The sequence below is a fragment of the Vidua chalybeata genome, chromosome 2 (genome assembly GCF_026979565.1).
Source record: "Vidua chalybeata isolate OUT-0048 chromosome 2, bVidCha1 merged haplotype, whole genome shotgun sequence".
In the NCBI taxonomy this organism is placed as follows: Eukaryota; Metazoa; Chordata; class Aves; order Passeriformes; family Viduidae; genus Vidua; species Vidua chalybeata.
Window position 1 is genome coordinate 31,442,114 of NC_071531.1, and position 144,179 is coordinate 31,586,292.

General features: G+C 40.6%; 1 protein-coding gene and 1 long non-coding RNA gene across 7 annotated transcripts; one reads left to right on the plus strand and one right to left on the minus strand.

Moving 5' to 3' along the window:
* Nucleotides 1-325: 325 nt before the first annotated feature.
* Nucleotides 326-54,630, minus strand: UBE3A (ubiquitin protein ligase E3A). Of its 6 annotated transcripts, XM_053934404.1 has the most exons (16): nucleotides 54,446-54,630; nucleotides 50,632-50,721; nucleotides 44,979-45,046; nucleotides 37,327-37,473; nucleotides 36,609-36,727; nucleotides 35,892-35,973; nucleotides 33,211-33,255; nucleotides 23,142-23,452; nucleotides 18,817-20,072; nucleotides 10,572-10,716; nucleotides 6,770-6,975; nucleotides 4,454-4,618; nucleotides 3,911-4,066; nucleotides 3,743-3,816; nucleotides 3,111-3,254; nucleotides 326-2,890 (listed from the first exon to the last, which is right to left on the minus strand). In XM_053934404.1, coding segments are annotated over exons 7-16 (2,580 nt in total). In that variant the 5' UTR covers nucleotides 33,213-33,255; nucleotides 35,892-35,973; nucleotides 36,609-36,727; nucleotides 37,327-37,473; nucleotides 44,979-45,046; nucleotides 50,632-50,721; nucleotides 54,446-54,630; the 3' UTR covers nucleotides 326-2,769. The 6 variants fall into 6 exon arrangements, with proteins under 6 accessions (XP_053790379.1, XP_053790374.1, XP_053790377.1 ...); XM_053934399.1 differs by lacking the exon at nucleotides 35,892-35,973; XM_053934402.1 differs by lacking the exons at nucleotides 35,892-35,973; nucleotides 50,632-50,721.
* Nucleotides 54,631-55,101: 471 nt separating this feature from the next.
* On the plus strand, nucleotides 55,102-64,809 carry LOC128783912 (uncharacterized). Its single transcript, XR_008429281.1, has 3 exons — nucleotides 55,102-55,165; nucleotides 60,640-60,789; nucleotides 64,148-64,809. It is a non-coding gene; the product is annotated as an uncharacterized LOC128783912 (long non-coding RNA).
* The last annotated feature ends 79,370 nt before the right edge of the window (nucleotides 64,810-144,179 follow it).

The window sequence follows — 144,179 nt, forward strand, 5'->3', positions numbered from 1 at the left end:
GAGGCAGTGCTGAGATGTCCGAAACATTTTCTTGTCAATATATTGAAGACACCCTGTGGAGAGAACACCACCACACTGGCATCAGACTACTGCCTTGGAAGAGGAATCTTCTGTCTCATTGAAGAGAAATATTTCCATGACACGTAAGTACACTTAAGTCTCCAAGTTTTGTAGACCTTAACTTTGCTAGACACTGTGAAAGACATTTCAGGTGTGCCAGGAGCCCAGAAAAAACCTCCAAACCAAACCCAACTTAAAATGACATTTTCTCCTTCAAACAGAACACTGACTGAAACTTCTGTAGGACAGGAATGCAGCCTGCATATAAGACTTCAAGATTTATTTATTTTAAACCTTATCAACTGGTGCTGCTGAACAACTAGTGCACTTACACTAGCCCTAAGGAGATAAGGTTTCAATACAGTGGTAACTGGGGGGAGGCAGTATATATTTACATAACAAATCAGTCAAATATTAAGTACTTATATCTTACCTGAAAATGATTCCTTGAAAAACAACTTATGCTTTTGAAGGCCAATGCCATTATGTATTATTTTAATCTTAATGCTAAAGGAAAACAGAAAGAGCATATTTACAATGTCAACAACTGAGTTAAGAGAAGTTTGTATTGCTATCCATTTATGCTGTCTGCACAGCTTTTAGACCTATATAAAAAACCCCAACATGAATCACATATACCTGTCAGCTGAGTGCAACCACAAACCACAGCTGAATTAGTGTAAGAGTTACAGGGATAGAGCTTAACACATTAGACTGTGAACACAGTACATACCACACAGCAGTATCATGATGTGTTCGTGCTTGTAGTGAATAACCTTAAGGCACTCGGCAAGTGTTCTTACCACCTACAGTAAGAGTTGCTCCAAACTTGAAGGGCTCAGCAGGCACTGTTGTCAACCACTACACTGAGAGGCAGGGTATCTTGTGTTTTCCTCCTCTGGGACATACAACAAGGTGGACATACAAGAGGGCAGGCCCTAAGGGCCACCTCTGAGATCAAAAGCCAGACGACAGCATCTATCCCTCCCCTGTAAATTTCAGTCCCATGTGTCCAGGCCATCTGGCATTGCCTTGAATTTGAGAGGAGAACATCACTACAGTTCACTTGTGGAGAGCTTTCCGTACTTGCAACCCTCAAATTATGCAGTACTACAACAATGTCTAATCAAACCATTTAATATCTAATTTATCAAAGTAAGAAACTTGTTTTCTTTTTCACTGAACCATGGTGAAAAAAGGTCATTGTTTTATTCAGCATCATAGTTACATAACAGTTGTCTGTTTCTATTACTAGAAAGAATTTATTAAAATAGTCCTGAAAGACATCTTTTCTTTTTCCAATGATTTCAAAACTAAGCCTTTTAATGCCAATTCCACACAGTCACGGGTTTGATCGGTAGTAGCCAGTTATAGCAATTGTCAAGGCACAAGCTCAGCTCTGCACACCTGCTGCAGCTTGTATTGGAAAAGAGATATGCCAGTTACATCTGCACTTATAAATGCAGAATCCCTTCATTGTATATTGCAACAGGAGAAATTAACATTAAACACAGACTAAGAAAGGTAAAGGATTTATTTCTGATATGATCTGTAGAGTTAAATTAAAAACCTACTGAATACTTTATGTAGTAGATGAACATAACCTTAGTACTTACTTTCTAACAGTTCATTTAATGGTTGGAAGTGTACAACATGAAGTAGGCCTCACGTTTAATATTGTTCAATTTTCTTATTGTTAGATGAGATTAAAACACAGTAGCCATCCCTTTAGACTATGGTGCAACACTGATCATGTGCCTTGATAGGTAGGAAAAATGATTCATTAAATGATGATGACATAACACGTAGGGAAGACTTTGGATTGTCTATTTTAAATGTCAACATGATAGGCAATTAAGAATAGAACTTCATTTTAAGTGCACTTCCACATGCTTTGTTTATAATATAGCAAAAACTTCCTATCTTTTTTCCAGACACTTCACTCCCTACTCTAAAGCTGTTCAGTTGAAAATGCACTTTCCCCAGTAAACTTATTTTTTTAAAAAAGTAACTAAAATTTCTACCCTTTCATATGCTAAGAAATGTTTCCTAATTAAAAACACAGTTTATTACAAGACATGTGAAGACAACATATAGTGAAATGAATTTTAATTGTTGTGCTGTGACTAAAGTAAAGTTCTCAAGGCTGCAATTTAACATTCCAAGTTCTCCCTTCCATCTTTATTGATTCTTAAGATTTTGCACAGAAACTCTTTGGGGGCTAGAACAGCAGTAATTGCATCACACTGTTTTTCAAGACTTCAAGTTTCAAAAGCAAACTCTTCAAAAAGTACAGTTCTTGATTTGATTAGATACAGGGACAAAAATATAGCACATACTTGAAGGTTACATGGTCTACAAATGATGGCAATATTTTCCTTGGGAGAGTACAGTTTGTTTTCTTGTAAATACTCAAAAAGGCTCAACTTCAAGCAGTAATAAACACAAGCAAAAGTGATTTAACCCTTAAAATAAATATTCAGGAAAACCTCTCTGTACATACAAGTGAAAGAATATGTAACACTTTCACGCTAAAAGAAAAAATAAAGATTTTGTTCATATAAGCAGCTGAAATCTGCTGTTCCAGCCCAATGTCCCCAGTAAAGAAGGGAGGCACAAACACAGGTGACTACTGTAGCTCACTATCTTATGGCCTTTTTGGACAGGGACATCATCACCATCATTTTTTAATCCCTTTTGTTATACTTATTACAGCATGCCAAATCCTTTGGCATATGTGATGGCCTTCAATAATCTTTCTTTAAGCTTTTCTTTGCTTGAGTACTCCGGAAGCAAAAGTACATTAAAGCATGTGTGAGATGTAGGTAACCTGTGGGACAAAAAATACAAGAATTCAGATCTTGGAACGTGCAAAAGAAATACTTCTCTATTTTACAAGTCCAAAAATAATGAATCTGAAGAAAATAAACTTTTCTTATAGATTCAACTTTCAGATTTAACTAGGTTAATAATTTAAAGGCACAGAATTCACTTCCATTTATAAAAACAACAAGCAAAACATAGATTTTTTTTTTTTTTTTTTTTTTTACCTCTCTGTATCTGGGCCATTTTTGGCTATGATCATCTTTAACTTTCCAAGTCCTCCCACAGGGGCTCTGTCTGTGCCTGTTGTAAACTGTAAGAATAGTCTTTTCTGTTCATCTGTAAATGAATGGACTATTTCCCAGAATTCCCTATCAAAGAAGAAATTTAAAAAGTAAACAAACTGTAAACTTTCTTTGGTATAAATAAGAATTTCAAAAGTAATTGAGTTTTTAGGTGTAAGAATTCTAATCAGTCTTAACATCAAGTTTACAAGTTGCATTCATAAACCAAAACTCTCAGAATGTATTTACCAATAAATGAGATTCAGAAATTGAAATCAGAAATATTACTAAACACTGCAGTTTTACTGTCTTTAAACATTAAATTGGCTGTGTTCTGCAGCTATTTTATTATTCCTGTTTCCTAAGGAAATATATTTATTCAACAATGCTTATACCATGTCCTCTTCTCTAATGACAATACTTGAGGAAAGTGAAATTACACATAAGACATTTGCATCTCTAGTACTACAAAAATAATAAATCTTATTTATAATCTTAATAATAAATATTAAAATCATTAGGAAGGAAACAAGCAGATGATGTGTTTTTATCTTTACAAAATTAGAAAAAATTACCTAATAATAAGAGAGTCTCTTGTATAGCCACCATCATATTCTGTAGTTTCTTCTAGTGCTTGAAAATCTAAATTCTGTAAGAAGATGATATTTTTAAAGATGACCAATAATTATATAATCAGGATCAAAAAAAAGCTCCACTGTCTAGTGTATATTCGAAATTCTTACCCTACTTCCACAAATAAGCAATTCAATTTCCTCTGGTCTAAATAAATACTTCAAAGGAGATTCATTGGTCACCATGTGGAATCCTCTCCGAAAGGCTTTGAACTGCTTTTCTACTGATTTATTGAGTATATAGTCAGCATACAGATTGACAAATTCCTGCAAGGAAATAAACCCCAAAAAGCTTAGTGCTTCAACACATGCCACTTGAAGTACCTCCCAAAAACACAAGACCCCAAAATACATATAATTCTGTAATTCTATGCAGATTATCTGAGCTCAGCTTTTATTCAGCAACACAAAAGAACAAGTCTCAAATACTGCTCAAACAGATCTAACATCCCACCCAGAAGCTACATATCCATGCATCAATGCATTCTTTAACAGAAGCCTTTTCTGTTCACAACCACTCTGTGTGCTATGGGAATTTTAAAAGCCTTTTAAACTTAAAAATTATAAGTGAGACCAAACCTTTGTAGGGTTCTACATAATTCTACATACAGTATATCAAAGAACTCCAGAGTCTGTTTAAAAAGCTGAGTGTACCTTTCTGTTTTCATTTGTAATAGGAATTTTATCACCGTTTTCCTTTAAATCATGCATCATTGGATTGCCAAAGAGGTCCGTGTGAGATATTTGAAACGTTATCATCATATCATCTTCCACGCTTCCTTCATACTCCAGTAAGTCTCTCAAACTCTGATACAGAACCTAAAAGAATAAGAAATACATATCTGTCAAAAGTAAGCTTTGATAGATTCCACTGAGTAATACAAGAAGACAGGAAACCACCTGCCTCAGGTGATACTGAAGGTTGTTATATTCTATGACACAAGTCACCTAAAAATCTCCCATAGCAGTCCAAACAATTATTTATTAAGCTCAGGATCTGTAAACAGAATCAACAGAAGATATTAAGATAAAAAAGAAACATGGCAATCAGTGATACCTTCCTTAAAAGAGCCTTTTAGTACCTACCAGTCTTCCAAAATGCAATGGTCAAACCTGCAGTTTAACAGCTTTTAGTAACATCTTCTTAAGTTTTTTGATTCTGTCTTTACCTTAGGCATCCAGAATATGTTACACTAGTAAGGGGAACATTTATGAGTTAAAAATCAAAGAAACCCCTGTATTTTATGTCAGATAAAATTCAGACAGTAGGCTTTTATCTTCTACTTATTGTTTAAAATTGAAGCCAACTAAGAAGCAATCCTGAAGCAACACAGATGGGGCAGTCTTTAACATAAGAAGATATTTATGAATCAAAAATAAAAAATCACAAATTTGATCAGAATTTACCAAGTGGAATCTGAAATTACCTGTAAGAGTTTGCTCTATTCAAAGAGGCAACCTGCTTTCCTTCCTGCTATGCCTTAGGAAAAGCCCAATACTCTCCTGGAAACCAAAGCCTATGCAGCAAAGGGATAATTATTTGGCTGCAATAGAGGCATAGAGGCTAAATAATACAAAGTGAAGGTGGAAGTGACAACTGTGTGCAACTGTATTTTTATAGTGAAGTACAAAAAATAAATTTCCCCCCAGTGTTTAAGCTGAAATATGAAAGTTAACATGTAAGCCTCAACATCTCACTATCTGTGTGTTTTTGATTCTTCCACAGAACCTTTAAAAAGGACCTTGCACTGAAAAATCACTGGACTTGGAACCATTGGTGGTGAGGGCTGGTGAACATCCTATTCTTCATGCTCTACAGCATTAGAAGGCTTGACTACTGTGAACTTCATCTGGGGTTTCAGAAGCTCTGAAGTGTTTAAGTCATATGAGAATACGAAGGGTTAAGAAAGGATTATTTTAAAAAGAAATCGGCATCGGTGTTAGCGGAGAAACATAACAGCAGGGAAGAAAAATTAGGAAATGCCCTGACTGCCCTGTTCCATGTTCCATAGAAATACATTCATGTTTTTCTGGTCACAAAAAGATTTGAGTATGTAATAAAGTTAGAGGAAACTATTTCTCAACATTATACAGAGAAACTGGTCGAATCTGGCATACTGTTGTACATAGCCATCCAAAACAGACCAGATAATGTATTTTTTGATTAAAAATACCTCATTTTCAAACATGAAAGCCAACAGACAGTATCATTTATCTTTTTTGAAAAGATGAAGATTTTGTATAACTGCTTATAAAAGAGAAGTGTCCCATCGTTTGAAACAAAATGAAGCTTGCTAACAACTCCTACCAGCAACATGAGGGGAAGCCAGTGGTGATCTGTGATTGCAAGTGGAGCAGGGCCAAGACATCCTGCACACACACTTGTGTGCTGTATCTAATAAAGCACATGTACAGCTCAGTGCTTGTGTGCAGCCACTGGCTGGAAATGGGTGTGTGAAGATGGACCCTGATCACTGCTCTGATAGGATATTCATTAACTATAGGGATATTCATGAACTGCCTCATCTGTCTCTTGCTTTAGACAAAAACCGGGAAGAATATCAACACCTTTGCATGTTTACTCTTACTTGCACTTGTTTTTGGTAGAAATTTACTTCTACGAATAGCTATAAACAGCCCATTTTTGAAGTCTCTTTGGGAAGAGACATGCTTGTTTATGATTAATAATTCTCAGTAACATTTGAGAGTTTATGTAGCAAAAAAAAAAAAAAAAAAAAAGCTTTATTGATACTGAGCCCTATTCATTGATGTTACAATTTTGCCTCCTCCAAACCAAATGTAGCAAGAAGTTTTCTTGCTTATGAATTTATTTTAACAAATACAGACTCTTAACACAAGTCACTGATTATTTCACTTTAATTTATGACAGTGATCTTGTGCTTAATCGAAATATAGATTAAATTATTGCACGGAAAATGCACTATTTAATTCGAAGCACAAGGAACTTACAGGATGAGAGTCTGCCAGATCACGGAAAGTTCCTTTTTTGCCCATTAGCTTCCTGTAGACAACCATGGGGAAATGTACATCCAGGATACAATTGTTGTAAATAGCCAGTCCCAGTACTATGCCAATCAGGGTAAACTGACCCTCAGTTTCAAAAGAGGACGGATTAAACCAGAACAGTTTTGTAGACTCATCATATGTGAACATCCCTGTTAAAAAAAAATTAAAAAAAAAAAAAATTGAACAATTATGGTTACAATTCAATAAAAATGGCACATAAAACATACCATTATAAACCCATTTGCACTAGCCTTTAAGACATGTTTAACTTAACATTATACTGAATTCAATGGCAAAGAGAAACTACTTACCTTAGGGTGTCTGGAGCTGCTCTAAACACTGTTACATAACCACTAAAAGTGTGCAAGAGAACTGTGATACAATATCCTGCAACACTCACTGAAGCTGCATGTACACAAGCTTGCATCCCCTCCTCTACTGAGGAACCATCAGCACACTGATAACAGTGATTGTGACTTTGATAAATACCTCAGTACAAGAAAACAACACAGTCAAAAACATGTGGATGAAACAATCCTGCAGGACTCTAATTACAAAAAGTGACAGCCTTTCCTCAAAGGCCAGTTCCTGCAAAGGAACAGGGCTAGATGCATCCCTACTACTTAATTAGAAGCTGTGATGATGCAGCAAGGATTGACCATCACCCATGATTTTAGAGTTAGATGCCCAACAGATTTGTTTGCTTGTTTCAAGGACCATTGTTAGTGCAGCTATTAAACACATCTTGAGAGAAAAATGGACTATGGCCTCACAGAAGGGGTTGCAATTTTAACAGCTTGTCACTGTCTAAAGGGTTTTGCTTCTCTCATTCAGTTCACTATTTCAGGAGACCAATTTCCTGCCCAGCTCATGAGCATGTTCAAAAAACAGCTGAACTGGCACATGTCAGAAGCCGCAGGGAGAAAATGTGAAGGTGAAGACAAGAGACAGGCAGAGCTCCTTACCCTTTTAGCTGTAGCAAGATACAAGATAGTTCTTGCTTATGAAACTATAAATGATTTATATATTATTTATAATATTATAATATTATTTATATATAAATTAAATCCACAATAAAATACATTGCTTACCTGACTAGATACTGAAGCAAGATAAATGCAAACCCCATAGACTTAAGGTGAGATAGAGATCACCCTGGACAGGTAATCCAGTCCCAATCACTTGTTGCTTGTATAGCTGTCAAGATTTTCTGGCAGAGCCTAAGAAAAACTGCCCCAGGCTCCTTATTCTCAACATACCACATGAGATCCATGTGAAGAGTATCAACTACATTAGCCACAAGTATTTATCTTGTCAGTTCTTAAAAAATATGCTTGCTTACAACCTATGCAGATGTACAAACTGATTTCAAAGCCACATGAACACAAAATTACTCTAAAGACTGAAAATACCATCTTCAGTCAAGAGATAAAGACTCTTTCCTGATTCCATGTAAGGCAATAAACTGCAAGTTCATTCGGACTGTGGCTATTCCCCAGAATGGATTATGTATCTCAGTAAGTGACTAGGGATGGGTCAGCCATTAGGGGAGAACACAAATAACAGACTGACCCATCAGATAAGGCAACTGGAAATCAAAAATGGATGAGCAACTCAGGCATATATAGGATAACATTATATAGAATCCTGTATGCCATTTTCTGAACTGACTGAAGTAACTTCTGGATTGCTGGTATGTAAAGCAGTGACTTGAGCTTTTTGGAATATGATGGAAAAGTGAACTGTCAAAACAAAAAATGCCAGCAAACGTCTAATAATGAACCATCAACAGTTTACTCAGATTCACATCTGGAAACACTTTAAGGTGTAATACAGTATTTTACTCCCTTACCAAAATTAAGACTACAATACATTAAAATCACAATGAAAACCAGAAGAAGCTGGAATCTGCAAGAAGGGGAAAACAATTGTCCTTGAAGTTATATGAAGTTATCACTTCTTCCCCATTACCATGGAATACCTTTACCAGTATTTTTTCTGAGTTATTCCTTCATTTGAGTAAAACTTTAAGGTAGTTGAATATCAAAATACTCAAAAAGTCAAAGAAACTATAATAACAATATACCTCTCTCCAAATATACCTATGGAAGACAGACATTTTAAATTCCACTTAAAGGATGTCCTTTGTTTTCTCAGGTAAAGAATGCATTTATAAATCAACAATAGTCACATGTGGTATATCTGGTGCATATATGAAATGCTATACTGCAATGCATATATGTACACCTATACATACACACACACACACTGAATAAAAGCTACATTTTCTGCTATTACACATTAATGCCAAAAGCCACTAAAAAGCTTCCCCCTCAGAATTACTATGAATACAAAATGTGTACAATGTGTACATACTTTTTTACATTTTTAATACAGAAGTAAAACTTAAAACATGCCTGCACATCTAATATATTACCTATCTTTAAATGCAGGGAGTATATACACACTGCTTGGATCTTAGCTTAGGCACACTTTAGCATTATTAAATAAAGAGTATTTCAATACACCCACTCAACTTCTGTTTGGATAAACTCAGGTTGAAAACGTATTTACTTTGCATTGAAAATAAAATTTCATCAATCTAAGTACTCAGAGTTATTTATTTTGCCATACTTCAAAGTAAGCTAATTCAGATTCCAAATCTCTCTAAGTTAATAGCATTTTTCAGAGTGAGTAAGACTTGTCTATGGTTCTGTACCCCTTGTTATAAGAACTGGCTTGCATATGGTGAAGAGCAAGTGCCAAGGTTCAGATTTTTGCTACTGATTCTGGGTACTTGATACTGATACCTCCTTTCTAGTCCAGTCAAAATAGATTTCTTTGTATTTTCATCAATTTTCTACACTACAAAACTAAGAACATCAGCTTTATCTTTTAAAACAGTCCAGTGAAACCAAATTAACAGCCATGAGCTATTAGGCTTCTTTAATGGGAGTTATTACAGGAAATACAATGTAACATCCTATTTCACATAAAATGCAAAATTAGTATAGGAACCTGGCAGGTCTCATTTCTATTCTAACATGAAGTATTCTTATAATTTTATAACATTTTCATCTTTTCAGAGTAGCAGACAAGCTGCACACTAAAAGAGGCATGTCCTTGCATAAATGATTGGTGCAGGGAGTAAGGGAAAAAAGAATATGATGGAAGTATGACTGCTGAAACACAAATGTAAAATTTTGGCTCTAATATATCAAATTACTTTTGGTTCTTTAACTACAATCAAATTTGACACTGCTGTGACACTTTGGATCTGCAGAACTGAGACTATCAGATTTATTAAGCTGGAGGAAGTGGAGGAAGTAACTAAAAAACTCCCATAGTCCTACTCTTGCTTTATTGCAGAAGCTCTTCCCCTTTGGTTTGATTACTAATTCCAGAAGCTAATCACAAAGCAAAGTGAGGAGAAATGTGAGAGAACAGACAAAGGAACCCTGCAAAGAAACCCTGATTTATATCTAAATAAATAAGGATGGGTCTCATTAACTATACACAGTTACTCCTTCCATCATTTTGCCTTTAGGAGGATGACTGCTGACAACATAGTGAGCCTCAATGTGCAACAAATACTCTCCTGACCATCAGTGAATCTGGAGAGCTTCAGAGAGAAGGAGCAGTGGATATAGAAAACATAAGCATAGAAAAATCCAGTCTGGAAGAACATCCAGGCCAACCTTTTGTGAGAAAAATCTGTTAATCAGTAAATTATTAGAACACATACCGATATCTGGATTGAAGATTTCTTCCACAACCAGTTGAAAAAATTCTTTGGAAACACCTCCTTCATCTACCCCTTGCTCTCCTTCAAATTCAACATACAATTGCTTCTTCAAGTCTGCAGGATTTTCCATGGCAATCATCTCTAGCTATTGAGTGAAGAGAGAAATATTTCATTAGTAAATCCGTTTACTAGCATAGTTTAGTATCAAATAATGAAACCAAAAGCACCCTCCAAATTTAAGAAGAAAGCAAGCACAAATCACAACAGTAAAATAAGAGAAATCAATAGTAAGTCTAAACCACTCTAAACATGTTTTACAATCTGGGGATTAACAGCAAGAAACTTACCAGAACTGATCTGTCAGCCCATTAAAGCTCACTGGCTGTTAGCATTCTCCATTTCTATTCTTTTAAGCACTTATTTAAAACAAGTTATGATTGTGTTGCACACAATTCACAGAAAAAGGAAGAAAACAAGATGTATTACTGGGATAATTAAATTCATCTGACAATGAAGATTCTGCAATATGATCTACATCCTTGACAATAAACGGCTTTGTGAAGGGATTACACAGATATGTTTTCAGAGGGGGAGACAGAAAACAAGCCTTTGATGAGTAGTTGCATCTCTCAAACAAAGAGCTGGGGAAAAAAACCTAAAAACAAAAAAGACACTAGTATTACAGTCAAATCAACTCCCTCTTCTTGATCCTAATGAAGTCTCAAAACTCTCTTGCTCTTATTTCTTCAGTGTCTTTAAACAGATCTACTGCACTGCTGCTATGAAAGTGAAAATTCAGTTAAGACCAAATAGGAAGTCTGACATTTTACAAGGGTTTCAAGACTATATAACGGCCATTAGAGGCCACAGAATCACAAAATAGTTTGGGTTGGGAGGGACCTGGACAGATCATCTAGTTCCAACCCTTCTGCCATGGGCTGGGACACATTCCAGTAAACCAGCTTGCTCAAAGCCTCATCTAGCATGGCCTTAAATAGTTCCAGGGATGGGACACTGCCAGCTTTCCTGGGCAACCTACTGCAGTGCCTCACCACCTTCGCAGCAAAGAGTTTCTTCTGAATATCTAATCTAAACCTCTCCTCTATCATATCAGGTCATTTGCCATTGTCCCATTACTACATGCCCTTGTAAAAACTTCCTCTCCAGTTCTCATCAGCCCACATTAGGTGCTGGAAGTTTCTATAAGGTCTTCCAGGAGCTTCTCTTTGGCTGAGCAACCCCAACTCTCCCAGCCTGTCTTTATAGGAGAGGTGCTCCAGCTCTCTGATCATTTTTGCATCCCTCCTCTTGCCTCAACCCAACAGGTCTACATCCTTTTTATGCTGGGGACCCAGAGCTGGATGTAGCACTCCAGGGGTAGAGTAGAAGGGGACAGTCACCTCCCTTGACCTGCTGCTGGCCATGCTGCTTTTGATGCAGCCCAGGGTATGGTTGGATTTCTGGGCTGTGAGTGCACATTGCCAGGTCCTTCACTTGCTTACACCAAAAATGTACCCTTTATGTAAATCAAAAGTTAAGCAAGGATATTTTGCAGCTGGTAAGAAATATGCTACTTAAAAGCATAAACACACTGGTTATACATATGCAGCACAATTAGATTAAACATACCTATGTAGCAAAGAAAACTCAACAGCAGTAAATTAAAGCACAGATGGACCTGTATACTCTTCTACCAAGACCATATTACTTGTGAGATTTGCCTCTGATGTGGGTTACTGCAAATTGTACTTACCAGCAGGTGTCCTTAACATGCTAAACCTTACTTTTTATTTCACTCCCCTACCTTATCCACACATGCCAACACTCTTTACAGCCCAGAATTTTACTACAGAAGTGTAAAGTAAAAAAGGAACAGAACAGAGAACATAAAGGTAGCATCAATGACACTATCAACTCACAAAATCACACCACTGGCAAGACACATTTTCTTCTGCTAACTGCCAAGCCAGCCAGACAAGATCCAAGCAGTACAGCAGGGCAGGATGTTACAGATTTAGGGGGGTTATCATAATGGGTTTGAAGACTTTGAAGTACCCCATGCAAAAGGAGCATGTGGAGAAAACTACCTGGTATTGAAAACTACATTTGGAAAGAGAGGGAATGTAACTTCATAGCATATAAATCTAAGTTAAAGAACACAAAGGCAAGCCATGAAGACCCCAATAATGACAGCAAGTGAGATTAGTCTATATTTCAATCAGCAAATCACAACATTTTCAGAAAAACTTAGTTATGTACCACCTAAGCCATTTGTATAAAAAATTATTTTCCTAGGACAACAATGGAGCTTAATCCATGTTCCAAGTAAAATTTGCAACTTTTGAAAAACAGAGAACTAGCATTTATTTTAAAACTGTAAATACAGGCTAAATGTTCAAGGTGGATAAACAGAAATTCTCTTATTTGGATCCCTTCCACTTATAACCAACAGTAATAAAGCTGTGGTTTTTTCCTCCCCAGTCATGACTTTGTTTGCTTTGTAGTCTTTACCACCAGTAATTTAATATATTGCATGATTTATGAATCTTCATGAGTCCTGAGAAAGTATATGTTGTCTCTGCATTTCTTCTGGGACAGCAACCCTATGTCATAGTGTGAAGACTCTATTGTGTCATGGAAGTGCACTAAGGAAGGTGTTCATATTTATACATATAGAGCAGTTAAAGAAATTTCAAAATTATTTTTTGGCTGACACAAACAACCTAAAAAAAAAAGGAAGGAAACAGACTTAGTTGAGAGATAAAGGATTACCCAAAATCCAGTATTTTGAGCAAAGACTGATGCTCCTTGAAGTAGATTCTATAAGCAGGAAAATGCTGCTAAGCTGCTCAACTCAAAGTTGTGGGTTTAGCTGCTCCTTTGAATATCTGTGTCAACACTGATGCTTCACAATAAAAACTGAATGCAGCAGGCAACAGCAGCAAACACAACTGTAAGGAGGCACTGAGTTTAAGCAGAACTGCAGCAGTGTTTCTATAGAAGGGAAGTATGAACTTCAGTTATTGCTGTCTGGTTCTTGGGTTTTTTTGGGCCTTTCTTTGTTTGTTTATAATAATCACAGCTACCTCAACTGTGTCAACATAGATGCTGCTAGATAAACACAACCCAGCTGTGTGAGTTTACAAAGTTTTATAGGTTGTTTTCTGTCACGATGGTTTGACTGGCCACGTCATTGAAACAATCATTACGTTTTCCAGGGACTTCTTAAAACGCAGGGACTTCCTAAAATTCCTAAAAATGTCTAAAGCAGAAGAAGATTGCATGAATTGAAAAGCTGAAAGCTGAGAGATGACGTCATAAAGAATATCTGTATTTTGTTTGCTGAAACACAACTATTTACCACAATTTAAGAGACTGGGTGATTTTACTTTGTTTACAGAATAACACTGCTTTCCTGAAAGACAGGAATGTTCACTGAATGACAGAAATATGACAGCATTTAAATGCTTAATGTAGCATCAGAGTTTGGCGAACTGCTTAAAATTGATGGCAACTGAACTAATTTCTATTCAGTTAAAAATGATCACAAACCACCTTCAGTTCTTATAATAACGTAGAAGTTCTCTTTAAGGCAGAGACAGGAATACTTTCCACACTAGACAGCAAAAATGACAGAACACAGCTAATTTAAGCTTGAAAGTACCAGTGACACATCATGACATAAGTCAGTCAACATGTTTTTCTAAAAACCAGCATGGAAAGTAATAGTTACAGTGACAAAGCAGCCTTTGCTCCAGCTGTACTTTACCGTTCATGCATTTGGAGCTTGCACACATCAACAGTCACATGCTCTGCATCCAACCAATGCCTAACAGAGCTGACATTTTCACCTGAACACACAAACTTCAATGTGGTCTGAAACAATGTCAAACCTCCTGAAGTACTTTGCTGCTAATATAGGAGAGAATTTGCCTGCTGGGTTCAGGTGTCACAGAAGAGTTTTGGTCATCAATACACTCAGCAGAGACTTGCAAGCAGGAGAGGGTTGCTGCCCACTAGCTATCTGCATTCCATGTGAAATTTGTCAAATTGAGTTTCTAATTTGCAAGCCAAGTACAAGCCTGATTCTGCTGAAGGAATCCACGACGTTTTCACTTGCAGAAGTTGTGTGTCATAACTCATCCCCTTTAAATTACTGCTACCTGAGAAGAAAGCCACATTTAACCTGGGCCATGGGGGTGGGGGAAGAGTAAATTCAGAAGAAGGGGATGAAAGAAATAGCTCTTAGGGAATGAAAAGGCAGAAGAGAGGATTTAAGGATATTTTTCCTTTCATTACTACTACACTCACACAACATGACTGAGCAGTACAGCTAACCTATTAAACCTAAAAAAAAGCATGTTAGTTGCCTTCAGGAACTGCAAACTGAGCTACCAACTCCAAAACACAAGAATTCCTTAAAAGAAGTGGGGACTAAAGAGTTTAAAAATTCTAACATTCTACCCTTGTTCCCCAGGTGACTTTTCAGACTAAAAGAAAGATGTTTCATTAAATCATTTCCAATAAAAAAGGAAAAATAAATCTCTGAGGCAAGTTTCATACGTGCAAAGAATGAAGGAATTTAAAAGGAATTTGTAAATAATTTTTTTCCTTAGATGTATATGTTTTAGGGAACTAAGATTCTCTCAATATGCAGCTTTAAACAAGATAATGCCTTAAAGGTATTCAAAAAGTATTGCCTCAAATTCTCAGTAAAAGGAAAAAAAGTCCTATGTTGTTAATAGCAACAAAAAAATCACTTACCAGTGTTCATATTTGCTTTATTGAAGTCTAAAAAGTAAAAATATATACATATTGAATTAAAAAAGCTAAAATATTAAGTATTGATAGGAGATAAACAGCTTGAATACTTTAACAGCTCAACTGATTAGCAGAAAGCCAGTATTTAGTGTGTTTGCAAGAAATTGCAAAGGCTGATCAATATCTTTGTTTGAAAAATATTCAGTATCAATAAGGAAAATATGAGAAAGGCTATCCCAACCTCATTTTAGTCAATATTCTTGAAAATGCTTTTATCAGGAAGTTATCAGTTATTCCATAGACACTCAAAAAAGTCTTCACTGACTTTTCTATGAAGACACAGGTCTAGTGACATAAGTAGTAGCTACAATTTTTAAAAGTCTGCAAATATTCAAACCTCTGAAGTTAAAAATATTAAATTTGAGGGTAAATATGTTGGTACTCATAATTAATTACCTGTATATTAAACATGTTCAGAAACATTTTGTCACTTAACAGATCTAAGAACATGCTTTTACTAATGAAGATTATTATTTTTGAAAGATCTTTCTGGTATTTTTCAGTGAGACTCTTCCTAAGTTCAATACTGTACATCCAAATCTGCAGCCATCCCTGATGCAAAGTCATCCAGTGCAGCTTTCACTTAGATTTGATGCTGTCAGTACTGCTACAGAAGCTCATGGTACCCATCTAAGATTCCCATGAGAGACAGAGCAAACTGTTTTAAGGCTTAGGACATGAGACTGAAAAGCTTCCTCCAGAGCTATTTCAGACCAATTAGGAAATAATTGTGAAAATTACTAAAGTTGCTTCCCAACCAGTTACAAAGAGTACCAGTAACAACAGCACGCAATTCTTGAACAGATCAGGCACTCTCTGACAAAGACAACAGCATGGAACAGTATCTCCCCTGGAATAACCTCCCAGCTACCAGCACAACTGCAGCTTACAGATTTCCTGAGGTTTGTGCATGGCTCACACCAAAATGCCTGTTATGTCCATTAGCTTTTGAGGGATCTTTCTTTCATGAAGAGTTATAGGTCCCGGGCAAAGACACCCACCATATCTCAAGGTACACAGTGTGGAAAACAAAATGTTATTTTGCATATGTTAAGCCTGATTCTTGATAATAAAACTAGGGGCTACCAGTTGAAAAAACAGTATTTCTCATTCAGCTTCTCCATCCATCGTTTATGTCCTCTCCATCATCGTTTTTACCCTTAAGGGGACTTTATAGTTTCTTCAAAGAGACTCTGAGCTTTCCAACTGTATTTCTACTGCATCCTTTCTGATATTAAAATGAGAAGAAACAAATGAAAGAAGAACAGGCATGCTGTGGCCAATAGTGACATTAGAGCATTCCTATCACTAACACTTCCTGGGGAATATTTAAAATATATTCACTGAGCAATGACACTTAGTATCAAAGGTTAAGACATATCAGTAGTTAAAAGGTGGATTCTGTACCCACTTCATACACTACAATAAAATTTTCCCTAAATCCACATCATTCCACAACAGCTACCTTGTAACATCTCTTTGAAACAGCACATACTCCCTTTCTCCACTTTGTTTAGCATGTCTGTGTTCATCTCCATTTTACTGAATATAATCTATTTTCCACTTCTGAGAAATGCCTGGGCTGCACTTGTTCTTTCTGGCTACTACTACAGTTTAGTTCACACTATCTGAATTTAGAACAATTTTATCTTTTCCCTTTATTTTCTGTCCCCAAATAAACAGTTTAAAATCCATACTTTCCTTGTGGCTCTGACAGTCAGGTCATCTTAATTTAGCATGCTCTGACAGCTTAAATTAACAGCCATAGGAGGATCCATGGCAACTGCCCAGGCATGTAACACAGGCTGCTAGGCTGAGCAAGTGCATCATAATTTAGATTAGTATGTTTGAGCTTAATCTAATTTAAATTTCCTGAACTTCCTACGGGCCAAGGATGTGCACAGCAGTGACTGCTGTGGCCCTGCTGTAACCTGATGCTTAACTTAAACATATTTTTTTTTTGTCCTCAAAGATTTCAACTTCTACAACAAGCAGCATGCAAAAGAATGCCTTTTCTCCTATTTATGGATTTTCCTTCTTATTATCGGATAAAGAGGAAGGTTTGCTTTTGCTTTGCTGGAATTGACATTGAAAAGAACATCCTAAAACTAGCTTTTATGCTCTTTTACTTCTTCCTTTCCTAAGGGAAAGAATTATCCCTCCCTTTTTCCTAGTATTTATGTGCCCAACACTGAACATTCAAGGAATAAACTCCATTAACAGTAATATGACAAAACGTAACTGGACACAACTGTAAGTCTGATAGGTAGTGAAATCACAAAGACTATTCTTAAATAAAAAAACTGGTACACAGTATTTTTATATTTATTCGCCTAATATAAAGTTAACACACAAAAGTCATTTCTGCACTGCAATTTCACTTTTTCTTTTGGTACTGAGGACAAATGTTTCCCTGACAAGTAATAATATCAGCAATTCCCATGAAGCAGCTAACTCAGCAGGAAATTCCTAGGCATACAAAAAAATCAAGGTAGGAGGTCATTTAGGGTTCTCACAATTGACTTTCACTGACAGTTACAGTCATCAAATTTAACTACAAGTAACAGCGGGGCTGAGAGGCAAAAAATTTCCCCAAAACCTCTCTAGGTCTTCAGTGACAAGTTTTAAAGCCATGGGTAAATTTAAAAATTTGCAAACCTTGTGCTTTAATAACAGAATACAGGAAAATGAGTTTTTGAAAATTACCAGTTTAAAAAAAAAAAAAAAAACCCACACCAAAAAAAAACCCCAAACCAAACCAAAACAAAAACCACCTAAAATTGAAGAACATATTAAGGTTCCTATATGGACCTATTTACTGTAAAATAGTTTGTATCCTGTATGATTCCCCTCTTCCAAAAATGCATGAAGAAATGGCATTAAGTTTTAATTTAAAAAGTCAGCATATTCAGAAACAGGCTGCTCTCACACTTCTCTGCTATTAACAGGTCTGTCTTCCTTTCTCAGTCATATTAGTATTTACACCAAATTAAAATAATGCTTTATTTCTAGGAAGTTGTATGTCCACAAGAAGAGTACACAACTAAAATGTTTTAATTCTAACTTCCACTTGAAAATCCCTAACATCAGAAGATGATCCAGGACAGGGCAGAGGACAAAGAAACAGAAGTTGGTTACTCTCTCACCATCAAGATCTGTGCAGGATCTGATAATGGGGAATAAGAGCTATTTAACACTTCAAAACATCTAAATCTGCTACCACTCTGAGCAGAAATAGTTCTGCTGAACATAGAAGTCTTCAGCACCATGCTTAGAATTCAAACAATGACGCTATTTGAGATTCTTCTAGAGGACATCTAGTACATGTGCACTCACACAGAGTTCTTTTCAGTTACTCCAAGCCCATGTAGTTTGCACGAGTCAGAGCCAACAAACCCACAGGCCATGTTGCTGTGGGACTTACCCGGACAAGTGCATCATCGATGATGTGATCACGCCTCACTTTCAGCCGCAAATAGGGGTTGAGCTGCTGCCCTTGAACTAAGCTGTAGAGCACAGTTATGCGTCTTTCACTGTACATCCGGATCCTATTGTCATAATACAATCCCAGGTTCTTGGTAACAGCATTCAATATGAAGGGACAGGTCATAAATGAGAATTTATTCTCTGTTTCTACTTTGAAGAAAGTGTAGTCTTTGTCCATTTCTAGAACATCATTCAGTGGTTCATTAATAAATTCTTCAAAAGGGATAAGTGGTTTTCTGCAATCTATAGTTTTAACACCAAGTTCAGTTTCCAGTGGGTCTACTCGAGGACCTTTTTTATTTCTTCTTTCCTCACCCAACAGCTCTTGAAGAGTTAGTTCACTTGATTCTGGGATGGGTTCTTCATCTTCCTCTTCGTTATGATCTGTATCCACATCCCCTCCTACTACATTTGCATAGTAAACCATTTTCAAGCACTTTGAAGCAGCGACAACAGCATCATCATCATTCACTAGGTTACGACTATTGAACTCGTTGCTTATGACTTTGTAAGTAATAAGCTGCTGAAATGTTTCCATCATTCTCCGAATTTGATCTGCTCTGTACTTAGACCACAATCTGACCAGTTTTGCTTGAGCTGCAAGGGGTAGTTTGCTCATTGCTTTGCAAAACAACGGTAGGGCCATTTCCAGATATTCTGGGCTATGAAGATTGCCATTCTCCATAACGATAATAAACAAATTCAGATAGTTAGGATCCCGAGAGTACACATTATGGTAAGTCAAGTCACATTCCACATTAGGTGACAAGTACACAAGTGCATTTAAAAAGGCAGTTTCTATTTTTTCATTAGAAAGTAACCTATCATAGACCCGTCTGACTGCTTCAATATCTACAGACACTTCATCTGGGCCTAGTTTTTGGAGGTTATTATCTCCCTGTGTGTTATCACCTATTCTTGATGACGAAGATGATGATGCACCAGAATCCTCTTCCATAGCAGCAGCTGAACAGGCAGCTTTTTCCTTTTCATCTTCATCTTTGTCTTCATCCTTTCCTTGAAGAGACTTGAGCTCCTCCTTGGTGTGCTGCTTGGTTTTTCGGAAACTCTGCACCAGTGCTTCAGCACTAGAAAACACTCTCCCAATCACCCGGATTAAAGGGGAATAATCCTCTTTTTCTCGACATAGTTCAAGAATTTCATATATCTTGTCTTCTGTTAGGAAAGTCACATCTATAAAAAGATAAAGATATTAGTTTTATTAAGATATAAATGAAAAAGATAATATACCTCTGGTTTGCCCTACCTAAGAAACCTGTGTGTCATATCATCATTAAAACTGCAAAAACAGTGTCAGTGCTGCATAAATTAAAGACAGATACTTTATAATCTCATTAGCATGAAAAATCACTATTTCATTCACTGACTTAGTAAAATATTTTATTCATGGATGTCAATCAGAGAATGCGCACAATACTGAAACTGTTTTGCAGCCAATTAACTACATTAGGTAGTTAACAGTACTGTATTGTCTAAACAAGTGCAATCAGTAAGAGGTTTAAACTTTTTTAAAAGACTTAATGAATAAGGCTGTGACAATACAGTCTTCTGGTAAATCTGCATAGTTAATGTGCAAGTCATTAAACTAAACAAACTAGACTGTATCAACCTCTTTTTTTCAAGCCAGACCTTGAAGAAAAGACTCAAGACTTTTGTTGTATGTTAATGGAAATATAAGATTTCTTATTTCTCTTTTTAATGCTTTCTGCAACTGTTTTTAGACTAAATTGATGCCTGAAAACCCTCCCAAACCCCTCAATATATGCTCTGAAATTTATGCTGCCTTCTAAATTACACATACAGCATGGCATGTAGTTTATCTCTTTGTACATTAAGCCCCACTAAGATAAGCAACTTGGGTATACTAATCAACATGTTATTCAGAGGAACGAGATGGTTTATACACATCATCTGCTCCAAATACCTGTCTGTTCTCCCTCTCCCCAAACTCCTGATACAAAATAAGTCATTTGAAGGGTCCGTTTGTTCTTTGAAATCTTCCTTTCTCTTTAGAAAAAAGAAAGAAAACATTATTTATAGCTTTCTATGTTACTTCTCAAACAGAACCCACAGATGCTTTCACATTAGGTGATGATTTACAGTAGGATTACTGTAAACATGATCAGATCCTAAAAAGATATTCTAGTTTATGCAGATTCTTCTGAACTGACACATAATTTAGAACTAAAACAGAATCTGTTTAATAGCATCTCTATGGAAAACATCTCAAAACTGTATTCACCAACCATGCTAGAACTACCCACCTCTGCGGAAAGAAGTGTAGCATTTTAATAAAGACATTTAATAAAGATGCTGTACATGAAAATATTTTGAAATGTGATTACCTACACTGATACTCATTCCAAGAAGTCATTAAAATAAAAATACATACTAGATGATGCAAAGACAGACAACCTATTGACTTTCACAGACCCCCAAGCCATTCTTAGAGCACATATAACAGAGGAAAGGTTAGGCTTATGTCTAAACTTTTATTGAGTTCCAGTCTGAAGACACTGAAAAATCTCAAAACTAAAATCTGTCCTGTTAAAAAAACAGCTCTACTGAAAACATTTTGAAAAGATTCAAGCTTAGCACAACATCTATTTTTATCTGCTGCAGTACATGCACAGGAAGGAAAACTTGTCTTAAAAGAAGTCCTTAAAATGAGGACCGCAGTCTCAAGTTCATTGACTCTGGACCACAGACATTATTCATAGCATAAAAATTATCAGCACACATCGACAATTTAAGAATATAATGAATTTCAGATTTCCATACTTAAACAGGAATTCCTCATTCACTCTTTTAAAGGTTTTAGTATTTCAGGAACTCCAGAAAAGTAATTAAATTGTTTCTGAAGGCTTTTTCTTTCAGTTTATTTAGAACTTTCAATCCTATGTCAAGCATACAAGCAAGCTACACATGCTTTTTGTTGGCTTTGCTAAACTTTGCTGCAGATTTTCCAGTAACTGTTTTAGCTCAGAGTGCTAGATTCCTTACTCATCACCCAATTCCAAAGGTAACTAAACCTCAGATGAGGTTTAAGAATGCATTAATACCCTCTGTCTATATAGCTACAAAGAAAAGTCAATACTTGTGATGCTCCAAGAGAGGAAGTCTGAGTCACTGCTGTAGCCAACAGACTGTCTCTGGAGTGAGGTTCAAAAGACCCTTAGGTACCTGCCTTGAGGAGAGGAGATGGTTAGACAGAATAAGGAAAATTCTGTATTTGAAAAGCTCCATTAATAATACAAAAAAAGCCAAGAGAAAAAACTCATAACAGACTTAATGTGCCTCTTGTTCATCTAATACTACATTTCCTTCCCTTTCCCCTTCCCCTTCCTAGTGTTTGCCTCTCTGCTTATTCAGATCATAACTAATTTGGGTACAAATTTATCCTTGCATCAGATAAGGAAGAAACGGATGCTGCTAGTGACTGGAACATCTTGGGTTGCTTATAACACAGTACTATATTTTATTACTAATTCTGTAGGGTTTTTTAAATCTTTGCTGTAAACAATTTCACCTTCTTTAGCTAAAATAAATGAATCTGGACTTGTATTTGTACCACTTTTTGCCACAATAATCAAAGGTGGTCTGCTCAAAGGTTAATGGCTTTAAAAACCACTTGGCCTGGTTTCTGGATGTGTTTGCATCATGGGTTAAGGTGACAACTAACATTATTCTATTAGTATGTATTTACTATTACAGACTGTTTGAAAAGCTAAACAGAAGTTAGAAAACATGAATACAGAACAGTACTTCATTTTACATTGGCTTAAAAATAACTGTGCTCAAACATTTTTTTAGCTTGGTGAATATATTGTCTATCACTCACTGTATAATTTTTTCATCTGTTAAGTTTCTTAACATAGAATCTGAAATTAGTTAAAGTATAACTTTTATAATTTATTAGCTGCGAATAATTACGAAACTAGCAAAACTAAAACAGTCATACAACAGCACTTAAAGATTTTCCGTATTTGCAAAAATCATTATTCTTGAAAGACAACAAATGCATGTTGATTTTAAAATCAACAGAGATATGGTCAAAATCCAGATTTGGAAATCGGTGCTCAGCATTAATCCATCAATTTTCCTGAATCCATAGTAAAACACTCAATTGTTGTAATACTGTATTTTACTGAAGTCAGCAGAACACCACCAGAGTGAATTATGTTGGCTTGTACTCCTGCATATGAAACGTGTTTGATTTAAGGAAAATTGTATACATCTTACCTTTAAAGTCATCTCTTGGGCCTTGCATTTCCTTCTTGTTCATTTTTCTGTCAGTGCAGGAATTGTTATGGGCACCTTTGGAATTGTTTTCTAGGTAAGCTGAGCTCGTTCCTTTCTTGGAGGGATGAGGATCACAGAGTTTTGCATTAATCTTATAAAGCTCGAGGGCCTTAATGGCTGCTGCATTGTTATCCATACGGAGAAAAGTTGGACAGGAAGCACAAAATTCATTCGTGCAGGCTTCATTTCCACAGCCCTCGGTTAACTGGTGGTAGTAGCGCTCTATTAGATGCTTTGCAGCTGCTCGCTTCCTGTAGCAAACATTCAAACAGTAAGTACAAGTATTAGTGGAGCTTTCACATACAAAGCTCATTCAATAGCATCAGCAAGGCAGAGATTAGTCAGGCACTGAAACACAAGATTTCTGTCAGAGAGAACACATCAGAAGATTTTTTTAAGTGCAGGATTCTCATCTTGACAAATGCAAATATATTTAACACACAATTTAATTTGTGGGTTATATGTAAGTAAAAGATAAATCCTGTTTATGCAGTTTTCAGCTTTACATGGTAATGCTACAGTGGAGACAATCTTGTACAGTTCTGAACAATCTCAACTGTTGCTAAAAAAGAGAGCAGTCTGGATGCAAAATAAGGCTGCAACTGAAACAAAACTGGATGTTGTACAGGTGTTGAATCTAATATATAGTACTGAGGCATGGTTGCCACTGACAGATGAAAGAGGCATGAAACACAAACAATTCAGACATTTATTTAGGAATACTATCAATACTATACTATTTTACCCATTTTAACAAGATCCCAGATGACTAAATTGTCATATTTAGTCTATTTAAATCTGTACCAAAAAATATTCCTTGATTAATTAAACTGATGCTAAAACCACAATTACAGATGACCTCAAGGCTGGATATATTTCTCTTCAGCCTAAATAAATCATATGGTTGTCTAAATAAAATAAAAAAAAAATCACCCCAAAAAGTGCTATCTGCCAAATCCTTCTGTTTCTCCTGTCATTATAGGTGCCAAGTATGCATTCTGAAAAATCACAGATGTATCGCTGTACAAATCTAATGCTCAGTACTATATAGATGCACAAAAGAAAATGTAACTGCCTTATTAATAAGGTCACAGACTTCTACAGAAACATGCAAATAATAAAGAAATCACTGGAAAGCTGCAGGTAACCAGGACAGAAGCAGCTGCATGCAGCACCAAGAGCACCATGTTTGAGCACATTTCAGAAAGAAACCCCCAAACCTTGACTGCATTTAAGATAAGAAGTTATTAATGAAAACTACCAATTATGAAAGATTTCAAACATTCTGACTAGGTTTAACAAACAGGCTTTTTATGGAACTTTAGTGAACAGTACTGCTAAGATTAGAACATCAAAAATTGTGATATTAACTTAAAATTGCCTTTCCTGATGTCAATGTATGCACAGGTTCTGCATAGAACAAGTACTTCAGAACTGAAGTGCTAGACCCACTGGTACTACTCAGCACTTGCTGCACCTCGCTGTTAATAATGGCTGGTTAAATAGCAGTTTCAATGCAGTTACTTCAAAAGGGAAAATGTTCTGAGAGTGACTACTGAGGTCTATATTACTCAGCAGTAAGACCTCTGCTTCTTTCTTTTCATCCTTCAAGATCTCATCCTGGAGAAGAAAATACATCTTAAAAGGAAAACAATTACTTTGATGTCTGCCTGAGCTTTCAAATGCTCCAGTATGTTTCAAGGAAAAGAAAACAAAAAACAAACTGAGGAGAAAGGTTTCCATGGCACTTTGAGACGGATGTAGAAAGAAAAAGCAGCATGATCAATACCACTAAACCATTACTGTGTAACAGGGAATAGTTATATACTAAGCTAAGGGAAGTGTTCTGGTCTCTCACATTTTTGTATGTAGACTTACAAAAATCTGCCTCTCTCCATGCACATCTAAAAATAAGTGGGTTTTTTTAATCTTGTATTTCATACTTCATAGTATAGAGGCTTTAAGAAAAATCACCCAAATCCCCTCAAAGCAACAGCGTTTTAATACAACTTGGAACAGTAAATTATTTCAGAGACAACTATTTTTCTGAACACAAAAATTCATGCTTTGACCATTCCTGACCTTCAGTCATTCAAGACCTTCAGATTTAGAGTGTGAAATATTGTAATTTGTAAGCAGGTTAAGTATTTATATATGTAAAAGTTGAATTTTTACACCTGAGCTGTGGCCACCAACATGCACACCTTTCCAGCTCACACATCTAGTTTGAATAGTTATATCAATGTAGAAACACTGATACATTAACAACACATTTTATCATCTTAAAAAAAAACAAAACAACACTCCACTTTAATCAGGGCATGTCTGAGATGTCAGTAGATAAAGCTAAGCTTAGACTTGCCTCTAACAATTAACTTCTGAAGGACTCAAATTTTTTTTGCTCTTAGTTTTTAGCTACCAATTACTTCTCAAACTTTGCCATGCCTACAACATGGTTGTTTGTACAAACACTTATTTTGACTTGTGGCTGGAGACTCACTGACTCAAGTTCTCTGAAACTCCATTAGAAACAGAAGGACTGAAGGCTGTATTTTTAATTTTTTTTAATCAAGTATGGAAGCAAACAATATGGTATACAACAGTACTAGAATACAGCAGTATTAGAATTTCATAGAAAATCCTTAGTTGGAAGTGATCCACAAGGATCATCAGAGTTGAACTTCTGGCCCTGCACAGAATCATCACCAAGAATCACACCATGTGCCTAACAAACACTTTTGGAACTTGGGCCTGGTGCTGTGACCACTTCCCTGGGGAGCCTGCTCCAGTGCCCAACCACCCTATGAGTGAAGAACTTTTTCCTAGTATCTAACCTAAACCTTCCCTGACACAGTTTCTTGCCGTTCCCTCAGGTCCTGTCACCACAGAGAAGAGATCAGTGTCTGCCCCCTGCTTCCCCTCATCAGGAAGCTGTAGACCATTATGAGGTCTCCCCTCAGTGTCCCTCTCCAGGCTGAACAGCCCAAGTGGACTGAGCCACTCCTCATACAGCTTCTCCTCAAGGCCCTTCACCATTTCTGTAGCCCTCCTTCAGATGCTCTCTAACAGCTTTGTATCTTTCTCACATTGCAATATCCAAAACTGCACACAGTATTCAAGGTGAGGCTGCCCCAGTGCAGAACACAGTAGGACAATCCCCTCCCTTGCCCAGCTGGTGATGCCATGCCTGATGCATTCTAGGGCATGGCTGGCCCTCCTGGCTGCCAGGGCACTGCTGGCTCATGTTCAACTTGCCACTGACCAGGACTCCCCAGGGGCCTTTCTGTGATGCAGGTCCTAGGAGCACTTGTATTTGTTGAACTTCATGTGGTTGGTGGTTGCCCAACCCTCTAATTTGATGAGGTCTCTCTGCACAACCTAGCTGCCTTCCAGGGAGTCAAAGCACCTCTCAATTTAGTATCACTGGCAAACCTACTCTGTATACCTTCGAGACCTGCGTCCAAGTAATTTATGCAGATGTTGAGGAGGAGCAAGGATGGAACCCTGTGGAAAGCCACCAGTGACAGGTCACCAGTCTGATGTCATCCCATTTACAGAAACCCTGTGCGCCTGACCTGTGAGCCAGTTGCTCACCCCTCAGATGATGTATTTATCCAGCTGTGTTCTGGACATTTTATTCAGAAGGATACTGTGAGACAGTATTGAAAGCTTTATGGAAATCCAAAAAGATTACATCAACTGGCTTCCTTTGCTCAACTAGAAGGGTTACCTTGTCATAAAAAGAAATTATGTTTGACATGAACCAACTGGCTTGACTGATGTCTGTGGTGTCCTTCAGGTGTTTTTCAGTAACTCCCAGAATAATCTTGTATGTAATTTTACCAGGCACTGATGTGAGACTGACAGTCCTGTAGTTTTCAGGGTCATTCTTCCTGCCCTTCTTGAATATTGGGCCAACATCAACCAGTGTCCAGTTGACTGAGATGGCTCCAGATTCCCAAGATCATTGAAAAATCCTTGAGAGAGGCCTTGTGATGACATCAGCCATCTCTTTGAGTATTCTTGTAAGAGTTCCATAAGTCCCCATAAACTTACAGGGATCCAGATGGATCTTCCCTCCTCTTCCTGGCAGCTACTCCACAGACTTTACACATTACCTCACACAAATAATTTAGGTAAATAAATAATACAAATTTAAGTGAGGATACAGACCTCAGAAGGTAGAAGAGATTTTACCAAGCCTTCACAAGAGCTACCCTTACTGAGGTTCATCAATAAAAGGACTTACAGAAAATGCAGTTCTGAGTAAGTCAGTGTGTGATTTTCAGACACTCCATACCACATTCGCACTGGTGTACTTCAGGTATTGTCACTGTTCATTGCCAAAAGCCCACATTTCCTATTTCTACATTATTCAGCAAAAGAACTTGTAGCATACCCTATGTATTGTCCAAAAGTGAAACTCTCTTTCTACATTCCCCTGCTCATTTAGTATGCTGAAAACTAAAGTTCTTGGCCTGAGGCATTAAAACAGGTTCATCAAGCAAAGTAACATAAAACCACTCTCTATTCTTAGCTCATGCTACACCCGTGAAGACCGCAGCTCTCTTTAAGTTCCTATAAAGGCATCTGGTCAAGAGCAACTGGTCCCTTAGAAAACTCAAGGCCTAGCTCATGTCCATGAGCACACACAGTTACTACTGTAGCTCAGGCTGTAGTGACTGACTTGCATATACATTTCCAAATACTCATTATTGTAGCACATCCAACTACGAAACTGCACCGGTGCGGCTGAAGTTGTAAACATTTCACAGGCATATTCTTATGAATGAAGGATAACTTCCCACTCAGTGGGCCTTGTATAACCTCCTCAAGCAATATGCACTGCTTCAGTGAGGAAGAGAGGCACCTAAAATAGACACCCAACTTCCTTTCTTGAAGTCCAACAATTTCGCAAGCACGCTTTTCTGTTTAAAATGAAATTCGCATTCACTTAGTTTGTAGTAGTTACAGAAAAATAATTGCTTTTAGGCTTTCTGTATGTTCTTTAGCTAATAAAAAGTCAGATGATAAGTACTTCGCATGTGTAGTTTAAATGGGGCTAAAATTGTGGAGTATCACGAGAAACATGTACGACCAAGCCAAAGGTGAACTGGGCTGCATTTTCTGTAGTGATTTTTGAATGACTAAAACCTGTAAAAAACCAGGATTGAGTGTACTGGTTCAAAAGTTCCTATGAAACAGAACGTAATTTGCATTTCTCAAATACCTTAAACTAAATACAGGAGAACTACCATGTAAAGGAATCTCTTGCCACAGAGAAAATCAGAAGTTTAAACATTAAAGGAATTTTTAAAAGATTTGAAGCATGTAATAATTTAAAGTTCACCTACAAAGCATTTACATTCATGTAATAATTTAAAGTTCACCTACAAAGCATTTACATTCAAGTTTACATTTACATTCAAAACGTGCCTGAAGTTTAAAATATCTGCATAACTGTATCATTTTTGCTTGTAAGTTTACCTAAATTTTAGAAAGACACATGGATGTTTCATACTTGTCTGGAAATACCAGCACAAAATAACACGCTTCTGAACGGTTTTTGTTTAGGACACAATAACTGTATACTATTTTTACAGATAAATCTCACATTGGACAGAAGTGCTGGAGGGCAGGAAGGGATCTGGACAGGATGGACTAATAGGGCCAAGGCCAACAGCATGAAGTTTAACAAGGTGAAGTGTCAGGTCCCGCACTTGGGTTACAAAAGCCCTGTGCAGTGCTACAGGCTGGAGCAGAGTGGCTAGATAGCTGCCCAGTGGAAAGGACCTGGGCATGCTGGTCCACAGTAGCTGAACATGATCCAGTGCGTGCCCAGGTGGCCAAGAAGGTCAATGGTGACCTGGCCTGTATCAGAAATAGTGTGGCCAGCAGGACAAGGCTGTGATCTCCTTGTTCTTGGACCTTGAATCCCATCTCCAGTTTTGGGCCATTCACTGCAAAGAAGACATTGAGGTGCTGGAGTGTGTCCAGAATAGGGCAATGAAGCTGGTGAAGAGTTTGGAGCACAAGTCTTAGGAAGACCAGCTGAGGGAGCTAGGGGTCTTTAGCCTGGACAAAAGGAGGGTGAAAAGTGACCTAATCACTCTCTACAACCACCTGAAAGGAGGGTGCAGCCAGGTGAAGTTTGGTCTCTTTTCCCAGGCAACCAGTGAAAGGACAAGAGGAAAATGGCATCAAGCTGTACGGAAGTTCAGGCTGGACATCAGAAAAAATTTCTTCACTGAAAGGGCTGTCAAGCTTTGGAATGGGCAGCCCATAGAGGTGGCGGAGTCACCATCGCTGCCTGGAATTGTTCAAGAAACAACTGGACATGGCACTTAGTGCGATGGTGTAGTTGATAAGGTGGTGATTGGCCAAGAGTTGGACTCCATGATCTTTTCAGCCTTGATGATTCTATGATTGCTCCAAGATGGCTATTTTTATTAAATGGAAATCTACAACAGCCTGTTTTACAATGGCTATTAGGAACTTAGAAATGACTAAATGTTCATAAGCAATTTTCTTAACAGATAAAAAAAAAAAAAAAAAAAAAAAGAGCAATAGTATATATGGCAACCCAGGAAAGTTTTTTAAGTACTAATAGCAAAACAACTTTCAATGTATGTGCTTACAGGTTATTATAACTGCAGCAGTTATAATACTACACTTTGGAAACAAGACAACCAGCCTATCAAAAACTGTTAAAGAAGGTGTTGCAGATAGTCACCTTTGTGAAGTTAAATATTGCTTTGTGCAAGTTTCAGCTTCAAACCTTGCACGCTGGTTTTCCTTGCCTCTGTTTAGTTAAGAGTAAGAAGAGCAGTGACAGAAAAGACAGGCTTCCAGTAATAGCAGTGCCCACACAGAGCCTTTTAAAGAGCCCTGCACACCAAACTGCCAAACAGTCCACCCACAGCTGGAGCCTAGCCCTTTGTTCCAGCAGTGCTGTAACACCTTTTGCCTGCCTCAGCCTCTGGCATCACAGCAAACGTGCATCTGTCAAACGTGCATGTGCATGGAGCTCACATTTTCCAAACTCCATTCTTTCCAGTGTGGTGGACCCCAATAGCAGGGGTGGATTGTGAGCTCTGCTTGGACCATACTTAACCCAAGGGACCTCCCTTCCCACTGTGTATTCTAGATCCAGCATGCCTCTGGGAACATCATGTGCTGACAAAAGCATAGCACTTCCTCAGAAAGGGCAACCCTGAGAACAGAAGGTCTGTCCTAGCTATATGGAGCAACGCAGGAAGACAGAGAAAGGGAGCAAAGAACACAGCATCTATCTTGCAATCTTGTCTCGGAAAAATTGCCTTGCTACAGTCATATGAAAAAAAGAGAAGAATTTCAAAATTGCAAAGAATCCCATCCTCAAAAGCAGAGAGAAGGAAAGATGAATGCACAGAAAGCCGTATGAAGACAACCATACCTTTGCCTTGATAAAAAAGGAAAGAAAAATAGAGAGTGAAAACACATGAACATATAAGAAGTTATTGTTAAACAATCAAGTTATGTGATTTAGTGCTAAAGAGGTTTTAAGAAAGCAATACTAATCAAAGCTGAAAGTCAATGGAGATGTGTGATACGAGCAGTCAGAAAATGCTAACCTTAACAATAAGGTTAATAAGATGAAAGATAAATAAGGTTAATAAGATAAAAGACTCCTAACTTTGAGCTAGCACCAAGATGTTAATCACATGGAGACCCAGAATTTCAAAAGCCTAGGATAAGCAAGACTTACATATAGAAGATTTTGCTGTGTAAGAATCTGAATATTTTCTTTAAATATCTTTTCATTCACACGTGTGAAACATATATGACCATGCTCTTGGTATGAAGCTTTGCAATTCAAAACATGGAAATAAACAAAGCAATTGTATCAGCCAACCAGAGCAAAACCAATCATTCATTGTACAAACAAAAAAATCACTTGCTTTAGGTCCCTGCATTTACTAATGAATTTTAGGCATGTAAATAACACAGTAACTATTTTAGCAACACAGCAGCCTTGCAGGTCACAACTCTACCACTCAACCTACCATTCCACCTTATGTGGCAAGAGCAGCTACGCAGGATTGCAAAAATTCTCTGTAACAGGTGTAGCACACATCACATTGTGATACAGTTTAAAAAACATTTAGTTTTACAAATATACTGTATAACTACTAGTCAAATATGTGAATTCCTACTGCTTGACTGGCTCAATTTAGAGCTCAATGGCTATCTTTAGACAGATAGCTAAAATTTATAAAGTCAGGGCCACTCAGATCATCGGTCTACATCAAAAATAAAAAGTATTCAGCTATAACACAGAAAAGCTTACTTCTGTAACTTTTATGTTCGGTTGTAAGGAGAAGAATTGTCAAACTTCTAGAAGGAAAAAAGCTTTACTGCTTTTTCCTTCTGATTTATGCTAGGTTCTTAAAGTCTTTGTTTCACACCAGTTTAGGTGAGTGCTGCTGATACATCTTTGCTTAAAATGCATAAAAAACAATAATCCAACTGGTAACATCCAGAGTGGACTATAGCCAGCCTGCAGCATTATTTCCTCTGTTTGGCTAGACCAGGGAACTAAAGGACACAACTCAACTTGCTGCAGGAACAATAAATCCCAATGCAGCATGGGCCACTACTGGAGCAGGAATAAGAGACCATGGCAGAACTTTTGCCCTGTGACCTAGTGCAGCAACACTCGGAGTCCATGCACCAAAAGGCAGAGTCACCTTTCAGGTCAGGGTCCCTGCAACCTTCACTGCATTCCTAAGAAAGCAGTTGGACAGCACTTCTGTAGCAGATGGTATGAATGAGGGAAATCTGTCATACCAGGAGAATTGCTTCTCCTAGTGCAAGAAAAGGCTTCACTGCAGTGAATTGCTAATAACACATCAGAAAAGCTCTCACTGTTTCCTCCTCCTCATTTTTTAGGTACACAGCCCAGCGTATGGGGGGGCTCACCACAGTTTTGCTCCTCAAGTCCTGCAGCTACAGCAGAGAAGTCCTTGAGCAATTCACACTATGCCACTAGCCTGCAGAACATCCTGAAAATGGCATCCAGCCCATGGCATGTACAATGCTAGACCACTTGGGGGGAAGGCGTGAAGGAGACAGTTTAAGGTCAGAGAATAAGTTTGTGGCAGAAGAGAAATGAACCCAGATCCTTTGAAGCCTCAGACAGCACACCAACTACTGGGCTACATTCCCTCTATTATTTTGGAACTTGTGCTGTTATCCAGAAGAGCAGTTTGTGGTTTCCCTGTTTGAGTACTATGACAGGACAGTTTGAATAGCTAGAAAAGAATTTTGTTTGCTAACTCACAGAAGAATAAAGTCTCAAAAACTTTTTTGTTTTTAAATGGTCCTCTAAATTCCTGCAACCCCTTTGAATTTTGAATTGAAATGAAAGTTTCAGTCCACCACAATCTTGATTTTAGTTCATCTTGGCTTCTAACCTAATGAAGACAGACAAAAAGGTTCAGACCCGTCACCAAGATGTTCTGTGAATACTGTTTAGTGAAAGAGAGATAGTTTTCTGTTTCTGGAAGTAACTGGCATATAAATTCACCAAATTAAGTCAAAATTTCTTTTTCATAGTTCAACAATCCGTCTGTCACAAGAGATACCAGCAGGTATTGTGCCTTAGTACTGAAGCGTCTTCAAACCCATGCAAGATGTTAGTGAATGACAGGTAGAAACTATATCCCTTCTGTCAAGTCTGAATATAGGCTGTAAGATTTCTGACACTGTATTATGCTACCATCTACTGGTTCACGTTAAATTAAACCTCTGAACTTTCCCTCCAACTCACTCACCCTACAAAAAAAAAAGATTCAGTTTCTACAGAGGCTTAAAATTGCAAAATATTAATTTGAAAAATTTTAACCTAATTTCACAGTTCTACACAGCTTTTGTCGTCTTTTTACTAAGCAGATGCAAGAGTGACTGTTATATATGTTCAGAACGATTTTAATCAAGATAAACCAAACTCATCCACTCATTTACTTACATTCGGCTAGTTTCAATGTTCTCAGAGTGCGGTTCTCCTGGTGATCTGCAAAACCAGATAGAAAACCTTAAGCACTGCTTGTTCTTTTTAGTCATTACAATATGAAGTTATGAAAGATGGAATGTGATAAGTGTATTATTGCCACTAAAAGCATCAACTTTTTGATACTTGCAGATTTAATTTATCAAACCCTAGAATACAGTTTATTACATAAAACATGATAGTATAATTAAGCCAAATTTCCCTAAGAAGGAGAGCACTTTTTCCCCACGCTTACGCAACAGGAGCCATTAGGGAAGAGATCTCTGGCAGTACTTCCGCATTCAGGCTGCACAGTGCTCCAATTCTCGGCTAATTCTTCATAACCACTTCTGTAACCAAAATGTGTACTCAAAGATTATCAGTGATCAACTGCAACCAACAAATTCTCTACAGAGCTGAAGTCTTAAGAAGTAGCAGCTCAGAAACAGGGTCCAAAAGGATATCAAAACAAATCTTGTATCTCTCTCCACCTGAATTCATGGAGCTAATATCACAGACAGCTTTGTGTTTTCTTCAATCCAGCCAAGAGATCAGCCAGTAATATTCAGAATTAAGTGTTATTGCCTAGCATAAGCAGCACCTGTGTTTAGCTTGGCAACCCCATTGACTTAATTTACAGACTAATTGAAGGGGTATAGCTCCATACTAACTTAAAGTAGACTAAATTATAGTTATTTAGCTCCTCCTTATTCCCATCTTCCTTAAGAGAGCACTGATTCAACTGTTAACTTTTTTTTCAGACAGTATTTTTTTTCTCTCTTTGAGGTAGAGCTTCCCCCTAGCCAGTGTGTTTGTAGCCAAACAAGCCAGAACACAAGGCAGTACAAATGCAGCAGTTTTGATTCCCATCATCTTAGGATGCCTTGAAATCAGACCTTATGGAACATTTGCTTGGGAACAACCTTTGGTACAGTTGACCAGAACTGCCATGCTGGAAATACTGTGCAAGGAGTGGAAACAAAGCACAGCCATTACAGTAAAACTCTGCAGCTTAGATGAACAAAAATGTCATCACAGCTCTCTAAAAACAGAAGTGAGCTAAAATCTGCAAACAGAACTAACTTTTTAGGTTTCATCAGAGTCTGCTGGGAGACTTCAGTTAGGACAGCTAAGCAGACTTTCCCATTGCTTTACAGGGAAAAAAAAATCTTTATTTATAGGAATGCAATTTCTAAATTTCTCTATTTATTATATAGCTATCTATAATAGTCTAAATGCTATTGGAAATCTCCACATGTGACCTCATACATTCCTTTTTTCCTGTTTCATTGTGCTATTTTACTGGATGGTCTCTGCTATTAAAGCTTGGACTGCTTTCCAAACTCTCTACTAAAATTTTAGTTCCTTTTCTGAAATACCAGATCTTAACAACTTTTGGATTCTACTAAACAGACCCAGTGCCTACAAGGCATTTCTGGCAAATAACTTATAATTCCTAGGTTAGATGGATACTGTGTGGTGACAGATGATGCAGAACAGGAAATTATTTGTACTTCACTAACTTATAAAATTTAACAGATACTAGGGACAGAATTCTGAACTTCCTATCCAACTAACATTATACTCATGCTTAAAATGTAAAGCCTTTACCTGGAAAATGACATAAAAACTGCCCAATCTCAAAATTTGGCCTCTATTTACTACCTCCAAATTACATTTCCCTTACTCATTAAATTCAGGACTGACAAGATAGTTGCTGACAAAAATAATGCTCAGCAGCAAAACAAATAAGAATTTCCCTTTAACTCCCGTGACCAAAGCAAGCCTCTAAATGCTTAGTGAAAAGAATCTCATTTTTTTTCCTATTCATTCACCTGAGCATGTAAGTGTTAGAAGCTGGAATAGTAGAAAGACATGTTTATATTCGCACTGGTTAGCTCCTCTATTTACTTCCAGGACTTCAGAAAATGGTAGCAGAATGTCTGGACATTTAAGGGTTTGCTTTCTTAATTCTAGTATTGGGACATACAACACATTGAGGCTTTGGGAAAGAGTAGTGCTTTTAGTTGCTATGAAAATGCAAAGGAAATAGTGGTGTTAAAAGAAAAACATCAAGAATACTTAAAGCCTTTCAGCCTTTAAAATAAATAGCAATATGAAGAATTACAGAAAAAGAGCAGACTGGCATCTAAACTCTGCATGTAAAAAAAGCAGTCTAGTGATCTGCAGTACAGACATGAAAACAGCTAGCAATATATCCAAAATCTTTTCCTATCCTCACTATTTGTGAGAATATTATTAGGGCTATAAAGAGACAATACAGTTCAGTATATGTTACTCAGGAAAAATAAGGTTGTGTCTATAAGATAAAACAATGTAAGAAAAAATACCATCTAGCTGGGTCAAAAAAGGTTTGGTCCTCTAAGGTAAGTGGTTCTGCAGAACAAAGGGTGAAAATTCCCTCAGCTTATTATTTTCTAAAACATGAACAGACCTACTATCATTATGATTTGCAGAACTATTAATGGACGTTTTAACTCGATTTTAAAAAGGTTTCAAATGACAACATAAGCACCTAATAAAATGATTTTTCAATACTCAGTAAAATGAAGTGGAAGATCAATCTAATTACAGGAATTGTACTTGTTTGCTGAGAAGCTATTTATTTTGCAATACCCAATTGTTTACAAACAAGATACCTTGTTATTTCCTGTGAGCAGGCAACAGTATTGAAAAACAACTATATAGTACGGCAAGACGTCCTTTCATCATGCTTAAAATCTGAAACAAGAGTTCTGTTCAGAGAAAATCTCAGAGCAAATGCTCTTAAAAATTTCAGCTTTGAATTAGATTGTAGATACTGATCACAAGACACCAACTAATCTGAATACTGCAATATGAGCTCGCAAATTCAAATGGTGGCTCATTTCCAATAACACAGGGAACAACTTCTCCATTCTACAAGCCACTCCTTTTACCTCCAGTGTACCTCTCTAGATGAGAAAAGTAATGTATGCAAGCTTACACACACTTTTATCATCAAGCTTCCCAAATAAATACTTCAAAACAAAAACTGAACACATGCTTGGATAAGTATGCTAAACAATTTATACACAAATTCAGTATGACAGTAAAAACTACCAGGTACTTTTAAGTGATAGTATTGCTCTTAAGAGGAATATCATGGAGCACCACAGTGCTTGCTTGTATTTTAAAATGTAGGCAAGGACAAACTAAGCGAGCTTTAAAATCACTGTCAGCAAAAGTGTAAGTCAACTTTGCCAGCTGACTTAAACAAACAATGTAACTTAATATTATTTATAAAATTAACTTCAAGCCATACAAATTAAATACCTTAAAATAAACATTACAGAAGAAAAACTCCTGAGAAACAACCTGATATGCTTTATGCTTACCTTTTACAAGCTGTGGCCATTCGGTGACATCAGGGTGATCACAATTTTGAGTCACTGATCTAAACCAAGTTGTCGCACCAGTCCTGTATCACGATGGGCTAAGCATAAGCTTAACAATTCTAAACAAGTAAAAATAATGTAGTTAAAAGTTCTTAAAAATTTTCAGCCAATTCTCTAAATAAAAAAAAATATAAAAAGAAGAAAAATATTGATGCTAAGCATTGTTTTATCAGCGAGATTAAGATTTACTTACATTCATTTTTTGCATGGCATTTTAGCTTCTAGAGTAACTCGCTACAGTACAATCAACTGGTAAACTTGAAAATTCAGCAACTTATTTTTAGTCTTTCTAAAAAACCAAAAGCCATACCCATCTCTTGGACTAGTGCAAAACACCCAATGTCAAGACAAGCATTCAAGGACCTGGAAGTGCGTGCATAAATATGAACTGTAATTTCTAACTACAATAAAATTCTGGTAGATGTGTTGCTGCTACAACTCGATTAACATTGTTTCTTAGCAAGGCTCTGTTCCCAGGGGAGCAACAAGTAACCAGAACTTTGTTGTGTGCCTCTCCCCAAAAAGAAGTAAGCTACAGATATGTCAAAGTTTCAGAGGAGCAACCTTTGCTCTCTATGGCAAATCTTTTAGGTTCTTTGCTCCATTTATATTATGTGTCCTCTCTCCTCTCCCTTAAATTTTCAAAAGTATATTTTACCTGTCAATTGTTTCCCGTGATCTGGCTCCACTGGTATAAATTGAAGGGTTGGTCCTTTACTTTGTCACGCAGGTGGCAGCCAATGATCACTCAGCAATACTCGTGCCCAGAGCGCCCTGGGACCACCCCAGCTGATTACTTCCATGGCTGAAAAGGAACCAGTTAGTCTCTTACCTACTGCTGTTATCTACTCTAAACTAAGTTAACGGATAAAATATATCCAAACATAATCCTCAACACTCAATTCATCCCATCTCTCTCCCGCCCAAGCTCCTAAGTGCTCTGGAGAAAGTCAGAAAACAAAAAGGCCTCTGAAGGAGAATCAGATGACAAATAGCATCCACTTTCTGCTAATATAAAGTTTTGATAAAAATTGCAATGTTAATATCGTATTTAGTAAATAAAAAGTCATCTTACTTTCTCTTAAAGCAGTAGCTATGAAGACAGACCTCTGTATAGTATCCTGAGAAGTTTATTCCTGTGGTAACCCAGATGAAACCCCCACTTGCAGGTTGCCATGCAGCAAAAGCCTCACACAGAATAAAGGTGCACAAAGCTATTGAGGGCACAACCGAAGCTCTCTGCAACACCTACAGACATAACAATCTGGTGCGAATACTAAGAGAGCACATCAAACAGCTTTAAATATTTAGTATTTATTTATTTCTTTACTGCACCTTCTTTTGTGCTTCAGCCCAACCCATTAGAAGAGTATTGCAGTAGGATCTTAGCAAGGCTCATTATTTTCTGAAGTTTGTCAGAAAAGCTGCCAAGTTTTGCCAATCTACTAGAATTTGCCATTCTGCCACAAACTCTGCACAGAATAAAATTTGTCTTAGTTTCAGAATGATGCTCATTAGTTTTATCATTCATTGAGATAGGTAAATGCTGTCTGTTGATTTTAACATCAGTAATATTTGAGTGTTCTCAAATAACACAAGTGCAGTTGACACAAGGAAAGTAAAGAAGTAGGCTACCAAAAATCTCCACAACAAAACAGAGGTTCTCCAGTACTTATGTTCCATAGGTATAAATTGTCAAAGTTTAACTGAGTCAATGCTAGGAACACAGAATATTGATTAGAAGTCAGTTGGAAAGGTTCCTCATCTGTCAACATTACAGAACAGGGTGAAGACTTTCCATTTAATGTTTGCGGACCATCAGCTGTACAGAAAGGCAAAAACCCAAGATGCTGATGCAAAACTAAGGAGTTGTAAACACTGCTCTGCTTATGACATTCTGATTAAGACCTGAAAACGTCCACCTTCAGGCAAGCCTTAGTTTTGAGGAAACAGATGCCTATTCTAACACTGCTTCTAGTACTTTGCCCAAGTAGCTTTTAGTACTCTGGTCAGAGGACAGTGGTATCATCTCTAAAGCCTCATTGGTTGGGAAATCTGCATTCTGTCTGACTACTGGAAGTATCAGCTCGTGTTCTGGAGTGTCTGACCAATGACTCTCTACCTAGACTTGGTCCTATATCACCCAGACTATTGACAAAAAGTTATTACAGCAATCTTCCATTCAAATGGAAGCATGCTAGAACACCAGGTTGCCATCAACCTTAGTAAAACAAAGTTTTCCTGAGGCTGTTGCATATGGGAGAAGTCATGAACACGACAACAGTGAAGGAGCATATGAAGTGCTGGTTCTGGATTCAAACACCACTAGATTTTGGAATGTCAAAAGATATACTTTAAGCTGGCAGCCCCACAGTCATAATCAAGACAAGCTTGTGCCAAGGCCTGACACAGAACCAAATCTGTTAGTCTCATTTACCACACCACCGAATATAGTATCTACAGCAGTTCTGTGATGGGAGACAGTGTCTGAACTGCCACAAATCTCACTGACCTGAAGTTAACTCATCTAAGTTTTGTTGTGAAACTTGTATCTACAAACTGAATTTGTCATGGGTCAGAGCTTTGAGTCAGGTAGTTTCAGCATTTCTGATTTGTTGCACCATACCTTAAAACCAGACTTACTGTACTGTGGTCTAAAATTCTCATGCTTCTTTTCAGCAGTCTAGATGCAAAAAAACCTTAATGAATAATTTTTCTCTTTTATCTCCTTCTCATCCTACCTTCCCCACCTATCCTTGCTGCCACTCCTGTGGGACAGAATATGATTGGCAAAGATTCCCTAGCACAGATGAAGGAATTAATTTTTCTAAAACCTTACTCATTAATACATCAGCAGAGTAGTGTCTGATGGCAAAGAGACCAGCACATTGAAACACAAGGTGGGTGGTGAAGGAGACAGCCATCAAAGATTTATTCTGAATATATTTCAAAGGACATTCTGAATGCTTGATACAAACAAGGCACAAAAACCTCCAACCTGGTTAAGAGAGTTGAAAGACACTACTTGATTAGGAAAGGAGAACCATACTGATGAATACACTAAGATCCTGGAAAAAAGTATAATGAATTGGTCTAAATCAACTGCTTTTCTGTCACAGGAATTTCTCTACAAAAAATCTCCTCTGTTTGTAACTACCTTAAAGAAGACAGAAAGAGCAGCCTCAGAACAAATATTTATTCACATTACTCAAAATTTTCTGGTCCTCACTGTTATGATCAGCATGGCTTACAGTTTAGACTTTTACAGACACACTGAGCAGCAGAAGATATGAAAGGAAGTTTGTGCCTATAGAGTATGTCCAAAAAACTCAAGATGGCTGCCAGGCTCTTTGGGATTGGCAGGCTCCAGTACAAGCACATCTGTGTCTGCCTAGTGACTATCTACTAGGGGTGGAATCATGGAATCAACTAGGGCTGCCACTACACCTCTTACAGTCAGCAAGACATGAAGACATGTCTTCAAACCATCTCTCTGAAAAACTTTGTGACTTGAACTAGCCCTCATCAAAAAGGAACGGGATAAATATAGTTTATGCAGGGATTTGGAACGACATCTATTTCTCCAAGATGGCACAGGTCAGTATTTTCTTAAAAGAATGTTCCTATCAACTCAAGGACTTAAACAATGAGTGAAAGAACAAGATTTCAGAAAGCAAGTTCAGAAGCATCAACAGGGGCTAAAAGCAACTTTGTTGCATAGTTTGATCAAAGATCTCAGCACATTTCCTTAAACCTTGAAAGTCTACAAGCATGAGGCAAGAAGAGGTCCCCAACTTCAACATACAGAACCTAAAGACACACCCTGGAGATTGTAAGTACTTATTTTTCAGCAACCAAAAAAAAAAAAAAAAAAAAAAAAAAAGGCAAATAACTTCCAGGCAGGAATCATCTATTTGAACATTGTTACCTACATGGATTCCCTAAACCTGCTATTTATTATCCCTGAGTTATTTGATGGTCACCTTCTGTGACAGCAATTCAATCTGGCAGTTGACACGCAATATCTGAGGCCTAGAAGATCCCCTAGAGAATGAACACTTTCCTTATTTAAACTATAACTTCTGACTGACTTATTGAAAGAGTGGCACTTGTAAGAATTTAAGTTTCCTTTACAAAGGAATTTTAACTATGAACCCAAGTAGTCTTTGATCCAAATTTAAGATTCTCTTTTTGATCTATTATGAAAATAGGGGTGATTCACTGTACAATGAAGAGCCATGATCTACCTTACCTTTCAGTACCAGAATTTTAGTTGCTTAATTAAATATAACCATCTCTCTCAAGAACATACCACTGAAGACAGCTTTTGAAGGTCTTCTGAAGAGTCCCTCTGAATGCCACAAGAATGAATTTTATATATTTCCAGAATGACTTTGAGTACAACGAAACAATCTATTACAGTAAGAAATTGGCACCTAATAGGAAAGTTGACCTTTTATAACTTGAGATTGAGGCAAATGTCCTGGAGAATTTTCACCAAACCCCTAAATTCAACCTTAATTGTCATATGCAGGAAAAAAAAAAAGATAACGTAATAGGCATGTTTGAGCCTATATTTCTTCATAAAGTTGGAACTACAAATTATGTTTCTTGCCTGTATACTGCTTCCAATGCACAACATAAAAAGGTACATTTTTTTCATCTAATTAGTAGGTAAAATTATTACTGATTCTATAGTGAAATAAAACAGCCACTAATACAACCTGATCATATAAATCCTAATGGACCAAAAAAAAAAGCCCCAACCAAACACTGATAAGGCCTCTCTATGATTTTTTTTCCTACTGCCTGGTAAACGAAGCAATTCAACTAGTAACAGCAAATGCAAAATCATATTAGCTAGTAAACCAAAAGAATTGGGTTCCATCCTGGAAAATGCCAACCTAAAGCGACTAAAGCAGTCACAACTGACATACAAATGTACACATGCTCCCATGTATTACAAAAAGAATGACAGATATGGCTCATGAAGGGTCCCTGGAAGAGTGTCTGTTCATCTGCACAAAGTACTTCACACATCTTCCAAACTTAAAGCCAGTTCTCCAATTATTCAATATTCTTCAAAAGTGTTCCAGAAGTAGTAGAAAAGAGCCACAAAGACATCATGAAGATAGAAGAAAATGTATTGTGATTAGACAGTGAAAAGAGTTCAAAGTTATTCAAACCTATCAATATAGATACTGGAAGAAACGAAGTCTTCTCACAGCACAAAAAGAATACATAAAGATCTTTGCACTGTAAGAATGCATATAAAATCCCCATTAATAGAAACTGAAGGCCCATAAATTCAAATCAGAACAGGAACACAAGCATGCAAGATGAGAGCAATTAACACTTGAATAAATTATTTGGGATGGGAATCTGAATTTGTTACTATCTTCAAATTAAAGTTAGTGCTACTTCAGTAAAATCACAAGTTACTGAGTTTCATAAAGGTAGAATTTTGTGTATCTTAATACAAAGAGATCAAAGGTAGATTTATATAAATGCCCCATCCTATAATATCTGTACACTTATTTTGTCTTGATGTCAATACTCCCCACTGTACATGTTTTGGCTGGAATAGAGTTAATTTTCTTCATAGTAGCTGGTGTGGGGCTGTATTTTGAATTTGTGTTAAAACAGGTATGTTTTTGTTATTGCTGTTTTTATTACAGCTTTCATAGAGTCAAGGCTTTTTTTGCTCCTCACCCCACCGGGAGGAGGCTGGGGGTGCACAGGGAGTGAGGAAGGTTCACAGCTAGGACAGGTGACCCCAGCTGATCATAGAGCCATTCCATATTATAAGGCATCATGCTCAGTGTATAAAGCTGGGGGAAGAAGGAAAAAGGGGGAATGTTTGGAGTTATAGCATTTGTCTTCTCAAGTCACTGTTACATATATGGAGCCCTGCTTTTCTGGAGAGGACAGAACATGTGCCTGTCCACAAGAAATGGTGAATGAATTCCTTGTTTCACTTTGCTTCATGCACAGCTTTTGCTTTACCTATTAAATTAGCTTTATCTCAACCCACGAGTTTTCTCACTTTTACTCCTCCAATTCTCTTCCACATCCCACTGAGTGGGTAGGTGAGAGAGTAGCTGTTTGGTGTTTAGTTGCCAGCTGGGGTTAAACTATGATATCCATAAATCACAGAGTAACAGAAAAATATCTAATGTTTGCTCCCATTCCCTCCGCTCAGGCCAAAAGCTAGAGGCCTGCATGTTATTCCCATTTTCTACAGCTGCTCCTGCAACTTTGGACTCCAGATTTCACCTTCATATATGGTTTTGGTTTAATATTTCAGCGAGATCATATACATATTTTGTTCACCTTTGTAAAAGCAGGAAAGATCCAAAACTATCTTTAGCTTCTGTGTTTTACACTTAGACCACAGCTCATTTTTTTCTTCCACTACACATACACACATGATTTTTTTTTTTTTTTTTTGCAGAACCATGTGTTTCTATTTCTGTTATATTATACCTGTTACTTCAGGCTCTCTCCAAAATGATACACAGCCATGAACAAAAAGCCCTTTCTACACCAGTGGGTGAAATCCAATCACCTATTTAAATGTCTTACTAACTCTTTTATTGGCTACTCATCATGTTAAGTTATTTTGCAGTCAGGTAAGTTTTACAGCTTCACTTCAGCTTTACTACTTAAACTTTTATTCCATCTGTCCTTTTGCTTATTCTCAATTTTGATTTCTTTTGCCACCCATCTTTCTGTTCACCAAGTTCTTCAGCATGTTTGTTTAAATATAATTGATACTAAAACGAAGCAACCATGCAATTCTGTAGTAGGACATTAAGCTTTTCTGATGTTCCTTTAGTATTTATTACTCACAATTTGTGGGGGATTAGAGGGAAATTCTTCATCAATTTATGAAGCACATACCATTACAAAGACACTATGCATACATACAGTGGCAAGCAGTTAAACATCCAGAAGAAAAGCAGCCAGCAGGCATAATGGCAATAAAGAAATAATGGCTTAGGTTTGAGGAAGAGCCATCATACACAGAACTGGTACTGACACTGGAGAGCAAGAAGCAGGTGGGTGGTCCCAGTGGTGCTGTGGGTGCAAAAATGAATATACACTACCTTCCAGATGCCTGCTAGAGTAAAGGACCAATCTATACAATTCTCTCAGGAACATCTGGATTGTGACAATGTAACATTGTAGCTTTTTGAGAGACTTAAATTTTTTAATTAGTACACACTACAGCTAAAGTTTCAGCTTAGAATTAACAGTTTTATTAGAGCCTGTCTACAGCTTCCTGCAAAACAGAACTTTAAAAGACATCAAACAACTGTTCTGCAAATTTGAGATTTCTAAACTTTAAGTATATTTCTAAGTTAATTATCTTGGAAAGAAAAATCCAGACATAAACCCATGGCACAGAAAACTCGGATCAGCTTCTTCACAATTTATGTGGTTAAAAGAGAAAGTACACACATGACTTAGAAACTGTTATTGAAATAACTACATACAATCTTGTATATGCATTAAGAGACCTATTTAATATGGCAGAAAAATTAATTGTTGTTTTTCTCAATGTAGTGATGCTAAAAGTTCCAAAAATTCTCAATGTACCAAGCTGCAGAACTACAGAACTTAAAAAGACACTACGAAGTAGTGCAGTAATACCAGGTATTACTAGAGAATTACACCAGAATTAAGTTAGGAAATGGCAATTTAAAAACCTACAAGTTCAAGTTCCAACCTTGCCACAATACATGTACATACTTTTAAGCTGGCTGGACATTTAAAAGCCTAGACAAAAAAGAGATACCACGTGCCATGGGTTTATGTTAACACTGCTAATAAAGATTGTATTTCTCTATTTCCCAACATTCCTATTTGTCAACTTGACTTACAATAATGATTGCATAATTTTTCTGCAAGTTCTAAACTTATTTTTCAAGTCATAGCCTCACTATAAATATGTTCAGTAGCGAATTAAAAAAAAACCATACAGCTTTCAGAAACACACCAGTTCTTATCCAATCCATGGAGAAATAAATGGATGGTAGCAGCATGATGATGAGCTTGTTAAATCAAAAGGGAATTCACCAGTGTTATATCATCAGTATTTATTTTCCCCAAGAAAAATCAAATAAGTTATTTTCTTGAGAATTATGACTAAATAATAGATATCATAGTTTAAAAAGGGAAAAAATTATGTGTGCTTCTTCCTGAATTAATTTTCAACATTTTTTTAAATATCAGTGAAGAAAAGTATAATTATTTGCTATTACAATTATTAGCATACAAACAATGTAAGTAGAAACATAAACATACCATATCTTTCCAGAGCTGCAGAATCTTGTTCTTTCAAATTCTAAAATGGACTTCTACAGTTCTTGTACCTATAACGCAAAACATTTGAATTCAGTTCTTGCACTATGCTCCGTACTAATCTGAAGCTCAATACAACTTCAAAAAAATACATTCAAAAGTGTCTATTTAATTAGTCACAAATCTGCAACTAAAGGAAACACAGAATCAGAGAAAATGTCTAGTCAGAAGAGACCTCCAAGGATCATCATACCAAACTCCCCACTCTTCACAGGACTACCTAAAACTAAACCTATAAAACTAAATCACACCTCTAACAGAAAAGCACAACAGAAAATAATTATTATGTTATATGAGCTACAAAAGCATGAAGTTCATACACATAGTGTTCCCTATTCTTTCCCCTGTAGTGATGCAATAGAGTTTTACAATTCCATTCATCCAGTTAATTACAAATACCAATTTCCTTTCTCCTTCCCGCTCCTTATTTTGTCCTTTTTTTTTTCTTTTCTTTAAGAACTGGCATTTATAATAAGAAAAAAAAAAACCACTCAGAAGAAGTCACAGATAGAATGAAATCTTTGTTCTCTGTGCATAAAACTGCTGGAGTTCAGTATGCTTTTCTATAAATTCATTTTCTGAGAAGTCATAATTAACAAGGGACTAAAACATACTTGAAATATTTTCAACAAACATCTAAAAGCACAACCAACCTCGAGGGAAAAGGTGACAGAAACAGACATAACTACAGAAAGATAGGGGTTGTGGATTCCCCATTACTGAAGGTGTTCAAAACCAAGCTGGATAGGGCTCTCAGTAACCTGGTCTAGTGAAAGATGTCCCTGCCCATGGATGAGGCTTGTAGTTTATTTTTTTTCTTTAAGGTTCCCTACCAACCCAAACTATTCCCTGATTCTATGAAATCTACTAATTATTTTTCAAAAAAGTTAGTAATTTGGCACAGAATATCACTTTTTCAGCACTGTGAAGATTTAATATATAATTTCTTGGCTTAAAACTCTATTAAGAACAAACAAATCCAATGCAGCTGATTTAGGCTGATCTCCAATATAGATCAGGGTTCCCACATAGGAAACCTCGATCTGGTTACCTTAATAATACATTCAGTTTTATTTCAGAAGATGTCAAACCACTGAGAAATCATTTGGTGTCAGGGGCTGAATTTGTTATCAGAGAACTGTAACTGTGTGATCCTGGACCAATTTTGTCACTAAAGCTCCAAGCACTATCAATCTGAGTACATTCTTTTGTATTTAAAAAAAATTAAGTTACATAGGGGAGCCTTTTTTGTGAAAAAGGACTGCTATTTCAACAAACAATTCTACTAATTATGTAGTTTTCGGTACAGTTAGGATTACTGTGCTAATGATATGTAACTGTGTCAATAAAACTTTGCTACCATTCAGAAAAAAACAGAAGAAAAATTCATCTGAACAACATGAGACAGTAACTGATGATTTTCCTATTTGCAAGTAGCACTTCCACTCCATATCCACAGCAGAAATCCAAAATACTTTATATTCTACTAAAGAATAATTCTTCATTCACTGTGGTGTCATTAGACAAATTCAGTTAGAGGTATTCTGACAAATGCGACCAATATTTTCACACTTTGTGTTGCAGGACTTCCAGATTCAATGTATACATTTGTTCCTGTAAAGACATAGAGCAGTGTCATCTGTATAAAATTCTCTCATTCTTCTCTAAGATAAAGAAGCACAAATTTTCAGTATGCACAGAGTAGGAGGAGAGCACCAAGTACAGCTTGAAAAAGTATTGCAAATACATCTACCAGGGTTCTTATGATTATTGCCTGGCAACAGAGACAAAAAAAAATGGTTCCCAAAAGAACTGAAGCTATGGAGTAGCGTAGGACCGTACAACTGATAGAGGAAACAAGACCACAACAGAGGAGATGTAGACAGGTTATTTGCATAATAATACACAGCAACAGAAGAGCAAATCCAACAACACAAAACTGAAGTTCCTGGACTTCCAGTTCTTCTCCTTCAGTCTCTCCCCAGCAGCTACCACTAAGGCAGAACAGAGTTCAGCAGTCTACTAAGTCTAAAGTCTACATTCGCTCAAAGGCTACATGACAACACAAAAGGAAATAAGGCTCTGCAATGCTTGTCTAAAAGGTATGAAAATTATTTGATGAAGTCAGATGTATTTCAACATTCATCTTCAGTATACTTAATTAGCACTAAGCCACATCTGCCTAAAAAAATGCAAATGACAATATGACTAAAAGCTAGGCCAATATTACTGCTTCCACTCCACATTTAAAAAAAAAAAAAAAAAAATCGATTGATCATGTGACCAGAGCCAAAAAAATTGCTTGTTTACAACCACATCATACATTTTCAATAAGGGGACTTCAAGGCACACTGAATTAAATTAACACAGACAGTAAAGCACTGAATTAACCACACTGTCACATAAGGAATTACAAAATATTTAAGAAATTAATTGTAAAATACAAGAAATATTTTGCAACTCTTATGTCTGGCCCAATAAAAAATATAATGAAATCATCTCTGTCAGGTGCTTAGATTATGCTTTCCACTTGTGGTTTTGAGTTGTTGTGTTTGGCTGGTTTTATCCAATAACTGTAATACAACAGGAATAGAAGAAAAAATTCTGAGAGCACTATCCTAAAGAAATAATACCTAGTATTACAAATTTTCTGACACAATTTCAAATATTTAAGTTAAATTAAGAATAATTTTCTTCCACAACTAACATTCTTAAGAGTAAACAAAATCACACTAGCCAAGTAAAAAACAAGTATTCACAAACATCCTTCTTTCAATCAGATATTCAAGTAATAGGAATCATGCAAATGGAGTATTTTTCACAACCTTACTATGGAAAGGACTCAATCTTTGCAAGCAAATAATACCAGTGTTTCACAGAACTGATACACTCAGGAGCTCCCTTGTCCTTGAAATCTGATGGGATTTGCAGGTTGTGTGGACTCTTAACTATGTATTTATATTGGCTACAATAAGCAAATTTTGCTACACCAGCTGAAACACAATGTGTTGCTACTCAGCCAGCCTACACTAGTATACCTTGGACTTTCTAAAAATAAACCTGGGTGTGCACACATAGTAAAACACAATATTCATCACCAAGACTTTGGACATGAGATTTCACTATGAAAAAATAAGCAATCATTATCTGAATATAGCTATATAAATAAAGAAAATGAAAGATTGTATTGGAAACAGAAATTCTGAGGTAGTGACAAGACCTCTTCAGTATTATCTAGCTTTGCAGAAGTTTTTGATTCCTTTTAAGAAAATGGCAAATACCACATTGTAAAATAAAAATATTTAAAGTATTAGTTAGCTCAAATATACAACTAACCATAAAGCAAAAGCAAAACTCATCTACAACTATGATAGCCATTCTTGAAGTATTTTGACCTACGTACCATTTGAGAAGTTGAGTTCCTTTAAGAGCCACTCCACCACCCGCTAACAGCCCAAGCCTGCTGAACTGCAGCTGCTCCAGCCTGGGTCCCACGGAGCATACCAGAGCAGGAGTACACAAGTAGTGCCAGAGCCTGGCTGCCTGGACAAGCCTGGCATCTCTCAGTGCCTTGCAAGCTTGGCAACACAAGATAGGATCACTCTTGTGCCTCCCTGGCACAAAGCTCCTAAGGGCAAGGGAGAGGGTGTCTGTCATCCAGATCTCCTCATTTTATCGATTTCTTAGGTGTAATGATTATCAAGGAAGTATTAAAAAGTCCTAAAAGCAGTCTGCCAAAGGAAGCAAAGAGCACGGTCTTCTCTATGGAGAGATGAGCTAGCTTCACACCTAGAACTCCAGCTCGGTCAGAAGTCCTGTCACAGTCCTCAAACAACACCAGAATGAAATGCAAACTATGTGGACTAATCATTGCCAGACCATTATGCAACAAACCCAAACAGAGGTTCTGAAATTTTCTGCTTGTGATCCTACCGATCGACAGGCCACCAAGATCAAATTTCCTTTGGGTTTCGAACCACTCTTTAGTTTTTGATAATTGAATTTTGTCTTTAGTTGTTTAGGTCACAGCTTTGACATTCTGTCACACAAGGAAGGAACATGAAGGCACATGGAGGACAGGGAGATTTGAGACAGCCAGCATGGCTCCACCAAGGGCAAGTCTTGTGGACCAACCTAATGGCCTCCTATAACAGAGTGACTGCATCAATGGACAAGGGAACAGCTACTGATGTAATCTATTTGGACTTCTGAGGCCTTTGACATGGTCCCCCACAACACCCTTTATCCTAAATTGGAGAGATAATGGATGGACTCTTTGGTGGATGGACTCATTGGTCGGATGGTTGCATACAGAGGGTAATGGTCTTAATGACTTAATGTTCAGATGGACATCAATGACAAGAAGTGTCCCTCAGGGGTCCATACTGAGACCAGTTCATCAATGACAGACAGTGGGACCTAATGTACCCTCAGAAAACCTGCAAACAATACTAAGCTATGTGGTGTGACTGATATGCCTGAGGAATGGAATGCCATCCAGACCTGGAGAAGACTGAAAAGTGGGCTCATGAGAACCTCACCCAATGAGTCCAAGTGCAAGGTTCTGAACCTGGGCTGACAACACTTGGTATCAATACAGGTCAGGGGATGAGGGAATTGGCAACAGAAGTAATTACTGAAGAACTTGGAGATCCTGGCTGTTGGAAGGCCAGGCCTGTCCCAGCAATGCGTGCTTTCAGTCCAGAATATATTCTTGGCTGCATCTAGAGCAGCATGGCCAGCAGGCCAAGGGAGATCAGTCTGTCCTTTTACTCTTCTGAGACCCCACCTGCAGTGCTGCATCCAGCTCTGGATTCCTCAAGCACATGACAGGCACAGACCTGTTGGAGAAAGTCCAGAGCAGGGTCACAAAAATTATCAGAGGGCTGGAGCAACTCTCCTATGAAGAAAGTCTGGAGAAGAGAAGGAGAGAGACCTGTTTGCTTTTGTTTAATACTGAAGAGGAGCTTACAAGACAGAGGAGGACAAACTTTTTACAAGGGCCTGCTTGGGTGGTAAAATAGTGGAACAGATTGCCCAGGGATAGGAGATGCCCCATCCCTGGAAATATACACAGTTAAGCTGGATGGGGCTCTGAGCAACCTGATCTATTTGAAAATGTCCCTGCTTATTGCAGAGGAATTTGGACTAGATGACATTTAAAGGTCCCTTCCAACCCAAACTATTCCAAGTCTGTGGAAAAAAAAGTAATGCACTCCATATCAAGCAGTCAGGTAGTACATCAGTTAAAGTTGTCCTATATCCACCAACACTGTAATCCACCTCTTGAGTGACAGTCCCACTTCCGTCATACTACATAAGATAAATATGATTCTCAGAAGCAAGTTATGTTAGTATACAGAGCATGTTTTTAAAGTTATTTGAATGGATGCAAACAGCAATGCTTTTCAATGAAAAGTACTGGGACAGCTACATACTGTGAATGCCCTTTTCAAGCCACTAGATCAAAAAAAAAAAAAAAAAAAGAATTCAAAGCTCTGCTTTGCTAACTAGAAGTTTCTCTAAAAAACCCCATATATAGCGCTGTTCCAAGGAAATGCAAATAGCTTCAGAAGAAGCAGATCACCCCTCTTACCTAAGACAGTGAAGTGAGGGTCCAGAAGGAAGCCACCCATTTAGTTCCACTCAGCAGAACAACTGCAGCTCCTCCTAATTCTTCACCACTCTGTAAAACATGGGTAAAGAACCATGCAGGACGGTAACGGAAAGAGTATCGGTAAAGACTGACTTCCACCCCCTTCCTCCATTCAGCAGTTTGCATAATACAGGGAAGCAGGCTCAACCTATTAAAGTAAGTAAGAAGTAGTTAATGCTTCCTTTAAGAGATTCATTCATAAGAGTATTTGTTAGACAGAACTATGATAATATTTAATTCATAATGTAATTTTGCACCCAGCAAGTTATTTTGTCAATAAGCTTTATCCCTCCTAACCACAGGAAGGTGCTGCTATTCAAAAATAGCAATTTAAAGTGCTATTTAGTCAGGTGTTACATTGCCAAACCTGAGTCCTGAATCTCAACATTATTTGATTTTCATATTCTTCCTATGAGGTTATTTTCCTGAAGAAATGTGTCACCAGCTGCTGTAGTTACTGAAGTGTTGCTTCGTTGCAAAATGTTACCTTTAGACTGTATTTGCTGACTTTCTGCTAACCAACCAGATATGTTACACACATTACTATACCTATGAACCAGCTTTTTTTTCAAACTTTAATTCATGGGCAACACAGCTTTATGAGGCTATTAGCACTGCCTGCTAATACAAGAAGTTAAAGCAGTAAATGTTAAGGTCAAAGCATTTAAGGTGATAAAATTCACTTCAAACATGAGATCTGCTCTCTGCTGTTGTCTCTGGGAACCAGCTATTTAGCAGAACTTATAGAACTTCTGAAAGGGGGGGATAATTTTTTTTTTTAGAAAGTAAAAAACATACTCTAGATTTTTTCATTACAGACCCTGATAGCAAATGTATTACTCCCCTCTTTCCAGGTACAAATCAGAATTTGATTAGTGACAGAAAACCTTTTAACACCACTTCTCAAAAAAATTCACAGCTGCCTTAAATACACTGGATACTTCAGAAAAATTGTAAAACACACCTCCTTTGTTTAAAAATCAATATAAATTAATTAATTAGAGTGAAGACTTGGCCCACACTACCAGAAAAGAAGATTGATGCTGGAAATGAGATCTATGCCTACATACTTTATGAATTATATTCCTTTTTCCCTCAACTGCATGTTCTATTTTTAAAAATCGGTGGCTTTCATCTTCAGGTGTATGAGTACACTGGTGTGGGGAGGGAGAAAGACATTTCCTGCGCTTAAAAGAAGATGAATTCTCTCTGGACATTCATTAAGTAAACAAAAACAAAAAGTAACAGAGGGGGGAAAAAAATCTTTCCTGCGCAGCAAAAATTAGGATTATGCATATTTACAAAAACATAAAAACTGAATTGATTCCATGGTAAGTGCCATATCATGTACTATGCTAATTAGTGTTTATAGAAAATGTTATATTTTTAAACATGTTCATAATTAAACGTGTTTATAACTTAAAACTCAACTCTGATTAAGCAGAACCTGTGAATTCTGAGAACTAGTGAAGAATATGTCAACAAAGGACATAATCATAGTGAAACAAGCATGATTTTATACTGTATATGCTGGGTCCTGGTGGTACACGTGACATTTTATACTTTCAAAAGAGAAGTTAAATGATATGAACAAGATCCAGGTTTATTTTCTCACGTTGATTAAAACTATTGGGACAATTTCCAGGTGCTCTAACACAGACTCCAACAGGCTGAGAACATCCCTAGATGTATTCAAAATATACACACAGTTTTCAATTCCATTCACAAAAGAATCATCGTTCCCATGTTTTTAAACAGCAGAAGCAATAAAAAAAAGGAAAAGACCAGAAGTCTTGTTTGTTATTTAAAAAAAAGGATCAAACCCACACAGCTTTAGAGTTCTGAAGAGGACTTGGACTGAGAAATCTCAGGCTTTAAAACACACTGCTGTTCAAGCCTGACTTTTTTTACCAAGTCACAGAACCATACCCTGAAATAAGCCCGAACAAATCAAACACTCATTTTGGTATCTAACTTGGTGCTTTTGTTTCTATATTCTTGGGAGATGCTCAGGACACTCAAGTGAAGAGAAATAGCAAACACCTCTGGTAAACAAAATGAACTACTTAATTCCAGGAGGAAAGATGCTACATTACATAGCAAACACTTAAGAGTGGAATGGAAGGTATTTGCAAAAGAGAGATGAAGCATCTGTAACATTGTACAAAAATAATTTCAATTAAAAGTATCAGCTCTGTAAATGTAACTAGTGGACTATGTTTTCTTTCACTATTTTTCTGTACTGAGTTGACAGAATGATACTGCACTACAAGCTGCATCTCTTTTAAAAGAAACATGTGTGATAGCTTTCTCCGCACATCCATAGCAATTTAGCAATACAGATTTCCTACTTTCAATTCAATACACTCAGTTAAACTGAGTTTTGCTGTATTTTCAAATTGCTAAAAAGTACTTTCAACTGTTTCCACAATGAAAGGGCACAGCTATTCAGAGCCAACATCTAAACCAAGCAGTTTGTGAGAACTGTAAGCCTATTTCCAACAGTTTTCATTCTTATCAAGTGGTACACCTCTCACTATCTCTAACACTTCCCTCTCCCCCCCTCCCCCCGTCATAAGTGTCCAACAACAAGGTACAACTCAGAGCGTGGCTTCTTCCTTAGCAGGTAATCTCTCTAACTGGATGCTATTTGCATGAATTAGGAACTTAATCTTATCTTTTAGACCTCTCTCTTTCAAGCCAGTCAGCTAGTCAAAAAAAAAAAGAAGATAAATTGACAGTATAATCACACAGGCCTTACTTTGTTAAGAAATCAAAGCTAAAATCTGGTACAATTTTCCACTGAGAAACTTTCTGCTAGACGTGCAAGAAGCATGGTAAAACCACTCTGAGAAGCCAATTTCCCACAGGGTTTCAGGTTTGCAGACTCTTACTGAAGCAGGTAAGTTTCCATACAGAGGGGCCATCCCTGAAGTGATGTTTAAGACACAGGCTTAGTACCAGAATTAGACCAACACATTACACAGAAGGAAACATAAGCAAGTATTTCCATTAACTGGAGAAAAAAAGAAAAGGAATAACTACATGTCTATAAATTACAGGTTCTTGTAACTTAAAGGAGAATTGTGATACATGTTTCGTTTCTTAAGCAGCAGCAATTTCTGAATGACCATAACATATCACCTTAGACATCTGATTTACAAATCAATAGTGAAGTGTAACATCCCTCAACAGAAATAATGTAGGTATGCTTAAAAACTGAAGCCCAGAAAGTCCTGCAGTCAGGAAACGACAGATCACATGCATGAACAAGGCAGTCTGCTCACAGGTTCAGATCCAACTCTTCAGACTGGACAGAAGGTAATACGAGCAAAGTGATCAGACCCACTTTGTCAAGCAGGTATTGGCCACTAGTTAAGAGACCCTCGCAGTACTTTCCATTCCGACAGCCAGGCGCGCCGACAGCACCGAGCAGTCCCATGCCCCTAGCAGCCCCGAAGAGTAGTCACCAAACCGGGAAACTGAGGCAGGGATAGGCTGGGTTCACCCAAGGTCGCCCAGCGACCCCGGTCTCCCGGGGGGGCGGGAGAAGCTCGGAGCCACCCGCCTGCCCGGCCTTCCCGGGGCGGCCCCGCACCCATGTGTCTCACGGCGCGGAAGGAGAGAAGCCCCGGGGCTGCCGCCTTCCCCTCCCCGGCGCGGGGGAGCTGGCAGGGCCGCCTCCCTCCCCTTCAGGGCCAGCGTGAGCCGGGCGCCATTCCCGCTCCCGGCCCTGCGCAGCGCTCACACTGACCTGGGTACCTCGGCTGCTGCTCCCGGGCGCTCCCGCCGTCACTGCCGCCTGGGCTCATGCGGGGGCTGCGCCGCACTCGGGGCCGGGCCGCGGTCGTGAAGGAGGCGCCGCCGCTGCTGCTGCCGGTGCCGCCGGAGCCGCGGCCTGGCGGGGCGGGGAAGACGAGGCGGGCGGACGGGCCGGGTCGGGCGGGCGCGTCTGCTCCTCCTGCTCCTGTGTCGGCTGGGCCGCGCTCAGCGCGAGCCCCGCACCTCCATCTTGGGACAACGCGGATGTCGGCGCGGCGCAGGCTCGGGGCGCGCGGGGGGGGCGCGCGGGAAGGAGGGAGGGAGAGAAGGAGGGAGGACCGGCCGCGTCCCGGCGTGCAGCGCGGGCGGGGGCGAGGCGAGGCGGCGGCGGCGGCGCGCTACCCACCGCGGGCAACCATAGAGAGCTGCCGGGCCGCGCCTTCCGGCCGTGTGCAGTCGCGGCGGCGCCCGGCGGAAGAGCGGGGCCGCGGCAGCGCCTGCGCGCCCGCGCGCGCGAGGCGGGGGCCGCCATGTTGGAAGTGGGCAGCGCGGGGCCGCGGGGTGGGGGCGCCGGCCGGGCGGGCGCGCGGGGCGGGGTGGGGCGGGGTTGGGGGCTGCGCGTGCGCTCGCGCAGGGTGCGCGGGGTGAGCCGCGGGTGGGGCGGTGTGAGGGAACAGGGCAGTGCGTGTCGGGTGCGGCTGTCCGTACACATGTACGTACACACACATATGCACAGACGCGCGTACGTGTACACAAACATCTAGAAATATAAACGCGTACACCCGGGTGCACACGCACTGACCCACGCACAGGCACACAGACACACACCGGTGCCCTGCCGCACACGCAGCCCTGGAGGCCGGCGGGCAGTCCAGGGACTGGTGGCACAGCGAGGGATCATCGCTGCCGTGGGCAAAGAGAGTGGCCGCCACCAGCTCTGAGTCCCTCGGCACGTCCCCACCGAGTCCCACCGGAGTCCAGCCTGTCCAGCAGGCCCCATGGCAGCCCGCCCAGGATTTATCGGGTTTAATCTGGGCAGCGAGCCCTGGCCGGCTGGCAGAAGGGAGCAGTGGAAGGGGAGCGGCCGGTGGGTGACCTCTGGAGGGGAGCCCATGCTGGAGCCGTGACTCAGGCAAAGCAGGAGAGAACAGGCAGTGCCAGGCCTGGCCAGCCCTGCCGTGTTGGCCCCTCCCAGGCAAAGGAGGGGAGGACGGGGAGACCGAGAGCTGGGTGACCCATAGGTGGCAAAGCATAGGGACAGCCTTGCTGTCCCAGCCTGCCGCGCTGGGCAGAGAGCCACCGCGGTGTAAATTTAGGTCATCAAATGCCTGGTGTTACTCAAACCTAGCACCCTGCGGGGCACAGAGGGCAGAGCTGGCTGGTGGGGCTGGAAGGGTCAGGGACTGGGACCCGGGGATGCAGCCTGAAGGGTGGGCAACACACCCCCTGGTCCTGTGCAGCCCTGCCTGACACCTCTCCCTTCTGCCCCAGGCATAATTTTTCCGTGTCCTCTTGGGTCATTCTGTTCCTTCCCCTACCTACACCCAGGCCTATGCGTTGCAAGTACACTTTTTGTGTGATGTTAAAAGCACGAGTAAAAGTTGTGTTTTGGCAGGTGAATGTTAAAAGCAGTTTGATAAAATAATTTTAAAACTGGGCAATGCATGCAAAATTTTACATTTTTGGGCATTGACTTTTTAAAGCTTTAAATATATGGAGCTACAAGCATAGAAAGGGGGAAGGACTAAGTAGAAAATAAAAGGAAAATAGACTCTTTTCTACATTATCCCTTAATGAAGGTAATTAAATAGATGTGCTTCTATCCTGGTAGAGATTATGCTTTTTTGTTTTGTTTTGAAAAGCATAGACTAGAAATATGAGTAGTTCTCAAATGTTAGAATAAGCTGTTAAAACCATAAACACAAATTCTCAAAAAATATGATACTAAAGTCAGATTCTGGGCTAGGAAATAGTGTTTAAGAGGACATGTCTTCTTGGGCACAATTTTGCAAGATTTATTGTGTTTGTTGCAGGGTAATAGCTGGTAAGACCAGTGCACTCAAATGGCATTATTACAAACCAGTGCAGAGAGTCCTGGGGCTTGCAGAGGACATGGTAGGCAGATGTATCATTGAAATATTAAGACAGAATGAAGTATTCTTATTCTTCAGTGTGGTCTGAAAGCAGGGTACATTGCTGTGTTCAGATGGACATTGGTAATCATCTAAAAATAATCACTGGCATGAACAGAGCTTTCTTCATCTGGAGGCTCTCTCCCACATAGTAGCAAAACCTGCCAACTTTCATGTATTAAAATTTCACCAAAATTTATTGTGCCATGATCTTTCCTGTTACTTCAGAAGTGGTAATACTGAAAAAACTGCATCTGGAAAATGCACTGTCTTGCTACTTTTCCCTTGCTCTGTTGCAGAGCCCACGTATCCAGTCCTTATCTCCTGCTTAGCTGTAAGGATGCTGTGGGGCAGCATGTCACAAGCTGAGTCCAAGTAAACTTCTGCTCTCTTCTTACCTACAGAACCTTCTCTTCTCAGATCAGGCTGGTCAGGCATTATATGCTTTTGGTATATCCATGCTGGCTGTTCCCAGACTGGAAGTTCTTGATCTTACTGTGTCTGGAAATAATCTTCCAGACTGTCAGGTGAAGCTGCTCAGCTGTATCCTCCTTGATCTCCGTACCTCAGATCTCCTTGCCTGCAGCCCCTGGGGACCTCTCACAGACACTGTGATTATTGATAGTAGAAGGTGGCCTCACAGTGACATTGGCCAGGTCTGTGTCATCACTTGCCATCTGATCCCATGAGCTTACATATGTCCAGTTTATCTAAGTAGTCTCTAACTTCATGCTCCTCATCCAAGAACGGCATCTTTCTACCTTAAGCTTTGCTACTCTCCATAAGGATCTGGGAGCTCCAAGATTACACCATGCCAGCAGTGATGGCACTGATGTACTCTTTTCTGTATACCATGCTGCTGGCGCTTTGTTCCATTTAGGAGCAGTACCACAATTTCCTTAGTCCTCTTTTTGCTGCTGATGTACCTACTGGTGCTCTTAATGTCCTTCATATCCCCCACCTGTTTCAACTCCAGTTTAACTCTGGCCTTCACAATTTTATCCCTGCATACTGAGGTGATAGTCCTAAAGACCTTCCTGGAATTTATGGCAGTCGATCTTGCATGGGAGCTGTCTCCATAACTTTTATCCAGACATTGGATCATCTTCTTGTATCCTTTTAGCAGAAAAGACCAGTATCCAAGATAGGACACAACTGATTTATATAATGATGGTGTTTTTAAACCCTCAGTGTTTCCAAAGAGTAGCTGACACTTGTTTGGATTTTTTGGCCGTTGGAGACCATCAGTTGCATATTTTCCATGGATTCCAATCCTGAGATCTTGTCCCATGTTAGAAATGAGCAGTTCATAACCCATCTCTGCTTTGAGGTAATATAGTTTAGATGTGTCACATGTTTTCTTCTGAAGAAACCAATGCAATTAAGAGGAAGGGGCAGATGATAACGGATGGAGGAAATGTGCAGGATGGAAACACAGAGCTGCTGTGGATGCTGGTGGTTATTTATTGCACCGGCTAGATGCAGAGGTAGGGGAAGGAGACTTTTCTGAAAAGGATGCAGGTGTGGAAAGACTCACCTTCTCTTTTGAGATGTGGGACAAATCACATTGGCAGTGAACAGATGAAGAATGATACATTAAGGAATATGCCCCTAACTAATTGCAGTATAGCACGGATGACCAAGCTGCATGACGGATTTCATTTTGATTCTGCTGGGGACAAGTTGCCATTTTGTGGAAAATACTTTAGGTTTTGTAGCATGTGCTTGGGGCTTCTTTTTTTTCTTTGAGATAGTGTGACTAGCAGTAGACTAATTGTGGCCACTGATGTACCTAAGTTGCTTGTGTTACAATGGGGATGATTGTACTTTCCTGCCTCATTTAAGTGTGTTACATTATTCTGAAGTGATGAGATATTAGGGTACAGAAATGCTTTTGCTGCCATGAATGCTTTCAGCTACTTTACATTGGTATAGCCAGCTGCTGGAAAGCAACTGGATCTGCCCAGCTGAGCAGGCTCTGAATTTGTAGAAATGTGACTGGAACTCCCAGTGGAAAGGCCACCACTCCCTCCCTACTTCCTTGCTAATCCCTGCAACTCTAGGGCCTGAGTATGGACTGCAGCTGAAGAGAACAAATAGTTTGACTGTTCTTTGCAGTGATCCCTTCACAGAGCAGGCTCTGGTGAGATGCTTCAATTACATTATTGAAGTAATGCTTGGTAAAAAAGTAAAAATCAACTATTATGGCTAATAACTTGGTCATGAAGTGGAAGTCCTGCAGAAAATCTAGTTTTAACATCTGAATATTTGGAAACAAACAGATTTTTTTAACTGCTGAAGGGAACAAATACAACTTGTCTTATAGAGAAGTTGTATGGAATAGGCAGTGGTTCCCAGCAGGAGGAAAAAGGCTTTAAAAATAGAATCCCGAGCCTCATCCACAATTTACTTATGATGCTGGAGAAATGCCATTGTGAACCAAGTCTGCTGCATATTAATTTTAGTAATGTTGATATCTCACTTCAGAACTTTGTAGCAAACAGTTTCCTGTCTTTGTAAACACACACAGAGTGCTGTGTGTGTTCTGTTTCTCATTTAATTTGAGAACCCCGATATAAATTTGATAATACTTTTTTTGGCATTCATTTCAAATAGTTACGTGAGTGAAAATTAGATAGTGAAGCTCTGTAAGTGTAACCCCTTAGGAGACAGGGGTGCACTGAAGCGAACAGAGACTTTGCGAGTCAAGCCAAATGCTTCAGCATCCCTTTGCAGATAAAAAGATATGGGACAGGAAAAGGTCATCAGTGATGGAATGAAATACTGAAGTTTTGAGTTAGGGCTTAGTCTGGGCAACTGGAAGATTCAAGAAATCCCCTTTATGCAGGCATTTCTGAAGGGCTATGCATACTTCTGAGTCCTGAAAAGCACGCTTGTTCTCCCTCTTCTCCACACAAATACATGGTTTGGTTAAGCTGTGATGTGAAGGTTCATGTCATCTTGAAGTGGCTCTTGTTTCTGAAGACTTATCTCAATCAAATGAGGTTGTTTCAGTTCCTCCCTGTAAGCTAAGTGAGGTTTCACAATTCATTTGCTGAAATAAGCTTGTCAGGGAGAGTCTTGTTTCCCTGAATACTTTGCCCAGCCCAGTGGCCTCTGGAAGGAAATAGGGTGAAAGGAGAAGTAGCTCACATGCACCTCTTTTTCTCCAAGTACCATTTTTCTGCAAGCCTTGCACTTAGGTCCTCTAGTCTTCTTGTAGACAGAACAGAACACAGGCATTTCAATTCTTTTTCAGGGGGTGAGAGGTTTGTGGTTTGCTGCAGGTTTTGAGTTTCCCTTGGTCACCTGCGCACATGAACTGGAAATGCTCCTTTTCTGGCCATTCTGCAGTTTTTGGTGGGGCTTTTATGCCTTTTGTTGCTGTGCTGTATTACATATTTTTCTGCATTCACAGTCTGGCCCTGGTTCCTGACATATCTGTTTTCAGAAAGAAGTCTTAAGCAGTTGTAGCTGTGCTTAGGAGCAATGCTTTTGTTTACTCAGAGATTTTGTGGGGACACCTTGATATATTTTGCAGCACTCAACACAGCTGAAGCTGCCTTACATTACATAGCTGTGCAGGTTTGGGCTAGGCATTGTTTTGGTTGTAGAAGAGGAGCCTGACTGACAGCTGTTTTTCTGACCACATGCCTGCATTTTTTTTCCCAAGGTATATATAGAAGTCTGATTTGCTGAGCAGGGCAAAATGGCTTTGTGCAATTAATGTGATGTGCTTAATAATAATGCTTGGAAGGATGCAGGCAACTGCATTTATAAACATACCATGGCTAAAAAAAAAAAAAAAAAAAAAAAAAAAAAAAAAATCTGACAAGCAATCCCAGTGCAAACATGTGTTTCTCTAAAAAAGGGACCATGTAGTGCCTAGTTGTAATGTTGCTTTTGAGACAAAGCACTCTATTTTTCCAAGAGAACTTGTGTCATGCCAGAAACTCACTTTATCCTTGGGTTATCCTACACAGACAAATTCAATTTATGACTTTTTTTTCTTCTTTGGAATTTTAATGTCATTATTACTTTCCCCTTTAAACAGCTCATTCCTTGAATACAGAGTATGGTTTGGTTATTAGCACTGCAGTGGCACCTTGGTGAAATCAAGTTCAACCAGCTCTCCATATTTTTTCCAGTCAATAAATGATTTTTAAAAGGTCATCATGACATAATTGAAAAGCTGAAGGCTCAGGTAATTAGCATCAATATTCAGCTTTCTCCACCCAGTATTTTATAAGCTGCTTTACTATTACTGTTGTCTCAGGAGGCTTTAATTTGAAAAGGGCATTCACAAGGGGTGTCTGCATGAAGATGAAACCTTCTTTAGCTTGAGAAGAAATAGCATCAGCCACAGCTCCAACATATCTTGTCTTAGGTGCAAGAGGATATTAAAAGACAAGCCTCTCCCCTCCTTTCTTCAGCAGCAGTACTCATTTTACTCTAGATGTTGCCACTGCAGATCACAGTAGCTGTAGCCTCACACCAAGTTCAACCTCCTGTGGCTATAACGACCTACCCTGCAGTATGACCTTACTCTAAAGGTAGAATATACAGCTCACAGCATTTCTTCATCAGTGTATAAACATCAGATGCTTGGGTGGCTGCCCCTTTCAGGAAAACAAGAGGGATGGGGAAGAAGATGGAGAGCTGAAGCTGCTTCATGTGCCTTGTCACAGAGAATTGCCTGGGTTTAGTATGAGGTGGAAGTTTAATTCCTGTATTTTGTGTCTTGCTCCCTGCCTTACTTCCAAGGAACATCAGAGGAGGAGGAAGAAGAACAAGGATCTAGGAGGCATTGATCATTGAAGAGTGTAGCTGGGGAGAAGAGGATGAAAATGTTAATTTATTATCAAAGAGGGCATGAACTATGTTTGAACCCCAAGGTTAAAAGTAGCGTGTCCTGAGACAACCAGTATCCCCAGTGCTGAGCTCTCCACAGAAGCATAGGATTGAGAGACACCATACAGATAAAGTTTTATTCCTCCAGCACACTAGAGTGTGTTGGAGGCTGAATCTGACCCATGTGAACTTGGCATGTGACCCTGTCACACCTCTTAACCCCAGAACTGGAACTTAGTCTAGACTGGTAATACCTATATTGCAGAAGAGATCACCCAGGCTATTTTGTACAGAGCAAAAGCATTCAATAAGTGTTTGACCTGGCAGAGCATTGAACATTTATCCCATTCATATTGATCTAACAACTGCCCAAACATAGATATATGGTAAGGGGTCTTGTTTGCATTTATTCTTTTGCTTTCAGTTTTGCTTTCTTAATTTTGAATTTTGTAAGATGAGAAAATAAAACCTTCTCTCTAGCATGCTAAAGAAATACAACTATTTTCACTGAGAAGGTAAAATCCTATGTGACAGATGAAAGTCAGTTTGAAATATGCGTGAGTTTTTCCCTGAATAAGCACTGAAATGTTTCACCCTTGGGATGGACATAGACCTTGGAGTTTTACCAAGGTGCTTCAGAAATCCCTGCTCCCACTGCTTTTCTCTTTCAAATATGATGACTGGAGCTGTGTGGATGCGGGACTCATTTGAACTAAAAAGAAATATCTTTAAAACAGGATCCTCTTTCTCTGGTCTCTCAGAAAGTCTGCTAAGATATGATATAGTTTTTGGTACTGATTTTCTAGGCTGGTTTTTAATCTGTGTAAACTATGAAATGCTGATTTTATTTTACTTACATGGAAAAGACCAAGCTTGTGAGTAAATTATTGTGTTACTAAAGATCTGATAAGCTTTTTAGTACTAGTTCTTTCCTAACCTTCAGTAGTCATTTATTGCAGATACTTAAAAATAAAACCAGCTACTTCACTTTGTTTGGAGACATTGAAGAAGAAATATAGAGCTCTTTATGCACAAGGGAATCAGATTCAAAGAGATACAATGAATGTTAATTGTGACTTGTCATGTTTTCCTTTGTAAGCCTAAAAGTTCCGTGACAGCCTTGCAATTGTGGAAAGAAATATTTTTAAAAGTCACAGAGCAGATGTGATTCTGTGCCCTGAAAGGCTGAACTGACACCACTTTTGCAGAAGGAAGCAATGGAGGAGTGCTTCTATGATTCTTCACAAGCAACATCTGATTTAAGAAGTATCCCTCACCATTGCAGAGAGGATATTGACAATTAATATAATCTCATGTTTCTAAATTTATCAAAATTGATGTTATTGCAGACTAAAAGTCATAATAAAGCTGGATGAGCACTCACAAGGCAAGGTGGGGTAAAACCCTTAAAAATATAGGTTCTATAACAGTGGACATCTCAGCATGGTCTGCTGGGTTGCAGTTCCTTTCATTTGCTGTATGAACAAGACTGGATGTTTATCTGTTGTTTAGGGTTTCTTACCTGTACTGACCATGAAGGAGGCGAAAATGAAAAGTTAATTTTCAACTAGTGTGCTGTTGGATGCAAAGCACTTAGAATTGCATCTTTGAAACTCAGTCACAAACTCCTGTGTTGGAATGGAAAATTTTCCTTCAAAGCACAGATGACCCTCTCTAGCTTGGAGTGAACAGCTGAAAATTGCTGAAGAATCTGTCCCTCGGAATGAATGGAAATGTGGCAAGATGCATTGTGTAGGATGGGAAGGTTATCTTTTATTAATATACCCACACTGAACTGGTGTTACTAAGACTTGCATGTTACATTCCAGAAGGAATATCCTTCAGTTTCCAATTTTGGTTAATTCCATGCTTACAAATACTGTTATGCTCTTCACTCTTAAACAAAATTAATGAGCCCCTAAATGTAGTAAGAAGCACCTCACTACTTTTTTTTTTTTTTTTCTTATCCATAAAAATACTTCTACTGAACTCAAAAGCAAGAAAATATTTTCCCTGAGAGTGGATACTGGCTTGATTTCCCTGTCAAAGCTGCAGATTTTTCAAAAGCTTGTCTGTAGGGTCCTCAGCTAAGAGTTATATAGCACAGTAAGTGCTTGCAATAATATATGAACTGGAATTAAAGTTGTAGTGTTATTTCTACTACTATTATGCTTGTAATGCTGGAAGTAGTATTTTCATACAGCATGTCATAATGCTTCGTTACTAATTAAGATATAACTAGCTATCATGCCTAAGTAATCTTTCTTTTTTTTTCCTTTTTTATTGTCTTTCAGAAAAATTATGCCAAATCTGTGAACTAAAAGTAGATGAAAATAATATCAAAATTAGTGTCAAAACACTTGGGATTAGATATGAGCTCTGAAGTTTAACACTAAGTGAAGTTCTGATTCACAGTTTTATTGTGATGAAATGGGATACATTATAATACAATACATGGGATACATCAAATATGGGATACATATAGAACAATGGCTTTCTTCTTCACGTTGAACTTTCCTTATGTACTGGTTTTGTCTGGGGTAGAGTTAATTTTCTTCACAGTGGCTGATATGGGGCTATGTTTTCAATTGGTGCTAAACACAGAGTTGTTAATATGTTTTTTGTTATACGTTTTTTATAATATGTTAAGATGTTTTTGTTATTGGTGAGCAGAGCTTACACAAGATCTTTCCTGCTTTTCCTACTGCCAGGCTGGTGTGAAGACTGGGAGGCCATGGAAAATTTAGGAAAAACATAGTTGTGACAGATGACCCAAACTGACCAAAGGCATATTCCACACCGTACAACATCCTTCCCTCTATGTGAAGTGGAGGGAAGAAGAAGGAACAGAAAGACATTTGGATTGATGGCACATGTCTTCCCAATTCACCATTGTGCATGATGGACCCCTGCTGTCCTGGAGATTGCTGAACACCTGCCTGCCTGTGGGAAGCACTGAACTAGTTTCTCCTTTTGTTTTGTTTCCATGCATGGCTTTTGCTTACCCTATTAAACTGTCTTTATCTCAGCCTGTGAGGTTTCTGGCTTTTACACTTCTGATTCTCTCCCCAGTCCTGCTGGTGGGGGAATGAGCGAGTAGCTGTGTAGGGTTTGGCTGCTGGCTGGGGTTAAACCAAGACACCTTAGAAGAAGAAAAGACCTGTCATGCTGCTCCACAGAGGACGTCATGAGATGTCATCAGAGACACAGAGGGCATGTGTGCCTTATCTTCCTTGCACAGACACACGTTTATGGTGAGTGAGAACTGGAGAGGCCACCTCACAGACTGACACTCATTAACAATTCCTTTGTGCTCATATTTCAGTTTCCACTCCCTTAAATTATAAATAAATATAAATCTAGCACAAGAGAAGACCTCCTTTCATGGTGTTTATGTCACAGACTACATGTAAGTCATGTGAATTATGAAGTATTTGAACTGCAAGGTCTTTTATATTACATTTACATTAAACAAGGTCTTTCCTGCCCTACTTGAGCAAATAATTCTCTTGTGCACAGAGATCATGACTTGTCTCTTTTTCAAATGTCTTTTGCTGGTAGTAGTTGGTCTAGAAAGTATTTTGTTTTCCCTAGCTTTTCTGCTTGTATTTTTGTATCTGGTGGGGGATGTGGGGGAACCTGATACAGGAAAAAAGAAGGAAAATGTATGATAAAGGCTAACATTTGAAAAGGTTGCTTTGCAGTATTAGAACATAGCTGTATTGGGATATCATACATCTATGGGAAAGAAAATTTTTATTTTTATCCTGATGCTTATTTTTATTTTTTTTTTAAACAAAGGGTCTGAATGAATCCATATACTGTTAAAGTGAAATGGGGATAATTGGAATAAATTGCTAATTGTTCATATAGACACATTGTCAATCTAAATGAGTATTTAAAAGGAATGACTTGACTGATAACACCATTATATCATGTAGATTCTACATCAGTGGTCATCATTGTCTAGTCTACTGTTTTACAATTTCTTTTTTTTTTTTTTTTTCACTATTTGGGGATGACTTGGTGTTTGAAAAGATGTATGTTATTGTTAGCTTTGTGGCTGTGAAAATGTTTTCAGTCAAGGCAGCATAGATAAAAGGGCAGCAGGGAAAGCATCAGGGAGGGATGTCTTTGCTCTGCGGGTGCTGACAGAAGTTGATTATTGAAAGAGAGTTGTTCCCTGGACATTTGTGCCAGGTTCTGGCAGCTGAAAATAGTGGTGATTGCTGTAGGGCTGTCTGTGAAGAACTAAATTTTTATCTGCAGATAAAGCAATTATAAAGGTACTGTATGTACTGCTATTACAATACTATTTTTTACCCATTTGGGAAAATAATGTGAGAGGCTTTGGACAGCCTCTGTTGATCTGTAAGCATGGGTTCACAAGCTGATGAATGACTAGGCTGAAAATGCCTTGTACTGGATTTGGATCAGAGAACTGGATTTGGAAGCCAGTGGAGTTTATGCAGCATTGGAATAATGTGGCCCCAGGGGACAAACCTGAATGTGCAGCTGCCTGAGATCTGAGTTAAGCGCAGAGTAACAGCACTTGGGGAATTGTAGCAAAGTCCACACCTCCAAGAGGGCTTCTAATACCTCAGCCAACTGGACAGGAAGAAACATCCCTGACTACTGCTGCTAGCAATTGCATTGCAACAATGTGGGATCCAAGAAGGAGATTTTACATTTGGGGTTCAGAATCCTGAGGGAGTGCAAAATGGCCCCCTCACATTTTCTGTACTGGGTAACAGATGAATCATCCTCTCTGCAGAATTATGCACTGACTAGGATGGAATTTTTCAGTACTGACCTAATAACTTTCTCATTGGTGTTATGCAGAACAGAAGTGGGCCAAAGCTAACCTTTTAGTACAGCTATTTAAGTAAATGGTGCAAGTAACACCTCATGTGTGAAACTTGCAGGAAGTCCCAGGGTGTCTAGGTGGATGTCTGAGACACACTGAGGGGGTGTCACAGAAAAGGAGTTCCCTTCTCAGCTCTCCTGGCTTTTGTTCTCAAAGATTTATAACAGGTTTTGTCAGGATAAACCAAGTGGCTTTTCCCAACTGCATCCTGTAGGTCTGTGGTGCCCAAACTGAATGGCCTTTAACATTAGTCTTTAAATCTTTTAATGTAGTGATTAAACATGACAGGGATTAAGTCCCTGCCCAATAGAAGCTCACCTGGGTGCGCTGTTGGTTAGATGCAAAGCACAAAGCCAAATGCTCTTAAGCACCAAGCATAAGACGGTTTGCAAACGTAGCAAGACCCATCATGTCTTGTGATTAGGAAGCATTTCTTCTTTTTTGAAGATAGAGTGGAACGAAAAGGTGGCAAAAAGAAAGCCTTTCAGAGCAACAGAAATAGATTGTGAACAAAGGTTGAAACAAAAATGGAAAGGTTTTATCCTAAGTGTTTTTAAAATATATGAACATAGTACAGTTTAGATATATTTATGAGGTACCTACTGTAATGGAAAAATAACTTAAAATTTCATAATTTCCTCAAGTATGCAGGCAAGAGACAAAATTACTCATTTAAAGCAAATCAAATAGAGTTTGACACACAAACCATTAACTAATAAAAACATTCTTCTGGTTGCCAAGTCACTTAAAAATCTCTCAGGAAATGTCAGAAAGGAGGAATATATGTGTGAGCCATAGAGCCTTTAATTATGCCAATGCAAATTATATTTATTCTTGCAGGCTTTTTGCCTCAGTATTTTTTATTTTCCCCTCATTGTTTCATGTGGATTTTATGGTTAACACGCAGTTCATGTGTGATTTAAACCTTGTTCTGGAGACAAAGTCCTTTGTTTCCTTATTGGCTTTTTCCTATGATGCTAATTACTGTAGTAACTGCGTGCTTCCCATGGCTTTATTTTCATAACAGCTCATAATGTTGAGGTGGTAGCATTACTGTACTTTACAGATTAACAACAGAAAGTTTGAGGTAAAAAAATGAAGTAAGTTTATTAATTTATAGAGGGAAAGTACCATTTCAAGAAAATGAAATTGTCCATTGATGAGTTTTGTTTTTAGCTAGAAGCCACTCTGGGAAGTGTGATTGGAAGTGTGACTCTGGAAGTGTGATGATTTTTTTTCCTCCAGAAGAATGAAATCAAAATATTTTCCTTCCATGTGCTTGCATTTGACAGGAACACGTTTGTGTTGCACTGGCTCCAAATATTTCATTTTAAATCTCTTCTCCTAAAACAAAGTGAACTCGGAGCAGAGTGGAGCAGAGCCCTTGGCAGATTATGTCTCCTAATGCAGAGTCTCTGTACAGGGATTACATGATGCTATGTGCTGCAGCAGATGGAAACACAATTGTGAACCTGGGTTTCTAAAAAGCAAAGAAAACATGTAGATTGATCATACTGTTGATATGTTGTCATGCTAACAGCCAGGACAAAAATGTCAATTTCCCTGCAGAACAATTTCCCTGTGGTAGGTATGCAATGAAGAAGTTGGGAGACAGCAGCTGCCAGCTGCCCTTTGTGGGTTGCCTGGGGGCTTTTGGGAGATCTGAGATGCTTTGTCAGAAACTTTCATAGGCATTTCTGGACAGAAAATTTAAAAAAGGAGACCCTTGATGCCTCTTAGCTCCCAAAGCTTTGTCTTTAATCTTTCTACTTTTTCCTTGCATGCTGCTTTGCATCTCTTGCTCTCTTCTGATGCCACATGCTTGCCTTTCTCTGCATCCCTGCTTCTCCCCAGCCTTCTGTGCTTCTTGTACCATGTTTTATTTATGCATCACTCTTCCTACTGCCTTGCTGAACACCAGCCCCTGCTTTGCCCTTTCACGCTTTCACTACTCAGCCAGTCCCAGTTTTCCAGTTCCACTCCTCTGAATGTTATTTTCCTCATTGTCTTGACTGGAAGACAAGACACGGATCCAAACCTGTGTTCCCCATTTTATCCTCCTGATCATATTTGCTTTTTTCTGGTCCAGTTGCTGGTCCTCATCTGCCCCCTGCCTCCACCAAACCCTGCAGACTGATGATCTCCATCCACTCCAGGTCTGAATTCAGGTGTCCTTTACATGGTGCTTGGATGGAATATTGCTATTCAGTTTCAGCCACTGCTCAGTCTGAAGTGTCCCAGAGTCATGGAAGGTACAAGGGAGCTCCAGGTGCAAGGGAGCAAATTGAGCATGTGACAAAACCATCAGTCACTTTGAGGAGACCTTTCTGAGGCCAGAGAGGCTGTGGACATCAGAAAGGCTGCTCACGGACAAGGAAGATGTGTAAAACAGGATCATTTGGCAGGTCTGGGGAGAATGTGAGGGGCAGAGTGTAGTAGGGAAGGGGTATGCGTGGCAAGCAGGGGCCTGAGGTGGAGAGTGCCCCATTCCTCCAAGGTGGCCTTTTGGACAGCCTTGTTATTGCCAGCTCCTTTCCGGGGTTTGTTTTTCCCCTGCCCTCTGAGGCAGCAAGAGTTAACATAAAGGGAGGCAGCTGGACATGGCTGAAGCCTTTGGCAGGCCTGCCTGATCCATCCCTGCCTCCTTCACTCTGTCTGACCAGCACCCTCCACACACAGGGCTGCCTCCTCTCTCAGCCAGGAGGGCAGCGTGAAATGGGTGCTCTTTTGACCCTGCTCCTTTTTTTTTTTTGATGCACAGTGGCATGATCCAGCTAGGATTTTGTGTGGAAGAGCAAAGGATATTCTGACCCTTCACAAAATCCCATTGCAGGAACTACTGCTAGAAGTGATCTGCCCCCACAATGGGGAGAGATTTTTCAACAGAGGAGATTATTTGCAGCAAGGTGTGCAGGGGTGGTCAGAGCAGTCTTCCAGTTTAGCTGCTGCCTAATCCCAATTTTGAGATTGTTCAAGAAGGGCTGGAGAAATGGGGAAATGGTGCATAAACTGAGGACAAAGAATACTGAAACTGAAAAGTGACACAAGGCAAGACATCATCCACATGGCAAAGAATCCACAGATTCCACAGAATCCAGAGTGGTCTGTACTTACTGCTGGACTTATCTGTACCTTACTTCTGAAAACTGTTCATCTGTATGGGTAGCACAGCTGAGTTGAGTTTAGGGAAACAAAGACTTTGCCCAAAGGTATTCTCCGTTCAGCAAATGAGCTGAAAATGTAAAACATATGGGACAATCTGATTTTTAATAATGCTTAAAAAAAAAATAGGGAAAACACTTTCACTGTGTATTTTAGAATTTCAAGAACAGGAAAAAATCACTGGCATGAATAAGCTGTATCTGGAGAGCTGATGCAATCCTTATCAGTAGGGAGTTATTTAACACATCTGGGCAGAGTTCCTGCTGGTGGTGTCTGTCAGACATCTTTGCAGTATAATAGGTGATATGTGGATGTTTTAGGGTCCCTGCTCTAGGTTCCTCTGTTAGAACCTGTCAGTTCTGCTTGCTGACAGACTTCAGAGCTGGGCTGTCCTATCGATCACACGCATTTGATCCAATGGGCCTTGGATCCCCAGAAAGTACAGGTAGAAATGATAGAGGACTTTCTGATAACTTAAATTGGGGTATTTTGCTATCATTTGTATTTCTTTTGAGCTGAGAGACTTACAAAAGAGGATTTAGGTACCCTTGCATTGAGTTTACAGACAAAATAATCATGAGCATTGACAATAAAAGTGCCTGTGCTATACCCTTTGTGGAGAGAAGCAGGAGGTAAAGACAGCAGGTGCCTTGAACATTGCCACGGTGATGGTCACTGTGGTAAGCAGAGGTCCCAGGAAGCCTGTTTCAGCTAAAATAAACCACTGCAGCTTCCCTCTCACAGCTCACCAGAGATTTACGCATTTTGCACTCAGTTTAGGATCCTCCCAAAGCTCTTGTGGAGTCTTCTGAACTCCTGCACACACATAATCCCCAGTTCCTGCTAAGTGTCCAGACAGCCCAAAAATAATTTATATCTGTATGCTTTCAAATATCATTGTTGCTAAGAGGAAATCCCTGCTGTTTTCTCCTCATCTGTCCCTTTGCTTCTCTCCCCCTTGCCAGTGAGGATTAGGCTTGACTGCAGCTGACTTTGCTGTCTCATTTCCTGCAATGGGGTGCCAAGCGTTCCACAGTGATACAGCAGTTTCTCCTCTGTTCCCTCCATCTCCCCTGGCTGCCCCACTCATTCAAAGCTACAGGGCTGATGATTTTGCCTGGTTTAGGGATGTGATAAAGCTCTGAACTTTTGTTGGGGGCTGGCTTGCTACAGTGGGTCTGAAAAGTGCAGCAAGGTGAAGGAGCAAGTGAGAGGCCACAGGATTTTCATGATTTTCACTTTACCAGGAATGAACCAATTCATTTACTAATACTTTGCATTGGTAAAACAACACAATTTTTTTTTGTTGTTGTGGGAGGAAGGAAACCATTATGAAAAAGTTGTAAGTTGTATATCCATGCATGAATGTGTGCACACATGCTTGTTTGGATTCAGAAGTGGAATTGATAGCAACTAACACTGAAGAAAAATGCAAGAACATTTTTTTATTTTTGTCAGACTTTTTCATGAGCCTAAAGCATTGTCACAGGAGTTGACTGGTTGCTGATTTTCAAAAGTTTAGTGAATCTCGCTGTGATCTCTCTGAAATTTCTATGAGTTTTAATAAGTAAAAGTTATTAAGATAGTGAATAAAACCTAAAAGACCTAGTTTTTCTCTTAATTTTGAAATATGGTGATTTATTATTATTGTTGTCATTCTTGCTGCCAGTCTGAGGTGTAAAGGCTAAATTTCAATATCTTTGAAGACACTTCTGGAAAACAAACGAGAAAGAATTCTGCATTAGCATGGGTGGCTCACATTCTGCTCTACTTGGTATATTATAATTCCCTGTTCTTATTTTCCTTCTGATTGTCAAAAGTAGTATTTAATTTCTCCAAATCACTCTGTAAATTTACATTCTGGCTTAGCTAGCCTATTTTTCTATTTTAGAAAAGTCAAATTGAGTTGACTTGGCAAAGTAAATTACTTTCCTTCATATGAGAGGGGTTTCACTCAGGTATTGGTTAACAAGATGCACAGTTTCCTAATTGCCAAGCTGGATTTATTGACACAGATGCAAAGTTGTCCAGCTGTTGCTACTTGTAAAGGTTTGAGTAGGAAGGAAAGTTGTTCCCTTCCCCCCCCGACCCCACTCCCTGCCCTATGTGACCTGTACATCCAAGGCCAGGTCCAATGGGTGCAGTGCCTGCAGGGCAGGCCTAAGGATGAGCAGCAGCAGAAGGGATCTTTGCTTTTTGTTTCAGGTTTCATACACATGCTCATTCTCTGCCACAATCACTTTGCTCTTCACTGGGTTAAGTTTTTAACTCAAGCTGCCTGTCTCAACTGGACTTCAGTAAAGCTAGGAAAGCACATTATCAGTTTACAGGGAGAGAGATGCAGAAGCAGGCGATATGAGAGCACCTGATGCCAGTGAAGAGGCTGAAGGTACCAGACTTACTAAGTTTTTTGGTTTTCTATTTATACTTTACCCTGCTGTAGTCTTCAGAGGAGTTTGAGCTGTAGATAATTGTGTAGACAAGATTGCCTTTTCTGTCTCATTGTTGTTCATCATCTGTTCAAAAATTTTTATACATTCTAAGCTGCTTAAAGTCTTTTGGCTTTAGTTTTTTTTTCCCCCACACTGAAATCCTTGTACCTATCTCTGACTTGAGAAGTTTTATGCAGACTGAGAACCTGATTCTGAAAGGTCTGTGAGCAAGTATTTCTACTAGTTAATATTCTGGCCTGATGCTGGAGAGCAAAATATCTCTGTCTGTATTAAAATGCTAGCCATTCTAAGCACTGGTTCAAAGCTTATATTGATTATGGCAAAACCTCATCATCTTTCTGATCATTATCTGTGTACTGGAACAGTCCCTCTGTACAAAAATTAAAAATCAAAGAGCAGATCAGATTGATGGTGTTCTCAGTCCTATTTCTTTCTTTCAGTGTGTGTCTAGGGACTGAAGGAAAGGGGTGTCTGAATTTTCCCAGGCTGTTCTTGGCTGGTTTTCCTTGCTACTCTGCCTGGCTCTCCCCTCTGGCTGAGAGTGGAGGATGAACTCTCATGCAGAAATGGGGAAAATCTCAGAGCGAGTGCACAGCCCTCAAAAAAAGCAGCTTGTCCTTTATAGAAGGAAGAACTTCTAGCAAGTAATGTTCTATTCCCCTCTTTAAGGGAAAGGAATACTACTTGCAAATAACTGATTTTATATGTCATGGAATTTCAAGTCACTAAGCCAAAAGAAGCACATATAATGCATGGATAGAGGTGTCAAGGGAGTCTTTTCATCTGGACTTTTGGAAAATGCTACCCATTGGTTGTGTAAAAGCTTATGTTATGTTCACCTCTTATAGCAGGGTGGCTGCATAATTCACCATGCTACCTGGGGAGGCTGCTGCATTAGAAGATCATGTGAGAGAAGTGAAGTTAAAATAGTACAACAATAAAAACCATGGAACTGATGCTTGAAACAGCCATTGACATACACAAAGTAGTAGCAGTTGCATTTCAGAACCTCTTCTGCTTGTGAAGAAACAGAACATCTCTGAAAACATGCTGAAACAAGGAAGAGGGTGGCACATTTCTGAAATACTGGGTATTGTGTATGTGTTACACCATCTCTTTCTGCTCACGAATCTTTGTTTGTAGGCTAGGTGTTTGGCCCACCCTGAGTTCCTGAACAGGCAGCAGAGAGAGAGGGACTCCTGGGTGGAATCTCCAAAAGTGGTGAAACATCCCTGTTTGTTCATGTAATCCCTGAGAGCAGCACAGTGGGCCTTACTGAAAATTTTAACACGGAGCTGAAAGAAGTGGAATATGGCAGCTATGCCAAAATTGGTCCTATTTTTATATTTCATATCTTCAAAAAAAAAAGACAAAAAAAAAAAAAAAAAAAAAAAAAAAACAAACCAAAAAAACAAAACCAAAAACATTTAGTTTTAGCCAAGTCACTAAGTCACTAAGAAAAAAAAAGAAATTAATGTATCTGTTCTTACAGTCTGTTTCAACTATAGCAAAACCACAGGAAAGCTGTCAATTAATTGAGTGTAAGTTAGTATGTGTGAGTGCCAGGGGTCAAAGGGAGACTAGTTAGCAAAACACAGCGTATCTTTGTTCCTCTCTAGAGCAAAGACACCACCTCCAGTCTTCACTTGACACAGCGGCTTGTGTCAGTTTATTAAGCTCTCCTTGTCCTAGGGTGACTTTATGATGCTTGTATCCCAATTGTGTGTTCTGTTTATGCTGGATGTTAAGTTCTGCACCTTTGGGACTGGTTCTGAGAGGTAAGGCGGGAGGAGAAGCGTGCTGTTTGTTCAGAAACTGCACTTGGCTCTCCTGCATTCCTTCTCATGTGGTGTCTGCAGCACGGACAGCAGGACAGAGCTCTCCTTTGCTCTTAGTTAGTTTTTTTTTTTTAGTTAGCTGAGGCCAGAAGTTTTTTGGAACTGTTCAACTATTGTTCAGTCTGGGAACACCAGGACTATGGTCTGGGGGCCCCACAAGCTGCACTGCGGCCGGGACACCAGACCCAAACCCCAGAAAGAAAGACTCGAGCCCTGGAAAAACTGAGCGAGCCAAGCTTCGTCCCACAAGAAAGACCCTCTCTCTGAATTGCCCATCCCTTCAGAACAACAAAAAGTTCCATTATTTAATATTATTCTTTTTTTTTTCCTGTTTGTGAGTACTTTGCTTGTTAAATAAACAGTTTTTTTCCATTTCTCTCAAAAAAAGTTTATATCTCCCAAACCAATGAGGGAAAGGGCTGCTTAAATTTGCTTTCTAGAGGGGCCCCATTTGGAAGTTTCCTCCCAAATTTGCCCTAAATCAAGGCACTCCTGAAGACCATTTTGCCCAGAGCTTGTCTCTGTTTTCCCCTGCTGTTCCAAGTGTGAGCATTATTCTCTCAAAGTCTGGATGTTTGGGAACTGAACTGAACTGTGGGTCTGGTTTTAATTTTTGTACTCCTGCAAACTCTGTCTCTTTTTGTCTCCCTGTGGCCACATTTAGTGTCTTCCAGATTTTTCCTGTTTGCTGGTACAGTAGAACAGGACCTGTTGCTCCATAACCAGCAACTCGTGCATCTGCTCCAGCATCCTATCTGGGACAGTGGAAAGTTCCAGGTTTGGTAGTGAAAGGTCTGAGAAATTCTAGAGCATGATAGCTAAACAGAATTTCCTTGGACGGGAAAAAGTTTGCTCTTGCCACCCTCAAAGATCACTTTATGTCCTGCAGCCTACACTGGAAGATAGCCTCCATTAAAATAAAATTACAATCTTTACTTTTAGCACTTGACATATTCTCTTTTTTTTTTTTTTCCGATGAAAATTTCCATTCCTTTTTAATTTGCAAAAATTAACTCCTGGTCTCAGTTGTCTCTGGTGGAAAGGAATAGCATCAGACAGTTGCTGTGGGAAAGGATTTTCTTCATCCTTTGTCTTTCATTTTCAGCAGATGCCCTTCTGCTCCTTTATTTTTGGGAAATGATGAGCAGAACTCACTTTCTTTGGTGCCATTCATTAATTTTGAACACCTTTATCTTTTTCCTTCTCAGAAGTGAACAGGTTTGATTTTATTATTCATCTAGAAGCTTTTCATATCTCTAATTGTTTTCATTGTCATTTCTAAACTCATTTCATGTCTCTTTTGTCCTTCTCAAGGTGTCCAGAACTGATCATGATGTGCTCAGTTTGGGTAATAAAAAGTATTTTCAGTATTGCTTCTCTGTTCCATTCTTTTCCCTTCCTAACTATTCCTCTTTTCAGCACTACGAGACATCTCTGACAAAATGCCAGTGACACCCAAGTGTTTTTCTTACTCTTCACAGTTAAATTTAGAATCCAGAAGATGTAGTTTATATTCTTCCTCTCAAAAAGCACCATCTTCTGTTTGAAAATGCTGCATTCATCTGTGATGGCATCTTGCTTTACTGGTATCTCACCCAAGTTCCTCTCTTGATTTACTTAATTTTTTTGCCTTCCACCATCTTCACTCTCCCATTTCTTTGCTAGTTTTCAAACTTCCTCAGCAAAAAATCTTTTGCACTTGGCTGTCCAAGACTGCTTTGTATACACATTTTATTCCTCTCCATTCCCAGAACCTGAGTTTATAACAAGATAACTTGAGTAATCTTCTACATCTAATATTGTACATATTTAAAATACTTTTAATCCAGGTCAGATCAAGGCATTACCATGGTTTATTAGTGGGTCTAAAAAAGCTTAGTTTGTCTATTCTGTACTTATGGCAAAACAACTTCATCAAGGAGGATAAATCACTCAAGTTCACTCAGAAGCACAGATGCCCATCAGCTCATCAGTCAAACAGGCTGCAGAAGGCCATGGGGCAGCAAAGAGTAATAATTAATGGCAAATTTGTGGGCTTTTTGTTTTTCTCCCTGAGACATACTGACCTAAAAACAAGGAGAACAGTGTAGCTGGATATTTCATTATTACATCAGGTATGAGAGAGGCATATTGGCAGGTGAAAAAAGAAGATGACAAACTTTATTTTTAAATAAAAATGCTTACTCAGGAATTGATAAATATTTTCTCATTACTGTAAAATAGTATTGGTTCAAAACATGTCATTATGTATTTTAAGAAGAATCTAAAAAACCTCCCACAAATGCCTGTTTCTTCTTTCTCAAGTGCCATTTTCTGACTTGAGGACTGTTTCCAGGGCAACATAACAAACACTGAAGGAAGTGCACGAGAGAATTCCCTCTTCTATTTTAGGTGAGAGTTATGTCCCTCCGTTATTGCTAAGGAAATGAGGAGTATTTTGCATTGAAAAGTACTTATCATGCATCTCTGCCTGAAGTATGCAGAGCCTGTGGAGTCTGTTTTGTACCTGATATTTGCCGAGAGATGGAGCTGCAGAGTAAGGCACCTCCCAAGCCTGACCCTGTAAATCAGGAGAAATATAATAAAACCCTTGGCAGCAAAAACCTGTAGCCTCTCATACTGATGCCTGTTACTCTTCCCCAAGTGGCGACGAGGCTTGTGTTGGGCATTTAGCCAACTCTGCTCAATCGCTTCCAATTTATTTCATTAAGCTGTGGCTCAGAAAAGCCAAGAAACAAGCTATATTAATCTTGCTGGATATCCTGGCCCCTGCTCAGATAATGCTATAGAAAATGTGCAACAGCCTCACAGTTGAGCAGTAACAGGATGAAAACAGCTGCTCTTTTGGACTTGCCTTAAAACCTCTGTTCCCTACAAACACTCCTGTGAAATGTTGGTTGTGCTGTATTGTTGTTACTCAGCTGATAATTTTCTGGGGCTACCTTCACAATTGAGGCATTGTGCAAAACCCGTTTCAGTTTCTAGGCACCTGCAGTGTGAGACAGAAGACAGCAAAAGGATTCCCAAACTGCCAGAGACCTGAGTTTGTCAATCTATGAAGTGTCCCTCCCCATATGGATTTACAGGCTTAGCTCTGGAAAGCTGTAAACCTGTGTTAGTACTGAGCAAAGCCAAGTATTTTTGGAGCAGAGCTCGGGTTCAACGCTGGGTCAATGCAGTGATCTGGCAGCTGCCATCCATGCCATGCTCCTGTCCTTCCTGTCCCAGCACTCTGGCAGGTAGAACAAGTCCAGGTTTGTCTGTACCTGCCCAAAATATCCCACAGTTGCCTGGAGCTACTTTGGGATTAGGTAAAGCATGGAGAGCCTTCTGAACTAATCGGGCTCCTACCTCTCCAAGCCCCAGGGGATTCTCAGAGTAGACATTCCTGCAAACCAAGTCACTCCAGTTTGTGGGTCTCCCTAACATCTGCCACATCAGTTCTCAAAGAAAAAAAAAAAAAAAAAAAAAAAAAAAAAAAAAAAAAAAACCAAAAAACCCCCCCCCCAAAAAAAAGCCGTGAAAGGGCAAGGATTGACTTACCCAAGTACCTTCTTGCACCCGTGAGCAGTCAGGGCTTCTTGACTTCTTTGTTTTCAAATCTGTGTTCTGCTTCATTTGCTTAATTCAAAATACGTGTGCCTACTGATTCTTTTGGTGAGAACCAGGAGATTAACATGGGATAAATTCTGCCTCTGTTGTGTTCCCAGGTGAGGGAGGAAGGGAGAGAGGGAGGTGAGCAAAGAGAGGTCAGTCTACCTCTGCCTTTGGATCGCAGCGCAAACCTTGGGGCTGTGCCAACCAGTTTTGAGCCCTTCTTCTAATGAAGATTTCATAGATTTCATCCTTTGTGTTATCAGACACTCAAAACTAAATTGATTAGAAGAAAAGTCACTTATATCTTTGCCAAGCAGGGTTGAGAACAGTCTTTTTTCTTCCCTGTTTTTTCATGGGAAAAGTCTGACCTGGGTTATAAGCATAACTCCAGCAGGAAAATCGTGGCTGGGAATGCTGATCAGACTGAGGGGTTCAAATACTTTTTGGGATAAGGGTTCGGCAGCCTGTGTCTAGTTGGTATTTCCCTTTGGGTATCCAAGACAGCTCTTTGCTTGCTAATTTCTGTTCTTTTCCCTAATTTTGGGCTATGATTGGCCCCAGCTGTCAGATATTCAGAAAATTTTGCACGGTAGCCCCAAGGTTGCTTTGGATTTTTAAACTGCACAGAGTTGGTGAAATATTTTCTAATCTGATTTCCCAGGGAAAAGTCTGTTTGTCAATCAGTCTGTTGTTTTACAGTAGGGAAGGGGAGAAAATCCAAAAATAGTACAGGAGAGAAATGGACTATTATTCATACTTTTAAGTGAGGGTTGTCTGGTCAAAATACATGTACATTTCTTGAAATGTGTAGATCCAAAATAGCATAACACACACTGTGCCTTGCTGTAGTGTCAAAAGAGAGAAGATTTTGAGTTTTGGAAAAAAAATCAAACTGACTTCAGATTCTAACTTTTTCCAAACACCTGTATGATTTTAATGTGGTAAATAAATTATGGGGGTTTTTAAAACCAAAATAATCCCTTTAGACTTAAGGTCTTCTGATACAATGACTTCCAGGTCCATGGAGCAGTGACTTCCAGTTTTCATAGCCATGTCTCTGCGCCCAATAAGTCCTTGTGGAGCACACACTGGACTGGTGGGAGTGCTAGCTTGGGCACTGGGCTATGGTTCAGGTAAAATGTGTTTGTTCCTCACCTCTGAACACTCACCACATCACTACTTAGAAATTGTAGCTGTAGGTAAGCCCTGGTAACTCACTGAACCTCTGTGCCTCAGCCTCTCTGCACCTCTCTGGTAAGTAGAAACACCAGTAATGGATAAATGTAATATGTTTTGTCATAGCTTAAAGATATTCTGCTTTTTACGGGTGAGCAATGCTTTCCTACTGTCTCCACTGTCTCTGGTTTAGAGATGTGGTTACTGATAGAGGATTGGGAAAGCAATTCCACATGGAGCTCAACAAATTCACCAGGAAGCTCTTAAGAGATTTCACTTAGTGTTGGAGAATGCCAGTATATTTATGTACATATATCAGCTGGTTACAATACAGCTTGTTGGGAACTTTTGCTCTGAAAGACCTGAGGCAATTTGGTCCTGTCTCCTGTGCATATTTATCTTGGTATTCAGGGAGTAGTTTCATGCACTGGAGAGCAGACAAACCACATGCATGGAGCTGAGCTGTGTTTGAAAAAAGCAATTGAGAGCAATATTTTTGCACTGCACAGGTAGTTGATGTTTTAAATGATGAAATTGCATGTACATGCTTTGTTTATTAAAGATAAAGCATCTCTTTTAAAGCGCTATAATTAAATAACCACCTCTTGGTGGAGCAGCTCTATTTCCTACATTGTTAAGCCACATTTCTCCAGCACAGAATTTGTGCCAGAATTCAGTTACCCTTTGAGGCCATGAGGACATTGCTCTGCTTCACCTTAGCCAGGAGCTGGTTGTGTTTGGTGCTCAAAACCTGCCAGCTTTCAACAGAAGATGTAGGCTTTGGTGGTTGCTTCTGGAATTAATTCTTGAGACCAGACAAAACCTTTAAACAGCAGCTTTTTTTTCAGTCTCTAGCTGAAGTTCTATGCTATAATGATGCTAGGTACTTTAAGAGTGTGTCAAGTAAAGCAGACATCTCTTGGACATTTCAGTTTTGCTCCTCTGGTAAGCCATGGTGTAGTAGTGACTCAGACTTTAGGACTTTTAAAAGTCATGGGGTGCCAAGGACTGTTTGAGCTTCTGCTTCTTCCTGCGCTTACCTGTTCGTAGAACAACGATTCAGTGCCAGTTATAATGGGGTCATAATGGGATGAATATACAACACATTATTTAAAACTAACTTATGTGTGTATTGTTGGAGGATATACATAAGATTGAAGAGTGACAAAAGAAAGCCATCAAACCATCACATTTGGGCTTTTTAGATGAGAATACCAATGGAGGAACTGGGAGTAACTGGACAGCAGATGGCACTGGTCCATATGCTTCCCTTTAGCTTGATAGCTGTTTGGTTTGGCTTTTTGGGCATTCCTTTGGGACAACATGAATAACATTTTCTAGGGTGATGTTTAAGAGTAGTTTGGCCTTTGAGAGTCTTGGGATGAATGTAACAATTTTTGGAAAATTTGTGCCCAGCTTCATTATTCTCACGTATTGGAATTAGCAGCTTCAAAGACCAGCAGGGATTGCTTTTTTCTCAGACCTTTTTCTCTGACTTTTTAAAATCTTACTGCTATTAGGTTCCAGACATATCATAGTATACGGGTTCCACAGAGTTCTCTTTATTTATGAGGGTGGGTGAGCTGTGCAACATATCTCCCAGTGTTACCGGTGGTAACCAGTGGTAGTGGAAAAGAGAGGTAAAGCCCTTTCACTTTTTGAGGTGTCAGTCCTGGTGCTTTTCACAAGCAGCATATTCAACCTTTCTTCTTTGTTGGTGCTCAAGCTGTTCCCTCTGAGCCTCCTGCACTGTACTGATATGGGAACAGGCTGACAGATTTTACATCAAGAGCAGTGTCACAGCACTTCATCCTAACAATTTAAGGTGTTCAGTTCAGAATATCTGAAAAACTTTCTGTGCTGCTTCTCTTACCTCTCTGGACCTTCAAATTCAAATCTATTTTCCTTCCCACAGAGATGTCAGATTATTTCCTTTCCTTCTGGAGCATTCCCTTCTGGAGCACTCTCTCCATTGGAACATACAGTTCTGTGGAGAGGTATAGGCAATGCCTGGCTATTTTTGATATATACTTCAGCAATGCCAAATGCTTGCAATTCCTGGACCATTAGACTGCTAGAAAGCGTAGTTCCAGAGAAAATCTGTTTAGTTTCCTACCAGCCCACAAGCTCAGACTTCTGGCCAGTGGTCCAGAGGCAGCCCCGCCTTTCTGATAGCTTTTGATTTGTATATTCTTATAAAGTCAAAAAGTGTGTCTAAGGCTCCCTGGCAGGAATTGGATCAGAGGACTCTGCAGGTTGTGACCATTAACTGGGCATCTGAGCTACACCTGTGGTTCATAAGGGTCGGGGCATGTGTTTGAGAACTGCTCTGTGCTTTCCCACACTGCTTGGCTGGGTTATCCTGCCTGCTGCCATGGGTTTTTTAGTACTGATTACCAGCTGCAGATACTGGGAACCGTGAGGAGAGCAGCATATGCCAAGGACCCTTCCTGCCAAGCACTCTGAACATGGTGACCCTGATTTTGGGAGGAGAGGAGTTTGCTACACACTGAGTAGCAGAGCTGAGTTCTACCAGTAGGTGACTGCTGAGAGATTAATTGTGTCCTGGCTACTCCAGGGCACAGCAGTATGAAGGGCTGTATAAAACAGTCAGCCAAGGCTGGAGCCAGCCCTTGGCACAGCTGGGCATCATGTGCTGCCCTCTGCCTCTGTGACTGTTGTTGCTGCTGCTATTATTGCCATTGATATTGTGATGAGAATGATGAAGTGAGACTTTCTGGGCTTCCTACCTTTAAAGTGATTTGAAGGCTCTTCTCTAACCTACCACAGCAACACTTTAATGCCAGGAAATTGCAGGTGCAAGATTCATGCCTTGAGCTGGGGCATAAAAGCCTGCAGGAGCACACGGAGGTAAAGGATGGACTGGGGTCATGCTGGATGGTGGTGATGGGCAGACAAATGCAAAGCTGGTGTCACCACTTTCACACTGCCCGGTGGGACCTGCTCCTGGAGCCTGCTGTCACCCAAAGCTGAGGGCAAAAGCTACTTATTCAGAGAAGAAGAGGCCAGGGCTTAACAAGGAACTTTGTGTTATTTGAGAACAGACATACCATAATAGTTTGAACTAGTAATTATGAAGCCCCAGCTGTGCAACTTCTTATGGGCTGCCACCCAGGAGCGCATCACTGTGCCGTCTGTCCCCAGCACTTGTCCCAAGTGTTCCAAGTGTCCCTCAAAGACTGATAGCTGCCCTGACATGCCTTTCAGCGGCTCCTCTCAGTATCAGTAATCAGGGACAGCAGCAAGCAGATGTTTCCTAGTTTCCACCCCTCGACTGAGGAGTGTTGTGTATCTGAGTATTTTCTCTTCCTGCAGCATGTCAAAAATGGCAGGCTGCTGCCCAACATCATTTGTGAAAGCTCACAGTGAGTCCTTCTAATTCACTGTGCAGGAAACATGAAAATTCCTTTTCCCCAAAAGAACATAACAGTTTTCAAATTTGAAAATATAAAGAAATTATTTATTTTACTTTAAGGGATGAAGAAACAAAGTTTGGGAGTATAACAGAGTCTGGGTTCAGTGAACCAAAACTTCAGAGATGTTATTTTAGGATGACTAGTTTTACAGTCCTGGTGGAATGTCTCCTTTTAATTAAAACCAAAGAGTTTTCAGAACATGTTACATACATCTTGAATAAAAACTATTCTGGGAGCTTGCAAAACAAAATCTGAAGTAGTTCTCCTTAAGCTTCAATAACTGATCCATTCAGAAGAGGGATAAACCTTTCCACTGTGAATCTTAAGTGCAACATCCTTTGTGGTAAGCACATTTCTCTCTCTTGTAGGATTTTTCATAGAGGAGCACAGAGAGAAAGAAAGAGAAAACAATTTCTATTTCTGCTCCTTGTTTTTCCTATGTGGAATGTGCTTGGAGAATTGTTTACCTGGGGTGTTTGCTTGATTGGAATCTGGTGAGGATTGTTTGAGCCTGATGGCCAATCAGATCCACCTGTGTCTGGACTCTCGCGAACAAGGTCACAAGTTGTGAGTTAGATATGGTAGTTAGAAAAGTAGGTATGTAGTTTTAGTACCTTCCTTTATATAGTATATTAACGTATTATAGTATAGTTATAATAAAGAAACCATTCAACCTTCAGAACTGATGTTAAACATCATCATTTCTTCCCATTGGGTTCACCTGCATTTTACAATAATCCTTGCTAATCTTCTTTTAATTAATGGCAAAGACAGTTCTTGTGTTTTACACATCAATACTTTCCAGTTGGTGCCACGCTGAATGACTAGGCCTTAAGGTGAAAGAGGAATTCAGGCCTGAAAATGCTGCACTGCTTCCTAGGATATTGTTATCACTCTGATATAATTACAATTTACAATAAAAAAGCATGATTAGAACAGCTGCTTCTTCCTTGCCATTGTGATTCCACATATATCCTCTGTTTTATACCTGTGCTAATGCATCCTCTGAGCATAGAAGGAGTCAGCAACATGTACTTCTACAAGTCACACCCCTGATGTTTCTACTTGAGCCAAACCCATGAACTGTATCATGGCTAGCTTCATTTCCACATTTGAAGAACTGGAGCTCATGGGAGCCAATTATGAATAACATTGCTGAATGTCCTGGTATTCTTTGCTGCTTAAGTGATACACTTGTTCTTCTGGATTGTCTAAAAAAGGATAAAGATGTGTTTTTAAAACATGTTGAATATGTTAGCAAAGAAGTTTTAATGTTTACACGAGGCAGAAATACCTGAACATAGCGTCAGGTTAATTGGTTGGCTCGGAGTCTGGTGTTACTTCCTCAAGAAAAGATCAGGCTCTAAGTATTGTAATGCCAATATATTTTTTAAAGATCTTAAAAGTTTTTCTTGGTTTTTAAACGGACAATAACTTATTTTGTAATTCATAAAAATAATATTTCTTGAAAGACACGGTAAAAACACCCCCACTGTCATTAAAAGGGACATATTAGTTGCAAAACTGATAAGAAGTCATGGAGCTTGCAATGAGTTATATCCAAATAGGAACAGACCTATGAAGGTAACTCCTCTTATGGAACTCCAGGGTGAAAAAGGGAATGACAGGTGACATATATTTGTTATATTTTACTCAAAGATGGGATTTATTTTTTCTACTGTCAGTGCATGGTTATGAGTTTTTTAAAGGGTTTATCCCAGAATCAGCTGTAGTCAAAGAAGCAGGAATTGCTTTACTGAAGGTGAAGTAGTTGGCTTAATTACCAAAAAGCATGATATAATGAATAGACTGAATTTTCCATCTCTATCCCATTGAAAGTACACTTGAAGTATAATCTTCCTGCATTTTGATTTTTGCAGATTTTTTTTTAGAAGTAATCACTCACGGCTAACAAGTAGCAAGCTCTTAGCGTGTATATTTCTAGTTATTGTGATTTTATATTTCCTAAAGTCTGAGTCACACTTGAGTGTGAAAAAAAAGAACAATATTCTTAAGGAATGTCTGCTGGTTGTTTCTCACTCCTTTCCCAGCTGTGGTAAGGATATGTATTAAATTATATCCAGGTATGATACCTCCAGAGCTGGAAAGCCATGAGAACACAGCATATGTGACTGTGCTCGGACACATGAGTGGGAGAGAAGGAAGAGAGAGGCTAACAGCCCATGTTGTTTCATTGCACACAGATAGCCACAACTCACACTTACACATATGCTCTTGCCTTTAGCTTGGTAGTGGTTTTCCCCGTGCAGCTCTGTGCCACGCTGCATCACACAGCATGAAAGCTGTTGAAAAGCCTATAGGCTGTTACAACAGGAATGCTTCTCCACCTAAGCACCATCTGCTCACGAGCGCTGGAAGTCGAACCCACCAGTTGAACTGTTCGGAGGCAGCTGAAACACGATGCAGAAACATGATCAGAGAGGACTGCTCCATGCTTTTGCTTCTTCCTGGTCCTCTGGTGAAACCATGCCATCCTCCTGGCCTAAGGAAAACAGGAGTCAGTCTTTTGTTGGTTGTTTTTATAAAAAATGTTTAGTCTTGTTTGAAGTTGCTATAGTTTAAGGGGAATAAAAAGAATCTTGGATGATGAAAGCAGAAGAACTTCACTTTGAAGAAGAGAAGAAAGCTGGCCCAGTCAGACTATTCCCTTATGAAGGGAGGCTGCAGAAGAGAGGAGAGGGAGAAAATTAATTTGTTAGTGCAAAAGCCAGGCTTGACTTCATGCCTTACCATGCCTTGCTTCACTTTTTCCAGTCTCTCAGGCAGGCTTACCATTCCTAACAGCAGTTGTTGTAGTAGGAGTAAGTCACTGTAAGAGTTCATCTCATTTTCTAACCTCTCCTTGTGGGAAGGATTACATGCCTGTATTTAAAAAGACTGCAGTGCCGAGTGCAGTACACCGAGAGGCAGTGCTGAGGTAGATTGCAGAAGCACCATGCCTATGCTCTGTCTGTGATAGCTGAAAGGGCTTGCTGGGAAGCTTTTTTTTTTTTTTTTTTTTTTTTTTTTTTTTTTGCTACTTTCAAGGCTTTTTTTGCATTATTTATTTTGGCGATCTGAGAGAATGCAATGCCTTGGGAACAATGAAGGTGTCATGGCAGGACTCACATTTAAGCCACTATTAGGGACAATACTCAAGGGACAAGGTATTCTTAGTGCAGTGAACTAAGAAGACTTGGAGTCAATGCAGATAGTGCTCACAAATTTAAAACAAGTTTTGAGCCTCATTTCAACCAGGCAGTCTCCTGAGTGCCTGCTAACAGTAAGGTAGCTCTGAAATTTTGAGTAGAGAGCAAGTCTGTTACAACCCCAGCACATTTACTTCTAGTCCTACTTTCTGGACTTCAAACATACTGAAGCAGTATTGGAAGTTAGATGTAATTGGGATTCTGCAGATAGCATAGCTGCCTCACATAAATCCTTAGAGGTTTTTTTCTTTCACAACACAGCCTGGAAAGGCTGGCCAGGGTGTCCTCAGCAGGAGCTGCTAATTAAGACAGAAGAATGGAGAGACATTTAATCCCTGTTTCACACCATGTTTCAGAGGTGCAGCATTTTACCCTTCAACTTCACTTTCCTCATGATGTTGCTTTGGGTTTGCCTCTTGTCCCTGATCAGAGGAGGCTGTTTATTGCTTTTGTGTCCCTCTGGTCCTTTGCTGAAGTTCCTTAAGTAACTTGAGTGCATTAAGAAGGAGAAAAGGCCTGCCATTTCTTACTCTCTGGTCACCAGCTTACAGTTCTCAGTCTTTATAAAGCTGATAGAATCAAAGGAAACAGGTGAGTTGACCATGTCTAGCTTGATGGGAAAAGCTTGGAAACATGAAGAAGGTATAAACTGTATTGGCATAAAGAGAAGAAGGACTCCTCAGCCTATTTTTTGAACCTCACTCTTTTGGTGCTAACTTCAAGAATTTGACTGCTTTGCAGAAGTGCTGTTGCCAATATGCTAAATTTGAATGCACACCCAAACACATGCATGTATGTGAAGCTCTTTGGGGCTCAGTTACTCAGCCTCCTTCTTGGTAGAGGTTTGTTTAGCAATCATTCTGCCTGCTTTAAACTCCAGCTTTTGCCTAGCAGATGCATGTTGATTGCCTCACAGCAAGAGAAGTTAGTCCTGCCTATGCAGAAAGGCATTTTCTGGTGCTGTCTTTAGTGCTTTGTTCAGTTGTCTTTTGTTTGTGGGTTCCCATCAGATCTCCCCCTGTATCAGTGCATGAGTCTGAAAGGGCTTCCTGACACCCGCTGTGTCATCTCCAGCTCTGTGGTCTAAATCAAGCAAGGCTGTGGCTCTGGCTGTCCCAGCTTTCCTTCTCAGTGCTGTGAGCTGAGTGTTGACTCTTCTGAGTAAACTGGTGATTCATATGAAAATGCTCAGCTATGTGGGAAGAGTCACAGAGCAGTAATATGGAAATGAAGGTTTCTTTTTCCAAAGAATCTTTTGCAAGATTTTACTTTTGAAAATATTTTTTTTCCTTCTTCAGATCACAAACAGAAAGTCAGATGTGTTTATTATTTTTCCCTAGCTTAAAAATTATAGTTTCATGTGTAATTTCAGGTAAAAATCCCCCTGCCACATTAAGAAAATAGAAAAAGAGCTTTGAGACTGGCCCCTGCTTCAGTATTTCTTTCCTTCACAATCTCTCTTCCCCAGTGTCTCTCCCCTTCATCTTTCTGTCTCTCCCAAAGGTGAGGAGAGAGTCTCCCAAATTCTCCACTTGCGTCTCATCTGTTTCCTCCTGGCTCTGAACACTTCACCCCACCTTGTGGTGTTTTCCTCACTGCAGATGTTTCTCAGTAGCTTCTCTGAGGATATTTCTCACCTTTCTTGAGACATCTCCCTGTCTTTCTATAGGTCAGGTTGTGATGAACAAAGCAAGAAATTAGGTTATGTGATGATATCTTCAAATCAGAAGGCATTTGGGCTGCAGTGGGCAGTCATTCAGAGCTACCTTCCTCAGAAAACTCCTACTTAAAATTTGGGCTTTGCTTGCATCCTCCCCAAGGCCAGAGCCTCACAAGCAACACCCTATGGCAAGCAGCATGGGAAGGAGCTGGATACCAGCATGGAGATGGAGCATCATTCTGGATGGGCTTGTAGCCACATACCTCTTTCCTTGGGCCCTTGGGAAATTAAAGGGGAAACTAGGAAACAGAGCTCTTGCAAAATCACCTAACCAGCACCTTACACTCAGAGGGCTGCTGACCCCAATGAAGGCCCTATATGGTGTCTGAATCCTGCTTTTATGCATTTTGATGTCTCAATGTTTTTGAGAAGTATATTTCTAATGCCTCAAAGAAGCCAGGAAAGTGCACAGCTTGCTGCATGGCAGGCCCAGTGCTTCACTCAGAGTGTTGGATTGTATTTTTCATAATGTAAAGATTTTTTTTTTTAATGGGAGGCAAAGGGTAATATTGTACCATTTATACAGGATGTCAGAGATGTGCTGCACTCTGGCTGAAAAGAAACCCCAGTGCCTGGAGTAACTCAGTCCTCACTGTCAGTTTTTGCTGGCAATTCTGCCATGGAATTTCACTTTTAGATAAGTCCTGTTGTAAATATAATATAATAAAAGGGGAGGCAGTGGGGGAGTCAGAGAAGCACAGGTGGGAGAGACATGAAGGACCACAGGGCCCAGAGAGACTTGTGGATAGAAGCTCCTGCCACTCAGCCACTGTGTGCCATGACCCCATGCTCCACACACATGTCCAACCTCCAGCACTTGAAAAAGCAGTAAGAAAATAGATTCAATCCTTGTGAATTTTATCAACTGCTCCTTAATACAGTCGGACAGGTAATTGTTGTATAGGCTTAATTGTTCCTATCTGGAATGAATGGTAATGAGCCCTGTGGGCAGTGGAAAAGCCCTGTCTGCCCCTGCTGGTGGAGGGAAGGAAGGGAGGGAGGGATGCAGGAGGTACAAGGGATGGAGATGTGCAGGGATGCTGGATGCCCCGAGAATAGAGTCCACCTCTCGGGGATTTTTCCCAGCAGATGTCACTGTTCACCCACCAAATAAAAACACTCCCAGGCAGTAAAGGGCCTTTGGAAAAAGCCACTGCAGGCTATTACTTAAAAATGAAATACACTGCCTCAGAGGAACATTTCCACTCGGGAATGAGAGTGAGAGCAGTTTATTTTTATAAAGATGGCAGGGGATGGAAATTTGCTGTAAACCTGGAGGAGAGCTGTGCCTGCAGCAGCCCCCTGGCCCGGCACTGCCCTACCTGGCACACAGCTTTAAGGTGGGCAACGTGGGGTGGATGGGAACCTCTGAGGGTGGAGGAGGAAAGCTTTAGCTGCTCTCACTAATGTTCCTGCAGTGCAGGGTTTAGTAGGATTTAATCATGACTAACAATTTAGTGATTTAATCATGACATAATTTGGTGGTATTAAATCATGACTAGCCCTACCCACGCTTTATTTATTCAATATGTATGTCCTTATGATGTTATATAGATACAAAATTCATATTCAATATTGGAAGAGCTGAACTATCTTTCCCTCAGTACATAAATTAGCCATGAGCAATTTGAAACTAGGCATTTTACACTAGAAGCAACTTACATTCTAATTCTCTTTTAAAGATTTTTAGGGCTACTCTTCAGTACTCTTCAGGAGAGAGGCTCTAGGAGGGCTTTGTTTTCCATGCGGTATGACAGAGCTGTTCCTGGCACGCAAGCAAAGTATCACTGCAGAGATATGCAGATACAACGATAAGGAAGCTCACACACCCGGGTGACAGACGAGCAGAAATGCTGCACTGCACAGATGAGATGAGGGAAGCTGGGATCTTGCTGGCCTAATGAAGGGGCTGTAAATGGGATAATGGGCGCGTTCAACGTGGGACATCAGAGATGTCCACAATTGTATAGTTGCAAATCTCATCATCGGTGATTTTGCATTTTAAAACAGGAGAGAAGGCGTGCATCAAGAGAAAAGCGATCATCTTACTGCTGGGACATTGTTAGCCTGGAGCATGCTGACACTGATAGGGGCATGCAGCACAGAGCAGCAAAGGGCAAAACTGCGTGCTACACACTGCTTATCTCAGGGCCCCTGTATGCAGAGCACTCCTGGTGCTACTAAATCCCTGGAAGAAGTGCTTCTCCACCTGAAAATGTGTTCATTTTTTTTCATTTCAAAATCCTTTATTTTCCTGCCAGACTAAGCTCCCTTGTCTGCTCACCCCACTGACACACTTGTGCTTTCATAAGCACAGCAGACTCCAGTCAGGAAGAAGTTTAGACTCTTTTCCCCACTGTCCTACACAAAATCTGATGCTGGATCCTGCCTCTCATCTGAATTTCCAAAATGAATTATTCATAATCATTTAAACTTTGTGCCAGCATTGTCTTTTGAGGTGAGGAGCTCCTCTGCCCCCCAGCAGGCATTTCTAGGAAAGCAATTGCATCCCTCTCTGTCTCTCCTCCGCAGGATAAACAACCCAGGCTCTCTGGGTCTCTGCTTATTGGACTGGCTGCACAGTACTGGCCCTCCTAGCAGGCCCACATGGGGTCTGGGCATTTAATGTTCCTCCTTGTGAGGGGGCTGAGCAGAAGTGGACTGTTGTGCTGTGTGAGCCCCACTTGTGCCCTATAAATTTTCTTTACCAGGCATTTTTCATTTCTTTAAAGAGCTCATGATGGAAAAGTTTGAGCTGTCAGCAATGTCTGAAAGCAAGTGTCTGTATTCAGAGTGAAAGCTATTGCTAAGGCACTCCCTGAGGTTGCTCCAAACGTGATTTCCTTGAGGAGCCTTACCAGTGATTTCCTGTTAGTTCAAAAGTTCTCCATATGGGGCTGTTTCAGTTTCATCTCCAAATAGTTCTTCATCTGCTTGGCATGTCCTGACAGTAAACTCGATTTCCAGCATTATGAAACAGCGGTGAAGGTGACTCTGTGTGGAAGATGAGATATGCAGAACATGCCATGGGTGGGCTCTACCACTGCTGCTGTTTTCATTGTTCATGAAGCCTCAATAGTTTAAGCCTCAATTGGTTTAAGCAAAAGGGTAATTGAGTACCCAGACCCTGTAATTAATGTGTTCACCCATGGGGCCGGGTTCCTGACATGGTCTCTGACCTCCCCTCTAACTCATGAGGAGTTTCCATCAACTTTGGCAGGATTGGGAAGAGTTTGTTACAGAAAACGTTGGAGGCAGATGATTTTGGGGTCAAGGAGGAGATGCCTGTGAGATATTGATGAAAAGGAAGAAGCCAAAGCAGGGCAGGAGGCCAGAGCTGGGTCTCTGCAATGTGGCAGAAGGAGCAGATCATACCTCAGGTGCTTTTGGGGTCCAGGGTGACTCCTCTCCTGCATGTGCCTGTCTGGATTGTGGGACCAGCAGTGTCTGGGAGCGAGGAGGCCAAGTCAGCTGCCTGGGTGAACCACTTCAAAGCTCTTTTTCTCAGACAGTGGGTGAGTATTTTGCTAAGGCTGTAGAGTGATAAGGCACTCCCTCATCATCTGAGTCTTACCCTGCCTGAAATCAGATTGCCTCACTTGCCAGCTCTCGGCTCAGCCAAGAACCATTATAAATTGGCCCTCATGAAATGCAAAATGCTTGTCTGGCAGAGCTAGAGAAGACATATTCCATTTCTTGGATTTTGCTGTGACTGAATAACACTGCAGTGAATGGATAAGACCCTGGAGAGCACCTTGTTTGGGAGAGGAATTTATCAGTGTCGGAGGTGTAAATTAAATGCAGCGCAGACTTGGAGTCAGTGAAGAAGGGAAGCTCAGTGTCTGCACATCATGCTGGTGCAGTGTGTGCTCCTCTGACAGCACCAGGAAGAGTTTGGTTCACCCAAAATAGAGCAATGCAAGCATGGGCATGAGCAGATTTGGTCTAAATAGCAGACTAAAGACATAGTATGGGCCTCAGTTCTAGAGCTCAGCAGTCTGTAGTTAGATGTGTGCACATGGACTCCCAGCTGTAAACCAGGTATCCAGCTCTTCTTCTGCTCAGTCCAAGGGCTTGATTCAGGCCTCTCAGCACAGGTAGTGGGACCAGTGGGAAACCCAAGTCCTTCTGGAGTGGCAGCTGAAGACATCTCAAGTGGCCCTGGCTGGCAGTAGCACTAACCCCTAACTCATATTTAGGCACCTGGGTGGAAGAATCTCACTCACAACATAATCAAAATACAATGAAAAAAGGCCACTGCTGCATCTTAAAAAAAACCCCACTTTGTAGATACCAACTCAGTTAAGGCAAGTGGAGGTGGGCTGACCTGCTGCAGCCTCTGTTGGTGGGTTAAGCTGGAAACAATCTGTCAGCACATGCCTGGCCTGAGGCTCCTGTGCATCCTGAGGATGACCCCAGGAAAAGGTTTTTGGACTAGCAAACTGTGTAAAAAATGTGTATATAAGCTGTTCTTGATGGAAAGTTTGTGCTTTGCTTAAGTATATTATTTCATGAAAAATGCCACCTCCTCACAGTAAGATGCAGATTTTTGTTGTCAAAAGGTAGGTTATAGAAAATGAGCACAGAGTCAGGGTACACGGATTTCTTCATGTGGGATGCTGGGTTGTCTTGTGGGATGGATCATCTTAGCTAGCTGCTCACACCATAGCAGTAGCAGGAAAATGAGGCTCCTGAATCAGTGCTGTTGTGAAACACAGTGATACAGCCAAACTTTCAGAGGAAAGCTCATATTTTGTCTGAAAGTTGGTAATTTCCATGGAAATATCCATAAAATCTCTTCAGTTATTTACATTTTGGTTGTGAAAACAGTTTTCTTTCTGACCATCCCTAGGGAGGACCATCCTGGGAGAGCCAAGGACTCCCACTGAGGGGTGTTCAGCAAGACAGAAGGCAGAAACAGCAGTGTGTTTCAGATGGCAGCAGTCCTCAACATCTAACCTGGAGTTACAGGAGGAGTTTATAAACACCAGGCAGAAGGGGAAGCCCAGAGATTGCTCTCACAGGGCAGGCAAGATAGCATCTTTTAATAGGTGGTGTTTTAGCAGAGCTAAAACATACTAATGATGGGAGAAATGCCTTTGAGAGAGAGGCTTGGAAAAGTGAATTACAGGGTTCACAAAGAAACTTTCTTCCACAATACACACATTTCTTTAAAAGCTAGAGATGTGAAGGAGACTGAGAAAAATCAAGGCAAAGCTACTAGGTGAATCAAAAACCAGCTGTACTCCTCCTGCTATCCTCTGTAGGCTCATTAATAGGACTTATCTCCTGTTTTTTACCACCCTTCTTGATGAAATATCTATGAAGCCCAGCAGAGACTGCTACTGCTTGGTCCAGGGGAAATTGTTCAGGCCAGGGAACAATTCAGGGAAATTTGGTCCAGGCCAAAGTGTTCAGAAGCTGCTGAGAAAAAAATGGACATACAAGAAAACCCTCTGATCACATTAGGCTTGTTTCCTTCAATGCACAGGCTAATAGCAAACCTGTAATGTACACATGAATTGATGGCCCTGCTGAGCCTCCCACTGGACTTGGATGGACCACAGCTTGTGTGGTCCATGCTAAGAAGTCCAACAAGGTCACAGCTTCTCAAGGTGATAGTTTAGAAGTCTATTTTACAAAGAATGTGGAGAGGCAGAGAAAGGTCATGCATTGTTCATGGGCAGACTGAGGGAGTTGATCTCTCTTGCTCTCCTGCTGTGACCATGGCATCACAGTACAAGAAGTATTTTTGGTGTGTGATACGCAGTTTCACAAACATGTGAATCCATAACTGGACCAAAAGAATCAGAAACAGAAGCTTACCTAAAATACTTCAGAATGCACAGGGTTGTTACTAAAAACTTGCTTTTTTAATTTTTCAAAGTGACACAAAAGTCTTGCCCAACACTTAACACCTGCAGATAGTAACAGCTGCATAATCTCAGTAATTATGCAAACAACGTTCTCTAAGCTCAATTTAACTTCCCCCATCCTTTCCCTCAGCTAGAAACTTGGTGCTAATAAAAAGGCCTATCTGTGTTTATTTAAAGAAAAGGGAGATGTTGTCAGCATAATTTCAACCAAATGAAGAAAATGGAACTGAAGACAGAGCTCTACTGCCTTATATCCTTCCTTGATGCTGTTAAAGGACTGTGCAGTAAAAATCTGGGTTGATTTACTGAAAATGTGGGATTCATTAGTTCTCCCATCCAGGAGAATCCACACTCATATACAGTTATTCACCACTCCATGTGAAGAATTTGATTTTGAAACACAAAAGCTGCTAAATTCAACGCATGGCATTAGAAAAAGTGGGAGTATGACCCTTTCACAAGTGCAACAAATTTGCCTGGAATTCACCTTCTTCCACAGAGTGGGGAAAACCTTCCCTGTCACTCTAGGCTCTAGAACATAATACATGTATCAAGATGCACATATATCTCAGATAAGAATGTTTATGGCAGAAAACCTAGGCTTAGGCTAATGCTTATGGGACTATTGAACCAAAAGGCTAAGCTGTTCTAGGTAACTCCTCTTCCATAAGAGGCTTACTGATGGTCCTGCTTGTGAGAATCATCTTCCTTATGTGGGAAGTACCAGACCTGAGAACAAATTTTAAGAGAGAAAAACTTAATTTTCCAAATTAATTTCTTAACATCTTAAATAGTTCATATGGCAAAGATGTTCATGAAATTACTTCTGCAGCTTGGATAAACCCCAGCAGAACCCTGTGATGTGTAAGAAACTGTAAATATTGCACATGATCCAAAAAAGCTGCCCTGCATCTCTTTAGAGAGCAGAAATTTCTGTCTTCCTTGCTAGGTTTTGACTGCACACTGACTGTAAGCACTCCTCCTGCAGTCACGTGTGCAGATGGAGGGATGGTAAGGAAATGTGGTTTGTGTCTTCCTCTCCCAACAGTCCCGTGCCCTAGGAGGAGTTGTGCCAGAGAGGGCCTGCAGAGGGGAGTCTCTCCAGCATTTAACACCAGCAACAGAAAGGGAGGTTCCAGATGGTGGCCTTTGGGCACCTGGTCCTTGGGCTGTTACATCAGTTTGCAGCACGTGCAAAAAAGGCACAGCTCATCCTGAGCGTTGCTTATGTGGAGTGCTATCTGCATTCTACTGGTAGGAGGGGAAATTCCACATTAGGTAATTCTCACCCTGCACACCCAAAAATAATGGAGGCATTACTCAGTGAGAGTGGCAAATTACAGCTTCTTGTTTTTTGTGTCCACAGCTTGAGCCCGGTGCTTTCCAGCCAGAATATCTCCAGCTTGGTTTTCACTGGCTTTTGGGTTTTCTTTTGTCCACACAAGGGTAAGATTTCTCCTTTGCTTAGGACAAGACTCTAAGCTCTCTGAATGGGTCTGCCTGATCCCATCCCTCCAAACCACTTTGTATTTTGTTGTCCAGACTCTTTTACAATTGAGCAGGGTGGTTGTTGATACACATTGTGGTCCAGATTATGCCATTCTTCTCAGTTGGAGATGGTCATAAGTGACAGGATGCTGCCTTACAAATACAAGATCATAATGTGGACTTCCAGTATTTGTTGTTTCCCATTTAGAGCTCTCAAAAAAACAAACAAACCCACCCAAAAAAACCCCCAAAAATCAAGCAAAACCCCAAACCACTCAGAGGTCCTTGTTGTCAAGCACTCTATAAATCTATGTAATGATATTTTCATTTACTTTTTATTTACTAGTTTAAAATGCCACCTTCTGTGATTTATGTCTTGCAGTGCTCACTAGCAGCCTTTAAATATATCATAGCAGTGATTTATCAACAATTTTCAACAATTCCCTATTGGAAGTGAGGTTTTGTGTGAAAAATTAGGAATTACAGCACTCTCACATCAGCCAATAGCTTTTGACTAATAAATTTTGCACCTAGACATTTACCACTTCTTTAGTTTGCAAATGATGATCATGATTCTTAATGGTTCAGTGTTAATAATAATTAGGGAAAAAAAAAAAGAAGATGGCTTTCCAGAATACAACTGCATAGGGCTGAGTGCTTTGTTCCAGTATCCAGGACTTTGTCAGCTATTACCAGGCAGTGAATGAACATTTATTCAGCTTTGAGAGGACCACAAAAGATACATGATTAGGACAAATTTTAATTATTAGCTTCCAGTGTGTGTGAATGTTGTAGCAATGCAGTGTGCCCTCGGTGCAGTGCCCTCAATTTGAGCGACTGTTTTGCCTCTGCCTATCCATGTTTAATTTCTTTGCTCCACACAGAGCCCAGTATTAGCCAAGTTCAAAGGAGAGTAGCGATAATTTATGACTCTTATGCTTTTACTTGTTAGTCATCAAGACAAAATTAGGTCTGAGAGAAAAAATGCTCAGAGGATTGGCTCCAGCTATGCATCCCATAAAATTAGAGTGCCAGAGTGAGACAGACTCCATGGGCAGCTCTGCTGTCCTGCTGGACCATTTCCATCATCGATGGAGAGTGATAGGCAAACCCAAAGGGAAATCAGCCAACATGAAGTTTGAATGGCTTTCAGAAGTGCCTCTCTGGTGGCTGCAGTGGGACCTGGGCATGCTGTGCCTCAGCATGATGGTGCTAAGTGAGGTGAAACCATGCCTTGCTCGCGCTGTTCATCCTTTTTTCCCCCTTCTTGTTGGTACTACACCTGGCTTCAGCTAGACATTGCTATTTAGAAACTAGAGCCAGACTTTGCTAAGTTTACACTAAGACCAAACTCCCCAGTGCTTACTTCACCTAAAAAGAGATTTTCTTTTTCCCTCTTTCCATGGAAAGGTACTGGCTTTTGTCCCACCTACAGCTTCCCCGTACAAAATCACGTCTGAGCATGCAGAGCAGAGTTAGTGCTCCTGAGGTCTCATTGAGAGCCAATGCCCAGCATCCAATGGCCTTTAAAGCTCATCCAGCTCTGCAGGGACTCGTGGTTCCAGAGTGAAAAGGGAATCAGAGACAATCTGTAGGGTTTAAGCCTTTTCATATCCTTTCTCCAGTTGAACATCCTTTGCAAAATGAAAGAATCATCATCTCATAATTCTTGTTGCATAAGGAAATTGCATGAAAATAATCCACCTGTGATTTGAATGTGTTACATGAGCCTAGAAGAACCATCATCCCAGAGACAAATAAAAGATATTTTTGAACTTCCATGCATGCCTGAAAGAGGATGTATAAATTCAAGTTATGGAGCTTGTTCTTCTTTGCTGCAAGTGAACTACCTGGTGCTGGAAGTGTAGAAGTTGTATTAGTTGTAAAACTATAGCTGTCTGTAGTGGGCTTGTCTATAGAAGAGGCAGGTTTTGGTTTGTTTGGTTGTTTTGTTGGGTGGGTTTTTTTCCCTTTTTCTTTCATTATAGAGACATTTAGAGTCTTTTAGGGTCTGGCTGGGATGCAGTTAGCTTTCTTCATACCAGCCTCTGTGGTGCTGGGCTTTGCATTTGTGGCTAAAACAGTCCTGAGAAGACACCAGTGTTCTAGCTGCTGCTGAGCAGTGACTGCACAGCATCAAGGCTGTCTTGCCAATCCTCTCACCCCAAAAAAGACCAGGCTGGGAGTGGGCAGGAGGCAGAGAGAGAGATATGTCCAAAGGAATATCCTTTTATCACTGAGTACTACATGATGTTGTACTCAGTGATAAAAGCAGAGATAAAGGGAAGAATGAGGAGACATCATGGTTGTGATGTTTGTATTCCCAAGCAATTGCTATATGTAATGAGGCCCTGCTTCCTAAGAAGTGCCTGCTGATGGGAAATAGGGAATACATTTATTTTTTTGTTTTGCTTCCCTGCACAGCTTTTGGTCTTTTTACTCAACCCATGAGCTTTTCCATCTTATTTTCTCCCCCCATTTTGCTGAGGAGAGGGAGTGAGAGTGTCTGGGTGGGTGTCTGGCAGCCAGCCAAGGTGAACCCACCACATCCTGCCAGCACAGCATTCTGCCAAAAACTTCATAAGCCTCCAGCCTTTGTGTGACTTCACAGTTGGATGTTTGAGATTTTAATTTCTGTATTGCCAGTGACAAACTGAAAGTTTAAGTTTTGCTGTGAACTGTGCTGAGCCAGAGAGGGGACCATCGTTAAAGTAGGGACAGTTAAAGTAGGATAGGCCTTAAAATGGTATAAGGCAGGGAAAGCAAAAACAAAGGTATATGCTGTTTGTGATTAAAAACAACAGGGAACCAATTCAGAATGACTTTTTCTCCTTTTAACCAATATTAGGTACTCTTCATACCTGTGCCAGACCCCCAGCTGAAGCTGCACAGCTCAAGGGCTCTTGGCTTGCCCAGCTGCCCATGCCAGAATTTGGGCAGCTGGTGGGTGCCACTGTGTCAGCACTATACTTGACCAAAATATACACTCCTTACACAAAAACCAGAAATCAGAGGAGATCCTCCAGGAGGGGGCTGAGGAACAGAGCCTCAAGCTGGGATTTTAATGACCATCCATGAATAGCCTGAGAAACAAGATCATTGAACCTATTCTTGCAGGGATTTGCTGTTACTTTTTATTTTTTTCCTTTCTTAGTTTTCACAGAATCTCAGTGACTCACCTGAAAATTTTCCTCCTCTAACATCACTTGTGTCTGACATCAGAAAGCTGATTTTCCAGGACGAGACCAGAGGTAGCTGGAATCGGGTGGGTGAACCTGTATTTGTCAGGTTTTCCTGTTGGGCATTTCAGATGTTAGGACAAAGAACAATCGGTAATGTTTAGCATGGTAACAGACAACATTCTTTTATCTTACTTGTACAGACAGCAAGCCAGCCTTACTCATTGATCTGTCTAACAACACTGTTTAGGCATCTCAAGATACCCTCAGGTGCCTTTTGGGATTTATTAAAGCTCCTGAACGGGATGAGATCATAGGTGCCCTACATCCAGACCACTGCTTCAATGGGCTGCACTCCAGCAGTGGGTCCTACAGGATCCAGGGGAGCCAGAGGAGCTGACAACCATCACTGCTTAGCTGAGAGCAGCACCTGGCTGGAACGTGAGGCTGTTCAGCACTGCAGGCAGAAGCCACACATCCAGGCAGCTGGCTGAGAGCAGTGTGGGTTGGAGGCCCTGCCCTTAGCAGGGGACCTGTGTTTCGCTGTGTCCTTATTTCAGTGCTGTAGGTTTGGGGGTCCTGCCTGCCTCAAACATCCACCATAAACCCAGACTGGCTGCACAGCTTAGGGCAAGGGATTCAGTGCAATGCAAGGCAAAGCACTTCTGCTCTCTTTATTTTAATAAACTTTATGGATTTTAAGCTTTTAAGCAACGAGTGTCTAAAACACACACATACAGTTCTGCAGCAGTGTCACGTAGGTAGAAGGTGTGGCTTACAGTAACTCAGTTACTCCCATAGTCATAATGATCACAGAACCATAGGACTGTAGAATGGTTTGTTTGGAAGGAACCTTAAAGATCATATTGTTGCAACCCCGTGCCATGGGCAGGGACACCTTCCACTGGACCAGGCTGCTCAGCCCACCATCCAGCCTACATTTAATACTTCCAGGGATGGGACAACCACAAGTTGTCTGGGCAATCTGTTCCAGTGCCTCACCATCCTTGAAGTGAAGGATTTCTTTCTAATATCTAATCTAAAATCTGCCTCTTTCAGTTTGATTATGCACTGTCAGACTTAAAGGTAAGCCAGGCTTCTACAGCCTCTAAAGCCTAAATGCTCAGGTGCTTATTTGGATTGCTTAAGCTGGGAAAAAAGAATTCCTATGTTAACTGCAGTATCTTATTTCAACTGAGATTTTCATAATTTCTTTTGGACTCTGCAGTTTTACCCATCATTGTATCTGATAAATCTGACTCTGCTAAACTGCAGAGGTTAGAAGCCTGTAAAACAGTGTGGCCTCAGCAAAAGCACAGTAGTGAAGTCTGGGAGAACTGGATGTTTCAGAAACAAAATGGAATTTTACTGTGTATGCTAAAAATAATGTAAGTGCATTGGCTGGGACAAGGACTCCCAGATAAGCTGAAGCAGCAAAGCAGAAATCCTTCATTTGGTGATCAGAGACACAGAGGGTTTGCAGAAAAACTTCTGGTGAGGGGAGTTGCTGGTAGTGATTTCTCTGGCCCCAAATCTCCCTGAACTTTTCCAAAGTTTCACAGCCTTTAACTGAACTTCCCATAGGCAGAGCATCCCACAGGATGGCCTAAAGCCTTCACCTCTCTGTTTCTCAGCATCCTTCTCATCATAAACGCTTTCATTTTGTTCCCTTGGGTTCCCCAGCTTTCAACTGAGAGACCTGAGGATCATTTTGCCAGCAGTGCAAAACCAGTGTGTGCCAACCCAGCTCAGTGCTGATCCCCTCTGTGAAAGCAGGCTCCTTCTGTTCTCGTTATGTAGTACTCGGCCTTGGGTTTTCCTTGAGTCACTTGGGGTACTCCTGTGGCTGTGGCTCTGCTTATGTGGGGGTGTGTGAGTGTCCATCTTCCTTTTGCAGTTTCCAGGGAAGCAGAAGCCATGCTAAAGCCCACCCACCAGAGTGACGCTTTGGGAGTGTGAAATTGGTGCCTGTGCTGCAGGCTCTGGGGAACAGCACAAGAGCTTGCAGGCACAAAGGCAGCTTGGGTAGTACAAGGGCTGTGTGTGCTGGAGAGAAACAGACCTGGGATTGCTTTGTCCTTTATATATTTTTTCAGCAAAATGTGGTGTGCAGTATTCCTATGAAACTCCTGTAGAGAGGATGTATATGGTATTACCTGGTAGACTTTTACAGATTCACTCTGGCTCAGGGGTTTTCCTCAGTAAGTAGCTGCAGACAGACCATCATGTTAATAGTCTTTGGTGGTGTTTCATGAACTGTTCTAATACCCTTTTGAAATTATTACAAATTCTTCACTTTGCATTATCCTGTGCCACTGAGTTCAGTGATACAATTATGTGCTGGGTGAAAAAGTTCTTCCTAATCTTTGTTTTAAACCTGCTACCAGACCATGCCACTCTTCCCAGAAAAGCAGCAAGTAGGGAACGACTTTCCCTATTTGTTTTAGCAACAGTGTGTTGACTTTGGAGCCCTGTGCTACGTACCCTTTCAATCATACAATTTCCAAAGTGAAACTCCTAGTCTCTTTAATCATTGTTTCATTTGGAAGTCATACCATCCTGCTGCCCAAAAGCACTGCTTCCAACTGTACTGTATTCCTTTTGAAATGGCACGACCAGAGTGATACTCAGTATTCCATGAGTATATACTCTGGGGATTTTTACAATGGCATGATAGCATTATCTAGTTTTTTTTTACTAGTAATTCCTTCAGTGCCTTTTTAACCACTACTGAACATGGAGTTACTCCCATAGAAGTAAGATGGTTTCAGTATTTCTTTCCTGATTGATTATACCTTTTTCAGACTCCATTAGATATAGTTTAAGGTTTTGAGTTTTCTTCCCCATGGGCATTTTTTTGGCAGTTACATATATTGAAATTTGCCTGCCATTATCTCCATGTTGTGTAATCCCTCTGCAGCTCTGCAGCATCAGCTTGTCTCCAGCTTTTCCCCACAGTTGGGCCTGGTTGCTCTGAATCACTCTGCACTCCCTTTGAACTTGTCACTTCACTTATCCCCCTTTTCCTTTCCAGTTCATACAAGGATATGCTATTTAATACAGGTCTCTCAAATCCTCATCAGATCCTGCTGTGAAATTTGCTTCACTGTGAACTTGGACCACATCTGTGTCCATTGTGTTATATCTTCTCACTAGTCACTGATTCAGAAGAGTGTGTTCTCACATGTATCCTGACAACTCAGATGCTTAACAGTCTTTGGCGAGGAGCTTATTCAAAGCCTTTTAAAAATCAAAATGTGTACACCTCCAAGATACCATCCATTTGCTTGCATACTAATGTCTCATTTCTTTGGTTTGAAGTGAGTATTTCTCATTTTATGTGAACACTAAAATGATTTTCCTGCATGTCTGCACAGGGTTTGAAGACTGTTACTCGTGTATAAATGCCAGAGAAGATCATTGGCAAAGAGTAGCTGCAGCTACATGTCTGTTTACTGAATAAGTTTAAGTTAACTCACATCAGCTGGCTTTGAATTTAGTTGGTTATATCATTGCAGTTTATTTGACTGAGAGAGACACTTCTTCATTGTTTGATAACATGTGTTTGATGAAGAGATCAGGCCAAGGATATTTCCAATCCGTCCAGGTCATATTACCGCTGAGCAATTCACTTAGTGACAAAAACTGCACCCAGAGAAGTGGTATCTAGACCTTGAACTCTCCATCTGTCAAACTAGAAAAATAATCACGTCCAGTCCATGCCAAAGATGCCATTATCAGCAGACAAGACACGGTTCTATATTTTTATAAAAGGGCAGATTGCAGGCTTTGGCAAACCTTGTAACAAAAGGCAATTGTATAAATATTTCAGTTTTGTCTTTGTCATGCATGCATAAAGTCATTTAGAGTCCACATTAAGGACTATATTTTAATCTCCATGTCTTAGAATGATGTTTGCTGTGGAAGTACCTCTGTGCCTTACCTATAAAACACAAATAACCTTCGGTCTGACAAGAGCCAGCCATGATGGCAATTGTGGATGATTGCTATTATAATAAAGCTAGTTATGAAAAGAGGAAGAAGACAAATTATTAATACTTATCATAATATAATGCATAAGTTTCATAATTGTTTCCTCAAGATGTTGTAACAGACACACAGTCTGAAGGAAAAAACATGAGATTTGACTTTGGCTGTTGAAGTTTGTAAAGATACCTGTAGAAGTAAAAGAAAGGAAAAAAAGTGACTTTTTCATCTCTTTACTGGACATGGAGCACCAACTGGTGTCTAGTACCAGACACAGGCAACAAAAAGGGATGTTTCACAGGGAAAATACAAGAAAGCTTTTAACATCTTGGCTGGGGTTGGCATGAAGGAATGATCTCCGTGTTTCCAGAGAGAGGGCAGGTGGATGATTGAGCAAGAGGAATCAGAAATAATCTCTGCAAAAAACGAACATGATTATTTGACCTAGAACAAAAAAAAAAGGGTAGATACCAGCTGCTGTGGAGGTGGATCTCTATTGTTAAACATGCCCTTGTTCAGGAAACTTATTTTAGGTTTTAGAATGTCATTCTATGACTGCCTATCAATTTAAAGTAAACATTTTATTCTCAAATCCTGATTTGTGTTAAACCTGATTTTAAGTGACTTGGCTGGCAGCAGATGTCTCCTCTGGAGGTCTAATGTAGGCAAACCCAGGGACCAGGAGCCCTAAATAACCATTCAGACCTTTGTGCATTGCTCCAAAACAAAGATTGTTCCTACTGCCATTGAAGTAGAATGGGTCTGGGTGAAAAGATGAAATTGGTGAGCTGGAGAAAGAAAGAATGTGTCTTACAAGGGCAAACTATGAAGTCCTGTGCTAAGAAGGAAGATGCTTCAACCCAACAGGGAATTAGTAATATAACAGCAGAATCTCATGGACTTCAAGATTGTCACCTGGTCAAAAGCCTTTTGCATACTCATTTCCAGAACATTTAAAAACAGAATACCCATGGCAGATTTCTGAGTCTCAAGAACAAGAATAAAAAAATCTTCTATATCTGCAGTAAGAATATAAAAAATAATGTAAAGTACCAGCAAACCTCTCCTTCTCTTGAGAATTTTAATAATGGAGAAAATTGTTGTTTATATTAGTTCACTATTACATGTATTTTGGGCCAACAAAATATAGGCATATATTTTATATAGGCATATATACTTCATATAGGCATTGGCAATATGAAGTAATTAACTGCCAGCTGAGTTATAATTTTAGTCTGGGGCAGTGTAGTGGGTTGACCCTTGGCTGAATTCCAGGCACTCACCAAAACTGCTCTCTCATTCTCTCCATGACTGGACAGAGAAGAGAAAATATTAATAAAAGGATCAGGAGTTGAGATAAGGACTGTAGGAGTGACGGTGGGCAGGACGGTCGGGACAGACTGAGACGAGAGATCGCTGAAGCCACGTCTTGGAACTTGCGGTTTATTGCAAAGGGCGTGGGTGCAGGGGCCCTGTTTGGAGCTGCCAGCCACAGCTCAGAGCAGGCTCGAAAGAGAGACCAGAAAGAGCGAGAGGGTGGAAGTTCCTGCTACAATACAATAAATCATCTTCTATGCTGAATATTCTAATTTTCACTAACCAATCTAGTACAAGATACAAATCCAAGATATAGCCTGTAAGAATCATTACATTACCATACTGTGTTACATTTTAAACCCTAAAAGCTACTCTTTGGACCCCTTCTGCCAAGCTAGTAGGGTCGGCTCTGACCCTTGGACCTGTCTGCAAGCAGAGGGTATTGTTTAATCAGAAGGAGATCACCTTCAGCTGGCCATACTATTGTTTTCCAATTGTTCAGTAACTAAGGCTTGGTATCTCAAAGCTTGCTTTCATTCCAATCTCGCTTACAGTTTCCATAGTCTCAAAATATTTTGCCAGGCAATCACATTTATAAGGCTTTCCTGTTTCATCTTCCCCAACAAGGACCATGAGAGATCACTCACCAAATACTGTCATGGCCAGAACAACCTCAGCTTGAGGATATTTATTAAATTTATTACTAACAAAATCAGAAGAGGATAATAAGAAGTAAAACAAATCTTAAAAACATCTTCCTCCTACCCATCCCTCCTTCCCAGGCTCTACCTCCTCCCCCGCAGCAGTGCAGGGAGATGGGAAGTGGAGGTTACAGACAGTTCATCACATGTTGTTTCTTCCACTGCTCAGGGAGAGGAGTCTTTCTCCTGCTCCAGTGTGGGTTCCCTCCCATGGGAGACAGCTCTTCACGAACTTCTCCAATGTGAATCCATCCCACAGACAACAGTTCTCCCCAAACTGTTCCAGTGCGTGTCTATTCCACACAGTGCAGTCCTTCAAGAGCAGCCTGCTCCAGCCTGGGTCCCCCACAGGACTGGTCACAAGTCCTGCTAGGAAACCCCCAGCATGGGCTCCTCTCTTCACAGATTTACAGGTCCCTGCCAGCACTCTGCTCCAGCATGGGTTTCCTATGGGTTCACAGCCTTCTTTCAGGCATCCTCCTGCTCCAGGGTAGGTCCCCTCCATGGGCTGCATGTGGGTCTCTTCATCCCCCATGGATCTCACCGGCTGCAGGGGCACAGCTGCTTCACCATGGTCTGCACCATGGCCTGTAGAGGAATCTCAGCTCCGGCACCTGGAGCACCTTCTCCCCTCCTTCTCCACTGACCTTGTATCTGCAGAGTTGTTCCCCTCACATGTTCTCACTCTGCTCTCTTCTGGTCCCAATTATATTTGCACAGTATTTTTTTTTCCTTTTTAAATGCATTATCAAATAGGCATTACTATCCTTCCTGATGGGCTCAGCCTCGGCCAATGGTGGGTCCATCCTGGAGCTGGCTGCCACTGGCTCTTCTGGACATGGGGGAAGCTTTCAGCAGCTTCTGACAGAAGTCACCCCTGTAGACCCCCACACCAAAACCAGGCCATGCAAACCCAATATAGTTCATGGTGGAATTTTGTACTTGCCAGCTGCAAAATGCACCACTCTTATTGATAGAGTCAACCTCCACCTGTACTTGTTCCTGGGATTCTTGCTACTGTTCATGTTTAAAGATGATTTTTATCATTGGGATATGTTTATTTCAAAGCATTTGAAGAAACTGGTTTCATGGAGATTAGCATCATTATTAGAATGGTGCTTATTTTACTAATCTCTATTATGCAACTGCTCATTCTTGATTATTAATAAGCATTTCCTTTTGATAGAAACACTTCCACAGCAACCAATTATAGTGCTTTGTGCAAACACAGGATTATGAATTCCAGTGGGGAATAAACAACAAGTGCAGTGGAATTTTAAAAACAAAGAGCTTGTTTTCATGCAAATGTCTCAGTGCTAAAAAATGGGGAAAATTATATGCTGGAAAAGCAGAAGTTCCTTCCAATTAGAATGTTTTTCAACAATTTCCCCAAAAAGCCTAAATTAAGAACTTAGCACTTGCTGGAGCAGTACATCTCATCTGCTGTTCTCTCTCCAGCAGCAGCCAATGTCAGAAATGTGTAATCACGACTCCTCCCCAGATCCATTTTCCCTGAAAAGACTCACTGGATGTCATAGCTGGTCCAATCTGCCTAATTAGGCAGGACTACAGCCATTTCCAAGCAGAGCTTTTTACTGAGCAGATCCAGCTGAAAGAGGATGCCGACTTTGTGATTTGTTTCCTGGCTGTAATACCACCTATCTTGGGCAGTGCAGCTGGAGCAAATGGGGTCTCTGTTCTGCAAATACTTTTGTCTATGATTAATGATGTACCCTTGATGAGAGTTTTTGTATCTAACTGTAAGCAGAGGACAAGGAATTTGCAGAACCTGGTACACATTTACTCTTTGCTCTACAAAGGGTGGTCTATCTGTGGGAGGTGAGCTCTGCAGTATATTTTAAACAGCTGATAATACTTAGGCTTAAACCATAATACCATATATTACACACACCCAACTATTAAGATTAGAATAAGACACATGCCAAAAATATTTTAAAACTGCTTATTTAATTTTGGTTTTATCAAGCAGAAGATTTCCTCTGCGTTCATGGCTTCCATTTACCACTTATAGCTCCACAGTGTGATTTTTTTCCCTCTATCAAATACAGCCTTGTACCCCTGATCTACCATAAAGATTGCTTCAAATAAAATTTACTTTCTGCCTGTGAAAACAATTCCAAGGGTAAATAGCAATTTGCTAGTGTGTGCTTTAAATAAGCTTTATTTTGTTGATGTCGTATGTGATTATTTGGAAAAGGGATTTTATTCCCTAAGAATTGGCTTGTGCTGTGAGGGAACTTGATCACTTGACAAAAGCAGACATACAGTTACCTCATAGTAGAAAGAGAAAGAATATAAATGTCTCATGGGCCCATTTCAAAGACAGACAGCAAAATCAGAGAGCCTCCATCCTACAAAGGTCAGCCGTGCTCCTGATACCTGGAGAGCGAACACACTTCTCTCCTGAGATGAATTTCCCTCTGTTTCAAAGAAACAGGGTGGTGAGGCAAAGCAAGGATGGCACAGCATATAAGGAGTTCATATTTGAGTTGGATCTGTGCATTTCTAGTGTGGTGTAAAGAGAATAACTCAAAAAAAAAAAAAAGAAAAAAAAAAAAAAAAAAAGAAAGAAAGGCCAAAAGCCCTGCTCTGGCAGGAGTTGTGTGTTATGGGGTATGGGGTGTGTTAATTGTATGGGGTGTATGTACAAGGTACTGGGAGGGATAATCTCTGAGCCAATCCTACAAGGGCTATATTATGGGAAGAGATGGCCCTAAGGTGTGGTGGAGGCTGGCAGGGATGCGCCTGGGACCTGGGCAGTGCTGCTGAAGCCCTTTGCCAGGATATGACACAGCCCAGTGCACCCCTGGGTTAGCCTGGAAAGACAAGCTTGAGGCAGTGCCCAGATGTTGCTGGGCCTCAAAGCACAGGCGCAGGATTCAAAGCAGTGCAGGAGTGTGTTCACATGGGGAAGGTACCAAGGCTAAGAGACCCTGAGCTTTTAATGTTTTTGCAGTCGTGACTGGAGCAAAATTCTCATGGGTCCCATTTATCCCAAGTGCAACATGGCTGAAATCAGTGCGAGTGACCTCTTGGTTTGACTCCCCGCAAATAGCAATGTCAGAACTACCTCTTAACTACCTGGATTTTATAAACCTTGCCAGTTTTTCTCAGCCATCCAAAGGAATTCAGGGAGCTTAAAAACCAGAGCAACCACTCTGACTATGAAGTACCTGGATCTTAACCTGCCAGCCCTGTCCTTACAGAGAAAGAGTTGGAATCTCATAGCCACCCATGTCTCATCGAAGGATTCCAGTAGCAATAATAGAAATATAGGGTTTTCCCCCCCAAAATCATCCTCCTAAAGCATTCCTTATTCTATTTGATGAGCTCTGATTTTCTCTGTTAGGATGCCTCTGGTTTTCCCATGAGAACCTGATCCTGCTGTAGCTGAAGTCAAGGGCATCTTCAGCACTCATTGCAACGGAGCAGATGCAAAGTTGCAGAGGATTCTGTCTGGGGACCCCAGAATTCAGCAGGGCTCACCTTGGCTGTTGTGGTTCTTTTGCTTTGGTGGAGTTGCTTTAGAGACACAAACGATCCCTTGTATTTCTTTTAGAGCAGCAGTGCTGTACCTGCGCGCTGCGGTCACAGGGAAGGTGCTCCCGAGCCAGCTCACTCCCCGACCCCGGTGCGCAGTGACGAGAGCGGCCGCCCCCGGATCTCTGCTGAGTTCCCCGGGTGGCGACGCGTGCAGGGGCTCGCAGCTCCCTGCCGCAGACGGCTGTGGCGTGGGGAACACAGCAGCAGCACAGAACGAGAAACCAGGCAAAGGAATGAGAGAAAGGTCACTTGTTTGAGTAACAAGGAAGTTTCATCCCCCACAGCAGCCAGGAACAAGCGACAACAGCTGAACCCAAACAGCTGCTTTTAAGGAGGGGCAGGAATAAGGGGATGACACAACCTTTTACCAACAGGAAGGCATTAGGGGAGGAGTGCAGGGGAAGGGCTATCCAATAGAAGCCACCAAGGGGAAGGGGCAAGCCCTACACCCCAATCTTGCTTCGAGGAGGGGATGAAGAACAGGGAACATTCCAGAAGGGAACGAGGGCGGTAGAAGGAGACTGACAGGTGTATTGACATACACTTGGCGGGAAAATCCGGGGGTAAACTACTCAGGACTGAACCATTAGGGAAGCCAAATGGGGTACATAGACTGAACCATTACAAACTTATAACAAGGAATATTAAAAACCTACTACAGAAGAACAAACTGTAAAATAACAGACTACCACACAGTGTCAGTAAGGTCAGCTCTTGTTGTTCTGGGACATCAGCTGAGCAAATGCTGACTTAGGAGCAGGACTGGTTCCTGGGCACAGATGCTTTAGTGTGATTTGCAAGCCTGGCACACATCTGCAGGCTGTGCCTTAGCAGCAAGCAGACTGTGGCACTAGTATAAAGCCAAGGTTTTTATTTTAATTTTTTTTCTCTGTCTTTTGTTTCCTTCTTCTTCCCATGAGTCTTTTAAAATTGTCTATTGCTTTTAAGCTCAAAATGGTTTGTGCTTCTTCACAGGAAGGCATTACACTGTGAATGTCTGTAACTACTGGGTTGACCAAAGCTTTTTTCCACCTCTGCAGTAGCCCTAGCAGTCCTGTGTCAGGCTCTTCATGAAACTCTTTTGCTTATCCTCAAAGTTGCAGTTTTAAACTTTTGTCTTTTATTCACTCATTGGGATAATCCTTGACTGCCTTAAAGCTGTGCCACCTCTTGCTATTTCTGGAAGTTCCTGGCAGCTTGGTTGTGGTTCTTCTGGCTTGAAGAGTGTGCTCACAGGATTAAAAGCTACCTCATTTTCTTCTTCACACTAGTGTTCTGTGAGAGCAGGGAAATACCTCATGTGCCACATATGAATCAGACTCTCAGAAAACCCCTAACAGAATGAGAAGAGGATTCTATGAATACAGTTTGACCATCTTCAGCTATACACATAGAGTCTAGTGGACACTGCTGTCTAGTGATGAGTAAATTAGCCACCATCAGCCACAAAACCACTAAATATATGCCTTTACTCAGGGTTGTGGAATGGGGGAATATTGTACTGCAAGTTGGTTTTTATTAAGTAGTTGTTTGTATTAGTTTTTAACACTTAAAAAAAATTATGCTGCACTCTTAGCAGTGATAATTTGAATTTAAAGTTTCAACAGCATGAAAGGGATCTCACATTGGAGCTGGTCAGGAAAGCTGAAAATACAAACAAAGAGATTGATCTTTTCCCACTGCTGTAGCCTTTTTTTCCTGATTTTGCATAGTTCCTGCCCTTCCGCCTCTTACCAGGGATAAACCTACTGACCTCATCAGCAGATGTATTTTTAGATGTATTGTTTCTAGCTAGAAGGTTGCAACAAAGAGGGCTGTTAAATGTGTTAGTTTGAGTTTGTGCTTTTGTGTTTCAGAATACAAATAACTGCAGCCTTCAGCACCTTTGAAGGGGATGGCCTTGCTGCTCTTTCCTTGCTCTTTTATGGACTCACTTGGCAGATGAAAGTTCTCTCCATCAACGAATAGTCTTGGGTTTGGCCACTTTTGATCTGTAATGTATTTGATATTGTTTATAACATTGCTAAATAAACAGAATGATTATCCTGGATTTGACTCCCTCTAAAACAGAAGGACATAACGTGTAACATGGAAATAGAAATTTAGTAATTAGTACTTATCATGCAGCATCACAGAGAGACTCATTGTCAGAGCACACACCGACACTGCTCACCTGCCTCATGGTTTACCTGTACATTTTCTTACTTGAGTGATAATGTTACAAGATGTGCCTGGAAAGCTGTGAAACCAACTCCTTCATGGACCTCATTCTGCAAATCAAAATTAATTTTGAGTTACATTTGTAAAGGAAAAATAAAGTGCAAAGAACTGAGAAGCTTTTATAGAGGGCCTGTTTCATGAATACTCTTCTGCAACCTGGTGGGACAGAGCTCTGATTGTCATCTCTATACCGCTCCCTCCCCTGGTCTGCTGGCTTTGTTGCCCATAAAAGTGTGCTCCTAATTTCCTAATTTCAATAGTAAAATAGAGCATTTTTGTGGAATAGGGACCAATTAAAAATAATGAGGGACAGCCCTCAAAATTTTAAATTAAATGACAAATGAAAAAATATGCTAACTGATGGTTATGTTGACACATGTGGCCAAACAAACTCTCTTCCTTTTCAAGGCACAGCCCCATGTGCTGGGTGACACCATTATCCATGTTCCAGATGAGTAAAGCAATGAGAATACACCTGCTTTTGGGCTGTGCAGTTGGACGTGCCTTTCCCCAGGTGTGCAAGGTTTAAAGGCAAGGGGATGACAGATGTCTCAGCAGATGCAGTGCTACCTCCTGCCTCCAGGCCCTAGCCCTGGGTGCATCCCAACACTATCTCTGTGGGAAACAACCTGCTCCTGGGGCACAGTGTGGGTTAAATTGTGTCTGTATCAAGAAGGGAGGCTTGTCCTACACATCTGGCCCAAGTACCAGAACCAAGTACTTAAAAGGGAGGGAGGAAGCTCTCTGGGCCACCTCTGCCATGACAAAGACGACCTGTGGTCTGGCCAATGAGGACAATCATGGAGACACTGGGAAAAGCAGCATAATTTTCCATGCAACTTCACCTCCTTCTCATTGCCTCTGTGGAAAGAATTCCGTTGGCTGCTTTGTAGATGGTGTTATATATAGCCCAAACACTTACCGCCTCTACCTATATGGATACCTATTGTGTAGCAAAGAAAAACAGTGGAAGATAATTAATCCTGGAGGCCCACTTCTCTCACGAAAAATCAATAAAGAGTTTTCCTTGCTACATTTCCAGGTAAGAGAAGAGAGGACAATTTTTATTACAACTGGCAGTTCCCTTCCCTGGAGCAGAAAGGTTTTCCCTTACATCTAGCAGAGAGAATAGTGTTTTGCACCTGCCAGATGCTGTTGCCATGGCAATTGAACTTCACACTTACATTGGAGAAGCAAAGCCCCAGGAGTAGGTACAGAGCAAACACACGCAGAGAGGGTGATCTGTTGGGGGCCTCCAGGTGGCCCAGGACTTTGCCTCCCCATTTCCCCATTCAATAGATGGGTAATTTATCTTTTTAAACAAATTTGGAAGGAGTTTCAATTGAGCAAATGATGCTGGCTGGGAATTTTCTTGCCAGCAGATTGTGTTTGGGCTGCTTGCCTGTGGCTGTGAATGCACCAGTCTGCAGGAGCTGAGCATGCCTTCAGGGCTCTGCCAGCCCAGGCTGCCCTGACACCTTGCACCCTACTGGGCCTGTCCCCTCCTGTGCCCAGACATACGGGTCATGGTTAGACAGCTGGAGGCTTTTTAAAGCACCTGTCATTTCCCTGAATTCCTTCACCGGTGCCTAAATATTCACAAGGTACCCTTGCAGGTGGCCCAAATCCACTCCAAAGTGCACAGGGGCCACGAGACTGTCAGCAGGCAATTTATTCTCAACACCTAATTTCCCAAATGTCCCAAGCAAATGCACATTTTGGCTGAGGACTTCCACACCAAACTTAATTCCTGAAGGACTTTCCATTGTTCAGACATGGTTAACAATTAAGTTAGGGAGTGTGTGGTGTAATGAGCACCCAGAGCTCCTTCTTGGCTCAACTGCTGCTTTGTTTTGAGAGCACCACACACGAGGATATGACACATTGACCTTAATCATTGATTGGTGCCCCATCCTGCCAGGCATTGCATACATCAAGAGAGACTTGGCCTTGAGAGAAATCCCTGTTTAGCACTGTACTTCTGGCAACAAGAGAGGGTTATAATGTGGTGAGAGGTGCAGCTGACAACTGCAGAGTGCTGTGCACTCACTGGAGGAAAGGAACTTCAGTTGCACAGGCCTATTATTTTTAAAGATGATTTTCTATGGAAAATAAACCCCAAAGCTCAGAGAAATGTTATAGGTGAGACATTTCATTAGGAGAAATGACTGACTGAATTAAATACTAATCAAGCAAGCTCTGAAACAGCATGCTACAACTGTTAGCCTCTAGGACCTTGAAGAATTTGCTTTCTTACAATTTCTACTTTAAAAAGAGAGCCAAAATGGATGACGGAAAAAGACTTCTGCTTTAAACTACATACTCCTAACTCTGTTCACCACTAGTTACCTTGGCTGAGAGTCGTGCCAGTCTCTACATCTCACTTAACATGTTCATTTAAGCTACTGAATGCTCATATTCAGGTTCCTTCTGTAGTTAGTGGAGAAACAGAGTCATTACTCTAGAGGCAGACATCCAACCCCAATCTGATGAACCTGACAAGTGCCTGCTCCCCTCCCTCTTTCCTAGGTGGAGCTGGTGCCACAAATGGGGATGGGCACCATCTGCACTGGCCATTTCTAAGCTTAGATATGTGGCATTTCTAAGCTCAGGTGACAGGTCTCACTGTCCAGGTCAGCAGAGAAGCAGCATTGCAGACAGGCAGGAAAGGCCAAAGTCTCGCTACACTCACTGTGTTTCTTTGGAGGAAGTTGTGCTTGAATCTTTGTGGCAGTAAAGCATGAGATAAACTAGAGGAGTAAGTAGGGACAGAGGGTGCTGAGCTCTGACTACCCCAGCGAGCTGTCCCAGTTCCCCCTTAACACAGGAGAAAACATTTCTTTGTTCTTTTCCTGCTTGTTGGTCCTGTCTAATAACAGAGTACGTCATGGAACACTGTTTCTCTGGGTCTCCACAACAAAATTCCTCTAGTCTCTCATGGAGACTGTCACAGAGCAAATAATAAACTGATCTGTCTGGGTAATTACAACAAAATCAATCCCTTGAATGGCAGGAAGAAGGTAATGTGCAGTGGCTGAAGGTAGGGTCTTCCCTTCTCATCTTTAGCTCTGTGTTTCAATCAGTCAGGCCACTCAGCTTTGAATTATGTCCCAGAAAATGCCAAAGGAGCAGGGCTGAAGCAGAGGTTAGTCTTAAAAAAAGGATCAGTGAAGAGATTGGGTGGGGCTGATGTGACTACCACTTGTGAACATTTGGTGCCGTGGCATCAGCACATGCAGCTGGTGAGGATGGACAGCTGGACTTTTGCACCAGGTCATATTGAAGGGGTCAGACAGGCCAGTGAGGGATGTGCAAGTGCATTGAGAGAGGGACGTGGCTTTTTGAAAAACATTTGGCCCCCAAGTGCTCTGTCATGCCAACCCGAGGTAAGAGTGGCTTATGCTTCATTTCCCATCCATACACCAGTTTCCCTTGAAAATGAACATATTGTACTCTGCAGAGGCGGACAAATTGCTGAATTTCATTTCACTCCTTCAATCTGCTTAATGAATAACAATAAGCTTGAAGGTTTCACTGGATTCCTGCACTGAACTGAAATTTTCATTAACAACAGGTTTTCAGACGTCACTTGAATTTGGTTCTGCCTGGATCACCTGCCTCTTGCCTGTCCTTGCATGGCTAAATTTTATGTTGCCAAAAGAAACCAGTCACTCCATGTTCACCTAAAAGGCAGAAAGAAATAAACTAATAGGAAATTATTGAAAGAGATTTGTAATGCCAAAAGTTACTGCATGGACAGATTTCACTCTTCTGGTAGTTAATATGACTCATTTTGAAATTGGATAATTGCTATATGATGGTGAGTTCATCACTTCAAAACAAAATGAGGTGTGGGTGTGTTTATGTGTGCATGCAGGGCATTAGCATTTACTAGCCATTAAAGAAAGTATATCTTCAGTCTACTAGTTCAACTGTTTTCCAAATTGTAGTGGAAACCCTGTGTTATATAAATAGTTAAAGCCCAGTCAAATGTTGGTGGTCTTCTGGATTTTGACCACCATCCATCCTGGGCAGGTCAGCTCTGTCAGCTCTGTCCAGGAAAGGGTTAAGGTCCTTGCAGGAAGGACCCAAATACCCATGGCTGGATGCATGACTAAAGTGAAGACACAGAAATTGCAGTGGTACAGCCCAGACCCTGGCAAGACTTGTGGTCATCTAGGCTGAGCCTGCAGTGAAGAGAGATGATCAGAGTAGAGGTAGAAAAGGATTCTAAAATAATCCTTTTGCCCTCATAAGCAATTATGATTTATGGTTATCTTTTAATTTAAATATGCTTAGATTATACAGTAAGTAAAATTACAGGTATTCATATACCTTTTTCTCCTAGAGATTCTAGCAAATATATCTTTAGAATCAAATTCTTGAGCAAGACCAGGCTGCTTCAGAACTTTTCAGTGACACGGACTGGCTACAAGAGCAAATTAACTACTCCTAAGGTGGAGACAGAATGGATTCATTCCATCCCATGTATTTTTCCATTGGATGAGGAAATCCAAATGTTTGAAGATTATGGGGATGTTGCTCTGCCTTCACTGAAGACCCAGCTTCTCCTAATATTTAATCTAAGTCCTACAAATGACAAATGAATGCCTTGAACTTGAGTCCTTCAGAGATAAAATCCCATTTCTTAAGTCTTTCTCATTTTCCAGAGAGACAGTAGAATTGGAAATTTTCAAAAGTGATCTGGGAAAGACCTTGAACAATGTTTTGACGTTAACCTTGTTTGGAGCATAAATTTGGACTAGATGACCTCCACAAGTCACCTTTGAGCTAAATTTCCCAGTTAATCTATCTTCCTCTGCAGGGGGATTCTCCCCAGACAGTTTCCATCTTTCCTGAAACACAGTATACATACACAGACATTGAACTACATCTTGGCTTTAACAAAGGTTATTTTGGATGCTTTATAATCCTGTTCATACACCTCAGTATTATCTTCACATAACAGTTCTCACTTGTGTTCAGCCTACAATGGATGCATCACAACCCCTGCATCCTTTCCTGCATAACTCTCATTGAGTTTTTCCCAACCCAGTAGGTCCCTAGTTTAATATTTTTTTATACCTGAACTTGCACTTATCTTACTGAGTTTTTTGGATTTTCTTCAGCCTACATCTCCTGCTTGTTGCGATAATTTTGAATTCCAACCCTATCTTTTGATCTACTTTCACATCAAAGTCCCCTCAAAGCTTGGTATTTACCGATTAAATAACCAGGAGGTTATTAAACACTTCCTGATCTCTCCCTCTGTTCCACCTACTTCTTACAAGTGAGCCACAGAGGAAACATGAAAGACCAAAGGAAGATATTATTTTGCTATTGGATACTACTTTTGAGCTACATTTTCACTGAGAAAAATAAAATCCTCTGTTATGGCCACCCCTAAATAAAGGCAGTGTCATACCCCAGAGCATGAAACAGTATAACTCCTACCAGGATGAAGGGTCATATCCTGATCCAAGCCAGCTAACACACTTGAGGCACACATTCCCCTCCTGAAGGGCAACGTGCAGAAGGAGCAGTGGGGGAATAAGCCTGGCCCTTGCCAGCACAGTGCTGAGAAGTGTGCATTAGTATCTCCGGTCAAGCTGCTGCCTTCCTTCAGAGAGCTGTGCTGGTACCTCCTTCCACTGCAGGGTGCCTCAGCAGTCTCTGTGTCTCAGGCCCATGGCTTGTTGGCCAAATGCTTTTATTTCACCCACGTAGAAGAGCATCTGCACAGCTGTTTCATATTAACCAACGTGTGGTTCACAGTTGTAGGAGCCATCTGTGCTGAGTACCATTTTGACTGCTGTCCCGATGCTTCTAAGGGTAGCCTTGCTCTCCATCTTTCTCAAATGTTTTAGAGCCCCCAAGACTACACAGCACATTTATTAAGAGAACAGAATTTGTTCTCTTAATATTTGTTGATAGCACTCTCTGGGAACGTAGCTCTGAAGCTAACTGCTTTTGCCATGCACAGATGTCAAGCCCCATAAGGCTACCAAGAGCCAGACATGTAAATGTCAGCAGTCTGTTAAACGGGGGGTGGAGGGAAGCTTTTATGATTATCTCCAATTAGCTGGAAATGTGAGAAAAAATTCTTGCTAAAGAACTTTCAGACTTTTAATCACTGGCTGATTGATGGCTACAGCTCTTCCCATCTAAACATAATGAGGGCACAAAGTCCCAAAAGCAGATCTGTAACCTTGGCTTTGCAAGGACCCAAAGGCTGGACTGTCTCTGCACAAAGCACTCCTTTGGAGTATGCAAATAAATCTGCCACAGACTTGCATCAAATCGGTGCTGTAGACAGCTTTTTCTGTCCATGCAGTCAGCTCATCACCATCAGGAATGATGGGCCAGAAGGTAGCAATGTACTTCCAGGATGATACTGCTGGCCCTCAGCTGTTTCTCTCAGTGCTGGTCAGGGGTTTCTGCACCAAGCTCCCAGGTTTAGGATACATTCTTCTTGTTGCAGGCCCATGTAAGTTCACGAAATTATCTTTGGATAGGTGCAGCATAAAAATAAGAATATATTGCCAGACATGAGAGTGGCTGTCGAGGGCAGCAGAATGTGTCTTCCTTGGTGTTGTTACCCTGTAAGTGAGATAAGCTACCTGGGATAAGGGAAATCTAGCTGTGCAAATAATGTTTTGTAGTTAAACAATAAAATTTGAGAGAAAATTTTACAGTACTTTGGTGCCTATTCTCCTGCCATTTCTTCCTGCAGGCTATGGAAGTAGTTTCTCCCCAAAACACCCTACCTGCAGAGGTCAGAAAGGACAGCTCACATCAGAGGAGGTCCTGGTACAGACACAGACACATCTTTTTCTCTGCAGTGATGGCCCTACTGCTTGCCCCAGTGTCTTGCCTTCCCTCTGATCCTCTGCTAGGTTCCAGCTTTTCCAGCTCCACTCTTCCACTAAGCACATTCCACTAGAGAATACCAATTGGATCATTCCTGTTCTCACAAACTCTTTGTATTACTAGTAATAGGCCAGATTTCAAATATCTATGTAACAGAAAGAGCTAGCACTCCTACTTCTGCATTAGCTCAGTTCAGGGTAGAAATCCAGTTTGTGTATCCAAGTTCAGACTTAGATATTCATATATGAGACCCCACAAAGCCTTAAGTAGAAACCGTGATCCATAAGCCTACATGACTAATGGCAGGTGCACTTTTTACTCAAAAATGACATTTCCTCTCAGAGATGAAAGCCCTTCCAATAATTGCTAAGGTAGGTTTAAGTCTCAGCGTTTAAATGCTGCCTATCACAACCTGTGTCCATGCCTGTACCCTTATTGAGAACCATTTTGGGGAGATTCAGTTCATCTAACATATTCATAATTGTAGGTGTCTTCATCTAATCTAATCACTCTGGACTCTCTTTTATAATCAATAGAGAGAAATAGGCAATTTTATGCCATGACTCATCTGACATATCTTAACATCTGTTTTAGGATACAGTGAATCATGCTCTAGAGCTGTTCCTTTTCTTTCTTATTTTTTTTTCCTCAAGGCAGCTAGGTTTATTAAATTGAGCAGCAATATCTACACACCTCTCTCCCCTTCTGCCCTGGAATCCATCCAGATCACAACATCTCCTCTTAGGCTCTGAATATATCATTTTTGCTTCCTTTTTCACACATGCAGTTTGTGTTCTGGTCAGTGCTTTGCCATGGCTGACAGTATGTTTACTGGTGAAGGCCTTCAGGAGATATCCCTCAACGCTTTCTTCCTACATGTCCCCTTCATTCTGCAGCTGTTTCCTCACGTACTGCCAGGGCACGAGCAGGCCATCATAACATCTCTGTGCCTTGGGAATGTCTGCAGCCTGAGTAAAACATTTGTATTTTCCTAGGGCTGGCTGACTTATACTCCTACTTTGCTTCTGTCTCCATGTTTGCATTGTGTCTAGCTGAAACCCTGTTAGGTAGTAGTTGAACACCCTCCTGTCCTGAAGTTAAAGAGGAAGAATACAACAAATGTAGTTTAGTGAGAAGGAGCCATATTTCAAAGTTACATTCTGCATGAAACCAGTCTCAAGTGAGCTCTGCAGAGTGCAAGGGTGTTATTCTTGTGGAGAGCTCTAGTGGCACTTGCAAGAGAGCATGAAAGAGGTCTGTATGTGCCATTAGTGTTCTCAGCACAAGTTGAGAATCCCATTTTCTTGAACCTTGCTGGAATTTCAAATATACCTGCAATGCTGATTACCCTTAGATGCATTAGTTCCATAGTACCATTGCCAAATTCTCCTAGCATGGCCTCAAATTGTATCTTGCATCACTACACCATTTATGTAGGTACCAGAGGCAAGCTGTGTTCCAGACAGCAGTAATCTTTTGTTTTTTTCATTGATATATTATTGGGGTGAGAGCTGCCTGGGGCAAGCTCATGATAGAGATCCATAGGAATTCATTCCCCCCTGCAGAAAGTCCAGAGCCAGACCACAACTCCATTGTGGTGTGTGAGTTTACTTGCTGCTGAAGAGCTGCTATGCAGGTGGGGTAAAAAGGCAATCACAAGATGCATTACTCCGAGCAAAGATGTGATCATCTCTGCTCCTGGAGATCACTGGGGATCCCTGCAAGTCCCAAAATGTTTCCCCTTCAGCAGCAAATGGAAAGCTGGGTTGTTTCACCCTGCTATGAGAGGTCTGAGTTGTGCAGAAGGCTGTCAAACTGTTATTCTAATGTGAGGCAACAATTTCCATCTTTCAGAGGTGGAGAGAGGAGAAGGCAGACCCCATTGTTGCTGTGCCAACTGAGCAAAGAGATCATTGCTCATGCCTAGAAAGGCTCTGCTAAAAAATCCACTGCAGTAGCTCGTTGGGCTGCACAGAGATCCCACAAACTGAGCAATAAATGAACTCACTCTGGATGGAAAAGGGACAGTCATATAGGCTGATCCAGAGACATCCTGTGCTGACACCCTCTCTTCCCCAAGTGTCAAAATTAGAAGATACAGGAGAGCATTGGGTGGGATGCACCTTCCAAGGGCACTTAAAATCACAAGGCTCATTTACCTTACATGCTTTTTTCACTGTAATATCTTGTATGAGCTTTTGACATGTGATCTACTTTTCTAATCCTCCAGTCACTTCCAATATTTCTTAGTACTTGTTGTTTCTCTTGTATTGGGTTCTCTTTTTTTTTTTTTTTAGTAGAAATGATAGAAGCCACTGTGGTCTAAAAAACTTTTGAACAAAAGGGAAAAAATACAAGCAGAGGGATAGATTGCAACCCATTTCTAGCTTCACAAAAACCCCGAGCAATTCTATTACTGGAAAGGAATCTGTAGTGCAATATTAAAAGATAAATTTCTTTAAGAATGAAATTACTCTAAGAAAAATGAAAATTCTATTGCACATGTAAGGTTGGTGTTCATCCAGGAGAAAAAAAGGACCTTTTATAAGGTCATATGAAACATTTGCAGCAGTAGAAAATGTTTACATTTACATTCCACAGTTTTTCTTCTTTTAAATATTTTCTAGCAAAGAAAATGGTTTCAAGCTAAGAGAACCCATTCACTAGATTTACTTTTCTCTTTGGTTAGCCCACTATGTATAGGCAAAAGTGTAGTTTTGCTATCTGCCAAATCTGAGCAGTATTTAACGACAAGAGCAGCTCAGCTGAAACAGTCTCCTTTGTGGAGGAAGAGATAATTCAGTGAAAAAGTGGCAGAACTCCAACAAAAGGCTCAGTCCTGAGAGATACTTAGTAGTCTGGCACTGATCCATCATGGCCCCCAGTTTGAAAACTGTAAATCTAACTGTGTCTGTATTGTCAAGCATTTCCTTTGGCACAATGCAAGAGCAAAACACCCCAAATCCTGCAGGACACAGGTCCAAACAAGAAGAAGAAATAACCTGAGCACATCTTTTGGGTATAACAGGGGTCTATAAAATGCTAGGACAGCTGATGAGGTTAAAAAGGTTGACCTGAAGAAGCACCTGATTCATGTACAACTGTTGTGTGAGCCAGTTTTTTAAGAGATAATGATTGGTGAGGTAGCTCTATTACTACCAGCTGGTATTCTGTTCTTCATCTTTGGATATGGGCTGGAAGCAATTAACGTTAATCCTATTATACATGCTACATAGAAGATTTGAAAGCCAAAGAGATTTCTTGGCACTTGCTTTAATTTTTTTTTTTTTTTTGGGGGGGGGGAGGGGCAGGGAGGGCATGTGGAGCAAGTTGGCATTTTCCTTATCTTCTTTCAAACATTAGCAGCTCAAAGTTTTCATATTCTTGCAGAATCTGTTTTTTTTTTTTATTCTAAATTGGTGTATTAGACACTATATCCCAAATTCCCTGTCAGTTTGAAAATTAAGGTGTTTGAAAAACAATAGTTTATTTTTTCAAGGATACTTTAAAATTCTATTTCTAGAGCTTTAAAGTTCATTGATTTTAAAAAAATGTTTTCTTACCTTGATAAGACTGGAATGATAAATGCAAAAAAAAAAAAAAAATGTAAGGCCATTCCATATTCACAGAAGTCTATCTGAATTTTTTAATTCTATTGTCCATATAAGTAATACATTTTAGTAACCACTGGCCACTTATTGCTTTATAAACATTAAAAAATGAGTATTTTGTGTCAGACCTTCATGGACTGCAATTATTCCCCGACAGTGGTTAATCCTGGATGACTTGCAAGGAGAACCAGGATATATTGGATATTTTATCTGATCTTTAGGCTTTCATAACTGTGAGGCTTCCTACAGGGATGCTTCCTAGCATTGCTTCTTGGTCACCAGCTTTCTGAGAAGGACTGCCCTAGGCTGAACAATCCTCTAAAAAACTCGTAGCTGAAGTTTTCTGGAGGACTCTTCCATCTAATTTATCTTTGAAAGATGGCATCCTTTCCAAGATGAATCCCAGAATCATTGCATGATGTGGATCAGAACAGATGCATACTTCTTGATTTCTCTGGTGCAATTGCACTGGAGAAAAATTGAGACGATCAAACTGGGGGTTTGTTTCTTGCTGCACATCTGCCTGTTAGCCACTGAGTCATGAGCTGGTAAAAAGCTGATGGGATGTGGTGGCTGGAGCTGCTTTTGGGATGCTCTTTTCACATGCTCAGGATTGACAAAAGCAGCTAATGACTTTCCCTGTGCTGAGCCATGTCCTGCACCCCTTTCCCCCAGGAGCCGGGGCGATAGCTCCTGGCCAGCTCCATTCCTGGCGCTGCATGTGCAAGGGCATGTGTTGGCTGCTGAGGCATTGCTTTCCTCCTGAACATTGTCAGGCTCTTGGGGGAAGGCTGGGGCCACATGGAAATATCCCATGTATGTGAGCTGCCAGCTGGACCACTATGAATAGAGGCTGATATTGCCCCACGAGCACAGCCAGAAAGAGGCCATCCTTCCTTCTGTGGAAAACAGCAGAATGATAATTCTCTTGTTTCCTAATAAGGAGATTTCACAGAGAATTTTAGTTTAGCCAATTTTTGTCACACATTGCTGGTTAATTGTTTTTGTCTCTTAATTAAGTTCATCTGCCAGGATTTACCCAGAGAACTGTAGCTAAGAGCTCTTTTGTTGACTGCAAATGTCTGTGGAATGCTTTTTCCTAAATTATTTGGTTTGCTGTGTTTGAATTTGTTGATCAGAGTTTTCAAAAGTTTAGGACAGGACTTTTGATTCATTTAAGGAAGGTTTCAAAATTTATAATTGGCAAAGTTTACATTTTGATAATGTTAGAAGTTCCCACATATCCCTTCCCCTCCAAAACCTGAAGAGCACAACAACAACAGACCAGAGGTGGATATAAATTTGCTGAGATTCATAATAGCTACCTTAGAGAACCTGAACCCAAATCCCATAACTTGAGATGATTCATCGTCTCAGAGCAGAGTCATCCAAAACTTGGCGTTGTGTGGCTGCAAGGGAAAATTCCACAGCTTTGACATATCTCTGATTTTGTTGTGCTTGCACAGTTAATTTTTAAAAGGCAAAACAGATGCCACTTTGAGAAATCAAGTGAAGAAATTAAAGGGAAAAAAAGATATGATTGCTGGCTGAACTAGAACAAAAGGAACAGATTTTTTTTTAAACTTTATACACTGCAAATATGTAATTGCTAATATTGTGCTTATCAGAGGAAATATAGAAATAAGAATGATTCCTTATACCAGTAATTATTTTTTCCCTTTTCAGAATAATTTTGAGGTACCACATTGGTAAATTTAATTTCAAATAATTGTTCTTTCCTAGATTTTGGAAAGGTGAAAAAAAACCCCCAAGTTTGGCTCCAAATTGTAGTTAGTGTTTAAACATGTGCTGTTGTGAGATACAGCACATGTCCTCCTGCCCTTGTATTTAAGTATTCATTCACCTCTCATTTTCTTTTTTGTGGGTCAAGAAGAATTATCTGCAGTTCCTTGGCTTCAGAAGAACTGTTGTCATTATTTATAAAATGTCTGCATCTTCCTTATGTTTACCACTACAAATTATAGGTAATGGAAACCAAATGTGATGAACAAGGCAATTGCTACAATGCAATTTCTCAGCCTGTGTCTATTAGGACCTCCCTACTTCTGGAACACTGAGTCCATATTTCCATTTAATGCTTCCAACAAACACATAAATGGTTCCAGACATATGGGGTAGTGAAATATCTCTAATCCTGAACAACTGGGAGACAACTTCCCAGCAATTCTGAATAAATCTTCCCCAAATCACATGAAACAGTCCATCTCCCACTGCAGTCAGGACTTGAAGGACCTAATCAGGAGACTGAAGCTGAAGCTCTTCAAAGTTCACTTTGGCTAAGGAGCAAGAGGATAAGGGAGCAAGACCAAGAAGATGCATCACTGCATGCATTTTCAGGCCATGTTGTGCTGGAGAAGCTTTTTCACCCCCTGTGCATCTTCTTAGCCTTATAAATCCCATGGAAATAGTGCACATAAGGACTTTCTATCTATTTGCTTGGTGAAATTGGAAGTAATTTTTGATGTTAAATGCAGTGGGCAACAAAGTTGAGAGAAAATAAATAAAAAAAAAAAAGAAGCTACCAGTAGGTGATGGCTGAGTTTCATTCCTATCTGGACATTTCTAGCTAACCCATATTAAATGAAATGGTTTTTTAACGTGTACATAAATTCCTAGTCAATCAGTCAAGAAGTGGTCTCATAAAGACAAAGTGTGAAGTGCAATCCTGCAGTAAGCAGGCATGTTGGCACCGGGGGGGGGAAAAAAGGAGATAAATATAATTATGCAGACTGAATTTGCTCTGCAGAATAAAAGGGATTGCTACTCTGTGGCAAATGACACTGTCCTTGTACCTTAAGCAACCACAGTCACAATAAGTCTCTGAAGAGAACTGCAGAAAATGAAAAAAGCAAGTGTCAGACATGGTCTTTTAAGAAGATTATTTTTCCAATCGATCTTTAATGTAGAGGGAAACTGATTTTGTCCCATCTCAATCTTAGAGTTTGTTACAAGATTTGCCATTTTTCTAGTCTTCAGTGGAGAGAATAATAGTTTGCTTTTTTCCTTCACCTTGGAGCAAAACACTGAAACCTAGAATTATTGCCACAAAACAGATGGGGATAATTCTCATGAAGATGAAAAAGCAAAGACCTAATAAATGAAGAACATTTGAGAAAAGAAGGTTAAAGCAGGCTCTGCTGCACTGTGTTTGGCATTACTATTTTAGCAATGTAGAGGGTTTTATAAACCAATGCTTTTTTATGTTTTAACTGCTGCAATGCGTCTGAAGGGAAGGGTGGCTTGTGTTCACTGTTCACTGCAAAGGTGGGTGCAGTATGGTCACAAATCTGGCCATACTTCAGCATTTCAGATCTCTCATAGCTCTGTTCTGGCCAAAGGGGTGCAGTACTGCCAGGTTTTCTCCGTGGCTTCGGCATCCCCCTTCCTTGGGGTTTTTACCTGCTGGGACCAAGCATTCTGACAACGTGAGACAGGGACACAGCCAGGGCAGGGATTTGTTTTCAGGCTTGGCTTTCCCCCTCCTCTCTGTACGCTCAGAGGTGCTGGTGGATAATATCACCCGTGACCTTGTGGTTTTGGTCAAGGGCTGCAACTGACACAACTGTGTGAAAATGAGGATAAGAGTTAGAGAGCTGAGGTCCCAAGACAGGCTGTGCAGTGTAGCTGCACCCAGATACTCTGGACAATACCCCATGTGCCTGCCTAGCTGTCCCTACCCATCTTTCTTGTTTGAGGTATCTTCTCTTCCAGAAAGGAACAGTCTGATTCTCAGTGGTAGTACAGTCTCTGCTACACAAATTAACCATTTTTTGTTCCTTATCTTTTTGACTGAGCAGTGGTCTCAAGAGGGGGAACTGAATTGCTGTTTTGTGTGTGTGGTGTTAGGTTTTTTTAAATTTTTTTTTTTTTATTCCTTCCATTTCTAGTCAGCTGAAAGTTTTCTTTCAAAATTAATATATGGACAATGTTATCCCCTGAGACTAAACATGAAGAATTTGAGGCCCATCAGGGAGTTTATTATAAAGTTAGCAGCCTGTGAAAACTAATGGTCCTAATAGAAATTTATAGATTTTAAATCCAGAAAGGACATTGGGAACGCATCATATGACCTCTTGTATAACATAATTCATAGACTTTTACTTTAAAATTTTCACCCACCTTAACTAAACTGAATAATCTTGAAAAGATAAATGGCCTCATTTCAACAATTCAATATTAAAAAACATATCCCGGGATTTTGTTGTTTCTTGTTTTGTTTTGTTTTGTTTTGTGTGGGTAATTATACTGTCACAATATTTTGCCCACTTCTGTTGTGAGTTTATCATAATTGTAATACACATCTGTCTGCTCTGGAAAGAATCTTCTCACATGCAAGCTCATATACAGAAAGAAATAATTTTCTCCCCATATCCTGCCAACTAATCAGAAAGAACTCCTTCATGTTTGGTGAAAGAGCTAAATTTTACATTCTTGTTGTTGTGTAGTGGGTTTTTTTCTTGGGAGGAGTTGGTTTTTTTAGGGATTTTTTTAGTATTTAGCTGATGTTTCAGGATCTTCTTCGCTTACAGAGCAAGTGTTCTTTCCTTTGAGTTCAAATGGTGGAAAAGCAAGTAGAGCACGTTTTGTGGGTCAATCCATCCTTGAGATTACTGATGTTGGATAGCAGATCTGCTTCTTTACACCCTTTTCTATTTTTGCCTGTATAGAAGTAAGTTCTTCAATCAGTGAAAATCTGGAGTGGGTAAATAATAAAGCAAAGATGTGCAGGGCCTCATGCAAGAAAGGGGCCTTTCCTTTATGGTCACTAGTGCTATCAATAACCCCTATGAGTTATTTGCAGACGGATTTGCAGTACAGTATTGAAAGCTTTACGGAAATCCAGAAAGATGACATCAGCTGGCTTCCCTTGATCAACTAGATGGGTTACCTTGTCATAAAAAGTAATTAGGTTTGACATGAACTCATGCTGGCTGTGACTGATGACTGAAGTGTCCTTCAGGTGTTTTTCAGTAACTCCCAGAATAATCTTCTCCGTAATTTTACCAGGCACTGATGTGAGACTGAGAGACCCGTAGTTTCCAGGGTCATCTGTTTTGCCCTTCTTGAAAACTGGGACAATGTTAGCCAGCTTCCTGTCAACTGGGACTTCTCCGGATTCCCAGGATCCCACTTCCCAAGATTGAAAAAATCACTGAGAGAGGCCTCATGATGATATCAGCCTCCTACTTGCTCCTGGCAAAACAGTATTTAGAATGAATGAGGACCCTTTGATCTCCAGCATCTCACCCTTGGTAAAACAGTAATGTCACCAAAGATAGCAGGATGAGGGTTTGAACTTTTTTTGGAGTGTTAAGCAGGCCATTGTTTCGCATTTCCTACTTGGATCCTTAAAAAATTCCATTTGATCTAACTCCACTGCTAGTAGTCCAGAAATAATGCAATTCCTTGGGGCATGAATGCTATTCAGACAAAATAATACCAAATTTTGTCTGCTTTCCCTTGCTGATATCCAGCATCTTTGCCAGCTCATTTTTCCTTAAAGAGGAAATAACCCACTTCTGGAATTTAGATTTTCCTGACTTCTTGGAAAAAGGGAGTATCAAGTGTTCTGAATAATGTTCCCCTTTGAAAACTTCTCAAAATAGCCTTGAAAATATCTACCGCTTTGAAAGTTTTAAGTTCCCTGGGGGTGTAATTCTGCTGACATTGATGGCATCCGCCAGCAGAAACTCTGTTTCTGCAGTTTCTTCTGTGAGCTGCATTCCCTTTTGCTTGATAAGGAAAGCTGCATGAAGTAGGTCCAAACCCAGACATGAGTATTTTTTGCTGCACTTTTCTCAGGCTGTGCTCAGCATTCAGGCAGATCTGCTGCTGGTCTGACAGAGGCTGAACTACTCTGGTTAGTGGGGTCACCAATCACAGCTGATGCAGAGGGCACTCCTCCCTCGAAAATATTTGGTATGGAAATACACAAGTATTTGATCATTTTCCTAGGGAACAAATCCTCCCAAGATAATGAATATAAGTCAAAAAGCAAAGATCTCTCACATTACCAGAAGAGAAGAGTTTCATAATTCTTACTGAATAAATCACATGCAAGTGAGTCATTCATAATTGCTTTATAAAAATAGTGAATAAATGCTGTCTTATTCTATACTTGATTAAACACCTGTATAACTTTAGTCAAAAGAACCTGTCTTGTGAGCTTAAAGTTGCAGGAATAAGGCTTAGTAAGAACAGCACCTTGTGGAAAATATGAATCCCACAGCCAAAAATGTCTTTAGGAGATGCAGTTCACTTTTAAAGCATTTTCTACTTCAGGAAGACTCACTTCTGTGCACAGAAAGAGATTGTGCTTGTCTCTCTTTAGGTAAGTGAAACTGTCTCTCAAGTTAGCATGGTAGAGGCAAGAGTTTCATCTATCTAAAAATAAATTCCCTCATAAATTTATTGTATATCTACCTAGATAATGGTCAGGAATGATAGTTCAATTGTGTTTTCTCTTTGCTTAGTTACATCTTTGTTCATAGTACTTTTTTTTCCTTCCTGGAGCAAAGTTATAGGCTGAACTCTGGATACAAAATAAAACCAAGCCAAACCCTTGGATTCAATACATCAGAAGGAGAAAACCTGTGCCATGCTGAAGTTAGGCAATCTCATTCTTTTAATTTAAATGCTATCGGTTTTCTGCCCGGCCACTTCACCATCTCTAAAGCCAAATTCAGTCCATGTAAAAGTCAACATGAATGTTTGATTTTGGCTTGAAAAATAGTTTGTTTGACAGGTATTGTCTCACAGTGCCAAGCAGTCTTCAGTCCACCCACCTACAGCTCTCTTACTGACAGGTGAGCAAAATCAGCACTCCCCCAATCAATGTTTTGGGAGGTTGCATGTGAAAAGAAAGCCTCAGAAAGCTCTTGCAGAGTGAAGCACAGGGTCTTAACATGGAGGTTTAACAAGTCCACAGGCACTATCCAGATGGAGGCTGCCTTTCAGACCTGCCTTGGAAAAGCTGAGCAGTTCTGTATCATTTATGTCTCATCCACTTGATGGGTTTGCTCCCTGGACCCCTGCAGTTGAAATGTCTGATGAATTTATACACTCCATCCCCATTGGCTGTTGGGGAAAGGTATTGAAGAGTATTGGTCCTAAAATGGAGAATTCTGTGAGAGACAGTATTGAAAGTTTTACTAAAATCCAAAAAGTTTCTATCAACTGGCTTCCCTTGATCAATTAGCTAACCTTGTCAAAAAAGGAAATTGCGTTTGTTAATCAGGACTTTTCCCTTATGAACCCGTGCTGGCTGTTCATGAGGGGAAAGTCCTGATTAACAAACTTAATTTTTGGTGATAGAGTTCCCCTCAAGGCAGTCTGAGGACTGTCCAGCACACCCTAAAAGAGATGCCTCCATCTGGTCAGTGCACCTGCTCTTCAAACCTATTTGAAAACTCCTAAATTTAGGTGTCTTTATCTGTGAGGTAAGCAGCTGTGGTGGAAAAGATATAGGGCAAGTTGCTGCCATCACTCCTACTCACAGTTCACCTGAGACACCAGGACTGTTCCTTCACACAAGAACTGCTGTAGATCCCTTTTTCCCCTGAAGGAAGAAAGTTTTTGAGCAGTCCATCCTCTGTGCTGCTGGTGTCTCCCACCTCAAAATGCCTCTGAGTACTTTTCCAGCATAATTATGGCAATACTGAAAGACATTTCAAGCAGAATGATGCACCTGCCTTGTCATTGCTATTAGGATGTGAAACAAAAGATAAGCAAATGCAATATTCAAAATACTAAGGGTTCATACATTTAAGGGTATTAAATGCATATTCCTGTCAATCCTTTGCTTAAAAACTTTAGACCCAGAGCTATTTCACCAGGGCCTTGGTAATATCCCAAATGAGTGAGCCTAGTAGGCCAGATCTGGTAAAACAAACTGCTCTTCCAGGCCTGGTAAGTGTTTTTAGGCCATGACAGTTCTGGTCAGATAGACTATCAAGTTTCCGGCCAGTGCTGTCTTCACATGGTCTCCCTGATATTCTGTGTGTCCCTTGGCCTTGTCCTAAAATGATTTGGGCAGTCCCTGTCTGCTCCAAAGCTCAACGACAACTACAGCTGCTCTGACAGCTCCTCTTGGAGTGGAAGACTTGTGGGGACTAACTGGAGGAGTAATTAATGGTGTTTGCTGCCAAGGGAAGCATGCCTAGCAGCCCCTGAAGAGCTGTGCTGTGCTCGTAGACTGGGATGGCACCCCTCTCCTGATTTGCTTCTGCTGACAGGATGAAGCTGAGATCTGGCCTGTCTCCTGACACTGGGTACAATGGCAGCTCTGATTAATGCTCTTGCCACATCATGCATTGATCCTTCCAGCTCACCTCCTCCATTTCACCTGCTTGGCCTACTTCAGAATCAGCCGCTCTGCAATCAAGCCTCCATCTCTCTCATATGGAAAATGAGACCTGCCCAGCCATGGTCTGCCCCACAGAGCAATCTGTGGTAGCTGGAGTCTCATGAAGTGTTTTGCCACATTTTTCACCCCACAACTCATAGGGTCTGGCTTAGTGCTCTGCTGGGCACCACGGGGTGCCAGTGCTCACCTCCAGAAATGCTGCTGACTTTCTGAAGATGGCTATTTGCTTAATTACTATGGTCTGAATAGTAGAGCCTCCGTGCCCTTTGAGAACAAGGTACAAGAGGGTACACTGCCTTCCCAGTGCAGGGCTGTACTGCTCTGAGAAGCGGCACAAGAGAGGTGTAGGGTGTGAAAAGGCTGAGAAGTGGGGACTGACCACACCTCCACCCCTGCCAGTGCCAGAAGCAGGGAAGGTCCCTCTCTACCTTTTGTCATGGAGGTTACTAAATGGGGATGCAATGGTATTATAACTGTTGGGAAACTGCAATATGAATTTGCATGTTATTAAATCAGTCCAAGATTGATTCCTGACACTGCCTGCTGTTGTAGCAAGGCTGTGAGTGTGGTCAGACCGATAATGGCCTAAGGCAGAGGTGATGCAGGCCCATCACATGTCCTCCTTCTTCCCTGTCTGAGGAGAAAACATTTCTATACCTGATACCCTCTCTGTGCTGGGGCCTGTGGCACACATGGTGACAGGACTATGACAGCCCAGGACTGCTCACACAAGGGTTGTAAAGACATGGTACAGAAGCATCCTGAGCTGTGCTGTGTAACAAGAGAGAACAGACCCAAGTTATCAACAAGGGTCTGCTTACATTCCCACCAGTTTTACCAGTGTATGTGTACTGCCCTGTAAAATTGTTATCTCAATTGTTTTGTTCTTCCAGGAATGAAAGAAAAAGTTTTTACAGTTGCCCAAACTTGTTCATTTTATTAAAGGTAGAATATGTTTGTAGTAGAAACTGTGACCTTAAAAGAGCAATTTTTCACCACTGGATGGCAGAATCTTCCTCTGGTCTAACAATCTAATAGCAGAACAATTTGCTAAAATTAAAGAGAAATTGCATCTGTCATAATCAATCTGAAGTGGAAGGATCTACTGGAAATGTAATTCCAGAGGCAGAAGTTATATATTTTAGAAACTCCTTTCTGACTGTAACACCTGACCTTTCAATATCTTTCCTGTTCACATGAATTACTGGGCATTTGCTCTTCTGAAGATTTGTCAGTGTCCCACAACATTAGTCACCTTGTCAACATGGTGTTTATATCTACACTGAATATTTTTTCTCTTCAACTCCATTTTGTGCCACAATTAAATATCTGAATTAGGGGAATCACTACATTCTTGGGAGATGTGTTTAGGAAGATGCTGCAGTTGTTAATATTATATCCTCTTAAAAACACAAACAATAAGGACTGGTGATGAATTTCAATTAATATAGTGATTGGACTGTCAATGGAAATATTGTAAAACAAAAAAAAAATATGTGTACATTATCCATAGGGAGGATGTGGTATTTTTAAGTCTTGAAATTTTTCCTGAGTTACTTTTAAATAGGAAAAAAGAAATGCATTTATTCACCATTGCTTCTTTTACTTATAGTATACACTGAGCAGCTTCATTAGACCATGTCTGAGAAAAAGGATAATATTGAAATGAGTTAAGACTTCACCCTTGCCAAGTGGGAAGATAAACTTCATCCTTAACCTCAGAGGGCTTGGAATTAGTTTCTATCAAGCAGAGACTATTAGTTTCTATTAGCAGAGGCCATTAAGCAATCTTGAGTGTTGTTAAGAATCTAAAATTTTGATTCTTTATAAAGAAAGCCTTTATAAAGAAAACAAAAAGTATGTGGATAGATAAGAAAGGAGAAAAACCAAGGTGTGTCATAAACTAAGTTGTTTCAGTGCATGAAGCATCCACTTTGTATCTTTGACTTCTGCAGCATTCTGTGGCAATGAGTTCAATAGCAGCATTATGTACTTTGTACAGAGTATGTCTTTAGAAGTCTTTGTCCATGGCATTTTTGCCCTTTTCTTTGCAAGTCATTTATGAATTCTAAGCTTTTTGTTGAAGGGATTTTCACTTAAAAGAGACAAATTAGCATTTAGACTGATAGGAACTGAAATATGCATTTGAGTCACTTTCTCACCAACCAAATACATGTGATAACATAGAAAAAGTAAAAGAGAAAGTAAGCAGGGCAGTATGAGTGCAAATAAAGCAGAAGTGACATGGACATCTCTGGAGGGGTTGGGGATGCCACTGGCATCTCCGTGAACCATGAATCTCCCTGTGTATTGGCAGGTGCTGTTCTGGAGCAGCATTTCAGGAGACAGCAGTAGCTCATACGGCAAACCCCAGTGAGGGGCTGAGAAATTGCTTATTCTTCCCCTACTGGTGACTACCTTTGGCTCAGGATCACAGTTTACCTTGAATAAAGTGACCCCCAGGATGACCTAAGATCCATCCCACCCTTCCTCTGTGCAGAGCAGCTCTCCTAGTGTGCTCTCCAAAGAGCTTCTTAACCCTGAAAACTGCAGAACTGCATTTCCTCTGTGAAGCACTTGTCAAGTTGTGCTGGAGGGTAAGAGGGCCTTGAGAACATCTGGATTATAATTAAACAGGAATTTCCAGTAACTAGACCTAAGTGGCTTGAACAACAAATTTACTGCTGATAAAGTGAGATGAATTTACCAGTGTAATCCTCTGTGTTTTCTTTTGTCCTGAATAAAATGTAACTTCGTAATATATAGTGAGAGAACACTGGAAAAGGTTTATTTTCACTTGAGGGCTAATTGCAGGCCAAATAAAAGACTTCATCAATGGCAATACCCAGCAGCATTACAGTTCACCCGACTGCTAGGCTCATCAGAGAAATGTAGAATTTGAGCTGCCGATTAAGAAGTGCAAAACAAGATTCAGGGCAAACAAACCATCACTCATGATGTTTTAAAATATCCTATTAAAACTACAGTGAAAGTATAGAAAGAGTTTGCAGCATGGCCTGTAGATTATTTTTTTAAAGACCTCCTCATTCAGCAGAGGCATGTCAGGATAAATTCCTGATTTATCAGCAAGTTACTGATATGCATAATGTGATATTCATAACAGGGCAATACACTGATGTTACACCTGAATTAAACACACCTAGGGCTGCTTTCTGGCATTGGGCCAGCAGGTCTAATCCAGCCTCAACATGTTCTTTAGTCTCTTCCTTTTGGAAGAGGGGACGAGAGGTGCAGCCAGACTATGCACTCAGAGTGGCTGCTGGAGGTGGCTTTCCCTGACCAGATGGACATGTAAGGGTCTCTGCTACTCTCCCTGTGAGACCCTGCAAAGGGCAGGCCATGCCTCTTCTGTTGCCTGTTTTCTTAGAAAAAACACTGTCTACTTAGTCCTTTGGCCTTTTATTTTTCTCTCAGCTACCATAGGCATGGTACAGAACATCATCTACACAGGTGGAAATTCCTTGAGGTCTCCTCCTATGATTCACATCTATAGTAATATTAATGCTGATACCTTACGCTTGCCAAATCTCTGCTGTGCTACACTTGCCAAATCTCTGCTGTGCTACAGTTAAATGTCATTTTTGATGAACAGTGGATACGTCTTTTCTCCCTTAATGCACGGGGAACTGCTAAAGAGGGGGTTCCCAATACACTGGTAAGAGAATAGGAGGCTCTGAGTGGCTGATTTTTAGTACAGCTCTTGTCTGACATCACACAGCCCTTAGCTGCTGTGTCCTCATCCCCTGCATCACAGATTCTCTTTAGAAGGGGCCAATGGACTAACTCAGCACGTCAAAGCTAATGTTGCAAGATCCTTGGGTATGTCAACATTTCCAAGCACAGTCATAAATGTCAGCAACTTCAGCGACAGAATGAATTACAGCGAAATTATGGTTTAACCTGTCACGAAGAGTAGGCTCTGAAATATGGGTAATCTTGCCTGTATTTTGCAGTGTATGTCTTTGGCTGAGGTCACATTGAGAAGTCACTGATGAATGTTTAACAGAATAAATGGTACACAGCCTGATGCTTCAAAACTCTTCCTTAATTTTTGCTTGTGCTTTGAACATTTATTTATTTTTCCCATTTCTTTTTGCAAGGCTATTCCTGCTGTATGAATGTCCCTATAAAATGCTGCTGTCTTTCAGCATTAATGTCACGGGTACAGGGCTTTGTCTGACTGTGACTGATCCTGTATGTAAAACAACCCAGCTAACCTTGGAAGACCACAAAAAAGCTGTTGGTCCTCCCTATATCAGTGTCACCCAATCCATTAATGAGATGCTAATTGAAAGGTCTTCACTTACAGTCTAGCTCTGCTCAGTAAGGTCAGGATTAAATATAAGTGCTTCCTTAACTGAACTCCTCAGGGTTCATTCCTTTCCTCTGGCAAAAGGACTTGTGAGATGGCATTCATGCTTGATGTCTTGGATGTGAGGAAGAAGTCCCAGCACTTATTTCTGACAGCTTTTTCTTCCAACAGCCCGAGTCCTTCCGAAGGCTTAAGGGGCCCCTTTATTCTTGTGCCAGCTCTGTGGCGTGCAAACCATCACCCCAGGACACTAAATTGTTTGGTTTGCCAAGGTGAAAATCTGCTTCTGCTTCAGAAAATGGGGTCTGATTTCTGAGGGCATTTGGGAAAGAATGGGAGGTGCTATCTTTGTGACTCACTCTCTCAGGCAAAATGCAAAGTAGGGTAAAGACTGTATAGCAGCAACAGGGAATAAATAGGTTTCTGTTTTGCATAGCTGTTATCCAGGGATACAGGGCTAGAGCAAACATATTCAGTGATAAGGCTCCTTTTTTTAGTCTCATTGCTGGGTGTAAAAATCACTGCTCTAAAGTGAGCAGGAAGAATTTGATGTGAAGTGGCCAGAATAAATGAAGATACATGAACATGGACCAGGGTGGCATTGTGCTGAGAGGAGCACCCATAGTTCTTGTGAAGAGAACTACAGGGAAGTCTCTGCAAATCAAGGTACTTTATTTTTTATTGCAAGAAAATAGAAAACCTGCATTGCAGCGAAATGAAACTCCCCATGTCTCCCTAGAAATGGTGGTTCACACTCATCCAGAGGTTCTTATTCCCTCGATGGTCTTTAAAGGGTAATGAGGTGATCAGTGGAGGACTCCTTCAGCTATTAGTCTTCTCTGGACTGATTGATACTGCAGAGAATTAAAGCTCCCAGAAGACAACAGCCATTCCCACGATCTCAATACATTTTATTTCTGTAAGTGGAAGAAAGGCTACAACAGAATTATTCACCTTTCCCCCACTCCCCCTAACTTCCCTTATTGCTGCTGTATAAATTAAAGCTTGCAAGGGTTTTTTCTTCTGAGCAGACTCTTAGGGCAGGTGCAAAACTCATTAAATGAAAACAAAATGTTCAACCCTTCCCTGCTACTTCCCTCTCCATCTGGCCTGTTTAAAAAAAATCCTAAAACTGAAATAGAAAAAGGTAGGAGTTTCCTGTTTTGCTCCCTAAAGGGAAAGGCCAAGCTGAGCCCTGGTGAGACCAAACACTCAGCCTTCAACTGGGACTGACCAAGAAAGGAGAAGCAGTCTCAGAAGTGGGTGCAGGGATGCTGAGCCCTGTGCTGGTTCACAATAGGAATGAGGTATGTGTCTCCTCTCCAAAGCACAGTCCCAGGCCACCGCTGTGTGCAGACCTATGTGCAGGCAGTGTGTCCACCAGCAGCTTAAGTTGGCCATTTAGTGACAGTAGATGCACTCAGACTGGCACCAGCCATGGTGGGATGGAGTGAAATGCCACAGAGATACATCGGCTTCATGGAAACACACAGTAAGTTTGCCTCTACAGTGATTAAATGGAATTGTAAACAGTGGAACTGCGGAAAGGCTTTGAAGGGGTAAAATGCCTAACAGAGCCCTTTACCATTTCAAGTTATGAAAACCCAGTACCAATGAAAAATACAGTGAAAACCGCAATTTCCTAGAAACTTTAGTGGACTATACTGGGGTCCATGATTGCTGAAAACAGCCATATTTCTGGATGGTAACTTGCCAGCAGTGTTGGTAGGGGTTTGGTAATAACACCAGAGCCCACATGGCAGTTTTACTTTGCCCTGGTGTGAGCTAATGTCTTCATAACTCTCTGTCAGTGAATTGTATTAGCTGCAGTTCAGAGCAATCAGTCTCTTGGGAAGTTACCATTTGACTTTCGCACTTGCCCTTACTAAGTAATACTATAAATCTTTGAATCATCTGGCTGCCTTTGATCTAGCTGCAAGTGTGTTGAATACTTGGTGACTGGAGTGGAGGAAGGAGGGAGAAAAATGCCTCATTACTGTGCTAAAGTCATTCAGAGTGCTGAAAAAAGAGAGATGGATATGGCTTATCTTCCTAATGAAATTATTTTAGTTTGCAAAGTTGCAATTTGTGTTATCACACTTCAGAGCTGGGGAGGAATAATTATTTTTGTAAGTGTATATTTTCTGGGGGGAAAAAAAAAGTTTAGTTGTATCTTAAAATGGCTTCAAAATAAGATCTTGTCAATAGAAGAACTTGCAGGTTGTTTGTAAATAGCACTTTGATACAGAATTATACAAAATATTTAAACAAGGCAGATTTGAGGAGAGATATGCTGCTTGCAGGTGGAGCACCCATGGCAGAATGTGGGGAACCAGATGATAGTGGAGGGTACACTGAACTTGCAGCATAAAACCCCCGAGTCATGAGCCCAAGTGACTGCAATACAGAAAAAGCACTGGATTTCCCAAGGGTGGGATTTATCTCATTAAGTTCAGATCTTGCACAGTCATCTAGAGTCCCTTTAGCAGATAACAAACAGACTCAGCTCATTGCATGTCTGCTGGAATGTGGAGCTGACCTTGCTTTTTGTTCCTAGTTATCCAGATGCTGCTGTTTGCACTGCCCCTTCACACAGGCAAAGGGGCACTTTCTCATCCCCTGAACATTTGTTACCTATGCTTTTGTGACAGTTGAAGTGGGAGAACAGACCCAAATCCTGTAACTGGCTTAGCATGGGCTGTATTAGCATTTGTAACAGGTATCATCTGGTGGGCAGCTCTCTTGGAGTGGATCAGTCATTACTAAGGAGAAGCACAGCAAGGTGTGCTATGGGAGGTGCTTTACTGAGAGACAACGTGGTCTGTAGCTGGTCTGAAGCTACACTGGCCTTATTACACCATGTCAATGTCACAGAGACCACATTGCCCTGAAACCTGATCAGGAAAATGAGAGTGATAGCTGTGCCAAACAGTATATTAAAAAAAAAAAAAAAAAAAAAAAAAAAAAAAAAAAAAAGGAAAAGAAGGGCATTGTACTCAGTATTTGCAAGGCCATCAGCCACATCCATCAGCAATCACATCTATTAACATGATTACTATTGATAACATACCCTTCACTTCTGAGCTTCCTTAATTTGAGCATTCATGGAACTCAGGTACCAGCTGAAACACTTCTGATTTTTTTTCCCCCTGAGTATTACTAGATGAGATTATTATCAGTGATGAATAATCTTTGGAAAATGCCTTCCTCTGATAATTTAATTTTGGCATCCTTTTTTGGTAATATTTAATACTCTCTGACTGTCTGCAAACAAGAGCAGAAATGGGAGAGAAATGCATCCTTGAGCACACACGTTCAGTGCTCAAATTCAGCTGCAGCACCAGATTTGAATGAGACAGCAAAGCAGGACAATCACCTTTTACTCCTGAATGCTCTTGAGGTCAAAAAGGAGAAAATGCACCATTCAGCTATAGAGATTTCCAGTTTCTGAGGCAATCACTTCTTTTTTGCTGTTATCAGCTACTTGTGTTACTGTCTGTTATAAAAAATTACTCCCACACCCTTTATATCCTTGTATTGTGCTTGTTTATGCAGTTCTGCTGAGGCACTTATGAAACAGAGGAAGCTTGAAACTAATCTTCCTATAATATTACACATAGACAACATGTGTATGTGTGAATATATATTTTTTTCTGGAGGCTGGAATAGTCAGGCATCCCTGGATACATTTATCTATCTCCTAAGAGGAAAAGTGTATATAAAAAGAAGTTTATTTATTGCTATAAAAAGAAGTTTATTTATATCTATACCTATACCTGTACCTATGGCATGGAATCATAGAATGACCTTAGAGATCATCCTGTTTCAATGCTTGTTCCATGGGCAGGGACACCTTCCACTAGACCAGGTTGATTAGAGCTCCATCCAACCTGGCCTTGAACACTTCCAGGGATGGGGCATCCACAGCTTCTCTGGGCTACTCGTTCCAGTGCCTCACCACTCTTATAGTAAAGAATTTCTTCATAATATCTGATCTAATCCTACTCCACTTCAGTTTGAAGCCTGGTACCGGCGCTCTTGTAAAAAGTTCCTCTCTCTGTCTTTCTTGTAGGTTCCCTTCTTGTAGGTGCTGGAAGACCTCAATCTTCTCTTTTCCAGGCTGAACAATTCCAAATCTCTCAGCCTTTCCCTGTAGGAGAGGTACTCCATCAACTTGAGAGGGATGTTCCAATCAACATGGTAGCCCTTCTGTGGACTCACTCTAACAGGCTGATGTGCTTTCTGTGCTGGGTCATTTCCCCAGAGCTGGATGGTATCTATCTATTTTCACAAACACTGAAAAAATATAGAGAAATAAATGTGTGAAATGGACAACCCCCACACACAATTTATTCCTGGGTTTGAAATTAAATCATATATTAAAAGCTCTGACTTGGCCATGCAAAGCAGCAGCAGGATCCTTGCCTCAGACAGTCTTACATGGGCTCAAGCCTTCTGCAGCTGAGAAGGGCTCAGAGGGAAATTACGAATCCAGTCTATCTCTGTTGTCACAGACATGTCCACAAATGTGAGTTATGCGGTGTAGTTTTCTGGCTACCTGCTCCTAAAATGTATGTTGTACATAGGTCTGTGAATACCACAGAAGAAAAAGGGAGGTGTGCCTTGTGACTAGCTTTCCAGTCCTTATGGGAAATACAATTTTCTGCTTAAAATATACCAGGGTTTTGTGGTCTTGAATTTCTTATGAAAGAGGAAGGCTTTTGATTTTCAGAAAGGAGGGTTGACTGGAAAACAAGTTTGACTTGCAATTTTTGAGGAAAAATATTGACATTTTATTACATGCCAAGATAAAACTATCCCCTTCCCATTTTTTGTGAGCAGTAGGGAGAGCATATTTTGTGAAACACACTTTAACCGTATTTATGCTTTGAGGCAGGTGAGACTCAGCACACTGAAAAAATGTGCTTGGTGAAAACAACAGGCAGGAAATCCAGGTGCCAGACTAGTGAGAATCAGGCACTGAAAGCACTTTTCTCTCCTGTAACAGAATCAGAGGTGTAAGTTATAAAAACCACACTGCCTGCTTTCCTCCAATAAGTGGGACTCACCTCTGGGACTGCTTATCTGGATGCAACACGGGACATTTGGAGATGGGAATGGTTGCTTTCCTTTGGAAGGCAGAGAGTGGGTGTTGCACTTTCTATCTGTGTGCTTTGGTTAGTTCCCTCTGCCATTAGGAAGTGGTCCCCACTTCCCACATTTGCAGCAGAGCACTCCCACAGTGTAAAACAAGCCAGAGGATGCAACCTTCGGGCCAGCTAGCAGGATCAGCTCACCAGCCCAGTGCCAGTGTCTGAAGACAAAATGACTGAAGGAGGTCGCATGAGAAATACTAATTCCCACTAATGGCTGGGAGCAGAGGCATGTGCAACAGTTTCATTTGATGCATTTTCTTCAGTAGCGAAGCAGGTCATCTTGGATCTGCTCCAGACAGCTTATTCTTGTCTTGTAATGGAGTGCATAAATACCACTCCTTGCTTGTAAGGCCAGGTCCAAGCAGGTGACTTTCCCCTGGGGAAGCTCCATCAACCCCTCTTCAGCTCTACCAAGTTCCTTTGATTAGGCTGAGTGCATTATATAGTAATAACCCTCTTCAGTACTTTGGAAAACCTGTATTAGAACCAGCAAATGGGGTACCTGGCAGTCTGGATGGGTGGATAGCCTAGGTCTGATCACAGCAGCAACATCAAAAAGAGCAGTAGGATATCATGCCTTGGCAAATGCAGTGGCAGGACAAAAGTAAGAGTGAGTGTGTTCAACGAAGCTTAAACATGTCCCTGCAGGTTGGCACAGCTCAAGCGCTTACATCTGTAGGCACAGACCACATGAGCAGTGGGAGCCATCAATCCCTAAGAGAGAGGCCACCCACCTTCCTGCCTGGTGGGTGCTCCCTTGCACCTGCCCTGGAGCTGCCCCTGCCTCAAAACACCCTTCCAGGGTATGGCAGCCACTACACTGGGGCACATGCTGCTATCTCAAAGGACCAGGCATTTCTGAGTGTCCTTTTCCCAAGCTTACACAGAAGTTCAGACACCCCAGGATGGACATGCTGACCCCTGCAGTTCCCAAGCACAACCAGATTGCTCTGGGCTGCTGGCCCTCACATCACTAACTTTTTAAATGAAGAGAGAAATCCTCAGAAATAGAGTTTTGCCTTTAAGGTTCACTTTATCATTCTACAGGAACAGCAGAGATTTCCTCTGCAATGAACAGAGAAGCAGGTACCTCTTTCCAGTGCCTACACTGCCTGACAACAGCAAACCACAGCTCTGCTGGAAATAGTTGCACAGAGCAATTTGCAGATCCAAGAGAAGGTGGGAGCCAAACCGCTGCTGTGGTGATCTCCTGGGGGTGCAGCATTTTCCTTGAAGCACTCTTGATACCCCTCTGAGGCAGATCCTGAAAGCACTTCACAACCAGCCCAAGGGATGTTCTCCAGTCTTGGCACAAAGCCTGTGAAAATCTTGTTTCTCTAACAAGGAAGTCCTCTCCAGTAAAGCCTCTGATCTGACAGTGGGGAGTAATACTCATCGTTTAGACCCTTTTAAAAAGGATGATGAGCTTTGGGACTGGGATGGGCGCACTTGAAATAAGAAACCTTGGTCCTATTGAGTGCTTACCTTGGGTGTGTTCTAGGTTGCTCAGCTGGGAGGTCCAGCCAGCAGTGTGTTGGAGGCAGGACATTTGCAGCCCTTCAGGGAACTTCGGGCTGAGAACCACTGTGCTGACCAACAGCACTCATCCCCTCGACAGAGGTTGCCTTCTCCGCCTTAAAGATAATGAAGTGAATGAAAATCTATCTAACTGAGCTTGGTCTGCAAACAAGGCAGGTTGGGGAAGTCTGAATGGTCCCCAGAGCACCAGATTCAGGTCCAGTTTTAATTATTTTTAGAGCAAGTATCTTCAATTTAACCATGTAAAAAGCCTCTGAGTTATGTCTACAAACCAAATAGGTACCAAAAGGAATTCCTGCTATACTTTTACATGAAAGCTTTCTGCTGCTCGTTGCTAAAGGCAGTCATCTTTACATCTTTGCAGGACTTGTAGCCTCAAAGATCAAGAATCAAATCTCTTAGTCATATTTTTGTCCCTGAAATCCAGTACTCTGCTTTCTACCCTTTACCAGTGAAAATCTGTAGTTTCAAAATGCAGCTGGCAGCTCCTGTACCTCTCTAGGCTCAGCTCCTTTCTTCTTCCTTTTGTTGTTTCTTCCAGTTTACCAGCTCCACCAAGTAACTAGATGGTTGCTATGATTATGCTCCATGCTGAGTTAAATGTAGAGAAAAGTATTAAAGGATTGCTATAGAATAAAATGCTCCTCTGGGTAAAAATACAGTAGTTAAATGTGGAAAACCTGTGTCTCTCCATGCAGTCAAAATACAATTTATAGCAGCAAGGTTTCAAAAGTGCTTTAGTTGGGCAAACATAGTGCATACTTTTGTTATCAAAATATATATGGATCATTATTGCTCTTTGAAATCACATGGGGTCTCTGCTGGAAGATGACTGAAATGAAAATTACTCTGTCTAGGATTGGGCTTTATTTGCTCTCAAACTGAGGGAGAAGTTAGAGAAATGCTGATGCTAAGGGTACTGGGCTACCTCTGAAAGTCCTTCAGCTTTTCTTTGGTGTTTTCTGGCCAAGGGATAGAAGTCAAAGGAAGACAGGCATAGTATTTGCTTCACGTCCTCCTAAGTTGCAAGACTCAGGGTTATAAAGATGTTATTGAGCCCTAAATTCAGGTTGTTTTTTTTTTTAAATAACATTCATTAATTATGATTTTCTTCTCTCCTTGGGATACTTGTACTTGGATTTCTGTTACCATAAAATTTTCAAATTAAAAAATTGAAGTGTTTAATGCTTTAACACTGTAAACTTTTAAAGCCCTAATTTTTTTTTTTTTTTTTTTGGGTGGGGGGGAAGTTTTCTTCTGAAAGATGTGCATGGTTTGCAAAAATCTAGTTGGAACATGTGGATCTTGGAAAAACCCCATGTCATTTCCAACTGTTAATGTCCCATCTGCCTCTGTAAGACTCCAGACCCTCTGCAGTTTCTTATCTCATCTCAGTCTTGATGCAGCTTTTTATATTATTGCCCCTGCAGGGATGAAAACAAGCCCCACTGACAAATAACTACATGCACCACCGACATGCAGCTTCTGGACCAACCTCCCCATCTGTACCTTGGGCCGAGGGCCAGGTGCTGAGAGCTGGGACAAAAAAAAAAAAAAGATAAAACTCTGATTTATTTCTTTTCTGTACACCTGCACGCAAGAGGGTGCAGAATATCCTTACCATGGTGATGCAAGTGCACAGGTTGCCAAATAATTTAAAGGCTGGATAATAACTGCCTAACTGCAATTTTTAAGGAAAGTGCATATGTTTCTCAATGCTTGCTAACAAGCTGTAGAGGAGTAGCATGGAAATCGGCATCCCCCTGCCCCCGCTGAGCCTAGAAAATGCTATTTAGAGCAGTTTGTTTTAATTTTAGTGGAGAGATTTGCTTTAAAAGCTTGTGCTCTCTATAGTATTATGCAACATATGCCCTGAAAGGCATGTTATTTAATCTGTTTTCTTGTTTGTGTTCTATTTAATGCTAAAAGGGAAAAAGGGAATACAGAGGTTTTCTACTGTCCTCCCCTTAGCAGCTTTTTTGAGCAGCTTTTGAGAAGCAAAAGCAAGTTCTGCTCCAGGTAATATGGCACAGGATGGATGTATTATGGACAAGCAGGAAAGAAACCTGAAGGTGTGCAGCCAATCTCTGCCTAGCCCTGCATGCAGGAGTGGAGACTGTGCTGCTGGTTTATGTAAACAACACAGGGGTTGTGTGGCTTGGCACTGTGTGGGCGCTCCAACCATTTCAGGGCATGGCAGCCCCCTCAGGGCAGCTGCTGTGTGGTACCACTGATAGCAGCAGTACAGGTTCAGCTCTGCCTCCTCACTTCAATCAGAAACTGGTGAAACCTGGAAAAAAATCTGCTTTTTTAGCACAAATTAAAGTGCAGGATTGCTTCTGTTGCTAACCTCAAGAATAAATGGCTCTATCTATAGGCCTGTCTGTACTATTTCATGAAGAGAAACCCAGGACAATTCCTGCCATCAATTCCTGTTCATTTTGGGACAGTGAGGTGCTGCTCCACAGAAAGCAGAGTTTTGGTTCTTGGTTAGGCTGCAGGATTTCTGCCTGTGTTTGGCTTCTGGCCTCATCCTGCACTTCTCTCATGGACTGAACTGAAATAGTGACATTCTCAGAGGGCTCTGGGGAGCACCCTTGGCCCTGTGTTCAGACACAGCTGCTGAAACATCCCCAGGGTGGTGTTTTGGGGTTTAAAAAGCTCTAACTCTCAGTCAGGGCAGCTCCGTTTTCCCACCTTTTGCCAGCAAGAAGAAAATGATTCCCAGGAAAGAAAATACATTAAAGCCCTGTTGGAGATACTTTCCCAAGGAGAGATTGGGAGGGCAAGGGGTTTAGGGAAGGTGAAAAGGGAAAATACTGTATTCAGTTTCTGGGCAAGTATTACACAGAAAAATTCTTATGCCACTGTTGGTCTCCTCAGCTGCTGACTCTTTGCCAAGACACAGCCCAAATCTTCAGGGCAAGAGCAACCTGGGTGAAGCCCAGAGATCCAGCAAGTTTCTCACCACTGGCCATAACTTCCTCCAAGACAAGTAGTTCTTGCTGGTCACAGCAGGACTTGTTCTTGCAGGTCAGTTCTTGCAGGACTTCCCCTCGGGTGTGGAGCAGACACCCTTCCAGGTTTCCTCACGCAGGTCATGTTTTTGCACGCCACTGCCTGGTGCATCCCCTGCCCTTTCAGCAGCCCTGATACTCAGATTGTGTCAATTTTTTTTTTTTTTAATTTTTTTTTTTTTTTTTTGAGGCACTTCATGTTCATGAGAAGGGGAGGAAAGGAAAGAGACTTTTCAGTCTGGATGTGGGAGTCTTGGCATCCTGTAATCTGCATCTGCCCAGGGTGGGCTCAGACACTGATCATTCCCTTCTAATGCTGAAGTTCCTTTGATGTTATGGCCCATGGTGGCTTTGCCTCACTCCCACAGCCCTGGCCTGAGCACATCTCACCCTCCTAGCAAACAGAATTCTTGGCTGTTTGTCACAGCCATTCCTTAAAAAAAAAAAAAAAAAGCAGCAAAATGCAGTGTTTCCCACAGACTTCCCCAGCTGCATGATGTAGGGTGATCTAAATACCCCAGGCAGCATTTTCAGAGCTTCAAGTAAGCACACTAGCTAATAAAGGGATTTTTATTGGCACAAAGGATCCTTTTCAGTCAGTGGCTGAAGGAAGTAGACAAACCTGGACATAAGGAGGGGCAGTGCTTCAGCTCAAGCCCCCTAAATCCTTTATCTTTTGTCAGATGATCCGACTGCCACAAGTGACCACACTTTGAAAAACCCTTCTTGTCAAAATTTCTGATAGCAAAATCCCTCTTTAATCTACTCTGAATCAGGCCCTGCTGGGCTTTTTTATGCTGCCATGGTATCCCCAACAGTGACATTGCCTAGGAGGATAACAGGTTCATAAGAGTAATGGCAGCTCTGGTGAGGGAATGCAAAAATGGTCCTAGATTTTGTTATATGCAGAGTGCTGCCCAGAAGGATGGGAATTTTCTCATGGAGTAAGGCTCAGACTATATCTTCCTACAGTGAGAGGAGGGAATAAAACAGGGCCATCATTTTTTAAGAGCATGAGGAAGGATCCACTCCTCAGGCAGAAGTTTTCCTTCAATAATCAAGTATGAATACATGCCCCCCAAAAAATAAAAAGTGGAAAAACAAGGGAGTGGCCCCCCAAAAAATAAAAAGTGGAAAAGCAAGGCTTAAAAGCAGTATTTGGGATGGTATGCTTTGTAGTCATGCACTGCCATGTTCTGGGTTCTGGATCTACCTCAGGGGTTTGTTGTGGCCAGTAACTCTAGAGGTACCTCAGTTAGAAAATAATAATTTAAAAAGTGCACAGAAATCAGCTGGCACATTCCTAAATCAAAGGAAGCGTACAGCAATCAAAGTAAAGAAAAAGTACTTAATTTATTTTCTTTTGGATATTTTTTAAGGAAACAAGCACTTGAAAAACCTGGTGGTATTGTACTGAGTAGATGAATAAATATGTGGTGGGCCGATCCTGACTGGATACCAGGTACCCACCAAAGCTGCTCTATCACTCTCCTCCTCAGCTGGACATGGGGGAGAAAAAGTTTGTGTGTCAGGATAAGGGCAGGGAGAAATCACTCACCATTTACCATCACAAACAAAACAGACTCAGCTTGAGGAAATTAGTTAAATTTATTATAATTTATTATCAACCAAATAAGAGTAGGGTAATGAGGAACAAACCCAAATTTTAAAACATCCTGCCCTCACCTCTTTCTTCTTCCCAGGCTCAACCTCAGTCTTTCATGAACTTCTCCAGCACAAGTCCTTCCCACATAAACTGCTTCAGTGTGGGTCCCTTCCACGGCGTGCAGTCCTTCAGGACCAGGTTACCCCAGGGCGGCTGGACTGAGTTTGCTGGCAGGACCTGTGACCCAGTGGGGGACCCACATCACAGCTCCTGCCAGGGGCCTGCTCCAGTGTGGGCTTCCCACAGGATCACAACCTCCTTTGGGTATCCTGCTCCACCATGAGCTCCTCCATGGCTGCAGAGGCACGGCTGCCTCACCATGGCTTTTGCCACAGGCTGCAGGGGCAGGTCTGCTCCAGAGCCCGGAACACCTC

Coding starts and splice junctions, on each gene's coding strand:
- UBE3A (XM_053934403.1), bottom strand. CDS start 36,628: ATGGCCACAGCTTGTAAAAG. Junction 4,067..4,453: donor TTACAAATGAAAACAGAAAG/GTACACTCAGCT, acceptor ATTTCCTTGCAG/GAATTTGTCAATCTGTATGC. Junction 3,817..3,910: donor TGCTTATTTGTGGAAGTAGG/GTAAGAATTTCG, acceptor ATCTTCTTACAG/AATTTAGATTTTCAAGCACT.